The sequence below is a fragment of the Xenopus laevis genome, chromosome 3L, assembly GCF_017654675.1.
Source record: "Xenopus laevis strain J_2021 chromosome 3L, Xenopus_laevis_v10.1, whole genome shotgun sequence".
Taxonomy (NCBI): Eukaryota; Metazoa; Chordata; class Amphibia; order Anura; family Pipidae; genus Xenopus; species Xenopus laevis.
This window is the reverse complement of record NC_054375.1, coordinates 96,479,785-96,623,963: the sequence shown is the minus strand read 5'-3', so window position 1 is coordinate 96,623,963 and position 144,179 is coordinate 96,479,785. Positions and strand designations below refer to the sequence as shown.

The 144,179-nt window shown below is 38.3% G+C and overlaps 3 protein-coding genes and 2 non-coding genes across 6 annotated transcripts; 3 read left to right on the top strand and 2 right to left on the bottom strand.

Annotated features, from left to right (window-relative positions):
* Window positions 1–4,505: 4,505 nt before the first annotated feature.
* ireb2.L (iron responsive element binding protein 2 L homeolog) lies at window positions 4,506–40,280 on the top strand. Its single transcript, NM_001091159.1, is given in 23 exon segments — window positions 4,506–4,554; window positions 10,371–10,422; window positions 11,454–11,543; window positions 13,801–13,966; window positions 14,502–14,639; window positions 16,693–16,902; window positions 16,996–17,065; window positions 18,663–18,846; window positions 24,570–24,709; window positions 24,836–25,007; window positions 25,748–25,842; window positions 26,368–26,484; window positions 27,343–27,502; window positions 28,726–28,861; window positions 29,420–29,504; window positions 29,595–29,751; window positions 30,845–30,969; window positions 32,493–32,597; window positions 33,663–33,805; window positions 36,604–36,751; window positions 38,240–38,362; window positions 38,483–38,668; window positions 39,675–40,280. Coding segments are annotated over 22 exon segments (2,868 nt in total). The 5' UTR covers window positions 4,506–4,554; window positions 10,371–10,415; the 3' UTR covers window positions 39,786–40,280.
* Window positions 40,281–49,053: 8,773 nt separating this feature from the next.
* Window positions 49,054–72,897, top strand: LOC121401534 (stimulated by retinoic acid gene 6 protein-like). Its single transcript, XM_041586652.1, has 18 exons — window positions 49,054–49,271; window positions 54,416–54,512; window positions 55,609–55,706; window positions 57,833–57,972; window positions 59,416–59,536; window positions 60,927–60,975; window positions 61,789–61,911; window positions 62,509–62,582; window positions 62,839–62,950; window positions 63,807–63,927; window positions 64,371–64,446; window positions 64,819–64,888; window positions 66,525–66,573; window positions 66,766–66,883; window positions 67,048–67,167; window positions 67,607–67,770; window positions 70,116–70,235; window positions 72,423–72,897. Exons 1-18 carry the CDS (start codon window positions 49,243–49,245, stop codon window positions 72,668–72,670), a joined length of 1,929 nt encoding a protein of 642 aa, XP_041442586.1. The 5' UTR covers window positions 49,054–49,242; the 3' UTR covers window positions 72,671–72,897.
* A 6,877-nt stretch (window positions 72,898–79,774) lies between these two features.
* Window positions 79,775–79,846, bottom strand: trnah-gug. Its single transcript has one exon. It is a non-coding gene; the product is annotated as a tRNA-His (tRNA).
* Window positions 79,847–80,339: 493 nt separating this feature from the next.
* Window positions 80,340–80,411, bottom strand: trnah-gug. The gene has a single exon. It is a non-coding gene; the product is annotated as a tRNA-His (tRNA).
* Window positions 80,412–81,024: 613 nt separating this feature from the next.
* Window positions 81,025–141,058, top strand: slc28a2.L (solute carrier family 28 (concentrative nucleoside transporter), member 2 L homeolog). 2 transcript variants are annotated; one of them, XM_018251024.2, is made up of 18 exons: window positions 81,025–81,190; window positions 98,904–98,960; window positions 101,398–101,474; window positions 102,633–102,724; window positions 105,809–105,998; window positions 115,519–115,660; window positions 116,947–117,060; window positions 128,989–129,066; window positions 129,951–130,031; window positions 130,865–130,945; window positions 132,686–132,811; window positions 133,496–133,626; window positions 134,230–134,398; window positions 134,865–135,062; window positions 136,662–136,743; window positions 137,614–137,712; window positions 137,802–137,916; window positions 140,579–141,058. In XM_018251024.2, the coding sequence occupies exons 2-18, from the start codon at window positions 98,916–98,918 to the stop codon at window positions 140,700–140,702; spliced, it is 1,944 nt and encodes a 647-aa protein (XP_018106513.1). In that variant the 5' UTR covers window positions 81,025–81,190; window positions 98,904–98,915; the 3' UTR covers window positions 140,703–141,058. The 2 variants fall into 2 exon arrangements, with proteins under 2 accessions (XP_018106513.1, NP_001086782.2); NM_001093313.1 differs by lacking the exon at window positions 81,025–81,190 and adding an exon at window positions 86,367–86,645.
* The last annotated feature ends 3,121 nt before the right edge of the window (window positions 141,059–144,179 follow it).

The following is a 144,179-nucleotide window of genomic DNA, read 5'->3' as shown; positions in this document are numbered from 1 at the left end:
AATTGTATGACATAAAAGCTCTCACTGTCAAAAAAACATTTTTGCACCTTAAGGGCAGAGACACAAAGTCGATTTTTTTACTCGCCGTTTTGTCATGGCTATAAAATTAATACCCTACCATAGACAATACTGAGGGGCAGGTTTATGAAGCATCAAATAGTACATTTGAATTCAAATATTCAAGTGTCAAAATTCACACATTCGAATCTTAATGTAAATTTGAATGTAAATTTGAATGTGAGATTTATCACAGCTCGACCATGGAAACAGTCCTAACCCGAATATTTGCCACTTAAAACCTGCCAAGTTCATGTACAAGTCAATGGCAGAGGTCTGTTGAGCCATTAAGAGATGTTATGAGTCTTTCTGACATTTGATTTTTTTTCCAGAGAATAACTTAATTCGTACAAATCAAATACGTTCAGATCAGAATCATTTGATCAATATTAGACATTAGATTTTTTTTCTTAAATTACCTCCCAGTCGAATTTGTAAGTATATTTGAATTAAAAAAATTCACATGAATTCTAAATTTGACCTTTGAGAAATTGGCCTCTTATTATGGACAATACTGAATATTGTCTCTTCTGAAACACTCAAAAAATAAAGGCATTTTTGAGCAATTAAACGATTTGAGTGTTTTAGCAGAGACAATTCTCAGTACTGTCTATGGCAGGGCATTTTCTGATGTTTTGTAGCCTTGACAAAAAGCTAAGTGACAAATAGCACAGCATGTCATTGCACTAAAAGGAAATCTCCTTTCTTCTAATTTTAGAGGGGTTGTTCACTTTTGAATTCTCTTTTAGGGGTATATTTATCAAAGAGTGAAGTTAGAGGTTGCCACAGTCCTCTAGAATGAAATTCCACCACTCTCTTAAAAGAGTAAATATTTATTAATAAGTGAAAGTGAAAGTTCATCCTTTGATAAATATGACTTTCAAAATCCCATAGAAAAGAATGGAGAGTGGTGGAATTTCACTGTGGTGATCTCTAACTTCACTCTTTGATAAATATACCCCTTAGTATGATGTAGAGAGTGATATTCTGAGACAATTTGCATTTTGTTGCATTACAGAGTTTTGGATTCTTTAGATGGGGTCAGTGACCCCCATTTGAAAGATGGAAAGAGGCAAAAGAAGGTAAATAAACTAAACATTTTTTGTAAAAATAAGAACGTACCAGTGCGTTATACTAATTTAGATATAGAAGAATTGTGCTTAAAAAAGTAGTGTTTCAGGCTGATTTATTGAATATTTCTGCAAAAACCCTAATAATCCCTCTCTTCTCTTCCACTTCGTGCTCCCTGAATTACCAGGCTGTGCAGGGGAGCTGGTGGCTCTCAGCTCACTGCACTGTAGGACAGGAACCAATCAGCAGCTAGCAGGACCTGAGAGGGAAATGAAGCCTGGCTGTGCTTGTGTGACTGCAGGGCTTTGATTGGCTGTCCTCTCCTACTGTGCTTCTGGCAGGGACCGTTAGGACACGCCCACCCCTCATTTGAAACACAGACAGGGACCAGAGAACATCTATAGGGAGCTCCAATAAAGGGACTATCTTTAACAATATTAATTTTTAGCACCATCGTACCTCCAGACTGTCCCGTTTTGAGCACGACAGTCCCACTTTTGACAGCTCAACCAGCTGTCACGGATTTGTACTGATAAGTTCCAGTTTCTCTTTGATCTGCTGCACTGAACAGACAGAAACAGATACAAAGTTTCTAACTTAATTGGGGCTTGGCAGAGAGCCCAGAATACATACTTTACATACTTTTGCAAACGTTTGATTTGATAAGATAAGAACGAAGACTCACAGCTTAAAGGGCAATTCACCTTCATTTGCAAAACTGTAATAACATATAAAAACCACAGAAATGTGTTCAAACTTTCATAACTTGCCAAATTATGTAAACTGAACATGGTAATTAGGGGTGTGGCCACAAACATGGGCGTGGCGCTATGTGCACCAAATCTTTTTCTCCCTCTTTCTGTTTCCTAAATGTTGGGAGGTATGCACCATGTAAAAGCAACACCATGGGGCAGATTTATCAAGGGTCAAATTTCAAAGATAAAAATACTTCGAAATTCGACTATCGAATTGAAAAACTTCGACTTCGAATATTGAAGTCAAAGTTTTTAAAATCGAATTTGAAGTAATCAAACGATTAAATCCTTCGAATCAAACCATTCGAAGGATTTCAGTGATCAATCGAACGATTTTACTTTGACTTCCAAAAACTTGATCTAGAAGGTCCCCATAGGCTAACATAGCACTTCGGCAGGTTTAATTTAGCGAAGTATTGAAGTCAAAGTTTTTTTAAAGAGACAGTACTTCGATTATCGAATGGTCGAATATTCGAACGATTTTACTACAAATCGAATTCGAAGTCGTAGTATCCTATTCGATGGTCGAATTATCCAAAAAATTACTTTGAATTTCGAATTTTTTTACTTCGAAAATTCCCTCGAATTCACTTCGACCCTTGATAAATCTGCCCCATATATTACTTATAATTGACTACAAAATTAGGGTATTTTCACTTATCCTATATGTCTCCTTTAAAAAAACTATAAAAAAAAATAAAAAATGATGACCAACTGAAAATATGCTTTGAATTAGCCATTCTATGATATACCAAAAGTTAATGTAAATGTGAACAACCCATTTAAAGGATGTCTACATGTCCAGCTTTTTCTTTAGTCTGCTAAATTAAACAAAGTTCTCTAATTAAAACCATTTTTGATTTCACAATTGTTACGCATACATAGGTTTACGTAAAGCATCCCTCCCCCCATTATAATATCAGTTAATAGTGGGATCAGAACTGTTGATATTACCAAAGGTGGCATTTCAATGAGTGATGGGCTATATTTTTTTTTTCTACAGTAATTTTTTTTTCACCACAGTGGGGAAACGATGGCAATTAAAAAGAAATATGATAATGAAAACTTCCTGCTGCTTTGACATGGATGCAGTGTTGGACTGGCCCACCGGGATACCAGGAAAACTCCCGGTGGGCCCAGGTGTCAGTGGGCCCTCATGCTGCTAAACCTTTGGCCTATTTCATGGCCATTCCCTATTTCTATGAGAACAAGGAGGCTAAATAGATGTAATCAGTGTCGGACTGGCCCACAGGGATAACAGGGGAACTCCCGGTGGGCCCAGGTGTCAGTGGGCCCTCCTGCTTCAAAACATTTGGCATATTTCATGGCCATTACCTATTTCTGTGAGAACAAAGAGACTAAATAGAATAATAGATTATAGCATGTAAAGAAAAGAGTCTAGCAGAATAGAGCTTGTGTGAGGAGAGGAATTATAATAGTACTGGCTCCTGATCCAACACTGGATGTAATAAATGATTATAGTATGTAAAGAAAACAGAATGGAGAATAGAGGTTGAATGAGGAGATGAAGAACATTAGTACTGAGAGTGGGCCCCTGGTCTAAGGTTTTTGCCGACACTGCATGGATGTATGTATACATTTATTTATATATATATATATATATATATATATATATATATATATATATATATATATATATATATATATATATATATATATATATATATATATATATATAATACACAAAAGCTATGAATATCTTGTAAATTATATCCTTATAAACGGTGAGTTCTGATGTCATTTCTGTCACGACTCACTGAAATTTGTGTATTATAATAAATAAAGTACCCTCAGTTGTAAAATATGAGGATATTAGAAGTTACCTCGGAGTTCCATGACCTGTATAAAAACACTCGGCCTTTGACCTTGTGTTTTTATATGGTCATGAAACTCCTCGGTAACTTATAATATCCTTATATTTTACAAGAGGGGGTACTTTATTCACTATATATATATAAAGCACTAAAGAATACACAGTGCTGTACAATTTCATGGAGTAGATTATGTACACCCAGGAAGGACAAGCATGATAAATAATAAATGTGAGCAATTACTTTGTGCCAATTCTTCAACCACAGCATTGCTGCCATTGTCCAAAATTCTATTCAGAATAAAAAATAAAAAAACAAGTCTATAGTCCTAAAAGAATTGTTTTTACAGAAGGAATGTGCATTGCTGCAAATATAATTCTCAGCGGGTGGGATGATGTCCTGACATGGCTGTTGCTGACTAAATACGAGTAGTGCAAATAAAGGGTCAATGTCTGTGTAACTGCTCGTGCTGAATACATAGCTACTATTTACCTCTTCATGACGATGAATAATTTGATAACAGTTGCTTAGTGACAGAAATCCTTCCAAAGAAGGAGGCGGGCGAACGTTCCATTCAAACTACATACTGAAAGATTCAAATGGTAAACATAGATTAGTTTGTGGGTAAGCATAGCTAAACTAAATTAAAAAACATGTTTTCACATTGCAAATAAACTTGTTCAGAGAGACCAGAATTGTTCACGTACGGTCTCAATAAAGTTGCTTGAGTTAAAAAAACAAACAAACGCGCACATGATGTCACCAGCTGCTTCCCTGGCCGTGTCAACATGGCGTATGCGAGAGGAGATAGGGAAAGTGAGACAGCCACTGGGAAACTGGTAAGACACGCCGCGGGGTAATATAATGGTGACGCTGTACGATTGGACTCGGACATATATGTTCTCTGATGAAATCGTCTGTGTGTGACATAATAACTGTTATGGTTGTGGTCTTCCTGTCTAGGCTTTTTCCTCTGCTTTTATTTTAGTCCCTGCTCCCTTCATTACATGTAGTCTCTCTATTTTAAGCATCCTCTGTTTTATTCTCCATGAGACTAAAATATATATATATATATATATATAGCTATGCCATTTCCCTGTTAGTCTTTATCAGCTTGATACAATTGTCTATATCAGATGGTTCTCCATGACACTGGTACTGTTATTTTCCTTTATAGTGTTTCATGTTCTGTTTCCTACCAGATACTTCATCCTTTTTATATCATGACTCTTCTCTTAATATATATGTGTATACTATAGGCTGGCCTGTTGTTGTACAATGTGACAAAGGTTTGACTGAATTTGTTATCACCATCTTACAAATCTATTTCCTCCCGAGTTTTTTTTTTCTTGGATGACAATCTCTTCCTCTTGTTTTCTTCTGCCAACCTTTAAAACCTAAACAAGTCTTCCATCCTTCTCATTTTGCCCTGCCTACTGCCCATTCTGGTTCCCCCCCCTTAGGCTGTTTCATTCCATTTATCCCTTGTGTGTTGCCCTTATTTCTAGGGATGCACCGAATCCACTATTTTGGATTCGGCCGAACCAAACTGAATCAGAATCCTAATTTGCATATATGGGAAGGCAAACATTTTTTTACTTCCTTGTTTTGTGACAAAAAGTAACACGATTTACCTCCCTGACCCTAATTTGCATATGCAAATTGGGACTCAGATTCAGTTTGGCTGGGCAGAAGGATTCGGCCGAATCCCGAACCGAATCCTGGATTCGGTGCGTCCCTACTTATTTCTGACACCTTTGCTTTTTGTCACCTTACTCTGTTCACCTTCTTTGTGGTCTGCTTCCCAGAACTTGGCAATATCCTTCTTATTTTCACTTCATCTGCTTTTAGCTTTCTCCTGCCAGTGTGTGCCTCCATTCTCACTAGTTTGCTTCTCAGATCTTCCTCATCTCATTTCTTCTCCTTCACTATCTAGTTCAATTTCCCTTCTCTTCAAGTTCTTCTCTTTGCCCAAAGTTTTTATTTCTTTGCTATATGCCACCTTTGTTCATTCAGCACTGTCTCTTTACTTGCCTACTTATTCCACTGCCCAAGTGCATAATAAGGTGTGGTCTCTGCAGCTTGTTCAAAATCCATGTCTGGTTAGTATAATGTTTATTTGCTTACATCTTCAGACTAATTTGGGTTCAGCCCTTGCCCTCTACTTTTATGTAAATGTTCCTGTATACCTCAGTCCTCCTTGTACATCTTTCAAATAGCCTTCCTTGTACTTTCTACTTCCTTGATCACCTTCTCTTAATACTGAACTTCCATTGTAAATTCTATTTCTGTTTTCCCCTAATTATTAAAAATATTTTTAAAAAATGGTTAAAAAACATTACCTTATTTTTATTTATTTTTATGTAACTGAAGAAAAGACCTCTTATGTCAGTTACATCGTTGATTTATTAAAGGCACATCAGATTATTAGAAAAAATATATTTTTTTAAATGTATCTAGTCTATTCAGAGGAGGTGTCTGGTGCTCTGGCCACAGTGATTTGTTTGGTAATGCAAATTGGCCATCAGAATCCCCCATTTCGCTGTAGCTGTGATTTAAATTAGCGCTATTCCATGGAGTGAGCTGGTTATTTGCTATGCTACATTTTTCATGTGCTAGGTTATAACGAAATGATGATGTCACTGAAAGAGTTCAGCAAAGCTCACAAGCGATCTGGAGGCTATGATAATATCTGTGATGGTCACCCAGTGGGCCAGCCTGATTAAGAAGATTGTTGTTAAGAGAAACTGTATTGCACAGTGTAAATGTCCCAGTGGGCCAGCTTGATTAAGAAGATTTTTGTGTAATAGGTGGATGTTTTAAAAATACATGTTGTTAATAATGATAATAATAATGGAGTTAAATAAAAATAATATAATACAGTTTAAAAGGGCATTAAGTAACAATGTCTCTTGCTTCATGTAAAGTAACCAGCTCCTTATGTAAAATTATAGCGGTGCACTAAATCCTGCATTTGGTTCAGGATTTGACAGAATCCAAACCTATAAATGTATGTGACTAACTTGACTATTTCAAAAATGGTACAGAATGTAACTTTTACAATTTTTAGAAAGCTTATTACTTCGACTAGATAAAGCTGATATTCATTCATGGTTGTGTACCAATATGTTTAGACGGTGAAACAGAAGCCTTTACCTTGCTTGGCCTATCCTTAAGTAACTCCTCAACTAAACATCTTTCCGACATTTTAACTTTTCTATTGTTAAAGGGGTGGTTCACTTGTACATTAGAGTGGTGGTTCACCTTTAAGTTAACTAAGCAACTTTTCAATTAGTCTTCATTATTTATTTTTTATAGTTTTTTTTAATTACTTGCCTTCTTCTTCTGGCTCTTTCCAGCTTTGAAATGGGGGTTACTGACCCCATATAAAAACAAATGCTCTTCAAGACTACAAATATTTTGTTATTGCTACTTGTTATTATTCGTATTTCTATTCAGACCCTCCCCTCTTTATATTCCAGTCTCTTATTCAAATCAATGCATGGTTGCTAGGGTAAGTTGGACCCTATCAATAAGATTGTAAAACTGCAAACTGGTTAATAAAAAGTTATATAACTCGAAAATCCCAAATTATGAAATATGAAAACCAGTTGCAAATTGTCTCAGAATATCACTCTCTACATCATATTAAAAGTTAACTCAAAGGTGAATAACCTCTTTTGTAACCTATTCCTTGCAACTTTGCAATTGGTTTTCAGTATCTATTTTTTTATTTGCCTTCCTCTAATGCCTCTTTTTAGCTTTCAAAGGGGGTCACTGCCTCTTCAAAGCTTTAGTTTTATTGTTAATGTTACTTTTTATTACTTTTCTTTCTGTTCAGGGCTTAAGTATTCATATTTCCATCTCTTGTTTAAACCACTGGCTGGTTACTAAGGTAAACTGTCCTCTAGTAACCAGATGGCTGCAAAAATACCAAACTTTAGAGCTGCTGAACAAAAAGCTAAATAAGTGAAAAAACATTAAAAAATTAAGACCATTTGCAAAATGCCTTAGGATAACAATGACTACATCATACTAAAAGTTAAGTGTGACCTATACCCTTTAAAAGACCATAAGTATTGTGAAATTAAAGGTGTTGTTCACCTTCCAAACAAGTTTTTCAATTCAGTTGTTTTTAGATCGTTCCCCAGAAATAAAGACTTTTTTCAATTACTTTCTATTATTTATTTTTTTACTGTTTTTCCAAAATCTGTTTAAAGTTGATTGTTCGTGTCTCTGTTGTTTGAGTCTGGCAACTCAGTAATTCAGGTGCAGACTCCAAATTGTTAGTTTTGCAACATTTAGTTGATACATTTCTCAGGCAGCATCTCTGAAATTTTAGCAACTATTGTATCAATTATAACAGCTGCCTGTAATGAAACCCAGAGGTTCTGCTCAGCAGGGACAGAGATAAGAAATGTATCCATTTAGAATAGGCGACCCCCCCCCTTCCCAGGGCTGCTTCAGAAGGTGAAAAATTACACTTTACACTTCAATATTAGAAAAACAGTGACATATATAAAATAGAAAGTCATTGTAAAAAGTCATTATTTCTGGTGATCTATCTGAAAACAACTAGTTGTTTGAAGGTGAACCACCCCTTTAAGTGAAGCAGCCAATCAAATTGAAAAAGGGGCATACAGGCACAAATTACATAGTAGATACAGTCATGTGAAAACATTTTGGAACCCCTCTCAGCCTGCATAATAATTTACTTCACTTTTAACAAAAAAGATAACAGTAGTATGTCTTTCATTTCACAGGAACATCTGAGTACTGGGGTGTTTTCTGAATAAACATTTTTAGTGAAGCAGTATTCAGTTGTATGAAATTAAATCAAATGTGAAAAACTGGCTGTGCAAAAATTTGGGTACCCTTGTATTGGATTGTGAGTGGTTACAAACAACTCAAAGATCACCTCCAAAGACCTGCAAGAACATCTTGCTGCAGATGGTGCTTTGGACTGATGAGCAAAAAATTGGGTTATTTGGTCATAACAAAAAACACTATGCATGGTGGAAGAAGAACACCGCATTCCAAGAAAAACACCTGCTACCTACTGTCACAAATGGTGAAGGTTCCAACATGCTGTGGGGTTGTGTGGCTAGTTCAGGGACTGGGGTCTTTGTTAAAGTCGAGGGTTGGATAGATTCAACCCAATATCAACAAATTCTTCAGGATAATGTTGAAGCATCAGTCACAAAGTTGAAATTACGCAGGGGTTGGATATTCCAACAAGACAATGATCCTAAACACACTTTGAAATCTACAAAGGCATTTATGCAGAGGGAGAAGTACAATATTCTGGAATGGCCATCACTGTCCCCGACTTGAATATCATCGAAAATCTATGGGATTATTTGAAGCAGGCTGTCCATGCTCAGCAGCCATTAAATTTAACTAAACTGGAGAGATTTTTTATGGACGAATGGTCAAAAATGCCACCATCCAGAATCCAGACACTCATCAAAGGCTATAAGAGGTGTCTAGAGGCTGTTACATTTGCAAAAGGAGGCTCAACTAAGTATTGATGTAATAGCTCTGTTGGGTGCCCAAATTATGCAACTGTCTAATTTTGTTATGATGCATATTTTCTGTTAATCCAATAAACTTTATGTCACTGCTGAAATACTACTGTTTCCATAATATAAGGATGTTTCTACTTTGAAAGCTCAGCCAATGATAAACAACGCTCCAAAGGATTAAGGGGGTTCCCAAACTTTTTCAAATGACTGTATTAGATAAACTGTGTGGCATACAATGGGTTTCGTTTTTACAAAGGAAGATAAACGGGTCAAATGTTATTCACGGCTGGGTACAGACGATAGAATGAAACCCTGTCTTATATAAAATAAGTTTTTTTGCAGAAATAGTTTATTTAAAGGTGCTTGAGGAACAAAAGCACACTTTAAATGTAAAAGAAAATATTTTCACTTTTTGACATTATAGGTCCTTTAATGTGTAGCAGTGATTTATCATTATTAAAGGGGTTGTGCACCTTTGAGTTAACTTTTAGTATGATATAGAGAGTGATTTGCAATTGGTTTTAATTTTTTATATATTTTGTTTTTAGTTATTTGGTTTTTATTCAGCAACTCTCCAATTTGCAATATATGCAATCTGGTTGTTGAGTGCAAGTTACCCTAGCAACCGTGCACTGATTTGAATAAGAGACTGGAATGTGACACCGGTTACAATGCATAGGAGAAACAATAGCAGCAGTTCCATAGCATACCTCCCATCTGTCCCGTTTTTCACAGGACAGTCTATATTTTGGAATAAATTTTATATGATAGAGTGAATTGTTTTGCAGTGTAAACCGTGTACTTTAGAAACAAAAACTATACCATAAAAATCATGACAGAATCCCTTTAAAGGTAAACCACCCCTTCAATTTGAGTGTATCTTCCTTTCTTTCTTTTATGTTCACTGGTTTAAACCCATAATTATAGATCTATAATTGTTAACATTAAGGGTTATGATACAGGGGATCAAAACAACAGTAATGGCTTAAAAACATTCAGTGTCATTCAACTACATTGGGATGCAGGTTTAATAGGTTGCATATTTCATAGCTATCACTGTTATCTGAATATAATCTTAAACCATATGGTAATATTTACAGCTATATTTTGTCTGTTTTATTTGTGATCAGAACAGCGAAAGAGAAGTTTGGAAGCACAAGCAGATTTCAGCCAAAATGACAGGTATGGGTTTTTGTTTTTCCCTGTTTTTAACAACTAAGAAACAAAACAATAAAAATGTCAGATCAACATGTTTCACTGGTTTTAAATGATCTTATACAAAATGACAGGTACTTTTTCATTAATGGGAGCAGTACTGACTGTGTGCAGCAAGTAGCAAAGATAGAGGGATTATCTTCAATATAATTGTCTTTTCAGACCTATAGGTGTCACATCCTGAGTACAGACATGGCTTTTCCTGTTTATTTGTAGCAGATGGTGGATTTTTATTTATTTTGTTACAAATTGTTCCGTCTGCAATTCTTACTGTATCCATTTATTTGTTATGCATGCCTCAGTTATATTCCCTCTTAACTTACTGTCTGCCAATTTTGCAACAGTTACAAAAAGTTTTTTCTGAAAGTGATACTAACAGGATCTAGTGGCGCTTCTGGCCTGTGAGACCTGTAAGGGATTTATAGTATGCTGCCTTTAAAGGGGTTGTTCACCTTTTAGTATGCTATAGAGTGACTGACTAATTCTAAGCAACTTTTCAGTTGGTCTTCATTGTTTATCGTTTAAAGTTTTTTAATATTTCAAATTCTTCTTTTGACTCTCTAGAGATTTCAAATAGAGGTCACTGACCCCATCTAAAAACAAATGCTCTGCAAGACTACAAATTTTATAGTTTTTGATGCATCAACTGCAATTGCTTCAGACCTATTTCCCCCTGACCACGACAATTATGGATAAAAATGCAGCACATTGAGTAAAAAAAATGGCAATTTTTGTCTGAAATAAAGAAGTTTAGAAATGTCATGTGTTCTACTGTTTTTTTCAATTGGCTTGAGCAGGTATTCAGAAAAATCAGCATTTTGTCATCCTCAGCTTCCTGTGCTTGGCAGTACTAGTTCCACTTTTAATGTAGCCTGCTGCTAAATGCTTTTTGTTATTGATTTTTCATTAAGGATAGCTGTATCCCTTTAAGTACATTAGGCAAAGGATGAAACCTTTCTAAATACAAAAGTAAACGTTTTTTTCTGGTCCATTTACAGAGAACCCATTTCACTATTTAGTGGAGACATTGTCTGGAACATCTGACAAGACATTTTTCAATGTGTCTAAACTGAAGGCCACTGAATATGGTAAGTTGTACACTGCTACAGACATTTTAGAGCAATTACACATTTTAGAGCAATTACACAAACACAGCTGAATGAGCATACAGATACATGACTCTCTATAGTGCTCTATGTTTTCTCTACATTTAGCTTATGAGCAGTTATTTGAATATTGAAGCTGGCTCAACTACTTCTGCAAATAGTCAAGAGGTTCAAGCAGAATTTGGCAAGGAGCATTTGTGACCCTTTTTCAGACATAAAAAGTCAGGTTTTTTTCCCGTTTGGCTGCTTGAACCCTGGATCTCTTCAAATAAACATATGTTTGCTGAAACATCTAACATCACTTGCTTGTCCTACTAGGACTTGATGATTAGCAAAGATCACACTTGGACTAAATTCCTTCAGGGGGCCTAATCATCCCGGAAGCAAGGGGCCATGTGCTTCATCCTTACAAATACTTTCATGGTCTTTACCCTTTGTCAAGTGTGTCATGTTAAAGTTTTATTTTGGATAGACGGCAAAACATTCTGAAATTCTTTTTGCTACTTTTGATTTAGTAAAAAAATAGTTGTTATCTGTAAAAATGCTTAAAGGGGAAACTGTTGCTAAAATGAAAATATTATATATCATAACAGAATAAGCAACCTTCTAAATATAATCAATTTAAAATTCTGTGGAGTTTCTGAAATAATCAAGTGAATCTTCTCTATCTCTCTTTCAATGTCTGTTTCTCTTCATTCTGTCTTCATGCAGGAGTTGGGTGCCAGATTTTTATTGACAGATCCAATATATCTTTAGGGTGCATCCCTTTCCTAGCACATGTATCAGAGCTAAATAACAAAGAATCGACTCCAGCACAAATGTAATGTAACAAAATAACTGACTGTGGCACAAACCCTGTATGTAGGGATACAAGCTTTCTGGTGACATAAAAGAGTGAGCTCTAATACTTCTAGGCAAAAAGGTTGTAGACTTATCTGTCATTCTAAATCAGACTCCCAACTTCTGCATTAAGAGAGAATAAAGAGAAACACAAAGAGGAGAGTGAAGAGTAAAGCTGGCCATAGATGCAAAGATTAGGGATGCACCAAATCCAAGATTAGGTTCGGGATTCAGCCTTTTTCAGCAGGATTCAGATTCGGCCGAATCCTTCTGCCCGGCCAAACCGAATCCAAATCCTAACTTCCATATGCAAATTAGGGGCGGGGAGGGAATTTGCGTAACTTTTTGTCACAAAAGGAAGTAAAAAATAATTTCCCCTTCCCACCCCTAATTTGCATCTGCAAATTTGCCAGCATCTGCAAATTAGGATTTGGTTCGGTATTCGGCCGAATCTTTCTTGAAGGATTCGGCCGAATCCAAAATTGCGAAAATTCGCCTGGCGTTAGAGTTTGAAGTTGTGCCAGAGTCTATCTCCTTCGCTAGCGAATTTACGCCAGCGCCCTTTAGTAAATTTCCCCTAAAGACTGAAATAAAGACAAGAGATAGCACAAAGAATAAAATCTGCACGTCTATGGCCAGCTTACCGTAACTTGATTATTTCAGAGTTGTGTCATTTTTTTTTATTTTAGTATGATGAAGCTTATATTACATTTTAGTTTTTGCAATGGTTTCCTTTTAATTATAGTTGATTTTGTTGTCTTTTTAAAGTACCTTGATTCGCCACATAACACTGTTTGCAATTGCTCTTCTTGTAGTTGACATCATTTTGTGCATTACTTAATACGTACTGATACTTAAGTTTGCTTTTCCTGAAATTTACATTATTACATTACAGTACTGAAAGTGGTGGTGCACAGGTCATAGAGTGGTTCCTCACAGTAATGTATGATTATGCACCCAAACCAATGTGGATTCATCAGTTTTTGTCCATGGCTACAATATGTATCAGAAGAGGATGTTTTTATTGTTTACTCCAGTATTTGATGTTCCCTCCATGTCACTTTCTGCATTGTTTAATGACACGAAGGAACCTGCATCTTTTGGTTTGGCTAATAAGTAGTAATTGTTTTGAATCCAAAGTCTGCAAAAAGTGCAGGAATTCAGCCTTTAATACAATTTAGTGGCCTGCTTTGATATCTGTGCATCTTTGTGTGCTTTCTTTACAATGGGCAAATATGAAAAGGTGTTGTAGGGTAATTCCCTTAAATACACCCATCTGATTTCCATAGATGATTTCAATGTATATTGACCATAAGTCTAGAAAACTAGAAATAGAAGATTTAGTAGATGATATGAGGATGACTACTTGGATATTTAATGGCTTTTTTTTATTTGGCAGATTCTTTGCCTTACTGTATACGTGTTGTACTGGAGGCTGTGGTGCGAAACTGTGATGGAGTCTTGGTAAAGGAACAAGATGCCTTTAACATTTTAAATTGGAAGACTAAATGTGAATTCAAAGAGATTCCTTTCTTGCCTGCTCGTGTCATGCTGCAAGATTTTACGTGAGAATAATAATAATGCTTTTTTAACCTTTCAGGAATAGTATTAGGTGTAGTAGCACTTTTATATAGATGAGCTTTATGTTCTGTTCATATTTACTATTCGGTACAAAACGATGGATAACTTATGCAGCTATCTTTGGATAGTTGCATACTTGTATTTATAAGTGAAAACTGCTGCATTGTTGCTTAAAAGTAATTCTTCAAAATCTCTACTGAAAACAACATTAGCACTTTCATTAAAAGTGTGTGGAAAATGTTTTGCTTTTCCTGAACCAAAACAAGATGAATTGCACTCATTCCTTATGTATAAATGATTACAGGCTAAGGAGTTATTATGCCCTATAATTTACTTAGCTAATGTTGGAAAATATATGACTTCATAATATCTATACAGTATGTTTTTTACTCTCCTATACTTCTGAGTCTGTCTTGCTTTTCCTTGTATACATATGTATTGCATGCATGAGTTATTGTTTAATCGTAAATTACCATCTATGTTCATTTGATGTAAATATAATATTTTCATTATATCAAGTGGTATACCGGCAATGGTGGATTTTGCTGCAATGAGAGATGCCATCAGCAAGTTTGGAAAAGATCCTAAGCAGGTGAATCCTGCCTGTCCCACAGACCTCATAGCTGATCATTCTCTGCAGCTGGATTTCACTAAATGGTAATTTGTTTTCCATTTTGGCTAATGTTGTATGCAGAATGACTATTTTACTATGCTAACAAACAAGGCAGTTTATATTCCATTTGCATTGTGGAGTGGGTAATTACCCTGTCAACAAAACAGCTTCATTGACAGTTGACAAACATTTCAACACACTTCTAGGGCACTGGCATAGCAGGCAATTATTAGAGTTTTGGTCATGCAATAATAGACCCATTAGGAGAAATACTATGGAAATTGCCAGCAAATGCTTGTAAGGTTTTACTGTAGGGACATTTTTGTTCTGCACTTGTTTAAACTATTATCTATTACCTTGCAGTCTGAGTGGTGGGTGAATAGCAGAGGTCTCAACTAGAAAGCGAAATAAAAAAATTCAACATATTCCTGACAGGTGGCTTGTTTTCTGCTTTCTAGGGTCAGTGACCCCAACAACCAGATTTTAACTGCAGCCTTGGAAAAGGCAAAATACTTAATACAAAAAAACACATATAAAGAATAATTGAAAACGGTTCCATCCATAACTATTTAGTGAATGTTGCTAGTGATATCCTCTTGTTGTTCAGCACTACTACCGCCATCATACAGAGTACTGTTTAACTGTACTGTTTGCAGCCTGTTATATTGATAATAGGCAGGATGTCAGCATTGATATCTCTGGAGCCTAACCTCTTACCACATCCTCTGCCTCAGCAGACATCAAAGCATATGTATGTAGTGCAAACATAGTGTGTGAGAGAGAGTGGTTCACCTTTAAGTTAACTTTTACTATGTTAAATTGCTAATGTTATGTAATGGCTAATTTAATCGGCTTTCATTTTTTCTTTTTTCTAGTTTTTTTAATTATTTGCCTGTTTCTTCTGGCTCTTTATCCAGCTTTCAAATGGGGGTCACTAATCCCATTGAAAAAAACAAATGCTCTTTAAAGGAACAGTAACACCAAAAAACTGAAAGTGTTTTAAAGTAATGAAAATATCATGTAGTGTTGCCTGTAGTGGTAAAACTGACGTGTTTGCTTCAGAAATACTACTATAGTTCATATAAACAAGCTGCTGAGTAGCAATGGCGGAAATCGAAAAACGGCTATATGGCACAGGATAAATAATGGATAACAGATAGCATTATGTTCTACAGAGCTTATCTGCTATCTGCTGTGTAACTTGAGCCTTTTCTCCTTTGAATGGCTGCCCCCATGGCTACACAGCAGCTTATTTATATAAACAATAGTAATGTTTCTAAAGCTGTTTTACTAGTGCAGGGCAACACTGTATTATATTTATATTACTTTAAAACAGTTTAATTTTTTGATGTTACCGGTCCTTTAAGGATACACGGATTTATCAAGGGTCGAAAGGAAATTCAAATTTTTTAATAGTTTTTTTTTTTGGTCAAAATTCACTAATTCGAACTGGAAATAACTGGAAATAATCCAAACTCAATTCAAGTTTGAATTTCAAGATTTATCAAACCTTTACCATGGGAATAATTTGGATTTGACTATTCGCCATCTGCCGAGTTCATGAAAAAGTAAAAGGGAGAGGTCCAGTGACCCATTTGAAGATGTTAATAGCCTTCCTGACATTCAAGTTTTTTGGAGAAAAAACTTGAATCGAGTTTTCAGGTCGGTAATATTCATTAGCGTTTTAGATATTAGATTTGTTTCTTAAATAACCTCCCAATCGAATTTTGAGTATATTCGAATTTATTAGTGAAAATTTTTTTTTACATGAATTCAAAATTCGACCTTTGATAAATGGGCCTCTTATTGTTATTACTACTTTTTATTACTCCTCTTTCTATTCATGCCCTCTCCTATTCATATTCCAGTCTCTTATTCAAATCCGTGCATGGCTGCTGAAATTGCAAACTAGAGAGCTGCTAAATAAAAAGTGAAATAACCAAAATACCACATATAATAAAAAATGAAAGCCAGTTGCAAATTGTCTCAGCATATCTCTCTCTACATGATACTAAAAGTAATAAAAAACAAAATGGTGGTTTAAGTTGCCCAATAACATTCTAGTGTGTGTGTTATTGATTTGTGCATTTCTTACAGTATTGCTGCACAGAATGTTTCAGGTTTACCCGCAGTTGAGACACACAGACCAACCACAACACCTGGGAAAACACCTGGGCGAAAAGCCCAGTGTAGAAGTCAGGGCGGATGCAAAGGAGCCTGTGATTTGGGAGCAGCAAATGGAAGCTCCAGGGAACAAATTGAGAATACTCCAATGTTGTGCCCTTTTCATCTGCAGCCCATTGCCGAGTAAGACTTTCAAATCCCTTGTCATATAAGCCAATATTTTTGTTTTATTAATGCTATGTTTACCAAGGGTATATATACTCCTTTATTTAACAGGCCAGAAACAGCATTAAAAAGTCTTGAGATAGAGTTTAACCGGAATAAAGAGCGGCTACAGTTTTTCAAGGTAAATTTTAAAACTTTTATTAATATGTAATATAATTTTTTTTTTTTTTTATATATACGTATGCTGTATATTGCATACCCTACCATATAAGTTCCTAAAACAGTGCACATGCTGCTTTCAAGCATGCTTTTCAAGTTTTAAGGACTGTTAACATCAAAAAGTTTGAAACATTTTTTACAGTTGTGGGGTTATTTATTAAAGTCCGGATGCAAAAACCATAAAAATTCGTTTTTTACTATAGAATCCAAATTTTTAGTGGAAAGGAACTGAATTTTTCGAGATTTAGTATACCCTGAGTTTGGAAAAAGTCAGAATCCGAAAATGTTCCATCTCAGACCTGCTGAGGTTGTATATAAGTCAGTGGTAGAGGTCCCTATCCTGGAAGTTTCTGTGGTCTGCACTGGAATTAGCCCCGAAAATCTGACTTTTTTGGCGCAAAAATAAGAAAAATTAAGACTTTTTGGGAAAAAGCCAGAAAACATTGGGGGATTCAGGAAAAAAACTACGAAAAAACATAATTGGAATTTTCACTCAATTTTATCAAGCGTTTTCTCGATTCGATTAAATTGAGCTTTTTTTAATTATAAATGAGGTCAAATTATAGATTCTAGTTGCTCAGACTTTTTTTAATAAAATAATCAGATTTTATTAAATAACCCCCTCAAAGTATGCATTTGTTTAACAAATATCTAAAGATAAAACTATTTCTTGGCAACATGCATTATTGTAAGTAAGCCCGTTCACTAATTATTTGCCCGGTTGAATATTATGCTTAAAGGTAACATAAATATCCATACATATCCAGCTGCAGTGGTTTCGTAAATTTTGCTGAGGCAAATTAGGCCTCAATTAGATTATGGTAGCATGGTGATTGGATTATAGTGATTTTACAACAGTGCACAACTCTAGTCATTTAACACCTGGCTCAATAAATTTCATGAGAACATGAAGACTAGATTATGGTTACTGAATAAAGGTGGCCATACACTATTAGATCCGCTCGTTTGGCGACGCTGGGCTATATAGTGTGAATCCGAACTTTCAGCCCTGGGGTCGTACGATTGGATTACAGTGCTGTGAATGGGCGACGTCGGGTCACAGGACCGCATCAACCAGCCGATGCAGTCCTGGATCACAGAAAAAAATCAAACTTGACCGATCAATATCTGGCCGATTTTTGGCCTGACATCGATTGGGAGGACCCATCAGGAACCCCCACACAGTCTAAAGGACCGATATTGGCAGCTTTAATCATCACCCCACCATTAATCTCCTCTAGATCCAGTGATTTATGTCCAAATGCATTCCCATCGGAAATTATGTGAATGGTTGGTGGGAAAACATACAAGTTCATACCATATCAAGGACAGCGGTACCCCAGTGAGCTGTGGTCCTCATAAAACATATAACACAAAAGATGTTTTTCTGTCAAACTCCTATTCTGAGACATTTGTGTCCAAAGGGATACTATATAGACCAATGTATTGTATGTTGCATGGTTTCCATTATTAAGGTTATCTTGAAAAGAAGAAATTGATCACAGTAATATTTATTAAGGCCACATTATCATTATACACCTTCTTGTTTGTTAAAACAGTGGTGTTCCAAAGCTTTCCAGAATGTTGCTGTGATCCCACCAGAGACCGGGACAGTACATCAGGTTAACCTGGAGTTTTTATCACGGGTGGTGATGGAAGAAAAGGGTTGCATATATCCAGATAGTGTTCTTGGTACTGACTCTCATACCACAATGGTAAATGGCCTTGGGATTTTAGGGCTTGGTAAGTACAAAATAATGTTTTGTTTTTTTCAATTTGATTTTGCTTGTATTCAGCTTTTTTCTCTTTCTGCTTTACTACGACATACTACTTTCTATACATCTCTTTGTAGTAGTTATGTTTACGAGGTTATATAGCAATATGGTTAAACAGTAGATTGAAAAAAAGACACATGTATTGCATGGTTCAGTATATGTGTATTAATCTAAAACCTTTAATAAAAATTGTTAAAATTAACCATTAGGTTAAACTATATATCTGTCTGCTTATGTCCAGTCTGCCTCAAAGAAAAAATGTCTTCTTGACTGCAATTGGGCAGTCAAATCTGCCATCATTAAAATGACCGTGTTAATATAAATATATATATATATAAATATAAATATATATATATATATATTATATATATATATATATATATATATATATATATATATATAGCATTGCATTTTCACTCTCGCTTTGCCCTTCAGAGAGAAAATTACTCAACATCACAGCTCTCATTATAGCAAAAATAATTTTTGCCCCAGGAATATCTTCTTGCTTACAATCTCATGGGATGCTCTTGTGTCTTCTGGAAAAATCTATTTGTGAACAAGAAATCCCAGGCAATATTTTATGGTTCCCTTATATATTTAAACATATTGATTATATATCCCCTCTTCACCACTTTAAGTAATCCCAACATAGCCAGCCTTCCTTCATAATGGATACCTTACATACTCTTCATGAGACCAGCTGCTCTTCACAGACTCTCTATTTCAATAATGCATATTCTAGATAGGGGTCTTACCAGTACTTTCTAGAGGAAGATGTGTCCTCTCTTTCCGTGAACCTTTATCCTTTTTTTAAACGGAACATTCTCTTGCCGGCCCTTGCTGCTGATGACCGCTTTTCACTTGATTTACATTTTCCAATTCCATCACGGATTCACCTACCTTAGTATCATAAAACACCTGCATGTTCTTGAATCCTAAGCACATCACCTTGCATTTATTGACGTTAAATCTCTTTTTCATCTGCTCTGATTACCAGTCTGTCAATTATTACATATATAACACATAGATTTTAGGGATGCAACGAATCCAGGATTCGGCTTGGGATCTGGCCAGGATTCGGCCTTTTTCAGCAGGATTCTGATACGGCCGAATACTTCTGCGCGGCCGAACCGAATCCGAATCCTAATTTGCATATGCAAATTGGGGGCAGGGAGGGAAATTGCGTGACTTTTTGTCACAAAACAAGGAAGTAAAAATGTTTTCCCCTTCTCACCCCTAATTTGCATATGTAAGGGTTCAGGTTCGGTATTCGGCCGAATCTTTCACGAAGGATTCGGGGGTTCGGCCGAATCCAAGATAGTTGATTCAGTGCATCCCTAATAGATTTAATTGTTCTTTGTGTCATTGGCAAACATAAGTGCATTGCTTTTAAAGGAGAAGGAAAGTCATTTCCAATTCATTTTTCAATCAAACGCAACCCCCAGAGCAATTCTTAAATCGCTACTAACTCTCTGTTTCTATGGAAACAACTAAAAAGGAAAAGGGGGTAATGCTTGTTCGCTGTTGGTATCCCTATATTATGCTTGACACAATCAAATAGCTCCTTCTGTATTCATTTATCTCATTAATTGAGTTATCCTATAAAGTGCAAGTGCTTTATTAAATTAAATTGATGAAATGACCTCTAATGAGGCTTTTAAAACGGTTAATTTATATTTTTAATGTGATTCAGTGCTGAAATGATATGTGAATAAATAAATTGATTTGCAATTAATTAATTTATACAATCATTAGTAATGCATTAGGAAAAGGAAACAAAGATGGGTGGAGAAGTCCTGTGTAATCTAACTGATCATTTGGCTAACTGCGGGACCCCACAAAGATGGAGAAGTCAGTGCTTCTAGGACTGTGGTCTCAATTTTACCTTATCTATCTGTGATCGAGAGCTAACTTTCTGAAAAACCACAAATCCCAGAGCACTTATAGTGAAAACAGGTTGTAAGAATTAAGATAAGATCTCCTTAATCAGGGCTAAAAAGAAGGAGCAGCAATATCGCTTTCCAAAAATAATTGTTAAAAAGAACCCCCCCCTAAGGATTTGACTAAAATGGTATAATTTGTTTGTATAAAAATGAGAAGCCCCAAAAATAATTGTTTAAAGGAACCCCCCTAAGGATTTGTAGAAAGGAGATGCAGGAAGAGGGTCGCTCTCTGGTGCTCGCTGGTAGAACCCTGGGCCGGTGCAGGTTTCTGTTGATAGGTCAGTAAATACAATCACTTGGGGGGTGCCTAACATTTGGCACCCCAAGTGGAAATGACTTTCCTTCTACTTTGACATCTATGCCAAGCACACTACTTAAAACCCATGTCCAATTGGAGAATGTGCCATTAACAGCAACTCTGTACTCAATTAATTTACAAAGTACAAATTAATTTATAAATCTGTAATTCATAAAACTATAATGATAAGTACTTATACTACCAATATAAAGAACATAACCTTGAGTATGATCTTAAAATATATTCTCCATTACAGATGATAAACTAATAGGACTGCAGTTGACCTTTCTTTTAGTTCATTGGTACGATACCAGATGAGAGGTAATCTGGCTAAAACGTAATTAAACTCCATAAGTATTTGGGGGCAAATTTACATAGGGCTGATTATCGAGGTTTAATTAACCCTCGATATTCGACTGCCGAATGTAAATCCTTCGACTTCAAATATCGAAGTCAAAGGATTTAGCGCAATTCCTACGATCGAATGATCGAAGGAAAAATCGTTCGATCAAACGATTCAAAGGATTTTCATCCATCAATCGAAGGATTTTCCTTCGATCAGAAAATTGTTAGGAAGCCTATGGGGACCTTCCCCATAGGCCAACATTGGCCTCGGTAGGTTTTATTTGCCGAAGTAGGGGGTCGAAGTATTTTTTAAAGAGACAGTACTTCGACTATCGAATGGTTGAATAGTCAAACGATTTTTAGTTTGAATCGTTCGATTCGAAGTCGTAGTCGAAAGTCGAAGTAGCCATATTCGACCATTCGAAATTCTAAGTATTTTTTCTTCAATTCCTTCACTCAAGCTAAGTAAATGGGCCCCTTAGTGTATTCCATCAGGCCCAAGTGCACTAAGCAGCGCAAAAACAAAAAACTTATGTTAAGCTTGATACATATCATAAGGAATATGACTTATTTCAGCCAGATGTGAGTTTTTGATGCATACTACCACACAGAAAGAGTTAAGAGCTGTATACTTTCAGAGTCTGCTCTGTTTTGTGCAATACATTTCTTAATTAAAACAATATGTAAAAAAAATATGTTCTGCAGGAGCCCCATTCATTAAACAAATGCTGAAAAGTAGGTTATATTGCCCCTTTAACTTATGTGTTTTCAGTTTAAATCTCTCTCTCTCTCTCTCTCTCTCTCTCTCTCTCTCTCTCTCTCTCTCTCTCTCTCCATATTTTTCTAAATTGGCCATAAGGAATTTTGTTATTGCTACAAGCTAGTATTTAGTTGTTAGCATCCAACTTTGTACTTGAACATGTCCTGAAATGTTTCAGATAATGTTATAAATCAATCTAATTGATATCGGTAGGATTACAATTTGTCGCATTTCAAACTCATATCATTATTATTTTTACTTTAATATTTCATGCCAATGTTTTTATGATATGTGGAAGTTTTTAACCTCGGCAAACCTTTCCCCATTGGCAAGGTACTAATGAGGAACTAGAACATTTTGTAGTGAGCGATATCACAAGCGTGCCATAGTGGTGCACAAAGCACAGTGGTAAATATATTAATACTGACTATTACACTTTAGTATAGTTCATAAATTAAATGTTGCCTTTATTTATACACTGTTCAGATCTGAAGCACGCTGCAGCCATCATTTACTGAAGTTATGGCCAAGTCCTTTGGAGCCATTAGCTTCTAATATAATCCTATTGGTTGCTTAACTGTATTTATAGAATAATCTAAGGCATCAGTGAGCCGCAGATATTGCCTAAGGCAGCAAGAAGTTTAAAAGTCTCCTCCACCCAAAAATAATTGTTTGCATTGTGATAGAAAATATAATCCTAAACAACTTTCCTATACACGTTAATTACATAATGGTTATTTGTAATTGGTCTTGATATTGAATGCAGCATCTGTCTATCTGTTTATATAATCTGCACTTTTGGCTCTGACTTCCAAAACATTGTTGAAAGTTAGCTGAATAAAGGTAATTAAAATACCTACAAGTAACCTTTATTGTTTTAAAAGTGAAATCCAGAAAACAGATATATTTTTTTTGATGGAGGACACCTTTAAGAATCTTCTGCTTCCTAAAACTATCCCCATGCAGCACACCAATGCCACAATAAGCAGCAAATGGATACAACTGCCAGAAAAAGGCCAAAGAACTGAGCTCATGAGACAGAAAACCATCATATAATGATTGCACTGTATTCAGATCACATTAGATGAGTATGCAGCTTTGAAGAGGGATTTGTCCAATTAAATAGGCGACGTGAGGGTAAAGGCTTGGGGACTCCCAGATCCGGACTTATATTCAAAATAGGTCCTGACATTTCAAATACAGAGGCCCAAACAGCCTCCCACAGGCCCATTAAATTGTGATGGTCTGTAGCATCTTGCAGTAGCTCCTCTGGCATTTACTAGATTCCACAAATTGCCAGTTTGGTCTTGTGAACTCCTCCAGAGTAGAGTGTATACATAGAGCTTGGGCCTGGGAGCAAAATTTGTTTCAAAGGAGGATAAATAGTGTTTGAAGAAATGAGGAAAGTACTAGTGATTAAGCAATTGCCTGTGTTATGTGGTAATGGGAGCCTTTCTATTGTTTGTAGCCTTGAGTATTGTGATTGGTATGATCTTGAATATGTAAAATGTATGCATTGCCATGGGAGGGGTCAGAAGCATCAGGAACAACTGTGTCCTTAGAAATATAGTTACAGTCACCTGCTTGGTTATCTACATTGTGAAATATGTGTATTTTGTCTTGAAACCTTATCACATCACAAAAATGTTTAATTGCATTTTGACTTTGCATTCTGTCCCAGTATGTTCACATGTAATAGGTCATGGCGGGTCCAGCTGGAGGCCCATGGGATGGATATGACCTTCCAAATTATTTTTGTGGCCCCCAATCTGCTTAGAAGCTCCATAGACTTCATTGTATGACATTATCATTTTAATTTAATCCGGCCCTCAAACATGTTATATTACAAATAATCAGTCCTCTACTTGTAGTAAATTAGACAGCACTATAGTATATAATAGGAACGTTTACAGTTTGCAGCATTCTGCCTCAGGCTTTTAATTATATTTTTTGCCTAGGCCAGAAGCCGCTAGATATTAGTGTACAATGCAGTTCCTAGGTATGTTAGATGCTTCATTCAGTTGCATCCGCCCTGGCCCCACATAGGGATGGGGTGCCAGACAGTATCCTGCCTGCTGCCCCCGTGGTGGCTCTGTTACTACCCCAGCAGACATTACTATTCACAGAATCTTCTTGATCAAACTGCATCTTAATAAAAAAAAAGTTCTAAAGGCTAAACCGAAAATGCTCACTTTACTCAACTTAGTACAGTTTTATGTTTTTGAAAATTCAGAACCAAGCTGTTAAATAGGTGAGTAGTAACTTATTATTGTGTCTTGCTTACGTTGGTCCTGCCTATAATTTTGGCATTTGTCTGTACTTATATAATATTTTTTCTCCTGCAGGTGTGGGTGGAATAGAGTCTGAAGCAGCAATGCTAGGAGTTCCTATTACCCTGACCTTGCCAGAGGTGGTTGGCTGTGAACTAACTGGCACTATTAACCCTATTGCCACATCTATAGATGTTGTTTTAAGCATCACAAAGGTGAGATGAAGTCATCAGAATTTCATAACTATGCTTGCATATCTAATAGTAATTAAGTGTCACACATTTCTTCAGGATTTTCAGAATGTACTAAGTAAATTACTATTTTGTGTTTCTGTCCCAAAGCATCTGAAACAAGCTGGTGTTGCAGGCACATTTGTGGAGTTCTTTGGGAATGGGGTTTCTCAGTTGTCTGTTGCGGACCGCACTACTATAGCCAACATGTGCCCAGAGTATGGTGCAACAGTGGCATTCTTCCCCGTGGACAGTGTAACCCTGCAGCACTTAAAGCAGACAGGTAAAACTTCTTTAATATGATTTTTCTTGTTATAAAATGTTAACATCAATTCTTCAGGTCCCCACCCACTTTTTATAGAGGCAAAAAAAAAAAATCAAACCTGAAAAGTCATCGTTTAAGTCGTGTGCATTTGCTTGTAAATGGGCACAGCTCTTGGAATTGCCACTCTTTGTTTCTTCATATTGTTTTTTCCAAACAGTCAAGGTTGTTACATGTGTGAATTTTGGTATGCTCATATATCCTATAGGTTTCATCCCATAGTCATATTTTGAAGTCCCGCTATTGAGATTCTGAACTTTTAGACTGGTGCAATAAGTTCAGTATGTAAAATATGGCATTTTTAATAATAATAATTTTTAGGGTTTAGTTATTCTTTAAGCAAATAATTCTAATTTTAAAAAATCATTTCCATTACTTATAATAATAATAATAATAATAATACTGACAGTACATTGTACTTGATTCTAACTAAGCTTCAATCCATATTATTGGCAAAAAAATCTTTTGGGTTTATTTAATGTTTAAATGATTTTTAGCAGAAGGTTTGCTGATCCAAATTGGAGAAAGATCCCTTGCTGGAAAACCTAAGGTCCCGAATATTCTGAATAGCAGATCTTATACCTGTGTACAATACAATTAACTTTTTTGGTAACATCGGAGAACAAAGAAAAACTGCTGGCAGTAGATGGGACCTTGTTTGCATTCTAGAAAAGTTTTTGTTCAATATTCTGTATTTGTAGGAGTTGATCTGCAGTGTGTCAAGACATTTGAGAACTATCTGAAAGCTGTTAAATTACTGCGGCAGGAGAATGTGCAGCAACCTCTATATTCCAAGGTATTTGTCATATTCAATAATCAAGTTAACTTGTAGGCACCACTATTACGTAAAAAACTACAAAAAAATACTCCTGCATCTATATAAAAAATTACATTTAGAACATATTAAGTGCTGGGTAAGAATGCAACGTGTTAGGCTTTTTGTGGGGACTAATGTATTTTAATATGGTCTAATAAATATATTTTTTTTATATAAATGCATGAGTATGCTTTGTATTTTTTTTAAATTATGTCTTTTGGTCACTAGAGGGTGTTCATGCACTGATCCATTATAGTAAATGGCTCTGGTGTCAGATTTTAGGTACCAGTATTCTGTAACAAAAGGAATTTGCTAAGGGGGATAGAAACAAAGCTTACATTTTTTGTTGTATTTAAAGTAACCAATAAGTGAACTTTCTGAAATATGTACATATGTATTTCTTTAAAATACATATTTAGTAGTTAATTATTCATGAAAAGCTATGTATATAATTGACAAGAACTTGGTACAAACCATATTTCATTGTTCTTTTGGCTCCTCAAGGTCCTTCAAATTAACCTGAATTCCATTGTCCCTTACGTGAGTGGTCCTAAGAGGCCCCAAGACAGGATATCTGTGATGGATATGAAGAAAGATTTTGAGACCTGTCTGAAGGAAAAGGTAAGCCAAATAGCCTTGATGCTTACTGGTAGAGCAAAGGATAGTTGTTGTGACTAACGCCCCTCTAAAGCATCATTACATGAATGTATCTAAATCTGCTTAAAATTTCTGAGTTCTGAAAATGAAACACTGAGTTTAGTTTTTGTCAAAATGGAAAAAACTGCTTGAAATTTTCTATGATCGGTGGTTTTACTGTTAATTTAGAGAGTGTACAGTTATTTTATATTAACTTAATATTTTACAGATTTTGTTCAGGCTGTTGGTGAGACAAGGCAGGCAGGGGTGTGGTGGGCGGCAGCTTCTAGATACAGTGGCCATGGTTGGACCGGCAGGTGTGGGGGGGGGGCAGCAGCAGCCACTGCATGGTTTCTATTGCACCTGCACAAAATGCAGGCTAATACCTTGACATACATGCAGATTAGAATGCTTTCTTAACAGCATGTTTTGGTAAAAAAACGCATTTATAAGGATACAATTTACAGTTTGGCCTATACAGTAGGAAATACAGTATACAGTAGGAAAAAGAAGCATATATGGGTGTTAATAAAAGAAAAAAAAAATGTATTAGGTCGTAATGAAAAACATTTAATAGGTCGTATGCTGAGAATGCTGACCCTTTTGAACTGTGTTCCAAGGCTGACTCTTTTGGTCTGGAGAAAGGTCCCATGGAGGACAGAAACATAAACCTTGTGTCCAGCTTATGTGTGTTTGTTAATACAACTTGTGGCTCTGTTTCTGGTTTCTTTTTCCCTAGTTCCCCTAGTGCTCAAGGGAAAAAAAACTTGAAAATAAATAAATAGGCCTCTTTTTGATCTTCTCTTTATTTTAACTCATTTGTCTTATTTCTCTCCAATCTAGACTGGTTTAAAAGGATTTCAAATACCAGAAGAGAAGCAAAATATAATGGTCCCAGTGACATATGGAAATTCTGAATACTCTCTGTCACATGGCTGTGTTGTCATTGCTGCAGTTACAAGCTGCACCAACAACTGTAACCCCTCTGTCATGCTGACTGCAGGTATTGTAAGCTAAACTGCTTGATTGTTCAGTACATTGTTATGAATTGAGCAATGGAGTTTAGTATTTAAACAGAAAAATACAGCAGCAGTAGCTGTTGCTTCTTTACATAGTATGCTTAAAGGGCAAAAAAAAATACCATGAATTTTCTGTTTCATGGTATTTTCTTTTCTTACATTGCTAATACCATGAAATGTCACAAACGCCCTCTGCTGTTCAGTATATATATATATATATATATATATATATATATATATATATATATATATATATATATATATATATATATATTTATTTATATATTTGGAATACACTTCCCTTGTGATATAAGTTTCTTTTTTATTATTATACGCGCCAAAGTGACCTCCTATTCCTTGTGACATATTGACCAATGGTGTGTCTTCTAATTTACATAGAAACATTTTGTGCATCCTTTAAAAATTTGTTAAGAAGTGTGTTAACAAATTTTCACTTAAAATTAAATTAAATGAAGTAGTAAAAGATCAGCCGATGTTCTGCGCCTAACAGCAATCGTACGAAAATTTATGTCCGACAAAGCTGGTGACAGTCTCCCACTGAAAATCATCCGATCAGCAATACATGCAGATATATTATCAGCATATTATCTTTTAACCTGTCCGATCTCCGTGGGACGAAAAATGGCAGGACTCTCCACACACTGTCCGAAAATCGTACGAATCCAGGATTCGTATGATCGGATCTTTACCTCTATGGCCAGCTTTAGCCAAGACTCATATAGAGGAATTGTAATAAAAGGTGCTAAGTTCGCCCAGGTCTAGTAAACTCTAAAAAAAAAACTCTAATGTTCTGACTAGTGCTGATGCAATTTGTTACTAGACATGTAGCAAGCTTTGCTTATGCATCCATCACCACACAATTTCTCTTTTAGCAAAAATGTAAAAGATAGTGTTGTTGATCTATATACAGGAATGGAAAGTTTGCAAAACTCTTGAGTTGCAGAAGTAACCTTACGACAGGTTCCTCATAAATGCATATGGCAGACATATAGAGAATATTATGGAGATTAATGGGTATACATAATAATATATTAAAGAAAATATTTGTATAACTTATAGAAAGCTTTTACAGCTGGGGATTAAACTGTAGACTAGATCAGTCTAGCAGTTCATAAAAGTATTAATGTAGATTTATGAGAACATTCAAGAGTTGCATATACATTTTTGTTTGCATGTTCCTTTTAAGGTTTATTAGCCAAAAAGGCAGTTGAGGCTGGACTGACTGTAAAGCCATACATAAAAACTAGCCTTTCTCCTGGGAGTGGAACTGTAACATACTACCTCAGTGCTAGTGGTGTGTTGCCCTATCTAAGCAAGCTGGGGTGAGTATTATTATTTATTAGTGTAAAGTTATACTTATATAAACCATAGAAACTGTACGGTTTTGTGCTGATCTTTTCTAGTATGATCTAGTTGTACTGCTTTGGGCTACAAGAATTAGCAATTATGAAATGAGGTTGTTTTGTTAAAATGTACTTATGGCTATGTTCTGCTTTGATGCATACATGTAAGTAAGAAGTTTCTCAATAACTTCTAATTAATAAACACTGAACACTACAAAAACTTTTATACAGAGAGATTTTTTTTAAAATTCTTTTAAAATTCTTTAATTATTCTTATTTAAACACTGGCATTTTTAAATAACGTTTACTACTGTTATTGGTATTGTGTAAATGTATACTGTATCTGAGTCCATAAGGTACACACCATAAACATCATTTTTATATTGCATCAAAGAAAAGTATTCTCCTGATGAAGGTCCTTATATGTGGGCCGAAATGTTAAGCTATACATGCTGTGCCTATAAAATGTATAATATTTATAATCAAAGGGGCAGCTCTTATGTTGTGTGTTATACCCTTTCGTTTGTTATTGTCCAGGTTTGATATCATTGGTTATGGCTGTGCTAGATGTGTGGGAAATACCAACCCTTTACCAGAGAGTATTGTCACCGCCATTAAAGAGGTACGTTTATTAAAAACAAATTAATTAATTTACAGAATATGAAATAACAGACTGACTCTCTTTTTATAATAATGATTTTTGTATTGGCAGGGAGAGCTTGTGGCATGTGGTGTTTTTTCAGGAAACAAACACTTTGAGGGAAATCGCTGTAGCTGTGTTTGTGCAAACTATCTGGCTTCCCCACCTTTAGTAGTGGCATATGCCTTGGCAGGCACTGTCAACATAGATCTGCAGACTGAACCTTTGGGTAAGTAACTAAAAACTGGGTAAATAAATAGGCTGTGCAAAATAAAAAAAAATTCTAATATAGTTAGTTAGCCAAAAATGTAATGTATAAAGGCTGGAGTGACTGGATGTGTAACATAACACTACTTCCTGCTTTTCATCTCTCTTGGTTTCCACTGATCGGTTAACAGGCAGTAACCAATCAGTGACTTATGGTGGGGCCACATGAGTCATATCTGTTGCTTTTGAATCTGAGCTGCATGCTGAGGATCAATTGCAAACTCAGTGAACAGTTATGTCCCATGTGGCCCCCCTTAAAGTCGCTGACTAACTCAGAGTTAGAGAGCTGCAAGGCAGGAAGTAGTGTCCTGGCTATTATGTTAGACATCCAGTCACTCCAGCCTTTATACGTTACATTTTTGGCTAACTAACTATATTAGAAAAAATTTTTTATTTTGCACAGCCTGTTTACCCAGTTTTTATTTTACACTGAACTGCTCCTTTAAATACTGAAGCAGCAAAAAAAAATTGCTAAGAACAGGACAATTTGTAACATTCTAGAAATTATTATTATAGAAAATAAGATAATTTTAACTAAGAGCTTTACATTCCATCTAGAGGAAACCTTCAAAAATACTTATAAGTGACCTATTAAAAGAGTTTTACCTAATGGCCATTAATAAATAAGTAAATATTGCCCTTTTACATAATTTTCCTTTTTCTACCATTTTATGGTGGTCTTGTGCTTCATCAGAGATCACCTGACCAGAAATAAATCAGCTTTAACTGTAACAGGAAGTAGTGTGGGAGTAAAAGACAGAACTTATTGGATGATATAACCTAGCAAGTATGTTTACCCCTAGCTAGTATGGGAGCTCATGTATGAGCCAAAGGGGTCCTTAGTACTTAAAATGCCAATTTTCTCTTTTGAATTATCCAATAGCACATACTAGAAAAGTGGATTTTTATGAAACTGGTTTATTTAGATGAAGCAGGTTTTACATATAGGCTATTTTATGCAATATATTTTTCCATAGACCCCCAATGTTCAGGGTATAGTTTCCTCTTAAGGCTGATTTCATCCCAAAAAAGTTGTTACTGTTAATCTCTTGTAGGTGAAAATGCACAAGGTAAAAAGATTTTTCTGCAAGATATTTGGCCTAGCCGGGAGGAGGTTTTGGAGGTCGAAGAAACCTTGGTGATTCCATCTATGTTCAGTGAACTGAAACTGAAAATAGAGGTAAAAAAATGTACAACAAATGTTGAAATTCTTATGAAATAAAGCTAATAAACCAAATTGTAGTATAATAGCTATTTGGGCACAACTATACATGCATTTTATTCATAATAAATCACTTTTATTCATAAATTTTATTTATAATAAATCAATATATTGGCCTCTCATTCATATTCATAGGAAATGGTAGTGGTAGCAATGTTTCCTCTAGACCAGTGGTCCCCAACCAGTGGCTCCTGAGCAACATGCTGCTCACCAACCCCTTGGATGTTGTTCCCAGTGACCCAACAGTATGTGCTTATTTTACAATTCCTAACTTGGAGGCAAGTTTTGGTTGCATAAAACTAGGTTTACTGCCAAACAGAGCTTCCTGTAGGCTGCCAATCCACATAGGGCTACCAAATAGCCAATTATAGCCCTTATTTGGCAACCCCAGGAACTTTTTCATGGTTGTGTTGCTCTCCAACTCTTTTTACATTTGAATGCGGCTGCAAGTAAAAAAAAGTTGTGGATCCCTGTGCATTCCCTAAACTGTTCAAAGGTTGAGTCTAGCACATACAACACATTTTTGTGTGCATCGATATAAATTTGTACTTGTAATTTTGTACTGTGACCCAGTCAAAGAATATCATCTTTGTGCAGGCATTAAAAACATTGGGTGAGAAGATAGATGTAGGTTAGTGCTTTTTTAAACACTGTAACTTTTTGGGGCTTGAGAAGTGCATTGTTTGTATAACTTTTTTTATACCACTTATATTACTATAATGCCAAACTAAATCTAGCCTTTTGACGAGATCCTCTGCACTAACCATATCAATATATTAAGGATGTTAAGACATTTTGTGCAATAAGCCACTAGATATGCCCTTCCCTTTAAATAAAACAGGTGTTGTCCATATATTGCTATGTATTCCAGCTGGCCAACTACGTCAGTCATTCCTGGTCTGGCCATTAATAAACAGATTTTAACCTGTTTTATTAAGAATACTACTGCTTCATCATACATTTTCCCCAGGGAATATTTTTACCTGCAACTTACTTTCCAAGGTTAAAACTCCCAAATTGTTGCCCCTTTTTATTGGCCAATAATGTAGGGATGCACCAAATCCACTATTTTGGGATTTGGGTGAATCCTTCAACAAAGATTTGGGCAAAGACCAAACTGAATCAGGATGGAAGGGCAAAGAAATGAATAAGAAGTACTTTTTTTTTTTACTTCCTTGTTTGTTTGTTTGTTTGTTTGATGAAAATTCAGGATTCGGATTCAGTTTGGCCAGGCACTTGGATTCAACCAAATCCAAATCCTGCTTAAAAAGGCAGAATCCCGAATTAATTCTTGGATTTGGTGCATCCCTAGAATGATGGGAGCTACAACATGCAGCTGGCCACTGCTCCTGTGTAAACTATGTTCTAAGATCAAATAAGTGCACAGCACCAAAGACCAGCATAAAGCATGGTTGTACCTTTGAAAGCACATTACAGTCTTTTTTTTTTTTGTTTACATTTGTTTTTAATTTATTTTCCAGAAACAAAATACACGATGGAACTTACTGGATGCCCCTGAAAGCACTTTATTCCCCTGGGATCTCCGGTCCACATATATCAGAAGCCCACCCTTTTTCCATAAATTAGTAAGTATACACTATTGGCTGTTCCCTGCTGTAAGAAGAAATTTGTAGATAGATAAATATGCTAGATGTCCCATGATTACAGAACATCTGAAACAGTATTATGCCAAACATATACCAGTTGTAAATGAGCTCATATACTAAACCCTTTGTGTAATACTTTCTCAACACATTTGTTTATCAGTATTTAACAATCTACAATTACACTGGTCTGTTGTTGCGCTGTAAAAGTACTTGTCAGGTCAACTTGCTTGATGATCTTTATATAGTGATAAATGTACCCCCCACTGTAAAATATAAGGATAATAGAAGTCCCCAAGGAGTTCAATGACAATTGTATTATACTGAATGATGCGTAATTGTATGCAGGTTGTGGAGCTCTAAGTCGCACACATTCTCATAGTTTACAACAGGGGGTACATTATATATTATAAAACACAAGTTTCAATGAGTCATGTAACAGAAATTACAGTACTAAGTATCAATTATGTTTATAATGATATAATTTCCAAGGTTTTCATGGCTCCTTTGTAATATACGGTAATAATAAAAATTTGCAAAGGGTATTAATAGTTTAAATGGATTGCTATCACTCAAACACATAACCATGCACTGTATATATGTCTTGTATAGATTACTGGTTTCTTGTATGCACTATAAGTTTTATGGTAGGTTGGGCATCAACATCATGAATAATAATAGGTGTATAAAAACAGACCCAGACATAATTATCTACTATGCAATGACCAGTAATGGACTGTTGTGGTCAGCTAAGTTGACATGGGCAACAGGTTCCTTGTCTGGCATAGGGCCTTATATTCTTTAGTCCATACTTTTAGCACCTCAACTTACACCTCACTGAACACTGCCATGAGTATTTGGTGTAGCTTTCTAGCAGCACCTTCCTCTAGAATGAACACAACTGCATTTGCATTTCCAACTTTAGGCTTTTGGGGGTTTTTTCTTCAGTTTTGTGCACTTATTAAGTGTTTATATGTCAGGCTTAAACTGTTATAATATTCAAATAAATAGTGTTTGCATACAAACTAATCTGTGCATCTTTTACAGGAGAAAATCCCCCCACCCATTCAGCCCATTGAGAGAGCCTATGTATTACTTTATTTAGGAGATTCAGTGACAACTGACCACATGTCACCTGCAGGAAGTATTCCTCGGACTAGCCCAGCGGCTAAGTACTTAATGCAGAAGAAGTAAGTCTGTGTACAATAACTGCCATCCCCATCTCATTATTTACTTCGCCAACAAGTTTTTCATAGTTCTCATTATTCTGTATGCAGTGTTTATTATAGGGATGCATAAAATACATCATTTTTGGATTTGGTTGCTTTTAGTTGGCCAAAGCCAAAAAAAAGATTGGGGGTAAATTATATTGAAACAGATATCTGTTTATTGAGTTACTCCTATGTTATTTAGTACAGTATTATTCTTATCTGGAGAAGACTGAAGGTTTCCTTTTTTCATGACGTAATATTAAATTTTTCTATATGTCCCAAATATTTGGCAAAAACTCTCTGAAGTGGTTTGTTCACCTGACCGACAGTTACAGTATGTTATCAGTTCTGGAGATTTAGGGACACTCCTAGAACATCCAGCCAGAATGGTAACTTTGCAAACAGTGCAGCCTTATTTAGTGCTGATTTTTAGTATTTACTCCTTACTGTCTGTGGATTTATCTAACACATGATTTGACTATTCACAGACTGATTGAGTAATAAACCTTCATGAAGGATTCACCAGAGTACAAACCCTAATTTGCATGTGTGCGGTAAAGATTTTGCTAATTCCTTGTTCATATGACAAAAAGCCACATGATTTTAAGGGTTCGGATGTAGTTCAGCTAGACAATTAAATTTGTCCAGATGAGTGAACGAAATCAGATACGTATAGACCTGCTGTTTCAACACACACCATCCATCATGTGATAAGCATTCAATTTTAAAATATAAGAAACAGACCAGGAACAGGCAGTACTTTGGTCTGCAAACACCCTTTATTGGTGTATTTTCACTCACGACATGTTTCGGGAGCCAGTCCCTTCACTTGAAAAAGGGACTGGCTCCCGAAACATGTCGTGAGTGAAAATACACCAATAAAGGGTGTTTGCAGACTAAAGTACTGCCTGTTCCTGGTCTGTTTCTTATATTTTCAAATTGAATTAGATTTGTCCCTAACCGAAACTGTTCACCTTTGAGTTAACATTTAGTATGATGTAGTGAGTGATATTCTGACAATTTGCAATTGGTTTTCATTTTTTAATATGTGAGGTTTTTGAGTTGTTTAACTTTTTAACAGTTTTAACAGTCTGGTTGCTAGGGTCCAAGTTACCCTAGCAACCATGCATTGATTTAAATAAGAGACTGGAATATGAATAGAAGAGGGCCCAAATGGAAAGATGAGCAATAAAAAGTAGCAATAACAATAAATGTGTTGTTTTACAGAGCATTTGTTTTTTAGATGGGCCAGTGACCCCCGTTTGAAAGCTGGGAAGCATCAGAAGAAGAAGACAAATAACTAAAAAACTATAAAAAAAAAATAAATAAAATAAAGACCAATTAAAAAGTTGCTTATAATCAACCATTCTTTAACATACTAAAAGTGAACTTAAAGGTGAACCACCCCTTTCAAGGGCACCTATTAGCCTGCACCTCAATCACTCCGATTGGGGGTAACCGTAGTCTTAGTTTTTTTTAGGATCTAGCTAATTTTTAATGCAAGTTTGTAATTCATACAAATCCAGGTGTGGAAGATTCTGTATTTGGCTGAAGCAGAAAAAAAGTGCCTTTAGTGTATCCCTAGCAGCGATACTTATAATCTACTCAGTTTTAATCCATTATACCTCCAAATGCTTTTACCAAAGAGATTTTTGAGGGAACTCGAGTGTCTTGGTTTAAAAAAATTTTTAGGGTAAGGGCACGCGAGGAGATTCGGGGAGATTTTGTCGCCTGGCGACTTAATCGCCTCGTCTTTTGAGCGACTATCTCCCCGAACTGCCTCAGCGTTTTTCCCCATAGGTTGCTATGAAAAGTCGCCTGCGCTAATGCACACGCGCCGATGCGTTTTCTATAGTCGCCCGAAGTTGCCTCACTGAGGCAACTTTGGGCGACTATTGAAAACACATCGCTGAGGTATGCCTTACCCTTAGAAGTTTAGAGTTATTTTAGAAAACTGAAAGAAAATAATACTGAGGAGCAGATTTAGTGTTATAGATTAAAGGGGTCGTTCAACTTCCAAACACTTTTTTTAATTCAGTTGTTTTTGGATTGTTCTCCAGAAATAAAGACTTTTTTTCAGTTACTTTTCATTATTTATTTTTTACTGTTTTTCCAAAATCTAAGTTTAAAGTTGAATGTCCCTGTCTCTGGTGTTTGAGTCTGACAGCTGAGTAATTCAGGTGCAGATTCTAAACTGTCACAATTTTGCAACATTTAGTTGATACATTTCTCAGCAGCATCTCTGGAGTATTAGCAACTGTTGTATTAAAACACCTGCCCTCAATGAAACCCAGAGATTCTGCTCAGCAGGGACAGAGATAAGAAATGTATCAACTAAATGTATCACTTTAGAACCAGTTTACAGGGTCGACGACCCCTCCTCCCAGAGCTGCTTCAGAAGGTGATAAAATTACACTTTACACTTCAATATTAGAAAAACGTCACACATAGAAAATAGAAAGTCATTGCAAAAAGTCGTTATATCTGGTGATCTATCTTAAACCAACTAGTTGTTTGAAGGTGAACCACCCCTTTAATAAATAAAAACCTCTCCCACGTTCTATTAATTTCTATGGGGTTTTTAGAAATGTATTTAGCAAATAGTGAGTTCTAACTTTCACCCACTGATAAATACAATTCTAAAAATCCTACAGGAATGAGAACGTGGGTGAGTTTTTATTAATTAAGCTCTAAACTCGCAATTAGAACAATCTGCCCCTTAGAGTGTACTTTGTGTATAATTAAACGTTTACTATTTTCTCATTTCTTCATTGCAGTCTGGTTCCCCGGGAGTTTAATTCATATGGAGCCCGGAGAGGTAATGATGCTGTGATGACACGAGGGACTTTTGCTAATATGAAGCTATTCAATAAGCTTGTTGGCAAAACTGGACCCAAAACCATCCATTTACCATCAGGACAAACTGTGAGTAATCTGGTTAGCACCTCTCATTGATGTTGCATTGGAACACCATTGTGTATATCCATTTACTTTTCCATTGTGCATTTTTTTCTTTTTTTCTTATGAATAAATAGACAAACTGGAAAAAGCAGCCATTGTGATCCTTATCACCTGCTATCTCCTAACCCTCCTTTTCTAATGTATAGTGTCCTAGAAAAGAGAAACTCATTTAAATTAATAAATGGCAGAGCTGCAAGAGATTCTCTGTGTTATATATATAGCCTGAAATGAGGGCTGGGCATGTCCTTTCATTCTCCTGGAGTAAATGATTATAAGTGACAATTAGAATTCTGCTCCTGATCAAACAGTGCTCGTGGTGATTGCTGGAAGTGGACCTGCACCTTTCCCCAAACTGTGAATCTCTTTTGTGTCTTCATTATCCTCTGTTGGATATAAAAAATGGGGCATTTTGTCTCTCTTGGGAAATCGCCTCTCTTGCAGGAGACAGATATTCTTGGAACTATAGCTAAATGGCTGATAATGCAATGTCTTTATATGTTTGTAACCTTATTAGGAGCAAATGGGGGCCCCTGGCCAAATGTTAAGCTGTTATTGGGCGTATGTGATTCATATGAAAACCACTGGCCTAGAGGTTCATATATGTTTTCCAATGTAGGCTGTGAATTAAACAATGTGTTTAGTATTGTCAGGAAGCAGTACAGTATTACTGTAATATGGTGATCTATAATTGTGACATAATTGACAATCCGAACACACAGAAAATAGATCATTTATAATAAGGAATTAATGCAGAAATCCTGGTAATACCAAAGGGGTCACAACCCTTTACATTCCTACTAAAACTTGGGCCAGGGAATGTGCATTTTTTTTTTAACGCCTTTAAAGAAGGCTGCCACCATTGTTATTTTTAGATGAAATAAAGCTGCAGATGTACCCAAATGGCAATTGAGGGTGCAGTGGTACTTGAGGTGCTTTGTCATCCACTGGAAGTCCCAATCCCCACAGTCCCAGAGTGCCTGAAATGTTCTGGTGCTTTGCACTGGTGGGAGATAAAGCACCCTGTGTGCCAAGGACACCGCAATTGAACAAGGTATATTTAATATAGATGTGCAAGTTTCTTCTAGAGAGAGAAAAGCACAAGAATCAGCACTGGATTAAGTCATGGATGGCAAGACATGATTTTTTTTACTTTTTTAAAAACAGTATTTGCACCATTTCACTTTAAGTAGGAACTACATTAAGGGAGTTATTTATCAAAGGTCGAGTTTGTGAGGTTTTTTTCTACAACTCGAATGTTTGCTTATTTATTAAAAAAACAGAATGTAGAATGCAATCAGGGGAAAAACTTGAATACCTTGAATTTATCTCGTTATGGGCTAAAAATCCTTGAATACTTCTAATTTATTGAGTTTTTGAGCGCAAACCACCGTAAAGGAAACTCTAAAAGTGCCAAATATTTTAGATTCTAAAACATAAATGCTTTCTTTCTAGATGGATGTTTTTGATGCTGCAGAACTTTATCAAAGATCAGAAATTCCCCTCATAATTATAGCTGGGAAAAAGTATGGACTTGGTAATTCTAGAGACTGGGCTGCTAAAGGACCTTTTTTGCTGGTAGGTAATTTTGTCAACTACAAAAATTCTCGTTCTGGCCTGTAGAACTCACAAGTGTAGTTAGAAGACCAGACATGGATGGTTGGTTTTGTTCTTACACTGTTTGTGATCTATTAACAGGGTGTCAGAGTGGTGATAGCTGAAAGCTATGAGAAAATCCATAAAGACCACTTAGTGGGTATGGGTATCGCACCACTTCAATTTCTTAGTGGGGAAAATGCAGAAACCCTGGGCCTTTCCGGGAAAGAGCAGTATTCATTATCGCTTCCGGTCGATCTGACTCCTGGACACAAAGTAGAAATTAAGGTGAGTGTTTAACTCTTGTTCTTATTTCTTCTATGGTTGCTGATAGGGTACATATACTGCATATTATACATTTTCAGTTTTAGAAAGTCCAGATGTGTATCCGCACTCTTGACTTGATTAAGTGCGTGCTTTATCCAAAATGAATAAGTAACGATAAAGAAGATAAGCACTCCAAAGTTTTTTTTATTAGTGATGGTTTATTCCACTGTGCATGCCAACGTTTCAGTGCACGTTTGGACCTTTATCAAGGAAAACATTGGTATGCACAGTGGAGTAAACCATCACTAATAAGAAACTTTGGAGTGTTTATTCTTTATCGTTATATATATATTTTGTAGTTTGCACTTGCCCATTAATAAATATATAGTTTTCTGTAATCAAAAAGATTCCAAATTGCAAAGAGATCTAAAAGGGTGTGAGCGAGTGAATGGGAGGTGTTGGTGAAAAAAAAATCCAAAGACCAGAGATCACTTGAGGTGAAAGGGTTAACCCAGTTTATTACCTATATAATAAACATACACGAGCTATGTGGATCCTGTACTCAAGAGATACAGAAGACAGAACAAAAGATTGACCAGACATTATATACCCTCTGGTAAACCAATCTTCATGGGAAGGGAGGTAAAAGGGAGTAGAAGGGAGTGATACAGTGTGCAATTAACTCGTATGGGAAAAAGAAAGGAGTAGCTCAAGATGAGCTCAGGGACAATACTCCTATGAAGAAGAATATATCAGCAATACAGCATACTGATAAGAACTGACTCAGCAGATGTTATACATAACCTTGGAACAGTTTCTAGAAGGGCCCCATGGGAACTTTGAAACTGTTCACTCCACTAAGGGGGGCCAAGAACCTGCTGGCCAAGTGGCAACTTATATGGATGATTATATTGTAAGATTGATGTTACATTCTGATCTCTACAAGTATATTGCAAAATGGCTTTTTTATATTATATTATATTTGATTGGCTCCAATGCAACTTTCTTTTTTTCTTTCTCTCTCCAGACAAACACTGGGAAGATTTTCCATGTGATTGCAGCCTTTGACAATGAAGCAGAAGTCACTTTGTATAAACATGGAGGAATATTAAGCTATGTGGCACGGAAATATTTATAGTAGAGTTTAGGAATCGGGATGGTAAAGTCAAAATGACATTTCTCCTCCTGCTCTTTTACTTCTTACCTCCAGCAGATATGGGTTACTGAAAAGGAGTAAGTGAAACCTTTTCTGGCTCTTTCTTTTCAAGACTGGTGCTATGGACATGCCTTTTTTTTTTTTAAACTGCCTGAAGGGAAGAAATGATTTCCAACCTGATCACATGTAGTTGCAGAGAAACTTACCAGAGAAGACTGGGAATGCAGTTATGAAGTGGTGCTCAGTTTTTCTCTGTAAAACCTGTAACTGCTATTTCATAAACTTCCAGCAGCAGTTTTCAGAATAAATGGTGACTTTGTATTTAAAACAAAGATAGATTTATCCGAAAACTTTCCATTTGATGAGGTTTTGTTTCATGGATCTGAAGAAAAAAAAAACACATTGCTATGGACATATTATTCACAGCACTATCAGTGTTGCATATGACAAGAATGAAATAAAGCTTATAAAACACAACGTGTTATGATTTGCTGAAGCAATTTAATCTTTTACATCTATAGTTCACGTAATACAATTTCTTCAGTAGAGTAGATGAAGGTAAAGAACAACTGTGTGTGCGTGCGTGCGTGTGGCCAAAGTTCTGCAGCATTTTGAGGCAATTTCTTGGACCTCAGGCTCACATCAAGGTATCATACAAATATATATATATAAAAATATAACTACATAAGAGGCAGAGACAACAAGGGAGCTTCCAGTTTTGAGGGGTTCCTATGGTTATAACAAATACTGTGCCATAATATAAAGTACAGTGTGAACCATTTTTTTTTCATTGGCATGTACAAATCTTAGTTTTACATTTCACTGTGAGTATCAATATAATTTCCACAGAGATCAAAATAAGAGCAAAATGTTATAATATGTGATTATACCCCCTCATGAAGAAAGGCCCTAAAGATGAGATTTATAGGCTTGACACAAGAAAAGAATAGAGGAAAATATGACCCATATCCCAGTGGGATGATTGGTCACATAGTGGTGGTAGGTGGCCCACACATTTGGAATGACATATAGCTGTAATCTGACCCAGGATTCAACAGGCTGTTCAGTTGGATATTGTAGAGATGTTTTTTCATATGCCGAATGTACAATTAGGTAGTGGTACTTGTTCTAACAGAAGAAGAATGTCCTCTGCTAGCACCATGGAACAAACTGGCCTGCTAAACTGCATTACTGAAGGCCAGTGCTAAAATGCAGGACCTCATACTCCCCAGGATAAACAATTGCAATAGATTACTATATAGTCATCCTGGGGATCACATCTCCACCTATTGCAATCCATTCTCACTGATGCTGCCTGCATCATCTCATCTGCAGCTAAATCTCCTCTGCACCACATCACTATTTTGTGTCTCTTTTGGCTCCCTATATATATAATCATCTGGAATGCTCTACCACACTGCATCAGGAAGGTTTCAAACTAACACTTTTATCAATGTTACTTAAAAATCACCTCCTATAGGAAGCACTTGGCTAGTCTTCCGCTGCAGCAATAAACCGTCACCTATGCCCCTATTTTCCCATACCTTTTTTGGTTGTCCATCTCCTCTTCCTTACAAAGTGTAAACTCTTTGGGACAGGGACCTCATCTTAACTGTGTATTGAAACACCTAAGCACAAATTCCTTTTTACTGTGTAATTTATTATAACGATACCCCTGTTTGTAAAGCACTGCATATATTTGTGGTGCTATATAAATAAATCCATAATACAGTTATAGCATACTTTCACTACTTCTAGTTACCAAAAACTATGTTGTCTAAATGTCATTCAAATGTGTTGAGATATGTGTAGTAATTTCTTTATATAAACATAACTCTGAAACTTTTACCTTTTACGCTTTTGCCATGAGGCAAAATGAGAACCTTGTCTCAGGAGGCACTTTTCCAATGGTGACAAGCCTCTGGTAACTTACCAGCCGAATTTCCGTTCCAGCTCCCTGCACCAAGAATCCTTTCCCCATACGAATGTAGCAGGTGTAGGCTGGGTGGGGTACTGGGTCTGTGGTGGCATAAAGCTAGATAGATAGGCTGCATACTTTCCAACTGTCCCACTTTCCATGGGACATTACCAATTTTGAGGGCTTGGTCTGTGCTCCTCCATCTGCTGCTTAATGTCCCTAATTGTGCACCAACCCCAGAGATCTCTTCAGGGACTCAGGATCTGCAGTCATTGGATAAGAGGCTGGATTCTTTGTTCTGCACCTACTCTATTTGGACTGTACGGTGAGCAAGAGAGATGGCTCCTCACTGCCCCCTCAATCGAGATGGGCAAAAAACTGAAAGGGAAGAAAAAGGATGTCCTTGTCAAAGCCACCCATTGTTACAGCCACCTATTGTCACATCCACCCATTGTTGCAGCCACCCATTGTCAAAGTCACCCATTGTTACAGCTACCCATTGTTACAGCCACCCATTGTCAGTCACCCATTGTCACAGCCACACATTGTCACAGCCACCCATTGTTGTATCCATCTGTTGTTACAGCCACCGATTGTTAGTCACCCATTGTTACAACCACCCATTATTAAAGCTACCCATTGTTACAATTGTCACATACACACATTGTTAGTCACCCAATTTTACAGCCACCTATTGTCACAGCACCCATTGTTACACCCACCCATTGTTACACCCATCCATTGTCACAGCCACCCATTGTCACAGCCACCCATTGTCACAGCCACCCATTGTCACAGCCATCCATTGTTACAGCCATCCATTGTTACAACCACCCATTGCCACAGACACCCATTGTTAGTCACCCATTGTTACAGCCAGCCATTGTCACAGTCACCCATTGTCACAGCCACACATTGTCACAGCCACCCATTGTTACAGCCACTCACTGTTACAGCCACCCATTGTTACATTCATCCGTTATTACAACCACCCATTGTTACAGCCACCCATTGCCACAGCCACCTATTGTTACATCCATCTGTTGTTACATCCACCTGTTGTTACAGCCACCCATTGTCACAGCCACCTATTGTTACATCCATCTGTTGTTACATCCACCCATTGTTACAGCCACCCATTGCCTCAGCCATCTATTGTTACATGCACCCATTGTTACAGCCATCCGTTGTTACAGCCACCCATTGCCATAGCCACCCATTGTTATAGCCACACATTGTCACAGACACACATTGTCACAGTCACCCATTGTCATAGCCACTCACTGTTACAGCCACTCATTGTTACATTCATCTGTTATTACAACCACCTTTTGTTACAACCACCCATTGTTACAGCCACCCATTGTTACAGCCATCCATTGTTACAGTCACCCATTGTCACAGCCACTCGTTGTTACAGCCACACATTGTCACAGCCACCCATTGTTACAACCATCTGTTGTTACATCCACCCATTGTTACAGCCACCCATTGCCTCAGCCATCTATTGTTACAGGCGCCCATTGTTACAGCCATTGTCACGGCCACCCATTGTTACAGCCACCCATTGCCATAGCCACCCATTGTTACAGCCATCCATTGTTACAGCCATCCATTGTTACAGCCACCCATTGTCACAGTCACCCATTGTCACAGCCACCCATTGTCACAGCCACCCATTGTCACAGCCATCCATTGTCACAGACACCCATTGTCACAGACACTTGCTGTTACAGCCACCCATTGTCACAGCCACCCATTGTTACATCCATCCTTTATTACAACCACTTTTTGTTACAGCCACCCATTGTCACAGCCACCCATTGTCACAGCCACCCATTGTTACAGCCACTCATTGTTACAGCCACCCATTGTCACAGCCACACATTGTTAAAGTCCTGAGCGTACCCCTTCATCAATGATAAGAGCCATAATAAAGATTCTCTGCTGTAAGAACTGTACTGTAACAATGGGTGGCTGTAACAATGGTATACCTGACAAAGGGGTACGCCCCGAAACATTGTATTGTTGGCTTGAACATTAAGAATCCCTTAAGCATTCTACGAGTGCTGGAGTTTATTGCTATTACTAAATTGTGGAGGGGCCGTCCTCCTCTACCCCAACCACTGTGTATAATTAAGTGGAGAGGCCAGGTGTGCAGGTGCAATCTACTGTCTGAATATATGGACAGAGTCACATCCCCTGATCACTGAACTCAACAAAACCTAGACATTACCTGTCAGGAACGGTTATCCCTGTCCAACTGGCCAATCCCAGTGAGAGGCTGCCCCTGAGGGTAGACAAAGACAATCAGGAGATGGCACAGAGAGACCGAGGAAGACTCAGGAGCAAGGGTGGCCTCGGTCCCGCGCTGCACAGAGACTCATAAGGCACTGAACAGAGAGAGATAGACAGACAGCATTTAACAGGGATAAGTAGAAATATGGCAAAGTGAAAGGAGAGAAAATGGGTAAAGGAAAAGAAAGTAAAAATGTAAGTGCTGAAGATTTAGAATGTGGAAAGCGTACAGCAGACACTTAAAGGAAAACTATACCCCCCAAACAATGTAGATCTCAATAAAAAAGATATTGCATAAAACAGCTCATACATAAAACCCTGCTTAATGTAAATAAATCATTTTCATAATAATATACTTTTTTAGTAGTATGTGCCATTGGGTAATATTAACCCAAAAGGCAATATTTACTTAAACATATATACCAGTTTCATAAGATTATTTAATTTATTAAATATTAAATAATTTAAATATATTATTTTTTTCTTTACTGTTAGGCCAGGGTACATTTAAAAAAAACTAAAAGACAGGAGCTATGGTTCAGTATGGAAACTGTACCTGAAAACTGTACAAACCAGTTATTCAGAAGATGTCTTGCCCTTTGTACAAATGACCTATCATGCCATTGCATACTGGTGTCCAAGTTCTGTTATGGTAATACATGTGCTGTGGCTTGGCAATGTTTCAGAACTAAAACAAACAGAATATGGAGCTGTGGCATAAGCCTTGTGGCAATAAAATGGTTGAATATTAACCAAAAGTGGTGCAAGTTAATACAGTAGATTTGTTATATGACATCACATATAGGCAGTTTGCATAAAGCCATCTGTCCAGTACATACAGGTATATGTGAATCTAAGCTTCTGCTTGTGTGTTGAATTAAGCACCTTTTTATAGCAAGGTATGCAGTTTCCTGCTGCAATTATCACTAATGTAAAGGTCTTTATTTTATGTTATTTCAAGGTTAATATCAAACTTTTGAAATGCCCATTGTGTATTGAGGCCATTAGTTAAATCAAACACTGGGGGCTGATATACTTTCTTCCCACATTAGGAAAGTCAATAGAGAGGATAAACAAGCAGCACTGCCCTCTGCAAGTATTCTTTTGTCCTTCCATACCAATGTGTGATAATGTTATACTGATAGCATACTGTGAGCTCTGACAAACAGACACCTGAAAGCCTAGAATGTTTGCAGATCTGGGCCCCTTAAATCTGCTATCAAGGGGCCAAAAGCCAAAGCCCTAAAACATTTTGATCTTGTTGAGAAAAACATGTTCCTTGTTCAAATCTAACTGATAAATCTAGAGATAAGGGACTGTAATATAGAGAAAGGGACTGTTTTTCAAAAAAACATTTGCCTGCTAGATGCCATTTCATTGATGTTGATTGAAAATATTGGAAAAACTTAGGAGAATTTTCAAGAAACATCACATTCCTGTGTATTTCAAACCCAGCAACACAGAAGTTGGTGCAACCTAAAGACCCAACACTAAAGCACATGAAGAGCAATGTGGCATATGTTGTCCAGGTAGTGAATAGGGTTGCCACCTTGTCTGGGAAAAAATACTGACCTTCCTATTTATATATCTTTTTTTTCCCTATTATTAACATTGGGACCAACCATAATTTTTATCGGCCAGGCCGGTAAAATACCGGGCAGGTGGCAACCCTAGTAGTGAAGAGTTCTCCGATATATAGACAAAATAACTTTGTAAAAGAATGGCCCAACACCTCAGGACTAGACTCCAAAGTCTTTCTGTATCTCAAGGAAAAGGGACACTCCTTTGAGGACAACAATGTGCACATTTTAGATAGAGAGGAGAGATGGTTTGAAAGAGGCCATTCATGCGACAGTGGAGAAACTATCCCTGAACAGAGGAGGGGGCCTTTGACACCTGCTTGCTGCTTTGATATCCTTACCCCGAAGGCTTCACACCAATTCACACTTCCAGTCATGTACATTGAAAGATTAACACCTGCCTCAATGAAAATCATGGTACCATAAGATGTGACTTATTTCTACAGATATGGTGACTGGATCACACTTCTGTATGTTTCAGCCAAAACCTTACTGTAGTTCAATGGAACCTATTGTTATTGGATATGTGTGACTTTACTACCTTCAAGGGTTTAAATTCTGGGAATTTCCCTACCAATTCCGTTAAACTGAAGAAGCCACTGGGATGAGGGGTGAAATGTTTTCAAGAAAACAATGTCCAGTTGCCTTTGACTTAATTCTACTAGATACTGTATATCATGACCTTGATAAATGAGAATCTTTATGTACTCCCCCTGCCAGGCTTGCCTACCTGGATTCTTCTGCGTATCTGTGGATATACATTTTGGTTGCTGTCTTTCCCTGACACCCCCCCATCACAGAGTTCTAAACTAACTCTTTCTTTGAACATTTTTGTGAAACTTAAAAATAAAAATCAATTTCTATTACATTTTTTACTCACAGCTTCACAGACACTTAGTAGTACAGTATATTAAAGTACAACTATACTTTAAGAAGGGATACTTAGCCAACAGATAATTTATATGTAACCTATTAAATAATTATACCAAATTGGAATATATATATGTATTGAGACACCATTTTGTGATGGTTTGCGTGCTCCCTTAGAGATCACCTGACAGGAAATAAAAAAAACAGTATGCCGTGTGGGAGTAAAGACAAGTTCTGTCCATTCACTGGCTGATGTAACCCAGCATGTACTGTTTGTGTGCCCTTGGTTTGTCTGTGAGCACAGTGAGTCCTACTCCTATGTCCCAAAACTAGAAAAGTACTGCAATATTGAGGGATATTATTTGTGTTACACAGTTATGTGTTGTTTTTAAAGCAGCATTGTTATTTCTGTGGATATTTTGCACAGAGCTTTATAAATGTTTATAAATGAAAGATTTGCAATACAACTGCAACAAAGTATATGTGAGACATAGCCAATTCAATTAGTTTTAAATTGGCAGTGGAGTATCGATGAATGTATGTGTTAATTCTTTCATTTTTGGGTGATTTTTTGGCAGTGGTGTCACATGAAGAGAAACAAGCACAGAGGAAGATCTCTAATCTCATGTCTTGTATGTTTATTAGAGTCAATATAAAATAGAAAACTACAGATGCTGGCATATAACATACTAAGTGATGCTTTTCTGGTCCATGATCAATCCATCAGGAGCTTGTAATGATAGAGTGATGATAGATCTCTGGAGAATCCTCTGTCCATCCATATCCACTGCAGATGAATACTTGCGTTTCCCAGTGTAGTTTGGGATGTCGGGGTTCAAGAGACAGAAAAAAGTCTCCACTACAACTGAATTATTATTTTCAGAAGAATACAGAGGTAATACAGAATTTAACAAAAGTATGTCTGTTCTGGCCAGTCCCACACTGAATTTAATTTCAGGACCAAAAAAGGATGGCACTCCGGTAAAAAAGGCAGGTTTATTGCGGAATCCTGCTGATGTACATGGCCTAAATGTACATCAGCAGGATTCCGCAATAAACCTGCCTTTTTACCGGAGTGCCGTCCTTCTTTGGTCCTGAGATTACGTGCTGGCAGTGAGGACGCTGCGTACAGAGCACCCGAAGCTTTATATGGGAGCAGTCACAGGGTTGTTGAGTTGTTGAGTTTACAGCGGACCCTCTCGAGTTGGTCAAACTGAATTTAACCTTATTCATTAAGGGGCCAATTCATTAACTTCGAGTGAAGGAATAGAAGAAAAAATACTTCAAATTTCGAAGTGTTTTTTTGGCTACTTCGACCATCGAATGGGCTACTTCGACCTTCGACTACGAAGGATTCGAACTAAAAATCATTTGACTATTCGACCATTCGATAGTCTAAGTACCGTCTCTTTAAGAAAAAACTTCGACCCCCTAGTTCGCCACCCAAAAGCTACCGAATCCAATGTTAGCCTATGGGGAAGGTCCCCATAGGCTTGGCTAAGTTTTTTTGGTCGAAGGATAATTCTTCGATCGTTGGATTAAAATCCTTCGAATCATTCGATTCGAAGGATTTAATCGTTCGATCGAACGATTATTCCTTCGATCATACGATCAAAGTATTTGTGAAAAATCCTTCCACTTCGATATTCGAAGTCGAAGGATTTTCATTCCCAGTTGAATATCGAGGGTTAATTAACCCTCGATATTCGACCCTTGATGAATTTGCCCCTAAGTGTTCTACTACTTCATTATCCATTATTCACATGGACTAAGTTTTCCCTACAAATTTCTTTCCAAAAAACTAAATTAATTATTGCCTTTTTTTATTGGCCACCACTGGGATCATGCATTATTATATGCATTATTATATGAATGATTAAGCCCACTTTCTCCAAGAGACCTTACCTTAGGGGTGGTTCACCTTTAAGTAAATTTTTTAGTATGTTACAGAATGGCCAGTTCAAAGCAACCTTTCAAGTGGTGTTCATTATTTTTTTATCGGCTTTAATTATTTGCCTTCTTCTTCTGACTCTTTTCAACTTTCAAATAGGAATCACTAACTCCAGCAACAAATAAACTAAGCCTACTATTACCTTTTGTTACTTGTGTTTCTATTCAGGTTCTCTCCTATTCATATACCAGTCTCTCATTCAAACCACCTTGGTTTCTAAGGAAATGTGAACCCTAGCAACCAGATAACTGGAGAGTCACTGAACAAAAGTGAAATAAAAATACAAATAAAAATGAAGACCAATTGCAAATTATCTTAGACTATTACTCTCTACATCATGCTAAAAGTTAACTCAGAGATAAACAATGACTTTAAGGATGAGGTTACATTACCTAAATGTACTCAAGGAAACACCAGCCCAAGCTCCCAGATGTACACAAAAGATAATCTTTGAATAATGACAAATACTCTGTTTTGTTATTGTCTAGAAGCCATGGTGTGTCTGACAAAATGAGTGCTCGGTTTGCCCACATTAAATAGTGGCATGGCTCACGTACAAACCTGTGTTAGTAAAGAAAAGCTTTCAGCATGGGAATAAGGATTAATTCTTCCCTACACTGAGGGGGTCACCCACCAATGTGCTGCTGTAACTAATACAATTTAGAGCTACTACAAAATCATTTAGTATAGAGGTGTTGCACAACTGTTTATTCAAGTCATATTCCTCCGCCTGTCATTTGCTCCTTGCTGATAAAACCCTCCTATGCTGTTCTGAGTTGGTTGGTAAGTAGGCACACCTTGCTAGCCAGTGGCAGCAGCAGCATGATGGAGTCAGCACCCACATCCAGATTGTAAGTAGATGATTTTACAATCATACATATAAAGTTGATATTCTGATGTTAGCTGTAGTTAGCATTGGATAAAGATGAAGAAAGTTCTGAAACTGAACTTGTTTACAATGGGGACTGAAATGTCGGTTGTACATACTATGCAATAATACACTATTTTTGACACTGCAAGACCCTTGGTGCTGGTTTTTGATTTATCTTTGTATGCATATCATATATATATACCTTTAGTGAATCGGCCCCAATATCTGTTACATGAAATCTTATTCCTAAAACAATTTTATTGTTACTTCCAGTTATGCCATTGGTACATTAGTAAACCTCTCTGTATTATTTTTCAGCAAGTAATTCAGTTTGAGCCACTGTAATTCTCTAGTAATATTACTGCAGAATATGCATTACATACATACAAGCTGCTAATAAAATTTCAAATCTGCTAGCATGGGAGAAACATTACTGTTTATTAAGCTTCCCAAGTTTAGGAACTTGTAAAAGCAAACATGTTTCATACTGGCATACTGTCACTTCATGTTTTTAAAATGTGAAAAAGATTTATGGCATCCCTAGCAAAATCCAGCTTTTAATTGATCAGTTGTTGGCAGGTTATCTATATATATCTGTCCTGTGTTGTGGCCTCTCTTTCAGGTACAGGGTTAAGCCAGAATGTCACAATAACCATCCAGTTACTTTCCAGGCCAACAGTGGCTATTAAACATTCGCTGCCTTCTCATATGAGTTGGCAAAGTTATTGAAAACCTTTCTCCTCTTCCCATCTTAGAGCTTTATGTCAAGCTAATTACACTCAATATCCTGCACTAAAAGCATTTTCTAGGGTGTTCTGTACATAATATGGAGGTTTTGTGCTCAGGTTCATGTTGTCCTCAGGAGTAAGTGAATTGCACTTATAGCTTTGTTTTCTTGTCCATATATAACACATATGACATTTAAGCAATAAAACTAAAACCATGCTCGAAAGGATTGTTCACCTTCAAGTTAACTGTTAGTATGATGTAGAGAGTGATATTCTAAAGCATTTTGCTTTTGTTTTTTGTTTTTTATTATTTGTGGTTTTTAAGTTATTCAGCTTTTTATTCAGCATCTTTCAAGTTTACAATTCCAGCCATCTGGTTGCTAGGGTCCAAATAACCCTAGCAACCATGCATTGATTTGAATAAGCGACTGGAATATGAATAGGAGAGGGCCTTACCAGAAAGATTAAAAATTAGCAATAACAATAAATTTGTAGCCATACAGAGCATTTTTTAGAGGGGGTCAGTGACCCCCATTTGAAAGTTGGGAAGAGTCAGAAGAAAAATAATAATTAAAAAAAAACTATAAAAAAATAACGAAGAACAATTGAAAAGTTATTTAAAATTACCCATTTAAGGTAGAACGAGTTGAAGTAAATTAGTGAAAAAAAGTAGTAAATGACAATGCTACCTTTTTTGTAAAGTACAAAATGAATTTGCAGGTTGGGATTATTAAGGGCTAAACACTTTTATATATGTTTAAGATAAATACCAACATCTGCTTTTCCAAATTAAAGGGCAAAAAAGATCATTTTCCACACAATTCCTCTATATATACACCACATTCCATATAATCTAATAGTGTTGTGTTGTAATGTGTGAGTTTGTAAAGGGACACTAAATCCTACAGTACTGCACTATACACTTAACACAGTTGTTGCTACAAATCTCAGCATACTTTTACCATAGTATCACGATTCAGCCATTCTCAGAGCTGTAGTCTAGCAATAATATCAAGGTTATAAAAAAATACTGCTTAGTATAGTTTTTACACAACTCTCCATGGCCAGTGGCTGCATTAAGATGCAAAATATTTCTCAACGGATTCCAGATGATCTGTGTAAATCTGGCTCTTTGTTCTTTAATCCTACAACTGGAGTTAGCAGCAGTTTTCCTGGCACTGAACAAGTATGTTTTTGGTCAGCACAGTTTTTATTGGTGAATTATTTTCAATGTGTAGTTAAAGACTGAACACCACTTGGTGAAACTTTGACAAACAACGGCCAGCCTACGGACAAGCAATCTCAAAGGAGCTTTGAAGGATGTCAGATAACTCGACTGAACTTTTGTCAAAACAGCATTGAAGTCAAGCAGGAACAGCAGACCAACACACAGAGGGCAAGAGAAAAAAATATTGTAGTCCCATATGTTGCTTAGGCGGTTGTGCCAAACGTATTAGGCTGAATTTCTGTTTTTTAAACTGGAAAAATGTATTTTCTTAAGCAAGAGAGCACAATTGCAATCTCTGCACTAGCGATGTGGCTCCCACGGACCAGACACCTTCCAGCACAGGAAAGATAAGTGCTGTGGGGTGACGGGAGAGCAGCCTTAGATGGTTCCTGCCTTCGAATAGCAACTGATGTTGCTGGAATATTTGGGAACTGGACACTTGTGCCAGATTTCAAATCGAGCCGAGATTTTTAAATTGCTGCACAGAACACCCTCCACAAACGTGTTGGTGCTATCTGTGTGATGGGAGTTATCAATGAAATTCTCTACTCGTATCTGTATTACCCCTGGTGTTGGAAAGTGATTTATAATTATGTACATTAATTAGAACTACACAAATAATTACCGGCCTTATCCAAACAATACCTGTATGCCATAGAGGGGAAAAATGCAAGAACTATAAATGTAAATATAGCAACACTTCAACAGCAGCAGAAAAGCAATAAAACCACTAATAAAAATGCCCAGACCCACATAGTCAACCTTTTTTTTTCACTTGTATTACACGTTGTTATGGGCTAAATGTTCCTTTATGTTGCTATTTATATTTATACATGTAGCAACTGTATTTAAAGTGGTAGTTAAAATTAATATTAAGTATTTGAATTTCACCTACAGTTCAGTAATTTTCACACCACCTGGAATTTTTCTACCCATAGGCAAGGATATAATTTTAATCACCCGCAGACTTGGCTGCAAAATTTCTTTATTATCACAACATGTTTCGGATCATCATGGATCCTTTTTCAAAATCCTTGAAAAAGGATCCATGATGATCCGAAACATGTTGTGATAATAAAGAAATTTTGCAGCCAAGTCTGCGGATTGTTATGCTCCTTCCTATCCTACAACTGTTGCATGAGTACAAATTTGGCCTGGCTGGTGTGGCCTGAGTAGGAAAGTGAGCTACACAGGTGGAGATCGTTTGGATAAAATTACATTTTTATAATTTTAATCACATTAGTCACCTGTACAGTAGATATATTGTACAGTACATACAGGGAAACCCAGCCTGGATTTACACATTAGGTAAAGTGTGACCACTTGTTGCCCACCCCTTCCCCTTTGTGTGTACGTGCATGCACACGCAAGTCTTATATTGTTGGGTCAGGGATATTGGGGATTGGTGCACCTGATATGTAAAGAGCAACCAAATCTCCCACATGTCTCCAGTGCTTCAGAACCCATTCAATTGTGGCTGCTGCCATAGGCCTAGGCCTTTGTGGCCTTCCCACAAATCTGGGCCTGGGAAGACCCTACATACATTAAATCTAAAGCAAAACTTGAATACTATTCACAGAGGTTCTTTCAACTTGCATATAGCACTAATATATAAACCTGCTATGATGAACTGGGCATGCAATAAAACCTTCCTTAAAGTGATATTACTTCCAGGGTTCCTTCAGCGGCTTGCAACAATACATGCAACTGGCTTGAGTCAAATGAATCACACACCTAGGTCACATTATTGATGCCACACACTGAAATAGATGCCATTCACACACAAATGCAGTAAGAAAAATATTCTCTGTAATTTACGTAATTCGGCAAAGCAGAACTAAAAGTTGCTGAATACACTGTCTATCAGGCACCCGCAATGTTGCTGGAATTCTCGGGGAAACCCTGCATTGTGGGTAAAAACATATCAGTTTGAAACTGAATTTGGCACTTAGCATCAAGGATTTTTTTTTGTAAATCAACCCTTTTATCTTCCTCTAAAAATTCAGATGCAGCCATGTTTTAATAAATGCTCAATTTAAAGACTTCTATCATATAGGGCATGGTTTTTTTAATGTATTTCATTTTGCTTTTGTGTTTAAATCTAGTTTCCAAGCATATTTGGATACATTATATAATCAATGGTTTTTTTTGCGTGTGTGGTGTTAGATACAAGAAGTCTGGGATCATCTCATGCAGTCGACCCCAGTACCTATGTTAATTATATGATTCTCTTTTTTATTTCTCTTTTACCTCTTGTAAAATATAAGGATATTATAAGTTACCAAGGAGTTCCATGACCATATAAAACCACAAGTATTTTTATACAGGTCATGGAACTCCGAGGTGACTTCTAATATCCTTATATTTTGCAGCAGGGGGTACTTTATTTATACACAAGTGAGTCACACTAAGCATCGTTTCTAAGAATATAATTTACAGGATATTCATGGCTCTTATGTATTCATGTATTATATATATATATATATATATATATATATATATATATATATATATATATATATATTTCATTGATGAGTATCCGCACTCCAAGGCAATGGATAAATAGGGGTGCACGGTAATATTGACATACAGCAAAACTTTCCAGACCAGCACTCCCTTTTGGTGAAAAATCAACAATCTTTTATTGTGACATGGTATCTTATTCCAACGTTTCGATCCCAATAGGGATCTTTTTCAAGGAAGAAAAAGATCCCTATTGGGATCGAAACGTTGGAATAAGATACCATGTCACAATAAAAGATTGTTGATTTTTCACCAAAAGGGAGTGCTGGTCTGGAAAGTTTTGCTATATATATATATATATATATATATATATATATATATATATATATATATATATATATAAAATGCAGGGATTGACAGCACTCCAAGGAAATACATCAAGTCAATAATTCAAATGAAAGTGGAGATCTATTGGTGATCCAACGTTTCGGCTCCGCACAGAAGCCTTCGTCAGGGAAAGAAAAAAAAGAAAAAAAAGGATTATATATATATATATATATATATATATATATATATATATATATATATATTTATGAAACCCCATTGGAACTTCCTGCCACCCCCTACTATATAGTGCTGCCGGGTCACCACTACTATTTCTGTATAAAACTGTTTGCTGTAATCTCATTTCTTTCTTTTTCCAAGACTTGCCAACACCAATGACACCATACATTCCTCTGCTGATATCTGCCTGAAGTCCATTAGAATGGATCTATTTGTTCATTTTTCAATAATTCCAGCAGTGAGTAATATTTTGTATAATTATGTATGTATCTGCAATAAAAATCTATTTGTCTATGAGGTTGGCATACATAAGCAATACTGTACTTTAAATAATGATTAACCAGTTACCCGCTAAATTGTTGAGTTCATTCTTACTTTAAACTATGGAATAAAAAGTATTCTGACCTCTGCTAAAAAGCAGAATAGAACAAAGTACTTCTAAGCAATCAGAAGCATCATGTATAGCTCTTCACCAGCAATTGTAACCACAACAAGCCGGTGAATTTTTATGTGAACGTGAACATTAATTGCTGCAATATTTCCTATTGCTATTTCCTATTGTTATGCATGAAAAGTTCTGCATTTTAATTGCCAGTGGTAAATGAAATACTATGGGGGTTATGTAATAAAAGACACTAAGTTTGCCCTGGAGCATTAACTCATAGCAACAAATCAGAAGGTAGGATTTACTGGTCTCCTGTTTAAAAGCAATGGTCCTATTGGTTTCTATGGGTTACTGCTCCTGGGCAAACTTAATGTCTTTCATTGCATATGGGGGTATGTGTGCCATAACTCAAGCTCATCAGCAAGCAGTTTTGACCAGCCAAGGAATAACAAAATAGACATCAGGTCTAGTGGCTGCTGGGAGGAGCAGGAACATAGGTGGGCTTGGTTTGGATGCTTACTAACAGGGTAATGTGCCCACAGAAATTAAACATGTATAGCAGAGCTTAATGGGCACCCAAGAGTTAAAGGATATATACAAGAATGGGAAAGAAGCAGGGTAAGGTGAATAAAAGGAGCTATAGAGAACAGGTGAGGGAAAATATGTGCAAAACATCTTCCCCACAATGTAAGGGACCCTGAAAAACACTTGCCTAAATAAAATAGGTTACAGGCAACAGAGCCCTGAATCACCTCTGCACTAATGTTGTTGGGGATTAGTGATCACATTTCTGCTAAAAGGGGCTTCCACGGGGGCATTTTAGTATGGCATTCTGAAACAGAGTTGATAGGCGATGAGGAACAGGAATCTTAAACTCATACTTATGAATGTAAACTCATTCCATCCAGATGTTTGGTTTATGAAATACTATTCTTCTATCTATACTCAGGTTGTAATCACAGTTCTGTTATCTTATGTACAACACCGAGCAAGTCATTTGAAAACAACGGATAAACTTCCACTCAGCAAGAAATTTGGCATTGTTGTGTAGGTACTTTCTTAAGCTTAGTATCATCAGGTATGTAATGTAACTGGCATGAAAACCCAGCACAAAAAGACAGAAAGTAATAAGTTTATTGTATCTGTAATGTAATGTAACACTGTAAAACATGTATCACTGTAAAACATGAAATTCATCCTGCCTACCTAAAGGCCATCCAAGGGATTTATGATGCCAGTCTGCCTAAGGGATTCTTAGACTTGTTTGACATCATTGTTTCAAGTGTTGCAAAGAGAAGGTGGGTGGATTGGTGACATAGATATTTAGTATGACTGTTGTCTACCCACCACCCTTTAATATAATCTAGCCGATGAACATGATATTTATTTGTTAGTAGTTTCTCAATGTGAGAAAACTGATGACAAATGGTGTAGAGCAGGGCTGTCCAACGGCCCGCGACCCCCCCTCATGTGGCCCTCCACATGAAAATCTGCCTGCTGTGTTTTCTTACCATATGTAAAATTTAAAAGGTATCACTACAGAAATTAACTGGCCCTGCATTGTCTAAACCTCGAATTCATACTAATCCCCTGCATTGTTCACACCGGTGATCCCCCTGCATTGCTCACACTTGTGACACCTCTATTGTTCACTCCCCTAAAGGCCTGTACTGTTCACACCTGAGACCCAGACTGAAACTGCCCACATTGTTCATCTGTTCACACCTTATACAAAATGCTAATGGGGCACCAGCACTGTGTCACTGTATATGGTACATATTAGACTGGTCCTGATTCCTGTCTCCTGCTCTGTTCTGCCTTCCCTATGCTCCCTGTGTGTGTCATACTTTGGTATTTGTTCTGGGGGTTTGTTAGCATTTGAAAATTATTGTTAGTGGCCCCTAAGGTGTTTAATCATATGCTGGGTACTGTATTATACACAAGGGAGGAGGAAGCATATGGATTTATGGGTATGTCTTAATATGAGTTAGCTTTTTTGCCATATGAGTGACATCCTTGCCAGGGCAGGCACAAGGTAGTTTGACACCCTTGGCAAGAGCTTCACTCAGTGCCCTCCTGTCCTGCATTACCATTTCCCTCCTTACCATGATGGTTTTTAAATAAAGAGAGCAAGAAAGTGTACAACACTTTTTCATTTATATTACTGCCCCCTGTACCAGCAAGCTCAGCAGTCATCCATCATACAGCCCTCCTGCAGCCATCATATTGCCCCCAATCCTTACCTGTGTCAGCAGCAGCCAAAAATAAATCTGATCACATCATATTGCCCCCAAGTATTTATGTACCTGTGCCAGTGTCCAGCCCAGCAGCAACAGCAAACATATGGGCCCCAAATCTGTACCTGGCTGTGCCAGCAGGAAGCTTCACACTTTACAGTAATAGAAAGAATGTCTTCAGTTCAGTGCAACTGTGCAAGGCTGAGAGCAGCGAGAGCCACACCAAGCAGCCCCCCAGCTCTCTGCCTCTCTCTGTCACCCAACACATCAGTGACGTCATTGACACGTGTATGCACATTGCGGTGCACCGCACAGAAGGAGCTATTACTTGCCAGCAAGAGGGAGAAGGGGAAGGAGATGGATTCCACCCAACTGGGTGACCATGATTACTGAAATTATTAAATAAACGCTTGAAAAGTGCGCCCCTCAATGATGGCGTCCTAGACAGCCGCCTACTCTGTCTACCCCTAGTTCCAGCCCTTATCCCTGCAGTGAGCACCAACCATTTGGTTTTTTGGTGTGCTATTAATGTGGACATGGTCTTGCGGTAACATGGGTGTGGTTTAAAGTAGGTGTGGTCTAAAAACAGGGAGTGGCTAACACTGGCTTCCGTTATCGACCCTCCACCATGTAGATTGGAAAAATTCCGGCCCTCGGTACCATAGAAGTTGGACAGCACTGATGTAGAGGAAGCTATTGTTTCTTGACATAAACTGGAACCATTCTGTAATTTACTAGGTCTGAAGTATGTTCCTACTATTGAAACAGGGCAATTGCATGCACAGTATTAAATATAATTTGATTGTCCTCAAAATACATTTGAATAATGTTAAGCTTAATGCAGCAAGCACTCCTGCTGCAAAGCCTCCAAATGCTGTTGTGCCTAACCACTAGCTAATGTACTACTGAACAAAGTATTCCGTTTCCTATTCCTAGGCCAGTGAACTTTATAAACAGCTACTCAAACAGATGGTCATTTGGGGCTGCATGTGGGGCAACAGCTACAACTGTATTTCTCCTTTTTTTCGACGAGTATTCAAATTACTTCAACTTTATTGCTCCACCCTGGGCCAAAGGTATGTATATGAATATTTGTTTATTCTGTTATTTATATTCAGAGATGGTGATCTCTAAGCTACACTGGCAAAGCTGTAGGGTCAGTGTTATCAGTTCTTCTGGAAGTACTGGAGCAAAGCACTCACACACACACCACTGTAAGATTCTCTTCCAAGAACTCACCACGCCAATATCAGCAAAATCAGAGTTGCGGGCAGTGCCACCTGCCTTGTATTCTAAGGAAGTGCATGGGAGTTAGTTGAATAAACAAGTGTAGTCAAATACAAGCATTCCAACCCTATATGGTTACAAAGAAGTACTCTTGTGTTGCAAAAAATAAAATCATATTGCCTGTCAGTTTTCTAATTGGGGGCCACATAGAAATCACCTGACAGTGTATATTCTTGCCAACCTACACAGACTACAATGAAGATAAATGTAGTACAGCTATAGTTGCTACCTTTAAACAAATATCAGCCTTCCTAGCTTCCTCTCAATATATTTACCACATATTACCATGTTATTTTATAGACCAGGCATGAACTGTTGGGGGACACGAAACACTGAACAAATCTGCTATATCTAGCACTATGTTTCTTAAACAACTGAGGAACAAACAGTGCTTTGTTAATGAATACAGGTACACTTGGAATAGGTGGAACAAGGGAACTTTGAATAAATTGTACCATTCCTGAAAGTTGGTTTTAAAGTGCTGATGGTGCTACCGGAATTATTTTTTACATAAAGGTAAGTCATATCAATGCAATCAAAGCACCAACAAATACATGTAACCTATATATATATACAATTGCATAACTGCTATTTTCTAAGATTTCAAGGAATAATGGGACAATACACAACACTAATATTGTGTGACAAATAACAGCTGCAATACAAATGGTTTTTGTTGAGTTTCAATGGAACATCATTCAAATGTCTCAAAAGTGACTGTGTAATACAAATAAACAGCACCCTGTTAATTAAGGGTTTGAGATGTTGGAAGATCATATCAGATTTTCAGATTTCAGGCCATAACCTGTAGTTGTGACATCAGGCAGTTCCGACTGAAATCAGTGGGAGGCAGCAGGGGACATTTGGGGGCTTCTCCACCAGCTGAAATATGCTGGTGGAGAAAGCACCATATATCATGACTTTTACATTTGCTTTGTAAAATAGGCCAGCTGCAGCATTTCTGAAATGTATTGCTAGTTGCACAATTGCAAAAAAACCTTATCACTTGTACCATTCCAGAACAAATGCCTCCCATATCTCTGTTTTTTTTTCATGGGACTGTACAAAGCTATTCACACTAGGTTTGACCAGGGACCTGGGTAAATGTTCCCTAGTTTTAAAGATGAGACTATTGGGAGGTATGAAAATGTCTTAACTTTCAGGTGTAGAAAGTTTTAACTATAAATAAGATTTAAATAAAATCAAGTCTGTTGTTTCCACTTTGTATCTAGCTCTTGTTTATCTCCTGTCTGCTTTGGAAGTTGCTATGGATTATTATCCTTTCTTTGCCTGTCTATCAACTGGAAACAGAATTCTTGGTTCATCCCTAGGATTCTGCTATGCTGTCTGCTGGTAAGAACGAACATGCAATTTTGTTTTAATTAGAAAATATATCACATTTAACGATGGCTGAATTGCCATATCTCCAAATATTATGTAGGAATTATGCTACATAAGTGTCTATAGTTACTGTTAATTGTTGTACTAAATAAAGTGCAAATGAAGAAGAGTTGTTGTAATCACATAAACCTGTCTCCTTGGTTTTTAAGTGCTAGTACAGGAGTGGACGTCTAATCAAATCCATATCTAGTCTTCCTGTAGCATAGTAGTACTGATGGTATGGAGCTCATTAACCTTCTTTAAAATACATTATAATGACATTATAATGGTTTTAGAAAAATGGGCATTGCATGGTTTTTCTTAAAATAATAGTGCTGCATTGTCTGTGAAGTATTTTTTTAAGTTATTCATTCAAATGGCACTGCATATCAATATTTTCCATGAAAACTTGGTTAACAGAGTTCAAGGATTCTTTAGATTGTTTGAATGTTGCTCCTGTTACTGTGAATGAACAGAGTGCAGTGTGTTCTAAATTAGCTGTCTCTTGATATATCTGCCAATTAAAAGCTTCACTGGCTACAGGTTTAAAGCAAGGTCCTACCCAGTGATAAACACAGGGTCTCCATCAATAATTGTGTGTGCTCCATGCAATTATTATTATTATTATTAATAGTAGTAGTTGTAGCTAGGGATGCACCGAATCCACTATTTATGATTCGGCCGAACCCCTGAATCCTTTGAGAAAGATTCAGCCGAATACCGAACCTGAATCCTAATTTGCATATGCAAAATAGGGGTGGGAAGGGGAAAAAATTGTTACTTCCTTGTTTTGTGACAAAAAGTCACGTGATTTCCCTCCTGCCTCTAATTTGCATATGTAAATTAGGATTCAGATTCGGTTCGGTCGGGCAGAAGGATTTGGCCGAATCCTGCTGAATCCTGAACTGAATCCTGGATTCGGTGCATCCCTAGTTTTAACTGAACAATACTGGCAGATTGGCAATAAACTTATATGGTTTTAGAATTATTTGGATGTTTAATAAATTTCGGATTAGAATTTGAGTCCCTATGGATGGTTAAGTGTTTCAGGTATTAGATTAATTGGGACATTCATATCTGCTGATAACATTTCTACAGATGACTATATGTGCAATTTTGGCTTCTTAAGTAGTCGTAGTAGTAATATTAATAATAATAAACTAACATCCAGCTTTACATTCAAAAATAATCAATAAACAATGTAAGTGGTATAGAGGGTCCTGCCCAAAAGATCTTACAATGCTACAAATCTGGACAATAGATGAGAGGAGAACTGCATATAAAGATCGCCTGATTATCTACCAAATGCATGAAAGCTTGCTATATTTTAGCAGTTATCTTGGACCTTAATATTCTCCTCCAGGTTTTGTGTGCAGTTGGCTGATATATTTGAGTGCCAGAAGCTAACTCAGGTGAGTAGCAGCAAATGGTTTGGTATAAAATGTTTTATTGTTTCAAATAAGTGTATGAACTTTGACCTTCTCCAGGAGTTTGCATTATGGTTTGATAATTTCAAGACTTGTGTAAGGGTTTGAACAAGTGGATTTCCAGAGAATGTTTGAATATTCAGAAGGGCAGTGTCATGAAATGGAATTCCAGAAAGAGATGGAGGAATATGATTAGTTACATATGTTAAAAATGACAGATGAAAGCAAGCAACCGCCGATAGGTATCCAAGATGTAAAATAGCATATACACGGAAACTTGGCTCCCTAAGCAGTAAACCGGTGTGACTGAATGAATCTTGTAGCTGTTAAACATGAGTGGTATTTTGGATACTGTCTCATTACAGTTGAAAAATAATACACTCATTTTTTGACAGGTTTAGTTTTAGAAAAAATGTGTGACATGAGACAGTGCATATGTGGAGTAGTAAACATTTGAGAGGGAAATCTACATAGAAATAATGTTAGAAACATTTCTAGAATTATGGTGTGAAATTAAATGAGTAGACGGGGAAATGAATGCTCTGTCTGTGAAGCATGTGGGCAGAGGGCCACAAAATGCCTTGAAGGGCCAAATCCCCCCCCCCCCAGGTCTGTAGATGGAAAGCCCTGTTTAAGTGCATATGGTTGCAGTACACGTATGTACATACTAAAGCTATATACATTTAAGCACACAAATATTAAAGCAATGTTTTAGACATTTAAACTTAGAAGAAACAAAAAGTGGCTTTTTTACTTGTGCATAGTAACATGTCTATGTCTCATATACCTTTTCTCTAGGCTTCAACCATCCTTCTCCTCACTCCTGTCCCATCTCTAGTCTGCTGTCTGTTTCTGATTGGAAGATTTTTGCACATCTTGGTGGGAACTATTTTGGCTCTTCGAAGACCTGAGGAGACACAGGTGGACATCTTTGTATCTATGATACAGTGCTTATCTTTGGCCTTCCTAAGCATAATCCCTGATTCCCTTAAAGGAATTGTTCACTTTCCAGCACGTTTTGTTTTCAGACCACCATAAACAGACTTATTTTCCAATTACTTTCTATTTTCTAATTGCAGTTGTTATATAATTGATACAATAGTTGAAAATGTTCCACAAATACTGTTTATAAATATATCAACCAATAAAGCATATAACCGGGACAATATAGAGTCTGTACCTGGATAACTGAGTTACCAGACTGACATAACAGTGACAGGAACATCAGTTTAATATAAATTCAATATTATAAAAATGGTCAAAACAATAAAAACAGAGAACAATTGTAAAAAGGCATTATTTCTGGTGTACTACCTGAAATTACCTGAATTGAAAACAGTGTTTGGAAGGCGAACAACTCCTTTAAGGGTGATGTGTATTTTTTTTTTTTTACTTTAAAACCTCTCAAAACTACTCAAAAAATAATTTTGTTTTGAGCCTACATCTGTTGAATATCAATGTAACTAACTGTGCAGTATAAAGTAGGATATGCGTTCTTAAATTTTTACTGAAATACAGGAACAAGAGGAACCACTGCTGCCAAAACATTTGACGCACTACCTGAAATACCTCCTGAAAGGCTTTCCTGAAATGTAAGTTCCTATCTGATGTGGTGTAAAAAAAGTACCTGCACACATGTGAATATATCCTTAATGAGACTAAAGGGGCATATTTATCAAAAAGTGAAGTTAGAGGTCGCCACAGTCCTCTAGAGTGAAATTCCGCCACTCTCCTATGGGATTTTGAAAGGCATAGTTATCAAAGGATATTTGTATTTAGGAAGCATCTGTTTTTAAAATATGTTATGTTGTAAGTGTATGAATAATTGTCTTATGCTTTTTTACATAGAGATACAAAAAGATGTTGGCTCAAACAGAAGATTTATACATTTGACCCAAGTTTTAAATTTCCAACCAGGATTATTGTGACAGCTGTGCTCTGCCTCATTTGTTTGTATAATGTAAGCTTTGCAGAACATTATACTTAATTAGCTGTCTCACCATATTCTGTATTTTACACATTTATTCATTTGCCTGTCAGCATGGAATTTAAATTGCGTTTGTTCTGGATTTACGATGAAGATATGGCAACCCTGGATATGTTGCACATTATTTACAACTGGGTCAAAATACAGGTATAGTAAGGTTACCGGATCTTTAAAATGAAATCCAGGGAGACCTATAGTCTGGGACAAAAAGCAAGTTACACAGATTTTTGTTTAGCTGCCTTTGACCACACACTTAAGATCATGGCCACAAAGTTCTGTTTAAAGGAGAAGGAAAGGCATATTTAATTAGGGTGCCAAAAGTTAGGCATCCCCAAGTGATGATATATATACTTACCTCACAACCCAGGCCAATGCTCCTATTAGGAGAAAACTGCATCGGTCCGGGGGTTCTTCCAGCGAGCACCATGGAGTGAATAGCTTCCTTCTTCTTCTTTCAGAAATTTCCCAGGGCAGATGCATGTGCAATAGAATAAGATAGGTGACTTCTTCATTAAAATTCGGCTTTTCACACTACTGTGCATGCGCACCCGTGCAAAGGAATAAGAAGCAGGAAGCCAATTGGCCCATGGTACTTGTTGGAATAACCCCCGGGCCAGTAATAATAGAAAATATGTTAGCATGTTATACTTTGCAGCTGATATTTGCACTGCGGTCACACTGTTATTACTGTTTAACTCTTATTAGAAAGTTTACTCATTCTAGCCAGTCATTAGAATGTTGTTTTACTGATGTTTGATACTTTTGATTGTTATAAAATATTAAGCAAGTTTAATCATTGGTAGACAACAATTTAATAATTTATCTTCAGTTTTTTTTAGTAGATTTGTTTGTTTCACCCAAAGCTGTAAAGGGCCTGGAACATTGGGCGCTGATAACAATAAACCTATCCTATGCAAACCAGACTATATGGGTCTTAAATGTGCTGAAAGGTCAGTATATATGTGGTATGTTCTTTGCTGTAATGGTTGTTGTACTGTAAATATTAAAAAAGGATTACATTTTCTGCAATGATAACAATTTAATTCTAAGCAACTTTTTAATACACATTGATATAAAAATTGTCAGGTAAAAATGCGTTATCTGTTTACTTCACTGCTGGTCCTGACTACTCGTACTATTAAAGGAAAGTATCAGTTGTAGCAGTGACATAACTAGCTGGGATGGGGCCGGATGCCGGACGTGCACTTGGGCCACTTTTTCCTTCTAATTTGAGGCAGCTTCACGCACCATTATTTTGCTTCTGGTGGTCCCCAGATTGTACTCCCTGCACCACCAGTAGTTACACTGACTAGTAGATATTAGAATGTTAAAAATAGACGCATGAAAATAAGTGACTGCAGAAGTTTATTTTATTTCATCTGTATTTTTTCAGAGAGCTGGTTTTATGCAACCTTCCCAGCAGCCTTTACAAGTGTTGTTTACATCTTGCACTTACTATCCTGCTACAGGTACCAATGTCATATTCATCTACTGAGAAAGAAATATTCAATGTATATGCAGTACTAATCACTCAAAAAACACATTAATGACCAATGCACATATAACTAATTTTCCAGGTTATACCAAAACTAATATTACGATTATTTCTTTTACTTTTTAATGAGTAGTGTGAGTTATTTTAATTATTATTCTTTTGTAGGAGGAAATGTTATTTTATTTTGGGGAATGATGGCAAGCAATCTATCCTAAACAGCACAAGGACCCATTTTGGACCTAATTCATAGGTTTAGAACCGCTGCCTTAAATAAATAATAGATATTGAATGTGTCTTATGTCAGCATTAAGGTCATTTGTAACATGAACATTCTATATTATTCTAGGAAACAAATGAAAAAACTTTATAAAGGCACCTCAGATATTTCATGTCAAAATAAACCTCCAGTCATTCTGGTAGGAAACATTTTCATAAATAACATGTGATGCATGAAACACCTGCTTTTTTAAAATATATTACTGGAAAGATGTCAATAATTATTGGTTAGAGTTTATCCTATAAAAGTTCTCGCCAGTATACTCACTCCTACTGCTTGTAACTGTTTTTTAAGTGAATGATGGGATTGGGTCTCTAGCTGATTTTTGACGTAGAGTGTAATACTTAACTTATAGAGGTTTATGTACAATTTAAAGTTTGTCCAGTATCAAGTAATAATAAAATGCATCCTATTTAAAGGAGACATATAATATAAGCGTAATCTCCCCTAATTTTGTAGGCAATTCTGAATGAAAATAGGGTACATGTTTCACTCTGGGCTAAAAATATCATTATCTTTAAAAATGTCTCTTTAGTGCTATTGTCCCTGTTTCAAATGAGGGGTGGGTGTGTCTTAATGAGATACTAACACCAGAACTTTTTTTCACATCTATCATAGCATTGTCTTTGAATGCTATTTCTAAATTTGCCTTAAAAGTATTTCCCTTATGCTTTTACAATACTTATCTTACCCCTATGTTGCTCTATGAGGGGGCTGAAATATTTGTGCAGCATTAGAAACTTTAACTGACATGTTGAGAAGGGACAGTCAGGTTGGCAACACAGTCAGGTTCAGGTACTTCAGGTAACAATTACTTCCGATTCACATTTTAGTTTTTCACACATGATGTCTACTTTCAATATACTGGATGACATGGTAGGAGTAATATTGTAAGTAATTACAATATTAGTAAAAGATTTTCAACTAACTTTTTAACATTTTACAAAATGCAATCACAGAAAACACAAACATATTTATTACTGGATCTTAGTATAAGAATCAAAAGCTATTACATAAAATAAGCAGTCTGCTGTACAGTATGTTAATGTTTATCTTGTAGACAGTTATCACCAGAAAGTATATTCTAGAACAGGGGTCCTGAACCTTTTTTTACCCATTAGCCACATCATATGTAAAAAGAGTTGGAGAGCAAGAAAAGAATGAAAGTCACTTGGGGTGCCAAATAAGTGCTGTGATTGGCTATTTGGTAGCCCCTATGTGGACTGGCAGCCTACAAGAGGCTCTATTTGGCACTATACTTAGTTTTTATGCAATTAAAGCTTGCTTTCAAGCCTGAAACTCAAAAATAAGCAACTGCTTTGAGGACACTGGGAGCAACATCCAAGGGGTTTGAGAGCAATATGTTGCTGATGAGCTACTAGTTGGGGATCACTGTTCTAGAATAAGCCTTTGAATTGCCAGTTGCCTCCCTTATATCCTTGGAAAACAGCCACTATGTAACTGAATTATGGGTTGTTTACAATTATTTCTATTTTGTCATTGGGGTTTTCACTAGGAAGGAACAGTAAAAAGATGAAAGGTGATAGTCTTAGGAAAAAAAGAAGCAAAAATTATGGTAATGGCAATAATGTTCGCTTGTACTAGAAATATTTTATTTGTGATTGCTTCTCGCTGTGGGGCAATATGCAACTTTTTGTTGAGTGATCTTTTTATTGAGTGATAATTAGAACAGGATGTTTCATTAAAAGATTAATTTTTTGTGTGTAAAAAGTTTGTATATGAAAAATGCCCTAACATGGTTTGTTTTGTTTCAGGCAGCTAGTATTCGATACACTGGGAATCAGATTGCTTACTTACTGTGGGGTAGGTGACTGTGATGGTGAATCACTTTGTGTAGCTGGTTAGAAGGTTACATTTATTTTCTAGCATAGATATAAAATTTAAATATAATCAAATTCTCTAAAAAAAAAAACTTTGAACTGCTGAGTGTACCTGTATCAGTAATAATACTGTATTAAAATTATAATAATTCTGTATTTTTGTATCTCCTTCTAGGGTATTTCCTTCTGCACATTCTGTTCTTTTTGATTAGTCTGATGATCACTTTCTGGTTCATTATGCCTATACGAGAAGGGAGGGGAATGGTAATTCTCCAAGGCCTAGGTTATACAGTGTAAGAATGTTCTCTGTCACTTTTTTTTCATCATTTTTTTAGAGTGGGCATTTCTGCTAAACTATTTCTTTTTAAATTTCCTTTGCATATGGGTAAATTGAAAGTGACATTATGTCCTTGAATTTTAGTTTTGCATGTCATTCTCACACTATTTTTGTCTCTAGATTGGGTATTGTGATTATGGTAGGTGTCATTGTGATACAGATTTTGGCATCTCAGTTCCTCTTCCTACAAGATAAAATCAACCCAAATGACAAAAGCAAACCACTGGCCATCAACAACAGGTAAACCTCAGTCTCTCTTGTATTTCAGCTTACCTTTGTGAAATAGAACCATTGGATGGCAAAAAGGTGCCATAGTATTTTGTGCCTAGCTGTGTTAATTAGATGAATATATGCATTTTTGGAATTGAAACTGTGTGCATGATGTTAGAATACATATTATGCACATTAGTCACTGGCTAAACTGCAAAAAGTGGACAGAGTTTGAATACTGCCCACCAATAAATAATCGATGGAAAGGAACATTTGCCTGTATGTATGGATGATTTGTTTACTTAGAAGTTTTGTGCAATTAGCATGACTTGTTGGTAAATCCTCAGCAATAAGTATCATTGGAGAATGTTTGCATTCATTAGAATAGTTCATCTACCACACTAATTTGATGTGTCTGAACATTGAATGAATTTTGCCATTCTACATGTGCTGCTGTTTCCTTTCCTAGGAGAGCCTTTCAGAACTTCAGCTATTTCTTCATGTTTTATTCTGCAATTCTCGGCTTTGGAGCATGTCTAATCCGTATCATGCTTAATGTTTTCCTGGGAAGCTGGTTACTTGCTAGGATTGATCGTCCACTCTTTCCAAGAGGTTACGAGGGTGCAGATATGGGTAAATAATGTAATCATCAGATCTGATTTTTATAACTTCTCAGAATATGAGCAAAAGTAAAATTAATATTTTTATGGAGCCAGTTTTATAGGAATAGAATGAGCACTTTACATAGACACTAGGGGTCATTTACCAAAACCCTGGGCGCAAGTGCAAGGGCATTAAGGGGCTCAAGAGGACAGGGCTCTAATGCCACTCCATACCTTGCACCTTTGACACACAAGGTATAGGGCATGAGGGGGGCACTTACGTACATGCCTCCCCCTTCCAGCTACCTAATGCAGGCAATGTTGGATTCAAGGTGCATTTTGCAGGTCTCTGCATGGGGCATTGTAAATTGCCCCTACTGGGTCAATACCAGCAAAGCTGGCCTTGTTTATTTACAATGGGGAATCTGCAAAGGACAATGAAAAGAAAATACAATATGGTATGCGAAATTATTAGCCTCACCCCTAGTGAATATAATCATTAACAGTGGACCCTGGGCTATTGCTCTTCTATAGCACAAGTACATTTTCAACTTTACGTTAGTGTGCATGCAGGGCCGCCATTAGAAATTCTGGGGCCCACCCAAGCCCCCAAGCTCCATCCCAGGTCCATACCACAGTTAAAAGACTACAGAGACATCAGCGCTAAAAACAGTAAACCTCCCCCCATAACATAAAAGTTATAAAAAGCCACTGAAGGTCAGGGCCCCCTTATAAGTTAAAAAACATTGGCGCACAGGCCCCCCATAAAAGTTTTTAAGAAATCATTGGTGGTCAGGGCCCCTCATAAAAAAATGTTGGCGCCAGGGTCCACCATAAAAGTTTAAAAAACAAAACAAAACATTGGTGGCAGGGGCCGATTGAGTATTAAAATGATATATTAGTGGTTAGGGGCTTAATAAAGAAAAGAAAAAACACATTGGTGTACAGTAGAACTGTACTCGTGGCTTCAGGACTTCAATTTTGGGTCTTTTCGTGGCTTCAGGACTTCAACTTTGGGTCCTTTTGTGGCTTCGGGTCTTTTTTCAGCTTCGGGACTTCAACGTTGGCTCCTTTCGTGGCTTTGGGTCTTCTTGCTGCTTCGGGATTTCGGCTCTTTGGGACTTCGGCAGTTCGGGACTTTGGCGGCTTAGGCAAGGCTTCAGCACTGTCAAGGGGGCCGGCTATTTCGAAAAGTGCAGCACAGCCTGGGCCCGGTACAATAGTACCCCCTGTGCCCCCCTGATGGTGGCCCTGTGTGTATGCAATGACCCAAGGCTGCAAAAGAATATTGGGAAATTAAGGCAAGATAGTAGCAAGGCTATTGTTTTCTCCTTTGCTACAACGTGCTGCTAAGTAGTTCTCTGATTCTATGGAATGGTACAATTGTTTAGATGGACAGGATAGTGGTTTTGTGGTAGATGAATTGCAGCGTGCAGCTCAGCATCACCTTTGACCACAATGTGTTTTTGCATATGGTCATACTCTATGGAATTCCAAAATTGATTGGTCAGTTAGACTGTCAGGCTGATAGAAAAATAGAATGATTTTGTGAACAAAAATGTTTCTGACCTTTTCCCATATGAAGGGACAGTATATTTTATTGCATTCTGTGTCCAAATAACTTATTTGTGGTACCATGAAATAACACTGCAAATGGGGGATACAATGAGATACACAAGGCCCAATATTTTTTGAAGAATAAGTAAAAATTATAGTAGAGTTGTATAGTCGTACAGGAATAACATGTACTTTAGATAATTTTAAGTTTACAGGAGATAAAGGAACTCTGTTTGGCTTTATTGAACACTAGATTTTCAGGAAGGAATTTAGTTATAATATTAAGAAAGAAATTTGAGTCAGCTTTCCGTTCAAAGACTTTATATGCACCTTCAAACCAATGAATGTCTCATGGCTCTCTGGCACCTCCCAGTGGTCAATTTAAGGATGTATGTAAATACTTTGCTTCCTTGACTATTTTTTAGAAGCAAATCATAAACAGCTAATCGTAAAAGCAAGTTACTCTAACAATGAAAGCCGCGTACCATGGTATTACAAAAGAAATGCACTTCATTGTCTTTAGGGAGATTCCATGGTAATATTATGGGGGGGGCAGAAAACGACAGCACAAAATCTAATGTAGGCTTTCTAATGCTATATTTTTTATGTTTTCATTGCTATTCTAAAATATATTCTTTTATATTGTAATCCATTATTTTTGGTATTGCCATGGCTTCTTGCCTATAATGATGTTGTCCCCCCACTTTTTCTGTTTTTCTAGATTGTGTGTTCCTGCTGTATTTCCCTCCCTGTTCAGTATTAGACTTGTGGCATATATAACTGCTTCCTCCATTATGTTGTCTGTTGTTTACTTCCCAGGATACAGTACTTGGATTGGTATGCTCCTGGTTGACTTTCATCATACCAACCCCGTAGCCCTGTCCTTTTGTCATCTACTCTTACATGATTTATCGACTAGTAAACAGAGAACCAGCCCAGGTACCATCCTAAGCAACTGAATAAAAATGCCAATGGGTCAATGAAAAAAATGTTTGGTATTAAGTGCTGGAATATTTAGTATGTGGCAGTTTGTTGGATGACTGCCCTGGGCCTCAAACAGAGTGGCACCCTTCTAAGCTGCAGTTGTATTAAAAAGAGTGTGGGATTGCATAGAGCAAAGCAAGAGTTTATAACAAGATGGAGACCATAAAACTTATTATCATTGCTGTGGAGCTTCATCTGCTGTTGAATGTAGTAGTTGTAGTATTTGTTGTTGTACAATAGCTAAAGGGACATGGGTGGACTGTCATACTTAATTATAATGGGGCAACATTTAAATATCAAAAAGTCCTAATCAACCATACTCAGGGGCAGATACACCCCCACAGGCCATGTGTCTATACATTTATTCAAATGGTTGAAGTTTAGCCCGCTATGATTCATCTAGAACATTGATCATTGGAGATATTGTTAAAAAAAATAAAGTTAAGCTATACATGGTATATTGTTAATCAATCATAATGACACGGTTCAGCTAGTTTAAATATAATGTATTGAATACTTTTCTGAAGTCATCTTGATTATATAAAACCCCATTGTATATGGTGTGAAATTTAGCAATATATGGAAATTTTTTGTATCAAAATAATCTTTGAATTAAATGACAATACTATGATGTTTCAAAAAGATATTTGCTGTGTTATACCTGATGTTGTATGTTCCATAGAGCCTCTGGAATGACCTAAGAATTATTGATTGCAAATGGACTCACTTTCTGTAGCTTTTATTTGTCCTGCATGTATACACGTCCTGTGCAAAGTTTATCATCAAGATCACTTCCATTACTATGCAAGACAGGTTCTTAGCATGATGAATTGGACTGTAATACTGAGTTGTAGCCTAGCTCACAAAGTATTCTGGGTTATAGTCACATTCTGCCTAAACTCAATCCTGGCAATTTTATCTCTACTACAAGCAAAGTCATTTTTATTCTTCCTATAATACATCAGTATAAAGAACTAGATAAAAAAGTGACACTTAAAAACTCATTTTCAATTTGCTAGCAGATAATTTTATCAGTAACTTTTGGCAGCCGTTCCTAAAATGATAGAGGGGACTTCCAATAATTGCATTGGAAATCCTTATTTCAGTCAAAAGTTAGGTAAATCCTTCAAGCAATGGCATGTAGCCATCTTAGACAACTATGATCCTTTCACATAGAACTAGGATGATCTAAACACCACCATGGCTGGAGTTTCCATTTCTGTTATATAGGGAATGACTGTCCTATGCAGACTCCATTTGTAGCATCATTCATGTTACAGGGCAACCCTTTTGAAAAATAATAATAAAATTGGTATAAAGGTGATACCTTTATTGGCTAACTAATATAACCATAGCAAGCTTTCAGAACATTTTAGTTAATTTTTCAAGCTGATTACAATGAAGCTGTGATGTTCTCTGGTATAAATACAAAATTCAGCCCAGTCCCTCCTATATATAAACCCCCTGTTAAGCATTTAGTGTATTGTATTTAGTAGTACTAAATGCATAACAGGGGGTTTATATATAGGAGAGACTGGGCAAAGTCTGAGAAAGGACTGCACCAGGTCAGAACTACCAACAAGTCTGGATATGGACTAAAAGATCATATCGAATTCCTTTGATTCTACACTCCAATAATTCACCCCTAATTTATACTCAGCCTCTTTGACCCACATTATCTTGTACCTTATCTGCAGATCCCCTCGTAAATGACTTTGACACCTTACACATAGATTGATATTCCTTTTTGTTGGTCATTTGAGCTGAACATTGTATATATACCAGAGAACACCACAGCTTCATTGTAATCAGCTTGAAAAAGGAACTAAAATGTTCTGAAAGCTTGCTGTAATTATATTAGTTAGCCAATAAAGGTATCACCTTTATTCCACTTTTATTATTTTTTATTTCAAAAGGGTTGCCCTGCAACATTTTTACTGGCTAACACAGTACAGCAACTTTACTAGCATCATTCAGAAACACTGGCTTACTGCTACTTTCATGGAAACTGAATGTGCTAAAGGACAGTCATTTACTATTCACCAGAATGGAAAGGGAATGGTAGAATGTAAAGGTGTTTGATTGCAGCAGTCTTCCCCTTACCACAAAAATGAGTGTGTTCTCTATTTGTGTTGCTTTCAGATGTACTCCACGATTGCAAGAAGAAACAGAGAAGAACAAAATGGCACTTAGTCTATACTCTGATTAACAACCCAGTGCTCATCCTCAGCCGAAAAAAACACAACTGCTCTTCTTGCTCTTTGCCTCTAAGGCAGGAAATGTTAAAAAGAGTAAGGATTTGTGCTGTTCGCTCCTGCTGCCACAAGCAAGCACCGTCAGACAATGAAATGGTGGCATCAACAAGAACAGACAGTTTGGGAGAGCAATAAGATCTGAATGTTCATAATACATGAGTAGAGAGGTCAATGTACTGCTTACTAAAAAAACAACTCAAGGAACTATTTATCAAAAGGTTTATGTGCACAAAAATGGAACAAAAACATTGTAATAGGTGAAGGGGCAACAATATTCCCACTACCCTCTGTAAATTATATAGTGAATAAAGAAACCCTTATATAAGCATATTATAAGTTACCAAGGATTTCCATGACCCTATAAAAACACAAGGCCAAAGGCCGAGTGTTTTTTATACAGTTCATGGAACTCCAAGGTGACTTCTAATATTCTCATATTTTGTAACTGGGGTACTTTATTTATTATAATACACAGGTTTCAGTGAGTCATGTGACAAAAATTACATCACTGTTTATAAGGATATTATTTACAGGATATTCGTGGCTCTTATTTATTATAACACTATATAGCCTTTACTGGCATAACTGACAATATATGAGGCTATATGAGGACAATTGCAGTAAATATAAATTTGTCAGGCACTTGGAAGACTATAATGCTATAAGTTAAAAAACAATTTTTTAAAGTGGACCTGTCACCCAGATACAAAAATCTGTATAATAAAAGTCCTTTTCAAATTAAACATGAAATTCAATTTCTATTTTTTATTAAAGCATTCATAGCTTTTATAAGCTCATTTAAAAATCTCAGCTGTCAATCAAATATTGTCTGCCCCTCCACTATGCCATGGGCATCAAGGCGGGGCAGACAATTACTTTCACTTTCCATTCAGCACTTCCTAGATGTCACTGCTCTCCACACATTCCCCCATTCTCTTTACCATTTAATTGTGTAACCAGTGCATGGGATGGACATCAGGTCCCCCATTCTGGTGCACAAACAAGATTCTGAGATGATGCAAGGCTTGTCTTAATAACAGTGTCCACAAAATGGCTCCTGCCTGCTTGCTATCATTGAATTCTAGACTGAAATAATTTAAATAGTGTAATTAAAGTTTGTTTTGCTTGACTAATGTGATAAAATAGGATATTGAATAATTTTTTTGGGTGATGGGTCCCCTTTAAACTTCTTTTTATTGGTTTTATTGCATTACAACAATAGAAGAACAGTAAGAAATAGAAAAGAAGTAAGAAAAAATAAAGGTATTGAGAGAAAGAGAGAAAAGAAAAAAGGAAGAAAGAAGAGGAAAAGGGGAGGGGGTATCCATATTACAGCATAGACATCAATCCTAGTTACATCAATCTGCTAAATAAGCTTAGAAAACCTGTTGGTTTGGGTATTAAGAACCTATAGCATCCAAATATTTATGAATGTATCGGTACATCCTTTAGAGAGATAGGTTGCTTTGTAGCATGGCAAAGCCTTATTAACTGCAGCCTTCCATTCAGCAAAGTTGCATGTTTAATGTGGTTGGTATAGGTGGCTTGAGACAGGACAGGTAAAGGAGTCTAAATATTACATTTGTATTTGAATTAAGTTTTGGGTTTTTTCTATAAATAAAATGTTACTTTTTTTAGTCACTCTGCATTACATTTGTACATCTTTCTCATTTCCATCAATGGATGCAGTAGGGATTTTCAAGTGGGAATAGGTGGCAGGCGCAAGAGACAGAAGTTGCTATGTGTGCCATAGGCAGATGGCTTACAGATTCATGGTTTTATACACTATGATTGTTACTATAAATATCAAGCCAGCATATTGTCCATTATCATCTTTACTTGATAGAATTGCCACACACCCCTCAAATAATGTACACAAGTGTTTTGCCCTGCTTTTCCTTGCGGTGGCTTTTTATGTGTTCTGCCATAAGTAAATGCATGAATTACAGCAGCCCAGTGTTTTATATAGTTTCCGTAATAATCACTGCACCTCACAGAACATTGAATGCAGGTGAAATGCAACACGTTACATTCTAGGAAAACGATGCTTAAAACATTTTTATTGTGTTACGATCCCAAAAGGGAACAGAAGTTTATTTTTTACATCTTGATGTAGTGACTGTTATTCTGTGACTCCATAGTTTGCTCCCTGGAACATTGGTCATATAAGCATTTTGCCTTGTAATTTTTAATAAAGAGTTTTTATTGGAATGCGTGAGAAGGCTCAATTGATTATGTTTTTAATCCTGGTACAGCAAAAGGATGCTAATAAAATCCCACATATATTGCAAGAAGCAATTGCAGAGTACTATAAATGACGAGTAAAGTTTATATCAGCCATGATGGACTTATATGCAATATGGTCTGAGAGGTCACAGGTTTACCTCCTGATATTATGGTTAGTAAAGCCGACAAGCAACTTTTTTAGCGGTTTATAGAAATTATATTAATACACTCTGAGGGCCCAATTTATTCCTTTTAAAAGGGAACCTGTCACCCAGACATAATCATCTATATAATAAAAATAATAAAAGTCCTTTTCAAATTAAACATGAGACGATATTCTTTTTTTTTTAAATAAAGCACCCTATACTTATAAAGGTATTTAAAATCTGAACTGTCAATCATATATTACCTGCCCCTCCTCTAGGCCTTGGGCATAAAGGCAGGGCAGGCAATAACTTTCCTTTTTTCATTCGGCACTTCCTAGATGTCGGTGCACTCCTCATATTCCCCCTCCTTCTTTACCGTCTAACTGTGTAACTAGTGCATGGGCACCAGGTGCCCCATTCTGCCACATAAACTAGATTTTGGCATAATACAAAGTTTACCCCAATATAAGTGTTCGCAAAATGGCCACTACCTGCTTGCTGTGATTGTGAATTCCAGGTCTGAAGGAAATAAGATTTAAATAATTTATATAGTGTAAGTAAAATGTATTTGGTTTGACTAACACAATAAAAAAAGATTTGGAATTATTTATTCGGTGACAAGTCCCCTTTAAGCATTGGGGTTTCCTTCATTCAGGCAAATCACATAAAAAAAAAAAATCATTGTCACATTTTTCTGCCCAATTGCTTACGCCTGCATCTCAAAAATAACCCACAATGCAAATTTTTGCTGTGATTTACCATGATCACAAGGCATTTTGTCTGCACTGTATTTACGCCTGGGGAGAAAACACCGATCTGCTTACGTCTACCCTGCATAGCAGCTGCCTATTAGTGCACAGATTGGGTGGATTCTGGCACTAAAAGGCCAATGCTGTGCCTGTTATTGCACAATGATGTTGGGGCAGAAGGAAGTAGATCACTGTTTTCACCCCTGGTGTAAATATAGCAGCAGAGAAAATGCTTTGTGTGACATGGCCTAAGTGTTAGCACTGGGATAATGCTTAGAAACTGAAAAAGGGAGAGAATACCTAGCTCCTGTATTTTATGTTTCAGAGCTCAGGTGGGTATCTCATTGCTTGCCCTGTTTTTATATGTGAAGAATAAAGGCAATGCACATGGGGCGTTTTGTTGCTCCGCAATACGTCAGTGCTACTGTGAGCAACAAAACACTTGCTTTTCTTGCTGTTATCTTGTTTTTCACTGGTAGTTATGTGGGAAAACATATGTGTCTCGAAACAACTTCGGAAAGCTTAAGCAAAGCATATGTTTTACCCACCACTGATTCACATTACTGCCGGTAGGAAGGAAACACAGGATTTGCTTTAGGCTTTGTAATGTACATCGATTGAATGAAAGTGCAAGCAAGGTGGTATGCTGCTTCCTGAATGTATGTATAATAGACAGGACTACTGTGCAAAAGTCTTTGGCAAAAAATAAAAGCACAAGATTTAGTGTCTTTTGCATTTAGGTATTAATAGAAAAGAGTATGTCAGAGTTACAACCACTCTTTTTGCAAAAATTAAAGTAGCCAAATAAGGTATTTCAATATTTTAAATAAAGAAATAATATAGCAGTAGACCATTCAAAACATGTGAACTCTTTGTAGACATGTTCATTTTACACTATGGCAAAAGTGAACATAGCAACAAGGTGGTCATACCAGCAAGATCTGACCCACCAAAAATTTTTTTGCAGCAGACAGGTGTTCCCAGATGCGCTGTCTAAGCTCTCCTGCAGAAGCACAGCCAAACCAGCAAGATTAAGGACTGGGACAAGCTAAATTCCACTTGATTTTAGAACATGTTCATGACTGCTGTCAGCTCAGAGCTGGCAGAAATCACTGGGACCTTAGCACACCCAACTAGTGTCCATAAATGGTGCTACAGATTGTATAGCCCCCACAAAACCCTGAATTCATCTAGCCAAAGTCTGTAGCAGAACTGTGGCAAGTTTTCCATGATAAATAAAAGAAACAAGACCCTCAGGGACCAAAACCTCACTATTTCTTTAATTAGAACAGTCAGTGTTCAGATACTGCATACTGTAACCAAGTTTAAATACACATTTCAGAATTAAACTCTAACCCAGTGGGGGATTAAAAAGGAGCAGGGGCTTCTTCTTTGCAAATATATCAGATACTAATCATAAAGAGATGATATTAATATAAAAATCTCAACCCTCAGTTCAGCTTTTGTAATTTCCAGTCATATAATGTGCATATGAGTTATCATAAAGCAATCACTATTTTCCACTCCCATGATTGTAATGCCTGTCGTGGCTAATATGCAAGTCTGCAAACACCCCAATTCTTGCTCTCTGTTCATGTCATACCTTTACATAATTTAAGTTATTATGCACTAACTTGTAGGGAAAGTGCCTCCTCCAACAATAAGAAGTCATTACAGACTAGCCATTATAGGTATGTATGGAAGTGTTTATTTATATAGTGCTACTAGTATATGCAGCGCTGTACATTTTACTGCACAATAAAAAAAGACACAGGGAGGACAAGCATTAAATAAATAAATAGTAATATGCACTAAATTAATAGTAATATGCAAGCATATCAGAATATGGAGTCCAAGGGCATATTAAATAAGATTTAATCAACAAGGAAGGAAAGTTACAGCTCCCGTGTATAGACGAAATCAATATATTTATTAATCAGTAATAAAAAGTTATTACATTAAAACAACCTCCTTCTAATATCCATTTGTTATGATTACCACACAACCGCCTTATTGCTCAGACAACTGGAGCAAGGTCTGCTCACAAAACATTGTATGTGTAGATAACTTCTTATTGCTGTTATTTCAGCCTCTCACAGGAAGATGTTCTCTAATTCTGATAATGCAGGGTTGTATCATTACTAACCTATGAACATGTCAGATAAAATAGTGATACTAGAGGGCAAACAGCAGACGTAGCATATTTATTAGCTTACACAAACTATTAGCATGAATTTAAAGGGGCAGTTTAATGTTATGTTTATTTGTTGTTTATTGCAAATAAATGCTGTTGTTTCAGGCATGTTTAATATTTAGGCCTATTATATTTCCTAAGATGACCATACATGACCTAATAAAAGTTTCTGATAAGCATTGTTTATACAAAGTAGTAAGTGCCCGCTTGAGGCCATACAACAGAGCTGACAGCGACAGCTGGCACTAAGAAAGCAGTTTCAGAAATCTAATGGCTGAGTAAGAGGCGTAGGTACTTGGTGACATTGCTCCCAGGTATTTGTGGAGACACAAGCACAGAAGATTAAGCCAAAACACAGTTTGCACTATAAACAAATTGGCAGAGATAAATTGTCTAACCAAAGCACTATTGCCTTTCTCCTTGTACCATATGTAGGATGTATACCCAGAAGAAACACATTTTTCCCCATAACAGTCCCATTCATAATTAATGCAGCATGCACTACAAGTTGTGATTGCAGCACCCGAGTATACCTAGAGGCCCAAGGAGCCAAGTACAAATTCATGGTCAGGACCAGAGATGCTCCTGCCATGAGGTGAGAATCTTGTCTCATGCAGCAGTGCCCCGCAAATTACAAGGTGTGGCAAAAAGCCAAAAAGTGTAATTGCACTCTTTTCGCTAGTGGTGCTCGCCCTCATTTGACTGAAAAGGCAAACCCGAAGGGTGAGGGAGGCAGCATTGCAAAAGCCACCCCAGGGAGGTACAAATTGCTACACTGCAGGACAGGACCTGGATCAACCATGATTTTTACTGGCCAGGCCGGTAAAATACCGGCCAGGTGGCAACACTAGTCCCAAAATTAAATGCAGCGACTGGGAGTTAAACAGAGAAGTATGCTACAGGGGGCAGGGGAGGAGGACATAACAGCAGCACAGTGGTGAGTGTCCTAGGCCGCAACCTGCCGGACCAAACCATGGCCCCCATCAGGGGGGCACAGCGGGTACAACTGTAACGGCGAGTTTTTAAGTTTGAAGGGGGGCCCGGCCATGTTACACGACTAAAAGATCGAAAAGCGGCTGCTGCTGCCAAAATTTGCTAAAAGTCGCCGCCTCCGCAATGAGCCGAAATGCGACAAAAGGAACTGAAAGCCGAGCTGAGGACCCGAATGCTGACGAAAGGACCTGAACACTGCTGAATGGAGCTGAAGAAGAGGAGAATGAAGAGGACCGTTAAAGGTAAGTTCCACTGAACATCATTTTTTTTAAACCCCTGACCACCAATACTTTTAGGGGGTGGGGCCCTGGCCACCAATTTTTTTTTTACCTATGGGGGGGCCCTGGCCACCAATGTGGTTTTTATAACTTGGGGGGGGGCCTGGCCAGCAATATTTAACTTATGGGGGGGGGGCTGGCCACTAATTTTTTTTGTTTACCTATAGGGGGGCCCTGGCCACCAATGTTTTTTAATAACTTGGGGGGTTACTGTTTTAGTTCTGATGAATCTGTGGCCTTTTTACTGTGGGGTGGGCGGGATCTTGGGCAGGGCTTTGGGCGGGCTGAGGACCAGGGGGCCCAGAAAATATTGTCATACAGGCCCCATGATTTCTGATGGCAGCCCTGGGCCAAACCAGTCTGACCTACAAGTAAAACCCTGGGTATGGGGCTGGCCCTGCACCACTAGTCTCCATGCTATTTATGGTGGTAAAATTAGGTGCTGTTCTATATATATATATATATATATATATATATATATATATATATATATATATATATATATCTATATATATATATATATTGTCACAAAGGCTTAGTCCAAAATGTAGTTTAAAGCTTCAACATTCCCCACATACTAGGCAATTTGTAAATAAAAAATATATGTATCACCAAAAACATAGCCCACTTGCCGTGCCATTGATATTTCACAATGCCGTGACTCGGATTCGAACCGAGGTTGCTGCGGCCACAACGCAGAGTACTAACCACTATACGATCACGGCGAGCTACTTGGGCTCCGGATGCATCGCTCTCACAATTGTCACTGTAACTTAAACACTGCCGTGACGTCACCTGCATGTCGTGTAACAATTGCCTGATCCACACGATCTGTTGTTGCTCTAAAACACAAACATTCGTGTCACTGTAATGTAGGTGCAGAAGCCCAAGAGCAGCGCATTCCCGGTGTAAAGAAAGACTAAAGCACCAGCCCGTGTCTATGAAAGTTACACACGCTACGTAACAATGCTGCGCCTCTGTACCACACACCTCAACTCTTTCTTTATATATATACAGCACGGAGCAAGATTGTTTTGGGGCAATAAGTGTAGTATAAACAGTAAATGGTGTAAGGGTCTCTGGTAGTCAAATGACTCTCTGGCAGCAAAATGAAGACAAATTTGCTTTAAATACTTAAGTACAAACCTTAACAAACGTCCTCTTTAAAATAACAAGAAAAAAAATGAAGCCCACATGCCGTGCCATTGCTTTCCGCAATGCCGTGACTCGGATTCGAACCGAGGTTGCTGCGGCCACAACGCAGAGTACTAACCACTATACGATCACGGCGCGCTACTGGGCTTCCCGGTGGGTGTGACGTTCCCCCTTGTACTTAGTGAAACTATTGGCCTTACGTCACCGCGTGTGGGTGGAGCGTTGGTATTCTGTGCGTTCTGTTCTATTTCCGGATTAGGATATTCAGAAAGGCGTCTTGGTTTAGAACGAGTTCACCGGTTTCGCAGCAGAGGCGACTTTCATATGCGATTGGTTGAGGCACTGGCGGGACTTGTTACAATTATAGGCAACACGCTCTCTGTAAAGTCGTTACTAAATAAAAGCACCTTTCTTGTACGAGTGCGCTGAAATGATGCCGTTCAGCTATTAACACGGCAGTGTGTTCTAGTCGTTGCAATAACAATAATAATAAGTGCCCCGGTGTTTTCATTCAGTCGGATTGCTGGAGTGCCTGTGTGCAGTGTCTGAACTCGGTGGAATAAAAACCTGGTTACGATATTGTTATAGGAAAAACAAATGGTAGCAAGTGTAGACTGGTGTTCTCTATTATGTGACGCTTTTTTAAAACGCTATGCCACTGAATCTTAGTCCTAAAACTACTGTCATGTGACGGGTAGCAGCAGTGGCCAAAACACCCCTGTCTCTCTGTCATTGTGGTTTTGACCAAACTAGCATTTTTTTGGTTGTGTGTATGTTTGGAAAGGAGCTGGTCTTCTAAATCTGGTCAAATTCAGATGAGACATTCTGGAAAATATTTACAGCCTGATTGCATTAGCATGTGTAAACCTTCATAGGCTTGAGTGCATGTGCACAAGGCTGATCGAGCTGTTTGGGTAAGTGTCTGGATCTTGGCCTGTGCTGGCTGTTCTTTAGCATGCTTACTCATAACATAAAATAAGACCCTACTCAATGAAAAGTTGATCCAGTGTGTGTTTCAACACAAATGTGCTGCATAATTCATTGCTGGCTTGGGCCCACTAGCTTCCTGCCCATTTGCACACATGTTGACTAAATCTAATGTTTTCCTTATCAGAAAACCCCTTATCCAGAAATCTCCAAATTTTGCAAAGGCCCTCTCCCATAGACATTTTAAGCAATAATGTGTAATAATAAAACAGTAACTTGTACATGATCCTAACTAAGCTGCATGAATTCCATATTGGTGGCAAATATCTCTTAATATCTCACCCCTACCTTCAAGCAAGTGCCACTTATTTCTCATAAATCAAGTTAGCTGGATCTACCATATAAATATGGTTGATTTTCTGGTTTTATTCACAAATAAATCCTATATAGAACATTCAGTATAATGTCACACCAACAGTAGCCAGTTTCCATCCTACTGTATCACCTAGCTAATGCTGAATGCCTGAATATAACAAAATGGACAACTTAATTCTCTTATTGTACCATTTACTGTGTGCTATAAGCAGTGCAAAAAGTGAAAGTGGCTTCACCCGGACCAAGATTTACCTTTCTCATGGCTTTCCTCTGAGAATGTTGGGACAATCAAAACACCTACATTACCCGTATTATTTCCAGATTCCATTCTTGATCACTAACATGTTTAGTTAACCTGGATGAATTCCTAATCAGGAGATGTGGCAGACATCTCCTCAATTCTTTGTTTATTGGGTGCGGCAGAAATATCAACAGGACTGCATTATGTCAAACTATCATTTATGAGGGACTTATCCTTATTTAGGTGGTATGTCATAACCTAGCACTGAAATTGCTGTAATAAATGAGTGATACACGCATCTATGCATAAGAAAAACAGTTTGCCTGTAGTCCATTGTGTGAAGTTATTACGCAAGTCCTTCATTATCACTTGGAATAACGCAAGCTCTGATCATATTTAAAGGACCAGTTACACCATAAAAATGTTTTTTTTTACATATACTGTACATTTTACGTTTGTTTCTGACCATTGCGCACCCATAAATAATTATTTTAGCAGCACATGCCTTATTTTATATGAAAAGGCTTTGCAGTTCTGTAGAGAGCCCTGAATTACATTTTACCCCTGTTTATCTCCCTGGTTAAGTACTAAAACCATTGTATTCTACAGATCTTATCTGCGATTTGCTATGTAAATGTGTGCCCTGTGGCCCTACTTTAACTTAAATGGTTGCCCCTATCACTACACAGTAGTTTATCTATATAGACTATCAAGCTACTGAAGGAAGCACACAGTGGAGGGTAACATTATATTCTATATACATGCTTAGAAAAGCCTTTAATTGATAGTGAAACCTTTTTCCCATATGCTGCTTATAAAAGTGAATACCCCTGAACTTGTGCATATATTTATATATGGGAAAAGGGAAAGTTGGGCACTGCTACTAACACCACCGTTTTATAATTAGGTATTTTTAATTTTACCCAAGTTTAAGCTTTTTTTTGGTGTAGAATGAAATACACTTCACAAACACAACCCAGGAATTGTTTTAAAGATGCGAACAGTCCTAGGTTTCTCCAGCAAGCATAAAAAAAATGTATCCCAATTTAACCCCAAAAATGCAACATTAAAGAGACTGAGTAACAAACCACAGGTTTTACACATTTTAAGGTTCACGTAGCACTTCATCAGAAGGACTGATATATCTGTGTGTGACATGTCCACTATCTAGATCTGGGGTCCCCAACCTTTTTTATTTGTGAGCCACATTTAAATGTAAAAAAGAGTTGGAGAGCAACACAAACATGAAAAAGTCCAAGGGGGTGTCAAATAAGAGCTGTGATTGGCTATTTGGTAGCCCCTACATGGACTGGCAGCCTACAGGAGGCTCTGTTTGGCAGTACATCTATTTTTTATACAACCAAAACTTGCCTCCAAACCTGGAATTCAAAAATAAGCACCTGCTTTGAGACCAGTGGGAGCAATATCCAATGGGTTGGTGAGCAACATGTTGCTTGCGAGCTACTGGTTGGGGAACACTGATCTAGATTGTGTGTAAATATGCAACATTGCCTATAGGTGTGGCGATTACAAGAACATCAAGACAGACTTGCATAACTCTATCTAACTATAAAAATTGACACCTCCCAAGGGCAAGGTGTGCAGAGTGAAGTTTGACCTCCAGTTATTCTAACCATTCCGGGATGCCAAACAACAAAGTAAGGCTGAAAGGGGTCGTTCACATTTAGGTTAACGCTTAGCAACCTTTCTTTCAGTCTTCATTAACTTTTGACTAATTTGCCTTTTATTGCCATTGCTCTTTAAAAGCTTTAAAATGGAGTCACTGACTCCAGAAGCCAAAAATCAGTTGCTCTGTAAGGCTACTACTTTTCACTACTGTTATATTTTTATTACTTATCCTTTTTTTTCAGACCCTCTCTCCTCTTCCAGTCTCTTATTCAAACCATTTTCTGGTTTCTGAGGTACATTGAAACAGATGTTAAAGTTCCTAACTGGAGAGCTTCTGAACTAAAAGCTTAATTGAAAAAAAAAAAACACATAAAAAAGAAGACCAACTGGAAAATAATTTTTTCTTAGGGTGAAGACATACAGAGCTTCTAGTAGCAGCTACTTGTCATGGCTTGTGTGTTTTAGCAAAGGCAATTCTCAGCATTGTATATGGCAGGGTATTTTTTGTAGCCGTGACAAGTAGCTGCTACTAGTAGCTGTGTGTTTTCACCCTTAGGGCAGAGACACACGCTGCTATTTTGGGCGACAAATCGCTTCTTCTTCGGGCAACTATTCTCCCCGAACTGCCTTCCCGCGGGCTAGAATGTAAATCGTCGGCGAGATGGCACTCGGATTGTTTTGGCTTTCCGTAGTCGCCTGAAGTTTCTTTGTGAGGCAACTTTGGGAGTGCTATCCTGCTGGTGAATTACATTCTAGCCCGCGGGAAGGCAGTTCGGGGAGATTAGTCGCCCAAAGAAGAAGCGATTTGTCGATGGGTGACTAATCTCCCGAAATAGCATCGTGTGTCTCTGCCCTTAAGGTTCAGGCTGATAAACTTCCATTATAATGATAGAGTGGACACTTTTTTATATCATATTATTTAAATCACCTACTCCATGCTCATATCCAACATACATCATTCTTCTTGACATACATTTTTCACACAAGGAAATGAACGGTCGCACACCCTCATTCAGATCAGCCTGGTGCACAATATTAGAGGATCCCCGAAACATTGCATTTCCGCACAATAAACAAGCAGGGCACTCCTGCAACTTGTGTGTCGATATTTCCTTCCTATACATTTTTTCACTACAGTGTATGGGCAAAATATACTGGAGATTTTATGCCAAGAGAAAGTTTATTTTTATTGTAATTGTATATGGTGAAAATATACTGGAGATTTTATGCCAAGAGAAAGTTTATTTTTATTGTAATTGTTATTTCAATGTCAGTGTGCGTACTGAATGCACCGAATCCACTATTTTCGGATTCAGCCAAATCCCGAATCCTTTGAGAACGATGCGGCCGAATACCAAACCGAATCCGAACCCTAATTTGCACATGTACGTAAATTAGAGAAACGAGGGTGAAAAAAAAGGTAAAAAAGTGTTTGACTTCCTTGTTTATGTGATGAAAAGTCACGTAATTTTTTGTAGGATTCGAATTTGATTCAGCCAGGGACTTGGATTAGGTCAAGTCCTGCTGAAAAAGCAAAATCTTGGCTGAATCCAGAACCAAATCCTGGAATCGGTGCATCCCTAGTACTGATCGGAAAGGCATTCATCTGTCAGAATGCACCAAAGGAGCATGTTTGGAACCAAGTACCTTTAATGAATGTCATCAATGAGCACATTTGCATCCATTTTAGTGAGCCCACACTTTGGGCTGCATTCTTTATAGCTTTGGGACTGTACAACATTTGTTCAGTTTTCCATTGACTAAGTTCTCCACTCCAGCAGTAAAATTTAACTATAACCATTAACTGTTTTGTATTGTTTTGGTAAGGCTTTAAATGGGTGAGATAGTAACCACGTATTAACCAAGCCCTTCGTTTTTCTACATTTGTAATCGTTGTTTTCCTTGCAAGGTAGGATGCTTTTATTGACTGGCTTTTAGTTTGCTTCTTTGGAATGAACACACATTTCAAATGCCATTTAAAGAATGTTAGTTTTTATAGTTCAATATCTTAACAAATTGCTTTACTGATTTCTTATCATGCCGCACAAAGGTCACTTGACTCAAGTATACTTCTCAAGTAATGAACACAATACAATATGAACAATATGATTTACCTGAACATGAAAGAATGAAAAAACATCTGTATATTAAAACACACCCGTCTATCATTACACCCGTGTTTCCCAGTCTACTGGAGCCACCTGCTAGGCCCTGTATAATAAAGTTCCTAGACTTTGGAAATGAAATCCAGGAACCTATGGAGGAGCAGCACACATAGGGCACAGTGTGAAAATGTTCTATGGTCACACCCACTTTTCGACCACACCCCTTTCATGTTCCCTTACATTTCTTGCATAATAATATTTGCTAAAATTGAACACCTACGCTGGTATGGATTAATGGTATATCCCCCATACAAACACTGTAAAAATCAGGGATGTTCTCCCTGCAGTGGAGATTGACAATTACTGACCTGTTTTGCTGATCCCACCCCCCAGTTAGGTCGTATCAAACTTCTGGAATCCTTTAGTCACAACCCGTCTATCGTCTCATAATATAACAAAATACCTATTTATGATAATAAAATGAACAGTGACTAACCTGCCAAAGAAACAAGGCTAAGGCTGTAAGCTGTGCCAGTAAAATATGTTTTAGAGATATAAAGAAAAAAGGAAAATAAATATGCATACTCATTGTAACACACATTCTGTGCCACTTCTTTACTAAGACCTTTGTAAAAAGTTAGTACATTTTAAGTTAGTACATTTGTGCAGAAACTGGATTCTTTTTTGTTCTCATGGAAAAAAAATCCACTAATGCTAAACCTATAAGTAGTTAAACCATTACTCATTACAATTTTTTCAAGCAAGAAGCTTAAAGATCACATGGCATTTCAGATGAAATAAAACAAAGTACCAGGAACAAGAGGTGCATGATTTTGTTTATATGAAAAAGAGTAATGCTTTACAATGAGCCCACTTTCTTTAAATAATGAAATTAATCTACAGGGAAAAGTTTCACAGTAGTATTTCCTTAAGGTGACACAGCTTTGGACTTTGTTGCTGTTTGATAACGTTTTGTGCTCCCTACATTATTCACTAACATCACCAACATTGGTTCAGAAACTGACAAGGAGTCTGTATACAGCTTTTTCTTAGGAAAGAGGGTTGGAGTTGCCAGCAAAAGCCATCGAACAAGTAAGACGTTATTTTTAAGAGTTTTGTTTTTTAAGAATTTTCTCTACACATTTTCCCTCAAGGGTAAATTAACAGCAATATGCACAAAGATTGTAGTACTTTGCTGTTAATTTTAGTCGTATAGTATTGTTTAGTATTTGCCTTGAATGTATTATAGCGTTTAGAAGGTTTCTTTTAAAATGCAGAAGTTTTTATTTCCTTTTTTTTAGAGCCATGGAAAATATGTGTGGTTTGCACAAATCAAAATCTGTTTGTTCCATTGAAAATTATATAATTAAAGACCACAAAATATAATCAGTAATCACAAAATTAGATTATTATTTCAAGATCCTAAGATAATTTTTTTAAATATTTTTTTATAAATGCAGATCGATATCTATCTGAACATACTTTGGTTTCTAAAAAAAAAAAACTGACCATATTGTGTGCCAATGCAATAGGGACCTTAGATAATAAGCTCCGCTGAGGCAGAGAATGATATGAATGTTGTAAACAATATATGAGCAAATAATAATAATTATAATAATTAAATCACATATTTAAAAACTTAAGACATCTAAGCCATAAAGGGCCAGTATATCAATGTTCAACGTGAGTTTAATGAATAGGGCTTGCGCTGAACAAACTTTTTGTCTATTGTTTTAATCACATAAAATCAGTTTTTTGAGCTAAACAAGACCAACAAAGAAATTGAAGCTACAACTTGTTTGGTTCTTGCAAGTCAGTTCATTTGATTACCGATGCAAACCCTCCCATTTATCCTTTGTTTTGACTGTTTTGTTAGCAGCAATCCATTATGTAGAGGAATTATGTGTGTACAGCTATTCCAATTATGCTTGAATGGACAAAACATAGATTTTTCTTAACGGGATATTGTCATGGGAAATTTTTTTTTTTTTCTCTCTAAAACAAATCAGTTAATAGTGCTGCTCCAGCAGAATTCAACATTAAAATCCTTTTCTCAAAAGAGCAAACAGACTTTTTTTTATATTTAATTTTGAAATCTGACATGGGGCTAGACATATTGTCAATTTTCCAGCTGCCCCAAGTCAAGTGACTTGTGCTCTGATAAACTTCAGTCACTCTTTACTACTGTACTGCAAGTTGGAGTGATATCACCTCCTCCCTTTCCCCCCCAGCAGCCCATCAATTGGAAAGTAACCAGATAACTGCCTAACACAAGATAGCTGCCTGGTAGATCAAAGAACAACACTCAATAGTAAAATCCAGGTCCCACTACGTCACATTCAGTTACATTTAGTAGGAGAAACAACAGCCTGCCAGAAAGCAGTTCCATCCTAAAGTCCTAGCTCTTTCTGAAAACACATGACCAGGCAAAATTACCTGAGATGGCTGCCTACACACCAATATTACAACTAAAAAAATACACTTGCTGATTTAGGAATGACGTTTTATATTGTAGAGTGAATTATTTGCAGTGTAAATACTGTAATTTAGAAATTAAAAAAAAAAGCTCCAGCTTGTGACTTAGCTCAATAAAATAAAAAAAAATAAAAAGCTATAAAAAAAAAATATATATATATATATATATAATCACTAGTAGGCAGCCACACTCTGATCCGGATTGCCAAAATTAATGTGGGTGCTTGCTCAAATTATACATGTAGATTTTCAAACAGAGCCGAACTCCAATGTTGAATGAATAAAGTCAGATTTATTGCATCAATACGTGTATCCAATGTTTCGGCCCACCTTTATATATATATATATATATATATATATATATATATATATATATATATATATATATATATATATATATATATATATATATATATATTGTAAGCTGCGGGATCCAAGACAGACACTTCTCTTCTCTTTAAGGCAGTTTATTTACACACAGGGGTGACCATTTCAGGATACAAAACAAATAATAAAAATAAATCCTGCCCACTGGGCGCTACCTTTACACATGAAGAGTTCCCTTACTAAACTGGGCCCCTTGTGGACTACCAGTAAGCAAACACATAAGTAGGGGTCACCCCTGTACTCACGAATCTCCTGGGGGATTGCTCAGCCTCCTGGCTTTCCTCAGTCAGACAGACAGACCCTCTGTCACTTGGTCTCCTCTCTCTGCACCCTGCAGTAGCAAATGGCACCCCCAGCCCCTCTGGGAGTTCCTTACACAGGCAGGTGTCCTTCCTGCTCTGTGTCCTGCTCTGAGAGAGTTTCCTAACAGCCTCACTAGACCTAAATACCTTTCCACAGGACAGCCTTCCTGTGAAAGGTGAGCTCTAATCCATGAGCTGGACTTCTGGATCGGAGTACCTGGCTTGCCTGTTCTTTCCAGAATACTCCAGCTTCCAGAATCTGGCTGCCAAAGCCTTTAAACAGAGCAACTCTTCTCTGTTTATTAACACCCTTCCTGGTGGTTATATCTTCTACTGGGGAGCTCTTAAAGGGAAAACACACCTTTTCCCACATTGTTTTGGTCACTCTACCACAATATGTATAAAGGTGGGCCGAAACGGCCTTCAGGATGAATAAACCTTTTTTCCTTTTTTGACACCAATTGTCTGTATATATATATCTATATAAGCCAAAAGTGGAACGCACAACCATAAGTCAGTCAGTGTCTGGGTGCCAGGAGTATAGCAACCAAAAATAAAAAGATGAGTCTAAATAGAAGTTTATTTATTCCAACGTTTCGGTTCCATGTTAGAAACTTCGTCATGGGACATGGAACCAAAACGTTGTAATAAATAAACCTCTATTTAGACTAATCTTTTTGTTTTTGGTTTGGTTTATATAATAACAAAAATAGAAATTACCAGCACTCACGAAAAAGTTGTGAAATAGCGCCTGGTTGCAATCCTCAAAGGTCAGCAATCATAGAATGCATAGAAGGAGCACTCACAGGTCTTAGCAGAAAATCGAAAAAGTATTTATTGTAGGCACAAAAAACTAATGTTTCGGCTGTGGCACCAGCCTTTCTCAAAGTGAATCACAAGTGCTGAAAAATGGTTGTTATACAGGGAATGACGTGGTGGGGCTTTTCAGGTTGGGAATGTGTGACGTGTGCACATACAATTGGCCGATGTGTAGACATAGTAGACATACAAAATTCAAATCCACTAATCACCTTATGTGTTTGTTCACACCAATAGAATACACCAAACTATGACGTGTCTAAAGTTACAATTGTTTCTGTTAAGACCTGTGAGTGCTCCTTGTATGCATCATATATATATATATATATATATATATATATATATATATATATATATATATATATATATATATATAAATACATAGTATGTTTAGCACATTCATTAAACAAAGGCTATATTTTCCCTTTAAAAAGATGCATTTAGTACATTATAGAATTACATAACTATAATTTGTGGTAAAAGATATGTACAGAATTTATTGCTGTGTCATATTACTGAATATTTAGCTAAAGGGTCAAAAATGGTCATACAGGAAGTTGTAACTCACATTTTTAATGCTTTTCATTGGAATGTTTGAAACATTCCTCACAAGAATATTAGAGTCATTTTTAAACGTAAAGGAGAAGGAAAGGCTTGCAGCACTTGGGGTGCCAAATGTTAGTATTGACTTACCTGAAACCCCCGACCGGTGCTCCTAGCAGCAGAAAACTGCACCGGCCCGAGGTTATTCCAGTGAGCACAACGGAGCGACCCTCTTCCGGCTTTTTCTTTGCTCAAATTTCCCAGGGCAAACGCATGCGCAGTTGAATTAAATAGCTGACTTTTTAGTTAAAGTTCGGCTTTTCGTTCTACTGTGCATGTGCAGCCGGGTGAAGAAGATCAATCCGTGGTGCTCACTGGTACAACCCCGGCCCAATGCAGTCTTCTGCTGATAGGAGCACCAGCCCGGGGTTTCAGGTAAGTCAATACAATCACTTGGGAGTACCTAACATTTGGCACCCCAACTGCTGCAAGCCTTTCCTTCTCCTTTAAACATTGTTGCATAAAGCCAAGGCAGCTATTAGGGTCGTTGAAAAAAAACTTTGTTGAGCAAAACCTTACAAAATAGTACTTTCAGTAAAATTCTGCAGTGCAGCAAAGTTCCTTGCCTATAATAAGTTAAAGGGGTTGTATACTTATAAATTCCCTTTTAGTATGATGTATAGAATGATATTCTAAGACAATTTGCAGTTGATTTTCATTTTTTATTACTTTTATTATTTGTTTTGTGGGATTTTTAGACTCGATGTGGACTAAGTGCAATTTTGGAAAACCTTTTGAAGCAGGCACTCAATGAAAGCAAACTTCCAACAGGAGATTAGTTCAAAATGAAGACAGTTTATTGTGTCCACAGCCTTACACTTAATCATAGGCTCAGTCATTCAGTGCAATTTTGAGCACAATAGCCATAACCATTAACCGCAATGCAGCATTTTTCCATAAATTGCACTTCAGTGTGAATCAGGGACTGACACTTTTCAGTCCAGCTGAGTGGTGTAAGAGTGACATGCTCTCTATGCTTTTTAGTGCAACTGACTGTCAATCTGACTGACTCTTGCATGAAGAGAGAGAAAGATTGCTGAGAAAGGGATAATGAAGAATAACGTAATTATTTCAGAAATAATATTATAAGAATATAATAATCTTATATTATTTTATCTTTTTTGTATAGTTCCCTTTTAAAGAGCAATTTCAGCCTACAAATGCTACAGGTTTGAGGTCTTGTATTAACGACATGAATTATAGACGTGAAAACTAAAAGGGAACCTGCAGAAACATAAAGACAAATTACCAAATTTTTAGTGTTAAGTAAAATGTTTTTTTTTGGGGGGGGGGGAAGCCTTGTGCTGGTAACATTTGACACTTATGTTAATAATGAAGCAGGGGGAAACTGAAAAGAGGAGTCGCCTGGTCCTAGTTTTCTTCTGTGAAATTTGTGATTATTCAGTCTTTGCTGTCAGTGAGAAGGTTCATGGTATTTATTTATGTTCACATCATGGGGTGGTTGCTTTCAACCTGTGTCTCACGTTTTCTATTTAAAGTAGCAGTTCTGTTTTGCATTATGACTGTGGCCCAACAGTATATCTTAGCATAGTGTCTGGTTACAGAGCTTAACTGAAAAAACACATGTTTGTGTTTGATAGGGAAGTGTAGTTAATTAGTGCTATTTAAATATAACTTATAAATAAAAATATATACACACAGGTATAGGATATATTATCCAAAATATTTGGGGCCTAGTATTTTCAGATAAGGGAGATAAAAATTAAAGGCACTAAAACACAAAAGACACTCCAGTTTAGATATAGTGGTCCAGGTGCCAGGTGCTCCAGCCCTAGACCCTTAGCTTGAGAGAGCAGACAAAACAACATGAGAAAAAAATTGTGTATCAGGCACACTGAAAACTCACAAACAGGGCAATCAAAAAAAAATCTTTATACTATCAAAAGCCTAGGTAAACAAATGGTAACTTATACCATCAAAAGCATAGGCTCAAGTGTGCTCATTTTTTTTTCTCATGTTACAGTTTGTCCACATCCACAAGGGATTACTCTATAATTTGGATCACCATATCTTGTCTACTAAAAAAATCACTTTAACATTAAATAAACCCAATAGGATTGTTTTACTGCCAATATGGTTTCATGCAACTTAGTTACCATCAAGTACAAGATTATTTAATTATTGCAGAGAAAAAGGAAATCATTTTTAGAAATTGAACTGTAGGGGATTCTGCCCTCCTCTTATTTGCAGCTTTCTGAATAATGGGTTTCTTGCCTAAGGGATCCTATACCTGTACATAAAAATCTGCTTAATTTCACTCGCAAAGAACCAGGACTGTCATGCTATGTGGCTGAGATTCATGCTTTCTTTATAAGAGAGCTTTCAGATTGTAGCGATCCAAGGTCCTCTATGTTACCCATTGTTTTGGAGAACTGGGCTGATTTTTCAGTCGGCTACAGGCTCTTTGCTAGGGATGGGCTGCACCTCAATGATGATGGGGCAGCTGTTTTGGGAGAGAAGATGGCTAGAGGGTTGGAGGAGATTTTAAACTAGGTGTGGGGGGGGAGGGTTCAGTAAAAGATTCAGTGGTAGACAGGTTAGATGAGATAGTGGGCAAAGAAAGGGAAAATGGGGGAGGAGATTTGGCTAGGGATACTGTTAAGGATAGGGAGGACCACATGTCATATGTTCAATATGGTGCCAGTATTAAATGTATGTTTACAAATGCAAGAAGTCTGACTGGTAAAATGGGAGAGCTGGAGCTGCTGGTGATGGAAGGAAAATATGATGTGATTGGTGTGGCCGAAACATGGCTGAATGAGTCGCATGACTGGGCAGTAAATATCAGTGGCTATACTTTGTTTCGGAGGGACAGAGGCAATAGAAAAGGAGGAGGGGTATGTCTGTATGTTAGGCAGGATTTAAAAGCTCATATAAAGGAGGAGGTTGTGTTAGAAAATGAGGGGCCAGAAGTCGTATGGGTGGAGTTCTTCACCAATTGTAAAGAATCCAGCAAATTAATTGTAGGAGTATGCTATAGACCCCCTAATCTAAGTGAGGAGGAAGAGACAAAGCTCCTAATGCAAATAGAAAAGGCTGCTAGTTTAGGTAAAGTAATGATAATGGGGGATTTTAACTACCCAGATATTGACTGGAGCAACAGTACTGCTAGATCAGTTAATGGGAACAAGTTTATAAACTTATTGCACGACAATTTTTTAGCACAGGTTGTTGAGGAACCTACCAGAAAAAATGCTATTCTTGATTTAGTGATCTCAAATGACCCAGAACTTATAGCAAATGTGCAAGTCATTGAACCCCTGGGTAAAAGTGACCATAATGTTATATCTTTTAATGTCTGGTGCAAAAAACAAAAATATACTGGGGCAACAAAAACCATGAATTTTGCCAAAGCTAATTTTAGTGCCTTGAGGGCTGCCCTACAGAGCATTGATTGGGGCATTAGGTTTTCAGCTAAAAACACAGAACAGAAATGGTTGTCCTTTAAAATGATATTAAATCATTACTGTTCTCAATTTATTCCCTTAAGGACTAAACGTAGAAGCTCTAAGAATCATCCTGTGTGGCTTAATACAGAGGTAAAGATGTTAATGGGAAAGAAGAGAAAGGCATTTAAAAACTACAAATCTGTAGGGACAGAAGCTGCATTTAATGAATATAAACACTGTAATAAATGTTGTAAATCAGCAATCCGGAAGGCTAAGAAAAGAAATGAAGAGTTAATTGCGGTGGAGGTGAAAACTAACCCTAAAAAGTTTTTTAAATATATTAATAGTAAAAAGATGCAGGTTGAGAGTGTTGCTCCATTAAATAATGGTACCAGTATGGTTGTAACAGATACAGATAAGGCAAATGTGTTAAATCAGTTCTTTTCTTCAGTGTATACAATAGAGGAGTCTGGGTTCACAGGCTCACTTAATAACTGCACGAATGGTTCAGCTCAATCTAGTCAGTGGCTGACTCAGGATATGATTCAAATAGCTTTAATACAAATTAATGTAAACAAGGCTCCAGGGCCTGATGGCATACACCCCCGGGTTCTAAGAGAGCTTAGTTCAGTTTTAGACCAGCCCTTATTTCTGATTTTCTCAGATTCACTGTCATCTGGTATGGTGCCTATGGATTGGAGAAAAGATGATGTTATTCCAATATTTAAAAAGGGATTACGATCTCAGCCTGGCAATTATAGGCCAGTAAACTTGACATCTGTGGTGGGCAAATTATTTGAAGGCTTGTTAAGGGATCACATTCAAAATTTTGTCCTAATGAATGGCATTATGAGCAACAATCAGCATGGCTTTATGAAGGATAGGTCATGTCAGACGAATTTGATTGCATTTTATGATGTGGTAAGTAAGATTCTGGATAGTGGGGGGGCAGTAGATGTGATCTATTTGGATTTTGCCAAAGCGTTTGATACTGTGCCCCACAAACGACTGCTTTCTAAACTAAGGTCTGTTGGGCTTAATGAAGTCGTTTGCACATGGATAGGAAACTGGCTACAGGATCGGGTACAGAGGGTGGTTGTTAATGGGACATTCTCTACTTGGAGTAAGGTTCTTAGTGGGGTCCCCCAGGGCTCAGTATTGGGTCCACTTTTATTTAACTTGTTCATTAATGACTTAGGGGAGGGTGTTGTAAGTAATGTATCAGTGTTTGCAGATGACACAAAATTATCCAGCCCAATTCATTCCATCCAGGATGTGGCATCCTTGCAACAGGATGATGTTGACAAACTGGCAATCTGGGCAGCTAAGTGGCAAATGAGATTCAATGTTGATAAATGTAAAGTCATGCACCTGGGATGTAAAAATATCCAAGCCACTTATACCCTTAATGGGACTGCACTAGGCAAATCCATTATGGAAAAGGACCTTGGAGTCCTTGTAGATGATAAACTTGGCTGTAGCAAGCAATGCCAGTCAGCAGCATCAAGGGCAAATAAGGTCTTGAGCTGTATTAAAAGGGGCATAGAGTCACGGGAGGAGGGGGTCATTCTTCCACTGTATAGAGCACTGGTAAGGCCCCATCTAGAATATGCCGTACAGTTTTGGTCTCCATCACTCAAACAGGACATTATTGTATTAGAGAGGGTACAGAGAAGGGCAACTAAGCTGGTAAAAGGTATTGAAAATCTTAGCTATGAGGAAAGACTGGCCAAATTGGGGATGTTCACGCTGGAGAAGAGGCGCTTAAGGGGTGATATGATGACTATGTATAAATATATAAGGGGATCATATAACAATCTCTCTAATGCTTTATTTACCAGTAGGTCTTTCCAGCTGACACAAGGTCACCCATTCCGATTAGAAGAAAAGAGGTTCCGCCTAAATATTCGGAAGGGTTTTTTTACAGTGAGAGCTGTGAAGATGTGGAATTCTCTCCCTGAATCAGTTGTACTGGCTGATACATTAGATATCTTTAAGAAGGGGTTGGATGGCTTTTTAGCAAGTAAGGGAATACAGGGTTATGGGAAATAGCTCATAGTCCAAGTTGATCCAGGGACTAGTCCGATTGCCATTTTGGAGTCAGGAAGGAATTTTTCCCCCTCTAAGGCAAATTGGAGAGGCTTCAGATGGGTTTTTTGCCTTCCTCTGGATCAACTGGCAGATAGGTAGTTAATAAACAAAAAAAAAAAAAAAAAAGGTTGAACTCGATGGACATGTGTCTTTTTTCAACCTTACTTACTATGTTACTATGTTACTATGTTATTACTACTGCAGGAATTGGAGCAATAACATTAATTAGCAGAGTAAATGTAAAAATAAAGCTTAGCAGGCACAGGCCTGGATTTGTGGAGAGGCCACCAAGGCCCGGGCCTAGGGTGGCAGGATTTTAGGGGGCAGCATGCTGCCCAACCACACCCACATTGGTTCAAAATCACTGTGGAGGCGCAGGAGATACGATAGTTTTTATAATTTCCTGTATGTCAATCCCCATTGCTCTGGACTCGATGATGAAAATCTGATTGAATAAAAGGGGAGGGGAGGGGTGACTAACGACAGCGGGCCTAGGGGCACCTGCTATGTAAATCCGGCCCTGAGCAGGCAAAGGAAACCAGTTCAGATTAGTTGATGAAGTGCTGTCAAATTGATTCCAACAACTGCCAGCAATATGTGTCCCGTCTTCTGTTTGCATCTTCAGGCTTTTCAGTGGTATAAATCCATCCATGTTGTTGTAATCCTCATCATCCTCTTTTGCTTTTCAAATGCAAATTTGTCTTTTTCAGTGGATTGGCTCTCTTTGTAATGGGCCAGATTCAGACTGATGAGAATAATTTATCTGGAAATCTGGAATTGTATTGGAAGCTAAGCTTTTTTCATTCACTTGAATCTCGGCCATTATGTCCAACCTGGTCAAGAAGTGCATTAATGAAAGATAAAAATAATTTTACACGGAAGATGTACAATCATGCTTTTATAAAGTACAACCCATGGAATAAGGGTTAATGCATTTTATGTCTCATGAAAGCCCTTCTACACACTGAATATACACCAAATCTGGAATGAGGCTAATTACAGCTACTTCTTGCTTTACATTAGCAATAAACTAATAAAAGTGGCTTCACAAGAAATATTCTTTATTACACCCATAATCCTAAAATGATATACTCACAGCACAGGTTTTCTATACTTATGTGACTGATGACTTGCTTCTCACAAACAGAACATCAGAGTCAGATATAGTACCTTGCTTAAGAGATGGATGCGCCCCATGTCTTCAATTAACTATGTACTTCCTCTCATCAGAGTCACATTTAAAAATGACAAGGGCCTCTAGTAGAACCCCAGTATCAGTACTCATGTTAATTGATCTCTGGTCATTCTTATAAACTTGCTGTACAAAAAAATATGTGATTGAATTTATGCTATGGACTGTTGTACATTTGACTTGTTATGGCACATTTCAATTCTCCATAAATAAATATTACAACCAACTGAAATCCTTGTACATGATATAAATATAAAGAATGGCTCAGTGGTGTACATCCTTATATTGGAGTCAAAAAGCATACACAGTCATTATTAAGAAATCTTATATATTGTACAAATGCTAACTAGAAGGAATACATGTTGGATCTCCCAATGTAATACCTTGGTATCATGTGGTTTAACAAGGTGCTTGGGGAGCTGCCAACTTGGAAGACCATAGTCTCATATATATATATATATATATATATATATATATATATATATATATATATATATATATATATATATATATATATATATATATATATATGCTGTATTAAGCAACCGCACTCTGTACACCGGACTTCTTGTTATTGTTTGCGGGTGCAGGGTCAATTGTTTTCATATGCAGAAGTAGTATATAGACCCGCACACCAATGTTTCTTTCCAATAAAGTGTTTATTTAGTACATTAATCCGACGTTTCGGCCCACATTAGGGCCTTTTTCAAGGATAAATGATGTACATTATAACTGTGCTTTTATACAAACAACCCCCATTTGAATTTGGCGCCATATCTGACGTCAGATATGGCGCCAAATTCAAATGGGGGTTGTTTGTATAAAAGCACAGTTATAATGTACATCATTTATCCTTGAAAAAGGCCCTAATGTGGGCCGAAACGTCGGATTAATGTACTAAATAAACACTTTATTGGAAAGAAACATTGGTGTGCGGGTCTATATACTACTTCTATATATATATATATATATGTGAGCACAGCTGGAGGAAGATATACATCCTTTGTGACAGACCTCTGTTTTCCCAAGAGAAACCCCACAGAAAACACACAGTTATGTATTAAGCTCATAATCTTATTAGGGTTTATATACTGATTTATAGGTGGGCTTATACCTTTATAAACTGTTCAATATTTAACCAGCTTGGTAACAGCAAATACATGGTACTGGCTCTGTGAGCAATAATTAGTACTTTAAACAGGACCTCTTGCACGTATACTTGTAAAAGGATAAAGTTTTTCTCAACTTTAATTAAGAAGAGTCACCAGTATTCCATTGCGCCTGTTCACGGTTGAGAAAGGTAGGATCTTCCTTTTCAGGTTACGGCCTGCCCTGATAGCAACTTCTTATTAGCCAGAGGAATCCCTTATCTTTAAGATTCTACAAATAACAATAACAATAAAAATTTAGTTTCAGGGAGAATCTGCTTACTTCGTGGCAAGGATCAATAACCCCCAACAACCAGATAGGATATTATTTTTCATACTGGAAAGATGCAGAACCCAATACTGCAAAGCTGAGCTCGGCATAATAGGTTTCTTTTCTGTTGTTTATGTGTCATATTTATGACTTATGTACAAACATTTTGTTGGTGCTAGATGTGTATGTGTCAAGTTTTCTGTGATATTATATTAATGTTCATGTAGAATGAATCTTAAATATAAAACCAGCTATTTGTGTTTTCCTCATAAAGGTCTCAGAGACTTAGGGCCCCATTTATGATTGCTCTACTTTTTCTGCTCACAATCATCATTATATCCTTAATTCACACTGATTTTGAGATGAAAAAGCTCGGTAATTTCTGTAATTTTTACCGAACAGGCTTTTCTTACAAACAAAAACTTTGGTACCTGAAAGCTGCCTCATTCTTTCTTTGTAAGAAAAGCCTGTTTGTAAAAATTACAGAAATTTCTAAGCTCTAAACCATCATGTAGTAAATTCACATCAGGTTTGCTTGATGATTGTTCATGCCGAAAAGCTTGAGCAATCGTAAATTAAGCCCTTAGTGCTGTTTAAAACAATTGTATGATGAAAGACTCACATTTGAAACAATTTTTATTTTGTCTTGAAGGTCGAAAAAGCTATGGAAATGAATAAAGTTGGAATTTCAAATGATGGATTTTCTAAGGTAAAATTTTGAAATGTGTTCTGCCCATTCTTTTCATTGTGATCATGGTTTGGTTTTTACCTTTGCTTTATTTCCTTCTGTCTCACTTAATTAGTTATTTTTAAAACTAGCCTCTTGCGGCTTATTAATAAGGGGGAATGAATACATACAAGGCAGGGCATTTAACTGGGAGAAAGAATATGATTTGAATCTGAATCTGATTTGAATTTGAATCTGACCTTGTTTTTACTCAACAACATTATTATTAATAGACTTACTAGGTTTTGCACCTTTAAGTATTTTTCTTTTTTCCATTTTATTCTTTTCCAAATATTTTTAGTGATAAATTGATCATTTCTAATATAAATGTCTTTCGGTGCAAGTATGAGCTTTAATCATCAATAATCATTCAATCATCAATAATGTAGACTGTAGTGTAGAGGATTGCATGGGGCAGTGATGCACAGCAGACAATCAGTGATTACCTTATTTCAGACAGGTGCAAGTAGAACAATTAAACTAATTTACAATTGGTTGCCATTGTTTATTGTCCTGGTGCAGGTTTGCCCAGCATTGATAAATAAACCCCAGATGCTTTCTGGTAGTGACCAAAAGGGTAATAAATTATTGTGCATCCCCAGTAACAAATCTGTTATATCTTTTTTTTTAACTTCTGTCAAGTGAGGTTTAAATGACTAGTATTTAATCCATATCAATTCTATTCTTGGTGGGGGAACCAAATATGGCAAATAATGGGGCACATGTTTGTTGAGACTCATTGATAAGGCTACAGTCTGGTAGTAACCTTTAAAGAAAGTAACTCATCTGCACTTGAATTAAGTAGCCAAAGACAAAAGTGGCAAGAAATAACTTCTCTTTAGATATTTACGATATGAGCTCCATGCTACTTAGGGGAGCAGTTTTGCTTGACCTTCCTATAGTCTGTCCAAACTGAAAATGCTAACTGCTGATAAACTTTCTTTTGGATAGTTCATCAACAGATGAAAGCCGGGGCAGCATTACTTTTGCACAGATGACCTAAATGAGGGGTCCAATGCGTGTAGCCACTTGAAATAAAATGTGTCCCCTCTTCCTGTGGGCTGATTGTACACAGCAGTTTACAGATATCAGAGGTGCTGAGTAACCTACCTGGCCACCCTACTGGCAGTTAAGCTCCTAGCTAGCACAAAGCCGTCAAAAGGGCCATCTATGGCCCCATCTCAGTTTTAACAGCATCAATGGGTTATTGTCTTCTATACTATGGGGCAAATTTACTTAAGGTCGAATATCGAGGGTTAATTAACCCTCGATATTCAACTGTCGAAGTTAAATCCTTCGTTTATTGAAGTCGAAGGATTTAGCGCTATTTGTTCGATCGAACGAAAAATCGTTCGATTGAACGATTAAATCCTTCGAATAGTTAGATTCGAAGGATTTTAATCCATCAATCGAACGATTTTTCTTCAACCTAAAAAAGCTACCAAAGCCTATGGGGACCTTCCCCATAGGCTAACATTGACTTTGGTAGCTTTTAGGTGGCGAACTAGGGGGTCGAAGTTTTTTCTTAAAGAGACAGTACTTCGACTATTGACATTCGGAAAGTATTTTTCCTCTATTCTTTCACTCGAGCTAAGTAAATGGGCCCCTTAGTGTTTATGCTATTTGCAATGTGTAAAAAGTGGAGTGAAACATTACTGGTGATGTTGCTCAAAGCTCAGATCAGCTTTCGTTTTCTAACTGTTGAAATCTGATTGCTGATTGGTTGCTCTGGGCAACATCACCAGCAATGCTTCACTCCACTTTATATACAGCATGATAAATATACCACTACAAGTAGTCGCTTTCACACATTCAGGGTAAGAGAGAACAATTTACAGCTAACAGAATAATTATTGTGCATGTTCTGTGTCATCAAAACAACTTTGCCTACAAATATGTACAAAAGCACAGCTGCTCATTTCACAGGTAGATTTCTAAGCATTCCCATGAATTAAATCACAAGGGAAAATGACTTAATATATCTGTAATATTGTGTTGGGATGAAAACTAAATTTAGTTAAAATCATTTCATTATGTTATATATTGCTAACATTACTTAGCCTTTCTTGTATGCAGCGTGCTTTCCTCAACCTAGTATCTTAGAGCCTGCTTTCTAAGCCTAATCACTAATATCTGGTCTTGTGTCTAAATTGCATTAGCCATACTTTTATTGTGTGCATGACAGTGAAACATTCATGCTCTTCTCCATGACAGTTTGCAGATGCTGTGAGTAGCCCTAAGAGGTAGACACAGGGGAAAGGTTAAGTATGTTTTCTGTCAAAATGGGTGCGTCCTTAATGATAAGGCAATATGGATGACTATTTTGCCAAACATTGTCTTTTTCTGCAATGTGGCTTTATGGCACATCATCATACTTTTGTGGACTTTTAAATCTTATACTTTCACACATCTTTTAAAGGATGATACTGCATCAGATGAAGATTATGCAAGTGTAAGTGACTCACTCCCAGGAAGCACAAAAAAGGATGTTTGGAGGTAAGTAACAATAAGGCTTCAGTAACTGTCACAACACATAAAAAAGGAGATGATTGCATTTCATAATAATTGCTGTGTATGAGAGATGAATTATAAACTATTTCCAGCAAAAAAAAGTGTTTTGAGAAGACAGTTACAAATGTAACAGCATTTATTAAAACTGGTAGATTTCAGAACTAAAAAAAATAAAGGCAAAGTTCAACTTTAATTCAAGATGTGAATTAACCGTGCTTTTATTTAATTTTTTTTTTCAATTTTGAAAATTTGAGGATCCCATGCAAGGGCCCATGAACTGCAGACAAAGCTGAGCTTATATCAACTTGACTCGTACGGCCAGTAAAGACAGACTTTAGGCAAGAGGGAAAACTTTAGAAAAACGGTCAAGCTCCCGAGAATATATTACCATACACCGTTATCCCATTTATTGAATCAAAATTACTTACTTACACATTTTTGAACATTTACACAGGATCACTGCATTTATATGTGGTGATTCTAATACCAATGGATTGCAAGCAATTTTTGGTTGTGAGACAATATACCAATGGTAGGATGCGATTCATATTCCATACCTGAGAATTAAATAACAAAATAGTAAATAAAGCTGCAGAAAAAGTATGAATTGCACTATAGTAACTATAGAGAAAGCAGACCCCACATTCGCAGGTAGGGTTGCCACCTGGCCGGTATTTTACCAATCTATCCAATAAAAATGATGGCTCATCCCAATGTTATTAATAGGGAAAAAAGATAAATATATAGAAAGGCCGGTCATTTTTTCAAGAAAAGGTGGCAACCAAGTCGCAGAAGGGCATGGACTGTGGGGTCTGCTTCCTCTATAGCTTAAAAAAACCCAGGCGGGAGTGGGCGGAGGTGAGCCTTGGGTGGGGCGGAGGTGGGCGGAGGCAGGATGGGAAGTGGGCGGGAGGATGAGGATTGAAGTGCGCTGGGTCCCCCTGAAGATTTTTTTGCAGGTTGGCCCGGCGCACTATAGTTACACCACAATTGCAAATGATCTTATAATATTAAAGCATACATCGAGTTAAATATTAATTTGAAGGCAAATGACCCCTAGGACTACAGAAGATAGGAAGATTGAGTAACTGAGGCTTCATGCTTTCTGGTTTACATTTCCATTGTTTTGTGTTTCCCTCTTAGTAAAGTGTCCAAACCATTTGATGCATCTGAACAATTTGTTAAAAAGCACAGAAAAATTCTGAAGTATATTGGTATTGGGATCCTCTGTGCAGGTAAGGAAATGTCTGCTCTGCTACAATGCCTTATAAAGAGGAATTTAGTATGATTATACAGTCTTCGGACGACTAATCTCCCCGAACTGCCTTACCGGCGGCAAAAATGTAAATCACCGATGGGATGCCACTCGGATTGCTTTGGTTTTCCGATTTACATTCTAGCTGGCAGGAAGGCAGTTCGGGGAGATTAGTCGCCCGAAGAAGAAGCAGCGATATCTCACTGGGCGACTAATCTCCCGAAATAGCAGCGTGTGTCTCTGCCCTAAAAGTTCCTAACTCAGTGTAAGAAAGATAAACTGATCCACCAAATTTTGACTTAAAGGGGTTGTTCACCTTTGAGATGCCTTTTAGCATGATGTAGAGAGTGATATTCTGAGAGAATTTGCAATTGGTTTTCATTTTTTATTATTTGTGGTTTTTGAGTTATTTAGCTTTTTATTCAGCAGCTCTTCAATTTGCATCTTAATCAATCTGGTAACTAGGGCCTGAATTACCCTAGCAACCATGTATTGATTTGAATAAGAGACTGGAATATGAATAGGAAAGGCCTGAATAGAAGGATCAGTAATAAAAGGTAACAATAATTTGTAGCCTTACAGAGCAATTGTTTTTTAGAAGGGAGTCAGCGACACCCATTTGAAAGCTGCAAAGAGTCAGAAGAAAAAGGCAAATAGCTATAAAACTATTAAAAATAAATAATGAAAACCAATTGAAAAGTTGCTTAGAATTGGCCATTCTATAGCATACAGTAACAAAAAGTTACCTTAAAGGTGAACCACCCCTTTAAACATAACAGCAGTTCTTTCTGTTTTTACAGAAATAATAGTTTTAACTTGACAATAAAATGTGCTGTGACCTCTACACAGAGTCTGTTGAATGTCAAACCTGTAATTACACAGTAAGGTGTTTTATACCTCACAACTCACAACTCAAATCATTTCTAATTTAAGAATGGAAAAAACACAAATCAGTGGATTCAGGGTTAAATGAAAACTCAAATTTATTGAGTTTTCAGGGTGAAACCCACTGAAAAAAACGAACATCATGATGGCTAATAACATCTTTAACTGGTTCAAGGGACCTCTGACCTTGACTTTTGCATGAGCTTGACAGGTTTTAGCCAGAGTATTTTCACATTAGAGCTATTTGCAGCTTTGAGGTATAATAAATCTCGACATTTTGAGGTTTTTTAACCTAAAAATATGACTGAAAACTACCCTAGAAAAACAAAATTTTTTCAGGTAAACACAACTCCACCTTTCATAAATAACCCCCTAAGTGATGGGAAAATACAGTAAGGTAGATTAGTGCAGTTTCCAGGCTGAAATTGTGTACTACATTGAGCCAGATTGTTTATACTCATGGACAACTTAGTAATACACACATTTAAAATATGGTCAGATAATGCTTTAATTTATTAGGATGTTTTGCTTTTATAGATATAGTTCAAGAGTTTTATAGCAGTATGTTTCTGGGATTCTTGCCTAATATATTACCTATGTTGTAGTAGTGTAGTAGTGTGCTGACCAATTAATAGAGGAAAGCTCAGTACAGCTTTACATCATGCTAAAAACTAAGGGATAGATTAAATGTAACTTTTGCATTCTTGACTGTAATGTGTAGTTACTTTATTTGGGAAGGAAGCCATTAAAGGGTTGAAGACACCAAACTTGAAACATCAGAGAGGTTAAAACATTTTTTTGTGGGGGGGGGGGGAGCAAGAAATCCATATGGAAAGACATCTTGAGAAAGGTTCAAGTCCAGGAACCGAAACGTTGATGTTTGTGCATCAAGTATGCTAAATAAATAAGTATTTTTACTCCTTGAAACGGTGTGCGTGGAACTTTGGATCCGTATATATATATATATATATATATATATATATATATATATATATATATATATAAATATATATATATATATATATTCATCCAAGAAGTAGGTGCACACTGGGATTTAATAAATATAAAATTTAAACTTTACTTGTCATCTTTAAAAATATATATATAATATATATATAAATTTTAATGTGGCAGAAAAAGTAGCTTGTTAAATTGATAAAATACATCTACAAAGACAAATAAGGTTTAAGCATTTGACATAACATTTATAGAAAAAAAACTGCCATTATGTGAGAAAACTCTAGACACTGTTAACTACTAACAGAACTGATAGTGATCTGTCATTCAGTATTTCTATATCATCTAAACAAGACCAGGTTGAGACCTGTAGATGTAGTCAGATGGTGCAATGTTTAAAGGGGAACTAAAGTCTAAAATAGAATAATGCTAGAAATGCTGTATTTTGTATACTAAACATAAACATGAACTTACTGCACCAGAAGCCTAATTAAAAAAATGATTTATGCTTTCAAAGTTGGCCGCAGGGGGCTGTCATCTTGTCACTTTGTTAAACATCTTTGCAAGACCAAGACTACGCACATGCTCAGTGTGGTCTGGGCTTCAGTTGAGAGGTTAAGCTTAGGGATTGTCATAAATTATCAAAACAGCGCCAGTCAAATAATATCTGCCATAGAAGCTGATACAGCAAGACTTATTTATAATCAGAATATGCAGACTGCACTGGGTCTGCAGATACAAATCTCTACACAGTGGTCAGCTGCTCTAAAGGGAAACAAATAAAGCTGCTTGAGGTCAGGGAAGTAAGGTGGGGTGCCATTTAAAAGTATGATTGTTTCCCTGCAGAGCAGTCTGGGACCATCTGAAGTTTCCTATCCACAGCAGTCAGAGCAAGTAAAAGGAAGGGGGATTTTCACTGCATACAATCAGGTTTATTATAAAAACGGTACACTTTTTTAAATTAAAGTATATTGGAGATAGATTTAGTTTTCATTAAAGTAAGTAAAAATGGGATTTTATTTTTTTGCCTTTACATCCCCTGTAAGTGCTGTGCCTATGTGCTTTTATACCCACAATATTAAACCCTTAAATTCAGGTATATAAATTACTCTACTAACTCAAATGGTAAGAATGCTCAAATCCAGAGAGTAATTACAGTAGATTTGCCTTCACACCTTAATTCTCTCTGACCTAACCCATTGCCTCTTTCTGTTTATTCAAGGCTTTGCTGCATTCTTTATAGCAGCATGTGTTCTGAATTTCAACCGTGCTGTGGCATTGGTGGTGATAACATGTGTGGTGCTTTTCTTTCTCGGATATGACCTGGTGAAGAAATTGTATGGGAAACATATAATTCAGTTTCTGGGACCTGTCGGGGGTTGTCTGAAAAAGAATAGGAAATGGCTGAAGTGGTAAGTTAAGAAAGAAGGACTTTTTTAGGAAGCTTATTTGAACTGCTTAGTTACACCAAACCACAAATGACATAACTCATAATGATAGAAGGGCAACATGTCAAATGCAGGATTTGGTTTCCACATTTAGCTAATGCAGATAAGTTTAAAGGGAATCTGTCACCCAGACATAGAAATTTGTATAATAAAAGTCCTTTGCAAATTAAACATGAAACCCAAACTCTTTTTTTATTACAACAATCATACCTGTGATAAATGTAATGAAAAATCTGAGCTGTCATATTTCGATGGTCCTGCCTCTGCCTGAGGCATAGAGGTGGGGCAGTTAATTACTTTCACTTTCAATTCTTCACTTTCTATATGTCAGTGCACTCCTCTCATTACCCCTCCCTGCTTATAGTCTTTAATTGTGTAGCGCTATAGTAAACTGACTTGCGTGAGGGCAGTTTTAGCTACTTTCCTTTGTGGGCTGATACCACAGATGAGTTCTCTTTCTCAGGGGCAAGCCCTCGCAACCCCGGTTTAGGCAGGGTGTAGTGTAACTGTAACCAGGTGCAATAGCACAATGATGGGCGCCAGTAGTTCTTTAACGGTTGACCATAGAAGTGTATTTATTGAACAATAGCACATAGATCATTCAGCACATTGATCCACAATGGAGCATAGAATATACACAGCAGCATAAAGGAAGCATATACTCACAGCACGTATAGGCTGAATCCCCACAGGCTAGGGAATAAACAGCAGAGAGTAAGTTGACAGCATGCGATGGGTATTGCCCAGTTTTCAGGATATCTTCCAGTGGCACACCAGGGGAATTCCTATCATCCCTATCTCAACACTTAGTTCCTTCAGTAATACCCTGGGATCTTAATCTCCTCGGCGGAGCCTTGAGCTGCTCAACTAAATAACCTCTCTATCACTCCTAGAGTGATCTATAATTGAGTATAGCTGTCTAATTACTAGGGCCAAGGCGCCTAGGGTCAACACTACCCATTCCCTTCCAGCCTGCTTGGTTGGGCTAAAGCAATGGACCCAGACCTCATGGTTCCTAAACCTTTTATACTCTGGCACAGTGCCATCTGGTGTACACTGTGTGAACTACAGGGGTACATAAGCACAAGGTCCCATAAGGACCCACTGAGGTGTCCATATACCACAGGGATGTGCCTGTCTGTAATGTGTAAGGGTGTCTAAGATTTTCACATCCCTACAATTGTATAGCCTGTGCATGGGCATTAGCTCCCTATTCTAAGAAGATTTCGAGGTCAAACAAAACTTGCCTTAATAACAGTATCCGCAACATGGCCCCTGCCTGTATGTTGTGATTGAATTCTAAGACTGAAGGGAACAACATCTAAATCATTTATATAATGTTGTCAGGGAGCCGGGAGCCCCCTCTGGGGAGAAGTCCGGATCTAGGAGGAAGCCCCTCACGAGGAATCAGGGTCGTGGTATCCAGGGGTAAGGCAAGAGAATAATCAAAGTCCAGGCACAGGTCAAAAGACAGGCAGAATACAAACAAAGTCCAAGGCCAGGCAGGGGGTCAATGGCAGGCAGAGAATCAGCGAAGTCCAGGTCCAGACAAGGGGTCACAACAAGGAATCAGGCAGATAAGCAGAGGAAACAGCAAGGGAACCCAGGAATACTTCAGGGAACAGAATACTATTTTCGGGCGCCATCTTGGCGCCTCAGGCGTCCTTTTATATTCGAATTTGGCGCCCTTGCGCCAGCGTCAGCGCGCCCGCGACCGTCGCGCCGCGCTGACGTCACGGCGCCGGCGTCGGAACCCACGTGGGTTGCCTGGGCGCCGCCATTTTGGATTCTTCGCCGCCGGGAGCGGGAGCGACTCCTCGCGCTCCCGGCGGTCTTGACAGTACCCCCCCCCCTCACGGGGGGCCTCAGGACCACCGGGACTTGGTTTCTGGGGAAACTTGGAGTGGAAGTCTCTTACCAAACGAGGAGCATGCACATCACGGTGTCCCTCCCAAGAGCATTCTTCGGGGCCAAAGCCCTTCCAATGGATGAGGTACTGAAGGGACCCTCTGGAGATTCTGGAATCAAGGATTCTCTCCACCTCGAATTCTTGTTGACCCTCCACAGAGACGGCAGGAGGAGGAGATTGGACATCAGAGAAACGGTTAGAGATGGTGGGCTTCACCAGTGAGACGTGGAACACGTTGGGGATTCTCATCTCTGGTGGGAGTTGAAGTCTGATGGCTACGGGGTTAATTATCTCCAAGATGGGGAACGGACCCAGGAACTTCGGACCCAACTTGGGAGATGGCACCTTCAAGCGAATATTCCTGGAAGAGAGCCAGACACTATCACCCACCTTGTAGGGAGGAGAGGGCCTTCTACGGCGATCCGCGAAAGTCTTGTGGACTAGAGCACTCTTCTCCAGATTAGACTTGGTTGCAGCCCAAATAGCAAGCATATGGGCTGCCAGATCATCTGCAGCCGGGACGTCCGACAACACGAAGTCCTGAGGAAAGGCTTGAGGGTGCTGTCCATACACCACCATAAACGGAGACCTTCCTGTGGAGGAATGACATGCATTATTATGAGCAAACTCCGCCCACGGGAGGAGGTCAGACCAATCGTCCTGGCAAAGAGACACGTGGTTCCTCAGGAACTGTTCTAAGGCTTGGTTCACACGTTCAGCTGCCCCATTCGTCTGCGGGTGGTAGGCAGACGAAAATTGAAGTGTTATTCCCAAATCTTTACATAGGGAACGCCAGAACTTGGCGGTAAACTGGGTGCCTCTGTCGGAGACGATCTCCCACCGGGAAACCATGCAGGCGGAAGATGTACTTAATAAAGAGTTGGGATAATTCCACCGCAGAGGGTAACTTCTTCAAAGGAATGAAATGGGCCATTTTGCTGAAGCGGTCAATAACAACCCAGATCACAGTATTCCCACCGGAGGGAGGAAGTTCGACAATAAAGTCCATAGAGAGGTGCGTCCATGGACGAGAGGGAACCGGCAAAGGCTGTAACAACCCGCTGGGGCGGGAATGGCTAGGCTTAGAAGTGGCGCAGACATTACAAGCAGCCACAAAGTCCTTTACATCCTTGCGGATATCAGGCCACCAGACTAGGCGCCTCAAGAGTTCAAGGGTCTTGGCCGGACCAGGATGTCCAGCTTGCCTGGAGCAGTGGGTTTGTTGTAGGATGGCCAGGCGAAGTTCTGGAGGGACGAAGGCCATGCCAATCGGAGTATCTTGAGGAGCCAAGGACTGCCCAGCCAGAATCTGGTCGGCAAATTGGGGATACAGAGAGGCAATGATCTTGACTGGTGGAATGATTGGTTCTTGCCTCTCAGGGTCACGGTCCACCGGAGTGAAGCTACGAGACAAGGCGTCGGCCTTCAGATTCTTGGAACCTGGGCGATAGGTCAAAACAAAGTTAAATCGGGAAAAGAAAAGGGCCCACCTGGCTTGCCTGGGATTTAGCCTCTTGAGGGACTGTATAAACTCCAGATTCTTGTGATCTGTGAAAATCTGGACAGGAATTTCAGAGCCCTCCAGGAGGTGACGCCATTCTTCAAGGGCAAGCTTGACTGCCAAGAGTTCCCGATTCCCGACATCATAGTTCTGCTCTGCGGATGAGAACTTCTTGGAGAAAAACGCACAGGGGTGCAATTTCCCATCAGTGGAGTGTCTCTGAGACAGGATAGCTCCGGCTCCGACTTCAGAAGCATCAACTTCGATGCAGAAGGGTAGTGCAGGATTGGGATGTCGGAGAACAGGAGCGGAAGTGAAGGCCTCTTTCAAGGACTGAAAAGCTTCTATGGCAGATGGAGGCCACAGGCCGGGTTTACCCCCTTTCCGGATGAGGGCCAGAATAGGTGCAATGCGGGAAGAGAACCCCCGGATGAACTGTCGATAATAATTAGCAAATCCGATGAATCTCTGGATTGCCTTGGTACTCAAAGGGAGAGGCCACTCCTGGATGGCCGACACTTTCACGGGGTCCATCTCAAATCCCTCTGGAGAGATAATGTATCCTAGGAAGGGGATCTTGGATACCTCGAAGACACACTTCTCCAACTTGGCGAAGAGAGAGTTCTCAGACGAGAGAGTACCTCCTTCACCTGGGAGCGATGACTTTCAAGGTCCTTGGAAAAGATCAGGATGTCGTCCAAGTATACGACTACGAACCTTCCTAGGAGATCTCGGAACACATCATTAACAAACTCCTGGAAGACGGCAGGGGCATTGCATAGGCCGAAGGGCATAACGAGATATTCATAGTGCCCATCCCGAGTGTTGAATGCCGTCTTCCATTCGTCACCCTCCCGGATGCGAATGAGGTTGTAGGCCCCCCGGAGATCCAACTTGGAGAAAATCTTTGCCCCTTTCAGCTGGTCAAAGAGCTCAGCAATCAGGGGCAGGGGGTACCTGTTCTTCACGGTGATCTTATTCAGACCCCGATAGTCTATACAAGGCCGAAGGCCTCCGTCCTTCTTCTCCACAAAGAAGAACCCAGCCCCTGCAGGAGAGGTAGAAGGGCGGATAAACCCCCGCTGGAGATTTTCTTGGATGTACTCCTTCATAGCGGTAGTCTCTGCAGGAGAGAGAGGGTAGGTGCGCCCTCTGGGGGGCATAGCTCCTGGCAGGAGTTCAACCGGACAGTCGTAGGAGCGATGTGGGGGAAGGAACTCTGCAGACTTTTTACAAAACACATCGGAAAATCCCTTGTAAGTGGAGGGCAAAGTCTTTAATTCCGCAGAGGAGACATTCACCTTCTCGAGGGGTTTTGGCGGAAGGCAATGTTGCAGGCAAAATAAACTCCAACGAGAGATCTGCCCAGTGGACCAGTCTATGGTGGGGTTATGCAGACGTAACCACGGAAGACCCAATATTACTGGAGTAGAAGGACAGGGGATGATGAAGAATGAAAGTTTTTCTTGATGCAGCGCCCCAACTTGTACAGATAGTTCCGCCGTGAACTTTGTGACGAATTCAAACTCCAGGGGTTTGTCATCTATGGCGGTAATTCGCAGGGGTGAAGACAATGGAAGCAGGGGAATCTTCATGCGTTCGGCAAAAAAGGCATCCATGAAATTGCCATCCGCTCCGGAGTCGAGGAAGGCCCTTTCGAAGATAGACTTACTTGCCAGGTGAATCTGCAAAGGAAGGAGAAGTCTGCGTGAATTTTCTTGATACTTCTCCTGAGGACCTCGAGTGATGCCCCCTACATGAGAAACCTGAGACATACCTCGGGGTACAAAACTCTTGGCTTTGGCAGGACAGGCGTTGGCAAAATGGGAATGCCCACCACAGTATAAACAGAGACCTGCCATACGTCTTCGGAGTCTTTCCTGCTCGGAGAGGCGAGTCTTTCCTACTTGCATAGGTTCCTCCAAGGGAGACGTCGACACATGAGTCACAGGAACAGCGGGTGTTTGCAGAATCGGTCTTTGAAAGCGAGGGGCCAACATGGGAGAAAATCGTCTGCTGCGCTCTCTCTCCACCTGGTGCTCTCTGAGACGAGTGTCCACCTTAATGGATAGAGCGATCAGCCCTTCCAGGGTGTCAGGAGTCTCTCTGGAGACGAGATCATCTTTGATGCGGATGGATAGGCCTTGGTAGTATACAGCCTTGTAAGCGTCATCACACCAGGAAGTCTCCGCCATCAGTGTTCGGAAGTCTATAGCATACTCATTGACACTGCGGCTTCCCTGCCGGAGCTGCAAGAGACGGGCAGGGGCGTTCGTAACCCGACCTGGAGCATCAAAGACTATACGAAAAGCTTGGAGAAAGTCTTTAACATCAAAAGTCAGCGGGGAATTCTTCTCCCAAAGAGACGTTGCCCACTCCAGTGGCTTGCCTTCCAATCGAGACATCACATACCCCACCTTGGAACGCTCACTTGGAAACTGTGTGGGTTGGAACTCAAATTGAATTTGGCATTGCGTGGCAAATCCCCTGCAGGCTTGTGGGTCCCCACTGAAACGAGGGGGAGGTGGAATGCGAGGCTCACCTGTCGGGTAGCTTGTGTTCGTAGGGGCTGCCGCCATGGGGGGATCTCCAGTAGGTGGAGCAGTGGAGGGCGCAGAAGGCACTTGAGCTAGCAGGACATCGAGTGCTTGCCCAATGCGAACCTGCTGGTTTTCGTAGTCCTCCATGCGGGATGCCAGTCCGTGGAGCGCTCGTCCGACATGAGGTGTGGCTTCCTCAGAAGGATCCATGGCCCGAAAATAATGTCAGGGAGCCGGGAGCCCCCTCTGGGGAGAAGTCCGGATCTAGGAGGAAGCCCCTCACGAGGAATCAGGGTCGTGGTATCCAGGGGTAAGGCAAGAGAATAATCAAAGTCCAGGCACAGGTCAAAAGACAGGCAGAATACAAACAAAGTCCAAGGCCAGGCAGGGGGTCAATGGCAGGCAGAGAATCAGCGAAGTCCAGGTCCAGACAAGGGGTCACAACAAGGAATCAGGCAGATAAGCAGAGGAAACAGCAAGGGAACCCAGGAATACTTCAGGGAACAGAATCCTATTTTCGGGCGCCATCTTGGCGCCTCAGGCATCCTTTTATATTCGAATTTGGCGCCCTTGCGCCAGCGTCAGCGCGCCCGCGACCGTCGCGCCGCGCTGACGTCACGGCGCCGGAACCCACGTGGGTTGCCTGGGCGCCGCCATTTTGGATTCTTCGCCGCCGGGAGCGGACGCGACTCCTCGCGCTCCCGGCGGTCTTGACAAATGTAAGTTTATTTTGTTCAACTAACATGACAGAAAATGATTTAGAATTATTTCTAAGGATGACAGGTCCGCTTTAAGGTAACTACACAAATGCTGATTCCTTACAGAGCTGTTTGTTTTTGGTAGAATAAGGTCTCAGAGTAAATGGAGACAAATATAAGACCAGACAGCTTACATATATAGACAAACAATTCACCAGAATTGATTCACCATCAGGGCTTCCGGTCATGAGGCAAGGTGAGAAATTTGGCTCTTCTAGTGCAGCGAGCACAATAGTACTCACTGCACTAGTGATGTGGCCCCTCCTCGACCCGCTCCGACGCTACAAGTTAGAAGTGTGGAGCTGGAGGGAGGGGCGGCAGTAGCCCCTGAAACGCCCCTGTTCACCATGCAACATACAATTGGATATTGTTAGAAGCCAATAGGAGGAGGGCTCAGCCTGCAACAGCTTACAATTTGACATATTGATGATAGCAACTAAATTAATGATGTTTTGTTAAAGGGGACCCGTCACCCAGAAAAATGATTCCAAATCCTATTTTGGAATCATTTGATCTGTTTGCTTCAGAAACACTACTATAGTTCATATAAACAAGCTGCTGTGGAGCAATGGCGGAAATTGAAAAATGGCTATATGGCACAGGTTAACTAATCGATAACAGATAACACCATTAGACAGACAGAGCTTATTTGCTATCTGCTGTGTAATCTGAGCCTTTTCTCCTTTGAATGGCTGCCCCCATTGCTACACAGTTTTACCAGTGCAGGGCAACACTGCATTTTATTTTCATTACTTTAAAACACTTTTATTTTCTGACGGTACTGTTCCTTTAAATGGTTAAGAGAAATGGGGAATGTGGGGAGTGCAGTGACATCTAGAAAGTGCTGAATGGAAAGTGAAAGTAATTGCTTGCCCCGCTTCTATGCCTAAGGCATAGAGGAGGGGCAGCCAATATTTGATTGACAGCTGGGATTTTTTGGGAGTTTACAACAGCTATGAATGCCTTTCATAAAGGACTGTTATTATACAGATTTTTATGTCTGGGTGTCAGGTCCACTTTAAACCATGCATAATAAAGTAAATAAAGATTGTGGTTAGTATTGGTATTCTGACAAATACCAAGGATTATACAGTATGTGCTTATATTGTCAAGTGTGTCTGTGCCTTGTACTTCATAAATACCCCTACATAATTTATTTTTGTGTGAAGGATTTATGCTACCAGGTTCCATTAAAAGCTATGAACGGGTGTTGCTGAAGCTTATCTTGCCGAGTGCAGTATTTTGGAGGTTATTCTTTCTTCTACAATGAAAGCTTAGCACCACATTCACCACAAGTCTTGTACCTGTCTCCATATACAGTTTACTAGAAAGTATTGTTATACCCTCTATTAAATAATAAGCAGTTTCAAGATGCCGAAGCAGACCCCCACTTTGGCACTCTAAAGGCCTAACAACGATCGGGTCACTCCTCAATCCGACTAGCAACACAATAGTTACATTTCCAGACATTCAATCTAAATATGGACTCCCCAATACCCACATCTTTGCATACCTACAAGTTAAAAGTTATGTGGAGCTGGTAATTCGGAGCATAAAGCCACAGTTGGCGAGGAATCCACTAGATATTCTGATAAAGGCAAACAAGGAACGACTCCTCACGGCGTCTGCAGTATATGCCATTATTAGACCCAAAATAGATTACAACTTACACGCAGATGGTTAAGTATCATACCAAATATCACGGCAACACAGATCACAGCAGCATTTGCAAAACGTACAAAAAATTTAATGTCAGTGTACTTCCAGGACGTGGCTCTTAGACTCCTCTCATGTAAGATAGGCCTAACCCAGGCACCTAATTGTGTAAAATGCAACCACCCTGACGCCACACTAGAACATGCCTTGTGGTCGTGCACTGAACTAACTACCCTTTGGAACCTAGTCTTATTACAAATCACAAATCTATACAATATTAAGATAACACGGACAAATCCGCAAATTCTATTGGGTTTATACCCAACACCTTCCAATAACTTGACCAAAGGTAACATCAGATTAGCCGATGTAATGGTATTAACTGCAGTTAAAACTATTCTGGAATTCTGGACTAACCAGCAACCCCCTCCAACACGAATATGGGAACATAAATTACTATATACCATGCAGCTTCAATGGGTCCTAGCACTACAAGACAAAGAATCCAAAGGCTCTCATTTCTTTGATATTTGGAGCAATTATCTAAGTACACTAGAAGGACAAAAACACCACAAGCTGTTAGCACCTTTCCGCTATACTAAATGGTGGGCAGAGGCCTCCCTCAAGGGAGAACTCACATGAAAACTCATAAATAAAGGAAAGAAGAAACTCGCCTCCTCCTCCTCCTACATCGCTGAAACCCTGCACAAAGAGATTTGCCCTAAGAGGAAAATGACAGACACTGTAAAGACTTCCGCCTCCATCCCCCCCTTTCCCCCCTTTCCCTTATCCTTGCTCTATCCCCTTCTTTATTCTTTTCTAACTCTACTTTGTTTTGAGTTATTTTAAGCTTAATACAGGATGCCATGCAATTTGGACGCACAAAACAATACGTTGATCTGTGGCTAATCCAACATATTGAATGAGAGCTTTTATATTATGTACATAATTGCAGCACCATAATGCATACATTTTGCATGACTATTCGATATATTACTTCTGTAATATTTGTTTGTTTTGTTATTCTTTTGAAATTAATAAAACAGTTTACTAAAAAAAAAAAAAGTATTGTTATACACATATCTTTCTGTAAGTAGTTACTTTTTGCTTTTTTTTTCAGGGTATTTTGTTTATTGGTTTTGGCTGGTCTTATCGCTTGGCTGGTCATAGACACTTCCAAAAGGCCAGAGCAGCTTATTTCTTTTGGAGGAGTCTGTATGTTTATCCTCATCCTTTTTCTCTTATCTAAGCATCACCGTGCGGTAAGCTATATAGGTATATAAACATATATAAATAGAACTGTGACTGAACTAACAGCAATACTTACAATAAATACATTAAAGGGGTTGTTTTGTTCTTTGCTAACTGTGGTTTTTGAGTTATATAGCTTTTTTATTCAGATTCTCTCTAGTCTGCAATTTCAGCAATGTGGTTGCTAGGGTCCAAATGACCTTAGCAACCATGTATTGATTTGAATAAGATACTTCTATATGAATGAGAGGATCTGAATAGAACAATAAGGGGCAGATTTACATAGGGTCGAATATCGAGGGTTAATTAACCCTATTTTTACTGCAATTAGTTCGATCGAACAAAAAATTGTTCGATTGAACGATTAAATCCTTTGAATCGAACGATTCAAAGGATTTTAATCCATCGATCAAACGATTAGAAGGATTTTAATCCATCGATCGAACGATTTTTCTACAACCAGAAAATTGTTAGAAAGCCTATGGGGACCTTCCCCATAGGCTAACATTGCACCTCGGTAGGTTTTACTTGCCGAAGTAGGGGGTCGAATTTTTTTTTTTAAGAGACAGTACTTCGACTATGGAATGGTCGAATAGTCGAACGATTTTTAGTTCGAATTGTTCGATTCGAAATCGTAGTCGAAAGTCAAAGTAGCCAATTCGATGGTCGAAGTAGCCAAAAAAATCATTCGAAATTCAAAGTTTTTTTTATTCTATTCCTTCACTCGAACTAAGTAAATGTGCCCCTAAGTATTTAAATATGTCAATAACGATACATTTGCTGCCTTACAGAGATTTTTTTTTAAATGGGGCCAGTGACCCCCATGTGAAAGCTGGAAAGAATCAGAAGAGGAAGGCAAATAATTTAAAAACTATAAAAAATAAATAATGAAAACCAATTGAAAAGTTGCTTAGAATTGGCCATTCTATAACTGAAAGGTGAACCACCCTTTAATAATTCATCAATAATTAAGAGATTACCTACTGTATATTTGAGCAAAGAAAACTCTTGTGAAATTGCCTTAAACTGCTGGCAGCAACTTTAGTTACATAGGCATAAACTTTAGTTTATGCCTATGTATTAAGTCAGAATGGGAGAACAATATTCCTATATGCTAGAGGCAGCAAGCTTCTTATACAATTAAATGGGTATTGACACAGTGTTTTTATCAGTTTTTTTCACAGCATTTAAAATTGCATGCCCACATTAGTTCTAAAATGTAGCTTTACTAAACTTACTTTTACTTTAAACAACCTTATAAATTATTAATCATTTCTCCTTTTTTTCACGCTCCCAGGTATCTTGGAGAGCAGTGTTCTGGGGCCTTGGACTTGAATTCGTTCTAGGAATTTTCATCATCCGTACTGAACCTGGATATCAGGCCTTCAAGTTTGTTGGTGAACAAATTCAGGTAGTTTTCTATCTGACCATAGGGCTCATTTATTAATTTAAAGGGATGCTGTCATGGAAAAAAAAAAATTAAAACACATCAGTTAATAGTGCTGCTCCAGCAGAATTCTGCACTGAAATCCATTTCTCAAAAGAGCAAACTGATTTGTTTTTATATTTAATTTTGAAATCTGACATGGGGCTAGACATATTATCAGTTTCCCAGCTGCCCCCAGTCATGTGACTTGTGCTCTGATAAACTTCAGTTACTCTTTACTGTACAGCAAGTTGGAATGATATCACCCCCTCCCTTTTCAACCCAGCAGCCTAACAACAGAACAATGGGAAGGTAACCAGATAGCAGATCTCTAGCACAAGATAACAGCTGCCTGGCAGATCAAAGAACAGCAGTCAATAGTAAAATCCAGGTCCCACTGCAACAAATTCAATTACATTGAGTAGGAGAAACAACAGCCTGCCAGAAAGCAGTTCCGTCCTAAAGTGCTGGCTTTTTCTGAAAGCACACGACCAGACAAAATGACATGAGATGACTGCCTACACACCAATATTACAACTAAAAAAATATACTTTTTGGTTTAGGAATGAAACTTTATATTGTAGAGTGAATTATTTGCAGTATAAACTCACAGCAGTGACCAAAGAGAAGGCATGCAGGAAATCATTCACTCATACAGCCTTCAATTATATATAAATTTCATAACAACAAATTAAGTATTTATGAGCCTACTGCATAAAGGTAGCACTATAATTACCATTGGGATGAGGTGCTCTTCAAACTATTCTTACCTACTACTGTGCCAGTGACTGCTTGTAAATTAGCTAACTACATACATTATATCTGTATTAAAAACCACCTATCACATCATTTGAAAAAAGTATTCTTAGTTATGTTTATAGTACATGTAAGGTTTCTATTGTTGAGTGTCGTATTAAATATTTATTGTGTTATTTGTAACTTCTGTGTTGTGTTTGTTATTATGTAATTAGAGTAGCAAGTGCACGCAGATAGTTAGTACAGTACAATATATAGCGTACATAGTGAAAGGTTAATTGAGAGTAGTTCTTTAAGGAATAAATAGGCGGAGTTATCAACCAATGATATTGCCTATGGATGAATACTAAGTATCAAACATCTGCATAAATAGCGATAACAAATACACCCCCTTAACAGTACACATTATTCAATAATATACAAGTAACTTTGAGGTGCAGAACAAACTACTTCCATGCCCCTTAACTGCTAAATGGAAAGATTTATAACATTGCCAAATATTATACAAACACAACATAAATAATTCAGACAGGGAATGGTTCAGTTACAGTTGCTATCAATAACTGTTCCTGCCCTTAACAACAAAATTCTTGTGTTGTCCTTGGTCCAGATCTAGCTGTGCATCTCACAGATACCCCTGGCTAGACCTGTATAAGTTACGCTACATAGAGCCACACTGCCACCATCATCAGTCATCACCTCCTGATTACGGCTCATGTTTAGGATGTTTATATATATATATATATATATATATATATATATATATGTATATATAATTTCATATATTGGATGGCACACCGCTTCCAAATTACACCCGGTTGCACGGTTTAAACATTAATACATGTCCATGGAAAGAAACCAGCAAAACACAGGTTAAACTTGAAAAATCAAAAAAGTGTATTAGAGAAAAGCGTATACAGCCAACGTGACATTTCGGTCCCTATTGGGAGCTTTCTTAAGGCAACCACACCTCTCAATTAGTGTACTATATATAGCCAATCAAACAATTACCATAAGCAAGTGTTCACACATTTGTGAAATAGCATTAAAGTGATTGGTGCACCATATGCATCATCAAATGATAGTGCAGTTAAATAGAATAAGGGGCCGATTCACTAAGGGTCGAATATCGAGGGTTAATTAACCCTCGATATTCGACTAGGAATTAAAATCCTTCGAATATCGAAGTTGAAGGATTTAGCGCAGATAGTTAGATCGAACGATCGAAGTATAATTCCTTCGATCGAAAGATAAAATCCTTCGAATCGAACGATTCGAAGGATTTTAATCCAACTATCGAAGGAATATCCTTCGATCAAAAAAAGTTAGGCAAGGCTATGGGGACCTTCCCCATAGGCTAACATTGACATCGGTAGCTTTTAGATGGCGAACTAGGGGGTCGAAGTTTTTTTTAAAGAGACAGTACTTCGACTATCGAATGGTCAAATAGTCGAACAATTTTTACTACGAATCCTTCGATTCGAAGTCGTAGTCGAAGGTCAAAGTAGCCCAAAAAAAAATTCGAAATTCAAAGTTTTTTACCTTCGAATCCTTCACTCGAAGTTAGTGAATCGGCCCCTTAAAGTTAAGGATATTTTTAAAAATATTTTCAAGGATATCATTAAATATATAATACCAAAGTGACATGTGCTAATGTAGTAATATCATAATATCATAAATACATATTAAATAAGTGAATATGGAAAATGGTAAAAATACTTTAAAATCAACAGATATTCATAACCATGTTAGCCATATCAGTAATCTTTAATGCTAATTCTGTTTCAGGGATCCCCCATAGTAAATACATCTACCCCTATACTATAAGTTTATAAATGAGTGGAAAAGCATCTAATCAAAACCTAAAATTACCCCACATATAATGAAGGGGCGAGCACAACTTCCAACAAATAAAAAACTCAACATCTAGGTATACTTCCAGAGGATATTCCCTATCAGCAACGATGCTGGTCCATACATAATCGTGTCCCCATCTGTATGACAGAATATATTAGTCACCCAGAGAGAAAGCAGTTTAACTGCAACGCACTATTTAATCCAAGAGGAGAGACACATTCCAACTCAAAAGTCCAATATGCCTCCCTTTGTAATAATAATTACTTTTGAGTTGGACTGTCGTTGCTGATATATGTGGCCAATATATCTTAGCCTGTATTCGAAATCCATATGTATGGCCACTGGTGAGAATAAGAATAAATTTTTATATTAAAACTACAAGTGAACAGCTTAAAAGATCGTGCAAAAATTTTGCAAAACATATTTTTATATACAATATCTCATTCCAGTGTATCAAGTCTTATCTATTAGAAAGTGTTGCAACAAATGCAGACAGAATTACCATCTGGATTAGAGATGTCGCGAACTGTTCGCCGGCGAACTTGTTCGCGCGAACATCGGGTGTTCGCGCTCGCCGGAAGTTCGCGAACGTCGCGCGACGTTCGCCATTTTGGGTTCGCCATTGTTGGCGCTTTTTTTTGCCCTCTCACCCCAGACCAGCAGGTACATGGCAGCCAATCAGGAAGCTCTCCCCTGGACCACTCCCCTTCCCTATAAAAACCGAAGCCCTGCAGCGTTTTTTCACTCTGCCTGTGTGTGCTGAAGAGATAGTGTAGGGAGAGAGCTGCTGCCTGTTAGTGATTTCAGGGACAGTTGAAAGTTTGCTGGCTAGTAATCGTTTTGATACTGCTCTGTTATTGGAGGGACAGAAGTCTGCAGGGGTTTGAGGGACATTTAAGCTTAGGTAGCTTTGCTGGCTAGTAATCTACCTTCTACTGCAGTGCTCTGTATGTAGCTGCAGTGGGCAGCTGTCCTGCTTCTGATCTCATCTGCTGACTGCTGCAATAACAGTAGTCCTTGTAAGGACTGCTTTTATTTATTTTTTTGTTGTTTTACTACTACTACTACTACTACTACTATAAGAGCCCAGTGCTATTAGTCTAGCAGTGTTGGGGAGTGGGACTGGTGTGCTAATCTGCTGCTCCTAGTAGTTCAGCAGCACCAACTTTAATTTTTTTTTTTTAATATTCATTTTTTTTTATTTTACTTTTTTTTATTTTACTACCGCTGTAGTAGTGTATAAGTTGACCTTTTAGGCATTATTTGCCCTGTAGGCATTATTTGCACACTGTTTTCTTCAACCCGCCATCGAGCTGTGTGACCTTGTTCACATTCTGTCTAAATATCCATAATATTACCGTCTCCAGAAAAAACACCGGAGTCACTTTTTCAAGCAGCCATAATATATTTTACGTAATCCGTATCCACCGCTGTAGTAGTGTATACGTTGGCCTTGTAGGCATTATTTGCACACTGTTTTCTTCAACCCGCCATCGAGCTGTGTGACCTTGTTCCCATTCTGTCTAAATATCCATAATATTACCGTCTCCAGAAAAAACACCGGAGTCACTTTTTTCAAGCAGCATTCATATATTTTACGTAATCCGTATCCACCGCTGTAGTAGTGTATACGTTGGCCTTGTAGGCATTATTTGCACACTGTTTTCTTCAACCCGCCATCGAGCTGTGTGACCTTGTTCCCATTCTGTCTAAATATCCATAATATTACCGTCTCCAGAAAAAACACCGGAGTCACTTTTTCAAGCAGCATTCATATATTTTACGTAATCCGTATCCACCGCTGTAGTAGTGTATACGTTGGCCTTGTAGGCATTATTTGCACACTGTTTTCTTCAACCCGCCATCGAGCTGTGTGACCTTGTTCCCATTCTGTCTAAATATCCATAATATTACCGTCTCCAGAAAAAACACCGGAGTCACTTTTTTCAAGCAGCATTCATATATTTTACGTAATCCGTATCCACCGCTGTAATAGTGTATACGTTGGCCTTGTAGGCATTATTTGCACAGTGTTTTCTTCAACCCGCCATCGAGCTGTGTGAGCTTGTTCACATTTTGTCTAAATATTGATAATATTATCGTCTCTAGAAAAACCACTTGAGTTACTTTTTTTCAAGCAGCATTCATATATTTTACGTAATCCGTATCCACCGCTGTAGTAGTGTATACGTTGACTTTGTAGGCATTATTTGCACAGTGTTTTCTTCAACCCGCCATCTAGCTGTGTGTATTATCGTTTCCAGAAAAACCAACTGAGTTTTTGTTGTTGTTGTTGTTTTTTTAAAAATAATGCCAGGCAAAGGCAGGCCGCCACGCAGAGGCCGTGCTAGGGGCCGTGCTGCTATGCAATCCTGTGGCCCTAGCAAATTTCCCAGTTTTAAAAAGCCAATGACCCTGAACTCCCAAAATGCTGAAGAGGTAGTTGACTGGCTTACACAGCACACCCCATCCTCTACCGTTTCTAACTTTACCACAACATCCTCCTCATCCTCCACTGCTATGGCCACCCCACGTAACACTTCCTCCACCACCGGTGCCCCTTCTTCACTGGGGTCAGAGGAGTTATTTTCCAATGAGTTTCTTGAACTGAGTAATGCGCAACCATTATTGCCAGAAGAAGATGAAGGAGATGAGGACCTTACACCAGATTTAATTCTGGCAGAGAACACGATAGAGATGGACATAATGAGTGATGAGGAGGAGGTCCCCGCTGCTGCTTCCTTCTGTGATGTGTCAGAAGAAATTGATGCATCTGAGGAGAATGATGATGAGGAGATTGATGTTTTGTGGGTGCCTAGTAGAAGAGAGCAAGAGGAGGGTAGTTCAGATGGAGAGACGGAGAGTCAGAGAGGCAGTAGGAGAATAAGACTTAGAAGAAGCAGGGAGGACAGCCCGCAGGGATCAGCAGGGCAACAACATGTATCGGCACCTGTGTTCAGCCGGCCAACGCACCCGCCATTGCCGCCAATACCGCCAACTCCGCCAACTTCTACTGTTACCGCCAGATCGCACACTTCCAAAAAGTCAGCAGTGTGGGATTTTTTTAATGTGTGTGCCTCTGACAAAAGCATTGTAATTTGCAATGAGTGCAGTCAGAAACTGAGCCTTGGTAAGCCCAACAGCCACATAGGTACAACTTCTATGCGAAGGCACATGAGCGGCAAGCACAAAGCACTTTGGGAGCAACACCTCAAAGGCAACAGGCAAACTAAAAGCCACACTCCTTCTGGTCCAGCATCTTACTGCTCTACCTCTGCTCTCCTTGACCCGTCTGAACCACCCTCCACTCCGCCTTCCACCTTGACCACCTGTTCCCATTCCCAGTCATCTGCCACCAGCCAAGTTTCTGTGAAGGCCATGTTTGAGCGTAAGAAGCCAATGTCTGACTGTCACCCCCTTGCCCGGCGTCTGACAGCTGGCTTGTCTGCACTCTTAGCCCGCCAGCTTTTACCATACCAGCTGGTGGACTCTGAGGCCTTCCGCAAATTTGTAGCAATTGGGACACCGCAGTGGAAGGTACCCAGCCGCAATTTTTTTTCTAAAAAGGGAATACCACACCTGTACCAACATGTGCAGAGCCAAGTTACCGCATCTCTGTCACTTAGTGTTGGGCCAAAGGTCCATATGACTACTGACGCATGGTCCTCCAAGCATGGTCAGGGCAGGTATGTCACCTACACTGCCCACTGGGTGAACTTGGTAATGGCTGGGAAGCAGGGAATGGGTAGCTCAACAACAACAGTGGAGTTGGTGTCACCGCCACGGATTGCACGCGGTTCTGCCACCACCTCTACTCCTCCATCGCTCTCTACCTCGTCTTCTTCTTCTTCTTACTCTGCTGCTGGGTCCTCCTTCTCCTCCTCCACACCTGTGCACCCCCAGCTCCCCCTAGGCTATTCGACGTGCCAGGTACGCCGTTGTCACGCTGTCTTGGGGATGACGTGCCTGGAAAGCAAAAACCATACCGGATCTGTACTCCTGTCATCTCTGCAGTCACAGGCCGATCGGTGGCTGACCCCACACCAACTGCAGATCGGAAAAGTGGTGTGTGACAATGGAAGCAATCTGTTGGCAGCGTTGAGACTAGGCAATTTAACACATGTGCCCTGCATGGCACATGTGTTAAATTTAATAGTCCAACGTTTTGTCTCCAAGTACCCAGGATTCCAGGACGTTCTCACCCAGTCCAGAAAGGTGTCGGCCCATTTCAGACGTTCCTACACAGCCATGGCACGCCTTGCTGACATTCAGCAGCGCTACAACATGCCAGTCAGGCGTTTGATTTCTGACAGCCAGACTCGCTGGAATTCAACGCTCCTTATGTTGGAACGTCTGCTGCAACAACAAAGGGCCGTCAACGAGTACCTTTTTGAACTGGGTGGTAGGACTGGATCTGCACAGCTGGGGATTTTTTTCCCCCGTTACTGGGTGCTTATGCGCGATGCCTGCAGGCTCATGCGACCTTTTGAAGAGGTGACAAATATGGTCAGTCGCACCGAAGGCACCATCAGCGACCTAATACCCTTCGCTTTCTTCCTGGAGCGTGCCGTGCGACGAGTGACAGATGAGGCTGTAGACCAGCGTGACGAGGAGCTGGAAGCGCACGATTTCTGGTCGGAATCACCAGAACGAACCCAGGCACCTGCTGCAACGCAGGGAGAGGTGCCAGAAGTGGAGTCAGAGGAGGAAGGTGGCTTTGTGGAGGAGGAGGAGGAGGACCAACAGGAGCAGGCTTCCCAGGGGGCTAGTGGTGACCTTTTGGGGACCCCTGGTCTTGTACGTGGCTGGGGGGAGGAGACCGTGGATGATGCAGTCCTTGATAATGAGGAAGCGGAGATGGATAGCTCTGCATCCAACCTTGTGAGAATGGGGTCTTTCATGCTGTCATGCCTGTTGAAGGACCCCCGTATCAAGAGGCTTAAGGAGAAGGACCTGTACTGGGTCGCAACGCTACTAGACCCTCGGTACAAGCATAAAGTGTCAGAAATGTTACCAACATACCACAAGTCCGAAAAGATGCGGCATTTACAAACCAGCCTGCAAAACATGTTGTACAATGCTTTTAAGGGTGATGTCACTTCAGGAACTCATCAACATTCCAGGGGCAGAGGTGCCAGTAATCCTGCCACGAGCACACCTGCAAGGACAAAGCCCTTTGGCCAGTCTGTAACGTCAGACATGCAAATGTTTTTCTGTCCAAGGCAGCGCCACAACCCTTCTGGATCCACCCTCAAAGAACGCCTCGACCGGCAGGTAGCGGACTACCTGGCATTAACTGCAGATATCGACACTCTGAGGAGCGATGAACCCCTGGACTACTGGGTGCGCAGGCTTGATCTGTGGCCAGAGCTGTCACAATTTGCCATGAACCTCTTGTCTTGCCCAGCCTCAAGTGTGCTCTCAGAAAGGACCTTCAGTGCAGCAGGAGGGATTGTAACTGAGAAGAGAACTCGCCTAGGTCACAAAAGTGTCGATTACCTGACCTTTATTAAAATGAATGAGGGGTGGATCTCGGAGGGTTACTGCACGCCGGAAGACTTGTTCTGACTTCTATGCAGCTGTCCTTCTCTTCAAGCCTCATGACTCCACACACAGCTGTCCTTTAGCGTCCTCCTCCTCCCTCCGCCACCGTTACAAACTAGGGTGCAAACCCTACTGGTTTAATTTTTTCTGGCCTCTGTGCTTCAGTGGCTGCAACCAAAAAAACTGGGCAAACAATGTCTACAAGGTCAACGTATGGCAAAAAATGACTATTTTCAGCATTTATATGGCATATTTTTTCTGGCAACTGTGCTTCAGTAGGGATGTAGCGAACGTCGGAAAAAAAGTTCGCGAACATATTCGCGAACTTGCGCAAAAACGCGAGCGGTTCGCGAACGGTTCGCGAACCCCATAGACTTCAATGGGAAGGCGAACTTTAACATCTAGAAAAGACATTTCTGGCCAGAAAAATGATTTTAAAGTTGTTTAAAGGGTGCAACGACCTGGACAGTGGCATGCCAGAGGGGGATCAAGGGCAAAAATGTATCTGAAAAATCTGCCTGTGTGTGCTTGGAAGAGATAGTGTAGGGGGAGAGCTGTTAGTGATTTCAGGGACAGATGATAGTAAGTTTGCTGGCTAGTAATCTGCTTGATACTGCTCTGTATTGGAGGGACAGAAGTCTGCAGGGATTTGAGGGACATTTTAGCTTAGGTAGCTTTGCTGGCTAGTAATCTACTGTTCTCTTTAAACAACTGCCATACGTTGACCTTGTAGGCATTGTTTGCCCAGTTTTTTTGGACGCAGCCACTGAAGCACAGTTGCCAGAAAAAATATGCCATATAAATGCTGAAAATAGTAATTTTTTGCCATATACGTTGAGTCAACGTATGGCAAAAAATGACTATTTTCAGCATTTATATGGCATATTTTTTCTGGCCTCTGTGCTTCAGTGGCTGCGGCCAAAAAACTGGGCAAACAATGCCTACAAGGTCAACGTATACACTACTACAGCGGTGGATACGGATTACGTAAAATATATGAATGCTGCTTGAAAAAAGTCACTCCGGTGTTTTTTCTGGAGACGGTAATATTATGGATATTTAGACAGAATGGGAACAAGGTCACACAGCTCGATGGCGGGTTGAAGAAAACAGTGTGCAAATAATGCCTACAGGGCAAATAATGCCTAAAAGGTCAACTTATACACTACTACAGCGGTAGTAAAATAAAAAAAAGTAAAATAAAAAAAAATGAATATTAAAAAAAAAAAATTAAAGTTGGTGCTGCTGAACTACTAGGAGCAGCAGATTAGCACACCAGTCCCACTCCCCAACACTGCTAGACTAATAGCACTGGGCTCTTATAGTAGTAGTAGTAGTAGTAGTAGTAAAACAACAAAAAAATAAATAAAAGCAGTCCTTACAAGGACTACTGTTATTGCAGCAGTCAGCAGATGAGATCAGAAGCAGGACAGCTGCCCACTGCAGCTACATACAGAGCACTGCAGTAGAAGGTAGATTACTAGCCAGCAAAGCTACCTAAGCTAAAATGTCCCTCAAACCCCTGCAGACTTCTGTCCCTCCAATAACAGAGCAGTATCAAAACGATTACTAGCCAGCAAACTTTCAACTGTCCCTGAAATCACTAACAGGCAGCAGCTCTCTCCCTACACTATCTCTTCAGCACACACAGGCAGAGTGAAAAAACGCTGCAGGGCTTCGGTTTTTATAGGGAAGGGGAGTGGTCCAGGGGAGAGCTTCCTGATTGGCTGCCATGTACCTGCTGGTCTGGGGTGAGAGGGCAAAAAAAAGCGCCAACAATGGCGAACCCAAAATGGCGAACGTCGCGCGACGTTCGCGAACTTCCGGCGAGCGCGAACACCCGATGTTCGCGCGAACAAGTTCGCCGGCGAACAGTTCGCGACATCTCTATGCTTCAGTGGCTGCGTCCAAAAAAATGCATATTTTCTGCATTTATATGGCATAATTTTTCTGGCAACTGTGCTTCAGTGGCTGCGACCAAAAAAATGCATATTTTCTGCATTTATATGGCATAATTTTTCTGGCCTCTGTGCTTCAGTGGCTGCAACCAAAAAAATTTATATTTTCAGCATTTATATGGCATAATTTTTCTGGCCTCTGTGCTTCAGTGGCTGCAACCAAAAAAATTTATATTTTCAGCATTTATATGGCATAATTTTTCTGGCAACTGTGCTTCAGTGGCTGCGACCAAAAAAATTACTATTTTCAGCATTTATATGGCATATTTTTTCTGGCCTCTGTGCTTCAGTGGCTGCGGCCAAAAAAACTGGGCAAACAATGCCTACAAGGTCAACGACGTTGACCTTGTAGGCATTGTTTGCCCAGTTTTTTTGGCCGCAGCCACTGAAGCACAGAGGCCAGAAAAAATATGCCATATAAATGCTGAAAATAGTAATTTTTTGCCATACGTTGACTCAACGTATATGGCAAAAAATGACTATTTTCAGCATTTATATGGCATATTTTTTCTGGCAACTGTGCTTCAGTGGCTGCGACCAAAAAAATGCATATTTTCTGCATTTATATGGCATAATTTTTCTGGCCTCTGTGCTTCAGTGGCTGCAACCAAAAAAATTTATATTTTCAGCATTTATATGGCATAATTTTTCTGGCAACTGTGCTTCAGTGGCTGCGACCAAAAAAATGCATATTTTCTGCATTTATATGGCATAATTTTTCTGGCCTCTGTGCTTCAGTGGCTGCAACCAAAAAAATTTATATTTTCAGCATTTATATGGCATAATTTTTCTGGCAACTGTGCTTCAGTGGCTGCGTCCAAAAAAACTGGGCAAACAATGTCTACAAGGTCAACGTATGGCGAAAAATTACTATTTTCAGCATTTATATGGCATATTTTTTCTGGCAACTGTGCTTCAGTGGCTGCGTCCAAAAAAACTGGGCAAACAATGCCTACAAGGTCAACGTATGGCAGTTGTTTAAAGAGAACAGTAGATTACTAGCCAGCAAAGCTACCTAAGCTAAAATGTCCCTCAAATCCCTGCAGACTTCTGTCCCTCCAATACAGAGCAGTATCAAGCAGATTACTAGCCAGCAAGCTTACTATCATCTGTCCCTGAAATCACTAACAGCTCTCCCCCTACACTATCTCTTCCAAGCACACACAGGCAGATTTTTCAGATACATTTTTGCCCTTGATCCCCCTCTGGCATGCCACTGTCCAGGTCGTTGCACCCTTTAAACAACTTTAAAATCATTTTTCTGGCCAGAAATGTCTTTTCTAGATGTTAAAGTTCGCCTTCCCATTGAAGTCTATGGGGTTCGCGAACCGTTCGCGAACCGCTCGCATTTTTGCGCAAGTTCGCGAATATGTTCGCGAACTTTTTTTCCGACGTTCGCTACATCCCTAATCTGGATTCCTTAGAACATTTAACAATATAAAACACATAATGTTACTAGCTAAGTTGATATGCCTAAACATATTGTGGAAAGTAATCTGCAACTCTGGACCATAGCAGGATCTAATAAACCTCACTGCAGGGCCTGGTAGTAGAGTAGGTCCATAAACTATACTCTCTAGTACTCAATCTATATCTCTATAACATAGCTCCACCAAAGTGAATAACATATATATATATATATATATATATATATATATATATATATATATATATATATATATATATATATATATATATATATATATATATATATATATATATATATATATAGAAACTATTCATACTTTTTTGTTAACCTGAATCTGTTTGCATTACTGGATAATTATTTTATACCTAGATTTTCCTGAACTATACAACTGCTGGCTCAGGATTTGTGTTTGGAACTACACTCATTCAGGAGGTGTTTGCTTTTCAGGTATGTAATAATAAATGAAAACATGCTTAGCAAAAACTCTCAGTTTTCAACTGTGTTTAATTTCAAATAGCTCATCAGACAGCATTAGGGTGTTGCCACAGTTAACAATATATTCAACATCTCCAGTGGAGTCCTTCTATCTGTGCAAATGTTAGTTTATTTGAAATAATTTTTGGCATTTGCAATCTGTTAGACTACTTTTCCCCCTCTCAAATTATAAATATCCTTTAACCTAGGAGTACAATGGGGCTGTATAAATTTATTTCAATAAGAGTTTTTGAATAGATTTTCTAATTTTATAAAAAAATTTTGAGTTACATAATATTTGTAATTTTGAGTCAAGTTTTGCCCCAAGTTCTGAGGGTTTTATTCTGTTTTCTCTTGGCTTCTTAACTAGTATCACGTATGGCTCCCTAAATTCAGTGCTAGGCTCCCTGGTCACAGCTCAATCATAAGCCATGTAGCGACCATCTTTTGCCTCGGGAGGAGCCCTCAGCTACTCAGATGCCGCCAGATCTTAACTTGAGATGAGCAAAGCAAGTGTTCTGAATGAGCAAAGGGGCATGTTAGTTTTCAAGGTTTTGGACAGAAGGCAACAGGTCAATATTGGCACCTGCGTCTCCAATCCGACTTTGTCTACGGTGTCGATCCCACTTTTTCCTCCTAACCTTTTCACCCACCTTCAGTGCTCTCTTGCTCTGTCCCGCTTTCCTTCAGTCTCCCCTTTCTTATTCATATCTTACCTGCTGTCTCATGCCTTTTGTCGTGATTGTATGAGTAAACTCACAGGGGACAAAGAGCCCAGATCCCTGTCTGTTCTTACACTTAAAAAATGTTTTTTGCTGTTTTGCTGTGTACTTATAATAGCTTATTTTTTATTTCAGGCACTTCCTATTGTGGTCTTCTTCAGCTGTGTCATGTCTGTACTTTACTATGTTGGGCTCATGCAGTATGTCATCCTTAAGGTAAATGGCATATGGGAAGCAATGAAACAATATAGTAAATATATATGTATTTATTCCATTTTAGTACATGCAGTACTTTTCCTGGTATCAGCAATAAGGTTAACATGTATCTGTATATTTATGTAGTTTATGTATAGTTTATGTACAGTATACTATAGGGTGTATCATTATGTAATGATGTAACTTTTAAGGGTAAAACAGGGTGCCCAGGGAAAGAAAAGAAGATGTTGCTTAGGATACATGCAGGATGAGCATATCGCGACAGAACAAGATTGTGAATGAGAAACAGGCAGCAAAGGATAATGTCTGTAAACATCCTGGAAATCAGAAACAGCTTTGGTCACTTTTAATAAACATTCTAGAAATCAGAGCAAGCAGATCAGGCTAGATTTTAATAAATCGTTCAGAGTTCAGATCAGGCACCAGGAAAAGCTATAGCAGACAGGCAGAGTGTGAGAGACCAAAGCATTATCATCCTGCCTTTGATTCTTGTTGTGATTAAACCTAAAATGCACCCATATGGGAAAAAACATATATCTGAGGCTTCCTCCATACAGAATATAACTATTACACTCCCACACCCAGACATGCAGTTCACCTATAGAACATCTATGTTACATATGGATGAATGCAAGCAAGTTCAATAACTGTGCTTCTATATTACTGACAAACAGCAATGCAGAGGACCAACTAAATACCACAGAATAGGTAATGTACTAGGCGCAGATGCATGCAGCAGTTTTGTGGCATTTCATATATTTGACTTCAGATCTCTTTATTTTTGTTTGTTTGTTTGAGACTTCTCAAAAAATCCTTATCTTCCTTTGCACTAGATATCTTGGTTCATGCAAGTTACAATGGGGACCACGGCTACAGAATCGTTAAGTGTAGCTGGTAACATTTTTGTAGGGCAGGTAAGTAGCAATACAATTTCAATACGCAAAGATACTTAGTAAGAAAATGATTGCAGTTTGTATAATGAACTGATTAATTTGCAAGCTAGTAGAGATAGAGACATAGGTGACTTGTTTATCTTTTATATCTATGTCTGATACACTTCCATCCTTTGTGACTATGGATATGCCAAACTACCAATACTCGTTGATTGTAGGGATTGTAACTCTGTCTTGCTCCTTTCTAACTACAGTTTTATAACATTATAACAGTTAAACAAGCACTTTCAAAAATACGGTTCATTTATCATTAGCCAGTATAAGTGCTATGCTTTATAATGACCTCAAAATTGCTCTTATTAGGATGCAGTACACATAGAATTTGCATTTAGTTGCAAAGCAGAGCAGTGGGTTTAAGTACATCGGCCTGTCGGTAGGTCAACAGTGCTGTGGCAGAAGGCCTGCCAGAATTCTGTAGCACTGCAGCGGTAAGTTTCTGTCATGAAAGGTGAAGGAAAGTCGTTTAGCACTTGGGGGTGCCAAGTGTTAGGCACCCCCCAAGTGAATGTATTTACTTACCTGAAACCCTGGGCCGGTGCTCCTATCAGCAGAAAACTGCACCAACCCAGGGTTATACCAGTGAGAACCACAGAGTGATCCTCTTCTGGCTTCTGCTTTCTTCGTGCGGCTGCGCATGCACATTAGTGTGACAGGCCGATCTTTAACTAAAAAGTCGGCTTTTTCACGCGTCTGCCCTGGGAAATTTGAAGAAAGAAGAAGCTGCAAGAGGATCGCTCCTTGTCGGCCCGGGGTTTCAGGTAAGTAAATACATTCACTTGTACAAGTGCTAAACAACTTTCCTTCTCCGTGAAGGAATCCTGTACATTAATGTGTGTCTGGCACAGTCAGAAAGTTCTTGTGGAATGGTGCTTATTAATGTTCAAGTGGATCTCACTTGATTTCACGATTACTCAACTTTTGCCTGATGCCAGAGCTACAGAGATTGTGATTTGACTTTGGTGGCTGCAATATGGGGAAACAAGGTGCATTGCAAGCAAAAAAGGGATACTTTTTGGCTATCTCTCTGCATTTTGCACTGTGCCTCTGTTTAATAAATGAGACCTATAATCTGGAAAATTTATGTAGGATTCAAAAAGCAGATTAATCACTAAAAAAACTATAGAATATAGTTAGTTTCCTTGTAATTTTTTGATTTACAGCTGAGCCGATCATGCTGCAATATGCCAATATGCTTTATAATTTGTATTTTTCACAGATCTGTTATACAAGCTCATGTCTGAGCCTGAGGCTTTTAGTTTAAAAAGTTCTTTTTTTTGAAGGGTATGTACTTTCATGGCCTAGTCATAGCAGATTTTTTTCAAAGATCCAACTGAGCAATCCAGAAGGATTTCCAAGCAGTTTGATTGTTTTTCATTTTGTCAGAAAAAAATTCCTGATGGCCAACAAATTGACACATATATTTTGAGAAATGTGTCAGTTTGTCACCCATTCAAATCCTTATTCCCAATTGCAAATTGCACACAGAGTGTAAATTGTTATATATTAAATGATTTGTAATGTTTTGTCATGAGGTATCTATTGCTACAATTGTTACGATTAGGTAAAATGTACTTGTCATCACTAAATCTCATCTTTAGTCAAATAGATTGCTGGCAACTAAAACTGTTTAGGACTTTAATAATGTAAAAAATGCGCTGATATTATCCCTTTAAAATGCAACTTTATGTGCTTTGCTTTCAGACAGAAGCTCCACTGTTAATCCGTCCTTATTTACCAGATATGACCAAATCAGAAATCCATGCTGTGATGACTGGGGGATTTGGCACTATTGCAGGCAGTGTACTGGGTGCTTATATTTCATTTGGGGTAAGATACATCACTATTTAGCTGTTTTCAGTCTGTATGTTAGGCCCTAAATGGTATAACAAATGCTGAGTAATAGATTATTTCTATTCTTATGATACTGTCCAAATATGCAGGTGCTTTTCTATGAAAAATTTTGTGGATTAAAAACAGTGTGCATAATCCAAATGGACCTGCATGACAAGCCTCATGACAAATATTGAACTCTGTTCACTGGTAGGAATAGGCTACTTGCAATATTGAATTGCAGAGAATTGCCTCCCCTATGGAAGAGGTCTGTGTTTGGATAGACAGTTCTTTTTTTAATATACAGAAACAATAAAGGAAGTTTAGTGCTGGGGGTTCTTGAACTCCTAGTGGTCCTGAGGCAAATCCAATGCATGTGCTTTATCAATAGGCAAGACCTAAAATAAAAAGGTAGAATGGTGGTTTCTCCCTGTGCCCTGTGAAAATTTACCAAGTGAAAGTCTAGATCTTTTCAGCTAGGTCCTCTGATTTTTTTCAATTTGCATTTTGGTCATACCTTTTAATGATTTTTGCTATCTCCAACCAGACAAAAATGTTGTTGAGAAAATGAATGATAATATTCAAAAAATACGTACAGAAAATATTTGATTAGTAAAATATTAGATATTTTTGAGATATTATTTATATGGTCAAAAAAAATAGTTTTCTTCTGAATTTCAGATTGATGCATCTTCACTGATTGCTGCCTCTGTCATGGCTGCTCCGTGTGCCCTTGCACTTTCTAAGCTGGTCTATCCTGAGGTGGAAGAATCAAAATTCAAAAGTGAAGAAGGTGTAATAATAGAGAAAGGGTAAATCCGGAATCACACCATTATTTCCTTGAGTTCAGATTATGTTCCCAGTTTGAAAATTCCTATATATTTTTTCCCACACTACAGTTTTCCCCCCTAAGAATTCCAGCATCACTGCAGTCACAAAGTTGGTTTATGCACAATTTTACTATAGGGGAATTTTTGGGGACATATATGAGTCCTACTGGTATTTGTTCTTGATCAAAGGCATAAGGAGAGAGCAGCGTCATAGCAGCAATAAAATAACACCAAGCAAGATCTGCAACTTGGTATGCAGAAGTGGTGGTCCCTGTCTTAGACAAAATAAGGCATTTGTCAGTCTGCTATAACATCAAGTACAATGGAGAACATACATGGAGTTGGCAGCACAATGCATTTAGTGAGAATACTGCTTAAGTGGAGTTGGGGTGCTGGGCCTTCTAGACTTACATAGTAGTAGCTTCTGTTACTATTAAAATGTATTTAGAGACATGGATAACAATGGTTGTAAAAGAATACACACCAATTAATTTAACAACTGATTTATGTGCCTTATAAAATGCCATTTTGAGCAAGTGTCAAAACATATCAACCTACTTATTTGATGTTTCCTTTTGTTTACAGAGAAGAGCGGAACTTGCTTGAAGCAGCTAGTAATGGAGCTTCTGCCTCAGTTGGGTTAGTAGCCAACATTGCTGCCAATCTAATTGCATTTATGGCTCTACTGGAGTTTATTAATGCAGCTTTCTCCTGGCTGGGAGGAATGGTGAACTATCCACAGCTAACACTCCAGGTAAAATTATAGAGATAATATTATTATTCACAAAATGACTTATTCTGAAAGCAAAGGTTAGAAAATGTCCTTATGTATTATTATTATTATTATTAGCAGGATTCCCAGCAATTCAACTATTTCTCAACTTTCATCAACACTTTCCTGGCAGTCACAAAGGTGGAATTGACATATTTATCAATGCGTAGTTGAACATTCGTTTTCATTGCGGTGTTAGTACTAACACCCACCTTAATGAATGAATGAATATATTTTTTAACAGTACAGGTCTCTGCTGCTTATTGTAAAAGTATCTGTTATGATGAATTACAAATTCATACATATGATTGATAAAATCAGTAATATTTAAAATATGTCCTTAGTCAGTTGAATTGTTTAAACCACAGTCTCATCAGATCAACTAGCAGATGTAGATTGTGGTGCGTATATACTGCAAATTCATAACACAGTGTTTATCTTTTTAAAGCTAATCCTGTCCTACATATTTATGCCAATTGCTTTCATGATGGGAGTGAAGTGGGATGAGGCTGGCATGGTGGGCGAGATGTTGGGGACCAAGATCATTCTGAATGAGTTTGTGGCCTACAGGCAATTATCGGAATACAAGAATCTGCGTTTATCCGGAGCTGATGAATGGATAGATGGACAGAGGCAATGGATATCGGCAAGTACACCAAATAATCGGTTTTTATATTCAAGCACAAGAAACAATATGCAACTACACTTGTCATTATATAAAAGCAAGTAGGAGAGACAAGTCATTTCAGAAGGCCCTAAGTAACATTTATGAATGCAGCCACAAGTGTGATTGAGCTAAAATAGACACAAATGTTGCACATGGTCATGCCATTCATTAAAGATATATGTCTTCTTTGGGAACCCCTATAGTTGCTGGACCCTGGACATAACAGTAATTCCAGGGTTCCCATTGGAGGCTGCGTCAACAGGTTAACAGGTACAACAATCTTGTGCCAAAAGAATCACATGCTAATCCACAGCAGAAACAGGTATCACATGACATGTTTTGAGCCATATCTCTTTACACTTGAAAAAGAACTACAGCTCAAAACATGTTGTGGGATATTTTCGAAATAATGGAATTTCTAGTTTAAATAGCACTGCTAGGTTCTGTCCTGATTCCGTTTATTAGGATTTGGAATTGTACCTGCCCGCGCTGTTACTGAGGTTTCAAGAAACTTCACCAATTTTAGCTGCTGATTAGCTTTCAATATTTTGCTGCAGGATTGTTATGCCTGTTATTTGAATGCTAAGTGCTAATGTTTTAACGGCACATGCCAGAAATAAGGTGACAGCAACTTCACTGAACAAATTCACAAAAATGCATTAGATGCAAATAGGGTGGTCACAAATCAATATGTTTCTACAGAAAATCCTAAAATTCTGAGTGTGGGAAAAAATATGCAGATTTGTGTCTGAAAATTGCACATTAGAAGCTGCTCCTGGTAAATAAATGCCCAATTATATCTTGGTGTTAGTGGATGGGCATGGATTTTCAATACGGTGTTCCACATAAATATTGTCAATACTTACCAAGCAGGGTATTTGCAACAGTAAATATCTGTTGACTCACAATGAAGCTTAGGCTGACGTCAACAAAAAAATTTCTTTACATTCTATTAAGTTTCACTTTACATTTTTTGTTTTATTAATGTTTCTTCAGGTTACTCAGTATATTGTTCCCACAACCAGACAGGGAATAATATACTGACAGCAGGGACAGCAAAAACCCTGCTTCAAGCAAACATTAGGGGGCAGATTTATTAAGAGTCCAATTTAGAGTTTATGGGAGTTTTAGAAAACTCCCATAAACTCGATTTTCGAGTTAAAAACGACCAATTGAAATTTTTTAAATTTGGATGAATGGGATCGACCCGCAAACTCTAATCAAAATTCAATCGAATTTGATTCAAGTTTTTTCTCTGAAAAAAAAAAATAGATTTTCAGGATGCCACCAAACAACTCCAAATTGATTCCAGGGTGTCCCCCATAGGCTAAAACAGCAATTCGGCAGGATTAAAGTGGTGAACAGTGGAATTTGCATTATTAAAGGGCCAGTACATGACACATTTCAAAATTAAATTTTTTTTAAAAGCTCGGATCGAATTTTAACTATTCCCTAGTCTAATTAAACTAAAATAAACTTAATTCAAATTTTCACTACGACTCTTGATAGATCTTTCTGGTAGCAGAATGAGACAACACTGGTGAAACATCTCATGTATTTATTTATTTTACTTTGCAGGAACGAGCAGAGGTGATCACCACGTATGCTCTTTGTGGATTTGCCAATTTTAGTTCTATTGGAATTATGCTAGGAGGGTTATGTAAGTGCATTTTTTTAATATAAAAATAAAGTATAATTACAAATGCATTCTTTTTGTGTAAAATTATGTAATGTGTGGATGCCAATTAAAACAAATACCACTTTGTGCATTTTTAACCTCAAAATGGACTGCTAACAGTTCCCCTGGACTTGTATTTGATTATGTTTTCACTGGAAGCCATGATCCTGCAGTTTGATTGGTTGCATGTTCAGTATGACTAGTTTCACACAGCATGCATACAAATTAATATGTCCCAGATAACAATAAAGAAAGACTCCAGTTAAGCCTGGGAAAAATTGGATGCTGCTGAATTGACACCCCCAGGAACTTTTTGCATGCCTGTGTTGCTCCCCAACTCTTTTTACACTAGCTATAGAGGTAAGAAAACAATACTGTTTATTTCTTGGTTTATCCTGATTTTTGGTGGCAGCCCTGTTCTGATTTATTAGTGTTTTATTTTGTTATCCTTCATTGATGTAATTGTCATCTCACTAAATAGTGACAATGGTGTAAGTACTGGGTGAGCAGGGAGCCTGTCAGGAGGCCCACAGCGTTGTGGCTGGAGCCCCACAAGTGCCTCTGTGCAGGAAATGTATTTTGTGACGGGATGGAGGTTGTGGTTCAAAGGTGAAAATGATAAGCATAAGAAATTAAAAATAAATGCTTTTTAAAAAAAATATTTTTCTTTAAAAAAAATGGTTTGGCGTTAGTTATCTAATCTATGGGCACTCTACTTTATAATAACCTTCTATTTTACTTTAAGGTTTCAAAAGTTCTAAAAACAGAATTATCAGGATCATAATTTCTGCTTTCTCCTCTGCATTCGTGTCCCCCCTTCATACAGAAGAATATGACGATTTTGTTTTACAGCTTCCATGGCGACTGAACGCAAGGGTGACCTTGCCAAGGTGGTTCTTCGAGCCCTTTTAACTGGAGCGTGCGTATCATTTGTCAATGCATGTGTAGCAGGTAATAACTACAGAATATACATTTTAATATTTAGTAGATAGAGCCTTGCTGTCTGAATAGAAGGCTTATGATGCAATTGCTTCTTTTAGGAATTTTATATAACCCTCGAGGGATCGAAAACTGCAAAGATTTATTGACCAGTGGAAATTTCATTAACGAGACAAGCTACCAATTTTTTACCTGCTGCAGTAATCTTTATGATAGGTAAGGTTTACTACTGTGCTTTATCTTACTTAGTGACAAATTACTTTGGCCTGCTTGTTAGTCAAAAGATATGTGATTTAGTATACACAAATTCATATGTATATATTAGGGATGCACCGAATCCACTATTTTGGATTTGGCCAAACCTCCGAATCCTTCGCAAAAGATTGAGCTGAATACCAAACCCCTTCCCTCCGAATAGTGGATTCGGTGGGAAGGAGAAAACATTTTTTACTTCCTTGTTTTGTGACAAAAAGTCATGAGATTTCCCTCACTGCCCCTAATTTGCATATGCAAATTAGGATTTGGATTTGTTTCGGCTGGGCAGAAGGATTTGGCTGAATCCTGCTGAAAATGGCCGACTCCTGAACCTGGATTCGCTGCATCCCTAGGGGCAAATTCACTAAAGCACGAATCGGCCAATGCTAGTGCAAATTCGCCAGCGTGAGGTCATTTCGTTACTTTGCCAATTTACTAATGGGTGCTGGCGTAAATTCGATAGCGAAGTGGACCTACTTTAGCATTACTTCACACCCTTACGCCAGACAAAGTTGCGCTATGGCGAAGGGAGGTAACTACGCTAATTCAGTAACTTGCGCATTTTACTGAACGTTACCTCTTGCGTCAGACCAGGCGAAGTGCAATAGAGTAGATAGGGCTTGCTTCAAAAAAAGTTCCAAAAAACGCTGGCGTCTTTTACTTTTTTAAGGGTGATAGGCTGAAAAAGATCGTAAATATTTTTGGGGGTACCCTCCTTCCCCCCTACATTTCCTAACATATGGCACCTAAACTATACAGTGGGCACATGTGTATGGCAAAATAACAACTCTATTTTATTTTATGAAGCTTTCCCAGGCTTGTGTAATGTAATGTATTTGCTGCTACATATTTGTCCATTGTACTTTAACTTGGCGCCGTATGCAAATTAGGCCTCGCTAGCGTAACTTCACTTTGCTTGACGAATTAACGCTAGCACAACTTCACTACCTTTCGCCTTCCTGAGCGCAACTTCGGATTTTAGTGAATTAGCTGCGCCCTGGCGAAGTGTGGCGGAGTGTGGTGAAGTGCGGCGAAGGCGTTGCTAGCGTATTTTCGATGCTTAGTGAATTTGCCTCTATGTGTGTGTGTGTGTGTGTGTATGTATGTGTATATATATATATATATATATATATATATATATATATATATATATATATATATATATATATATATATATATATATTTAGTGCTACTAATATACACACTATACATATTTTCAGTACAACAAAAGAGGGATGACAAACTTTGCAATAGATAAATAAAAAGTACTATGAGAGGAAGGAGGTCCTTTGTCCCATTAAGCTAACAATCTAACTTAGTGGTTAAAATTCAGGCACAAAGATGAGGGTATAAAGTGATGCTGTGCACAAAGGTTTGGGCACTGCCCCTAACGTGGACCTGATAATGCTTGAAAAGTTAGGGTTAGAGTTTCTTTTTGAAGAGGCTGAGAGAGAATTCCATATGGAGGAATTCAGCAAAGGAAATTCCAGAGGTAAGGGCAGAAGTGACCATCTTTACACGTGGAAAAAGGAGCTTAAATGGAGAGTGAAGTGTGCCAGCCAGGACTGAGAGGGGTCATTGATGTGGCAAATGTTCATAACAGTCAGTAAACAGTCAGAAAAGTTTTGGTAAATCGGGAAGTTTTAAACTGCTAGGAATGCTTCAGTATTCCTCATTTAAATATTTGTTAAAGCAGTGCCGCTATCAGTAGGATTATACCAACAAAGTAGAAGTGCTATAAAAGAATGATGCAAGTAAGATATTTTCGGTTTTACAGAAGTGAAAAAAGAGCACATGGTATCTTTATGCACATGTACCTCCTTTTATGGTTTAAAGGAGACGGAAAGGTTAAAATTAAGTAAGCTTTATCAGAAAGGTCTATATAAATACACCAGTAAACCCTCAAAGTAGTGCTGTTTCAGCTTAAACCTCCAGGGCTAGGGCTTGAGCATGCTCAGTTTGTTCCTCTCCCCCCCTCCCTTCTCTGCTGTAATCTGAGCCCAGAGCTATAAGTGTGCAGGGAGAGGCTCAGGCAGGAAGTGATGTCACACCAAGCTAATATGGCTTAACAACAGAGAGCTTCTAGAGCTTTTTACTCAGGTATGGTAAAACATTCCACAGAATAAATATAGCATTCTATCTTGTACTATTGCAGCTAATCTATTGGCAATAAAATGCCTCCATAGCTTTCCTTCTCCTTTAAGAACACTTGTCATCCGAAAACTCAAATTTCTTATGCTTTTTTGCCCGAAAACTTTGGGTATTACACGAAACCCAGCACACATCAAAAAATCATTGGGACTTCTCTCATTGACTTATATGCAACCTCGACAGGTCTGTGATGCCGGATTTTCTGATTCAGACTTTTCCATCCTCGGAGTATAATAAATTCAGAAAAATGTGTGATTTTTTTTTTTAGAAGTCAGATTTTATAAAACAAATCATGAATTTTCTGGATTTTTGGCTTAGGAGTTAAATAACCCCCCTAAACATTAATTTTATCAGATTAAATCCTTGTGACATGATTGTATCGACAAGTAAATAACTTTTAACTGAATGTTTCATTGTCACAGTCTAGCCATTTGAAACAATCTCAATACATTCATTTTTTTCCCGCATACAGCACTCAAATCGTTAATGGAACACTATCATTCGGAGATGGATGGGAAAACTTGCCTAATGCTATCTTGGGTGTAGAAAATTGCTGTATGTTTTATAATAACACTGTGTGCAATACCTGGATGTAAACATTTATTTTCAAGTATGGAACAAGCACATCAGCATGACAAGAGGACTGCACTAAAGAATCTAATTAATTTATGCATTAACATTTTGCTTTCCTGACTGTTATGTGGATTACATTAATTGAATGGAAAGGAAGAACTTGTTTGAGATAATATTTTGTTTACCCATAACCTACCTCTTTCTGGAGAAAGCATGTGTATATGTGTTCTTCCCCGAACTTGGAAATATGGAGCCCATTAACTTTATTTTATGTAAAATGAGACCCCTGCTGATCTCAGTGTTTCATGAAGTGCCAAGAACACGAGGAACTAAAGTTATTGTAAAGTCATGCTTATAATAAAAGGCATCTTTAAAAGGACAAATGCATGTTTATACCAAAGAGAGCATGTTGTTTACTACATTTACTGAAATCTGGATCCAAAAAGTTAGCCTGGGCAATGTATTCAGTGTATTCACTAAAATAATTCAGAAAAGTCATGTTTACATAGTTTTTGAATAGCAATGGTACAGTATGTATTAAAATCGAAAATGCTTCAGGGGTAAAAATCACCATATATAATTCTGGACCTTACATTCTGGACCTTTCATATGTACAGGGAAAGAAAAGTTAAAAGTATGGGGTCTCTTACCCAGAAACCCAATATATACAGTCCATTTTAAACAAATAATAATTTTTTTAAAAAAAGTATTTCCTTTTCTCTGTAATAATAAAACAGTTTCTCGTACTTGATAACTACGCTGCATGAATCCATATTGTTGCCAAAACAATCTTATTGGGTTTATTTAATGTTTACATTTTTTTGTAGTAGAAGTAAAGTGGTTGTGCACCTTAAAGGAGAAAAGTCATTTACCACTTGGTGGTGCCACATGTTAGGCACACCCAAGTGAATGTAGTTACTTACCTGAAACTCCAGGCTGGAGCTCCTATCAACAGAAAACTGCACCGGCCCAGGGTTATTCCAGCAACCACCACGGAGTGATCTTCCGGCTTCTTCTTTCTTCAAATTTCCCAGGCCAAACGCATGCGCAGTTAAACGTAATTCCCGACTTTTTAGTTAATGTTCAGCTCTTCACTCTAATGCGCATGTGCAGCCGCAGGAAGAAAGAGGAAGCAGGAAGAGGAACACTCCGTGGTGCTCACTGGAATAAACCCGGGGCCAGTGCAGTTTTCTGCTGATAGGAGCACCGGCCTGGGGTTTCAGTTAAGTAAATACATTCACTTAGGGGTGCCTAACATTTGGCACCCCCAAGTGTGAAACGACTTTCCTTCTCCTTTGAATTAACTTTTAGTATGACATAGATAGCGAAATTCCGAGGCAATTGGTTTTTATGTTGCATGATGTCTAGTTTTTGAGTTATTTAGCGCTTTATTCAGCAGAAGACAGAAGAAGGTAAACAATTCAAAAACTTTATATAAAGAAGCCCAATTGAAAATGTGTTTATGATTAAACTATCTATTAAATAATAAAAGGTAACTGAAAGTTGAACCACCCCTTTAAGGTATGAAGATCCATATTATGGAAAGATCCCTTGTATGGAAAACACAGGGTCCAGAAAATTCCAGATAATAGATTCCATACATTAATATTGTCTAGTAATAAAAAAACAACATTTTTTGAAACATAAAAATAACTGTACTATAAATTATTTAAACAAATATATAAAAGTATAATAGTACTATAATAATAATAATAATAATAATAATAATAATAATACAATAGAACATGGATAAGAAGCATAGAAACAGAGACTTTTGGATTGTTTATCAAAAGTTCCCTCTAACAGCCATACTAGACACAAAGCTTCCAATTGATATTTATAGTTTTTCAAGTTAAGATTATAATCACGCCTTAACCATGTCATAGAAGTTTAATGTATTTGTAATCTCCAGAGGACTGACCCTTTATTTGATGCTCTTGATTACAGGGTTTTGACCATAATATCATTAAGCTAGTAAAAGCTATATAAACATAAAGCAAATGGAGCTTCTGGTGCCTTTAGACAAAGACCAGATAGATGAACATGGGTTCATGGAATGGTGGCAAAGCACAAAGGCAAGTACCTGATTCAGATCCATTTTAGTGTATTTGCTGACATTAATTCTTCTGTACAATTATGGATATCTCCTGAGGTAATGGTGGGAAGCTCTTGTTAACACTTACAATTCTATCTGCCCTTATTATAACCTGCCAAAGAATACTGTTATACACTTAAGTGAAGAACTACTTTGCCCATGCTGCTCATCTCAGCTGTAGTTATAAATTGATGTATGCTACAGGAATATTTGAGAACAAACTGTTAGGTTCTATGTAAGTGTAAATTTGATAATCATACGCCTAATAATGTTTAAATAAAGGGCCACCCATGGGTGAAAAGGTAATAAAATCCATAAACCCCTGAAGAATGTTCCAAAGATTATACAAGTAATTTAGGAAGAAGTCAATAATGTTTTTGCATGTTTATTGCACTTACACCATGCCAGGTGAGCTGACAGTGAGTAAAGTCAGATATGAACATTTCTTCATTATAAAACTGGAGGTGGAGCATGGGAGACGTAGTAGGCAGGATGAGGTTTCTCCACAAACTCTCCATCACCCACCGGGACATCTTTGCTGAGTCTACGTTCAGGGGCTCCTGTGTGCGTAGATCTGTACGGCCCAGCCACCATTTTGGCAAACAATCTCCAATGGCTTCCCGTACCTGCCGTCGAGCCTCACTTTCGTGCTGTTGCTGTCTAACTTCAGATACAGCAAAATGTCTTGATCAATCCAATCTCTCAAGTAGGCATCCCTACCGCTTGTGTACCTCATAATTAATTTTCCACTGCACTTTAATATTCCCTTAGGGTTGCCACTCCTGGTGGCAATCAAAAAGCAGTGGCTTCCTCTGGCAATGGTTTGAAGAATTAACTTACTGCAGCTGCAGTCATTGGTAAACACGCTTCCGACAGTGATGGGAGCATGCCATAACTGCTGGTGAGATTACTACTTAGTACACCAGCCTTGTGAGGTTGAGACTCATCCTTGGCGCTGAAAGGCTCCTAGTCCTCTATCCAGGTGGAAACAGACTTTTCAGCTGGGGAGCAATCAGTTGGGCCCTGGATAATAGTGGTGGTAACCAAGGACCCCGGCACGGGATTATTCACTACCTGGAATCCTGATAACACAGGAGGTGATGGACCGGGCAAATGCTCTGTTGCTGCGATATTAGGTTCCGGTGCTGTGACTGTGTTCTTTGGGGCCGTAAACCCAACAGAAATATTGCTTGGCATAGCGTGGCCTGGAATATGCAGACTGCACTGGGTCCTGTGTTGTCATGTAATCTAATGTGGATTTTATAGTTTTTTAATTGTTTAATACAAACTTTCTCCAACTCTCCAGAACCAATGGCTGCAGCAAAATATTCCTCCAAATAGAATCCCAGTTTATCTGTTTAAAGCTGGCTCCATGATCTTTGTCCCTGCAGCTTGAGTTGGAAAC

Excerpts from the sequence above, each read along its gene's own strand:
- LOC121401534 (XM_041586652.1), top strand. The coding sequence starts at position 49,243 with ATGATGGAGTCAGCACCCACATCCAGATT. Across the intron at positions 64,447-64,818 it reads CACTTACTATCCTGCTACAG|GAAACAAATGAAAAAACTTT; the intron begins GTACCAATGTCA and ends ATATTATTCTAG. Across the intron at positions 66,574-66,765 it reads GATTGCTTACTTACTGTGGG|GGTATTTCCTTCTGCACATT; the intron begins GTAGGTGACTGT and ends ATCTCCTTCTAG.
- slc28a2.L (XM_018251024.2), top strand. The coding sequence starts at position 98,916 with ATGGAAATGAATAAAGTTGGAATTTCAAATGATGGATTTTCTAAG. Across the intron at positions 101,475-102,632 it reads ACAAAAAAGGATGTTTGGAG|TAAAGTGTCCAAACCATTTG; the intron begins GTAAGTAACAAT and ends TTTCCCTCTTAG. Across the intron at positions 129,067-129,950 it reads AGGAGGTGTTTGCTTTTCAG|GCACTTCCTATTGTGGTCTT; the intron begins GTATGTAATAAT and ends TTTTTATTTCAG.